We start from the raw sequence: 130,348 nt of genomic DNA on the forward strand, positions 1-130,348 counted from the left end.
TAGAAGCAGGTACACCAGATACTACAAAGGGGAACAGTCTTCACCTTGGATTTTGCCAGGTGGGTAAAACTACCTTTGATCACAAGCTGAATCATTGTCACTACATGTTTTTGCCACGAAGAAAGTAGGATTCCTAAGGAGATTTCCTGCCACAGGACAGAAGCAGGTTTTCCTCCTGTAGCTATTCCTATGGATCAGCATAGCTCTAGGAGAGAGCTGTTGAGCTACCTTCCCTCTCCTGCTCCACTACAGCCATAGAAAGCCAGACAATAATGCCTCTCAGGCCATTGTAGCCTGCAAGCTCCTAGGTACACATCATTTCAACATTTCTCCAATGAAAATAGGGATGTCCTAAGGAAAAGTGGGACATTCCAGGATCAAATCGGAAACCGGGATGGCTTCTGTAAATCTCGGACTCGGGTCCCTGGAAAATAGGGGCACTTGGAGAGTTTGAACTTGGAGGGTTATAACCACTTTCAAAGGAATAGGTCCCATTGAACACAGAGGTATTTACATCTACCGGTAAGTAAGTGTGCACAAGACACGAGTGTGACAGTGCTTCAATGTTAAGTTAGAAGTAACAGTGGGTTCATAATCCTGGCCTTGTCCGTCAATCCTATGCAAACTTGCTTGCAAGGAACTTACACTGAGGTCACTAGGGCTTTGTTGTTGTTTTGTCGTTTAGTCTTGTCCGACTCTTCGTGACCCCATGGACCAGAGCACGCCAGGCACTCCTGTCTTCCACTGCCTCCCGCAGTTTGGTCAAACTCATGCTGGTAGCTTCAAGAACACTGTCCAACCATCTCGTCCTCTGTCGTCCCCTTCTCCTTGTGCCCTCCATCTTTCCCAACATCAAGGTCTTTTCCAGGGAGTCTTCTCTTCTCATGATGTGGCCAAAGTATTGGAGCCTCAGCTTCAGTAAGCACTCAGGGCTGATTTCCTTAATAATGGATAGGTTTGATCTTGCAGTCCATGGGACTCTCAAGAGTCTCCTCCAGCACAATAATTCAAAAGCATCAATTCTTCAGTGATCAGCCTTCTTTATGGTCCAGCTCTCACTTCCATACATCACCACTTCCCCTTCTTTTTGCCAGGAGATGATGGGACCAGTGGCCATAATCTCAGTTTATTTGATGTTGAGCTTCAGACCATATTTTGCGCTCTCCTCTTTCACCCTCATTAAAAGCTTCTTTAATTCCTCCTCACATTCTGCCATCAAGGTTGTGTCATCTGCATATCTGAGGTTTACTAGGGCTTACTCCCTAGTAAAACTGAATAAAACTGCAGCCATAACCCCTGAATCCAAGCCAAAATATTTATTGCTCCACTAACTTTTTTTGACATTCAGAGTGGAATTCCGTTTGGTTTTTGCTTTATGCTTGAACTTTGCCCTCAAACTTCTCTACCTTTAAACTCTTACCTTTGTCTGCCATGCTGTTGTTCAACATTACCGTATTTTTCGCTCTATAACACGTACCCGACCATAACACGCACGTAGTTTTTAGAGGAGGAAAATCCGTAGGCATGCCACCCGTAGGCATTCCCTCCATAACACGCACAGACATTTCCCCTTACTTTCTAGGAGGAAAAAAGTGAGTGTTATGGTGCAAAAAATACGGTACTTGTAATTATGGTCTGAACATCTGATGCATGGAAGGAACCCAGGCTTGTAGTTCCACCTTGTGGCTGTTGTACAGCATTAAGCAAAAACATCAAGGATGCTTCTGTCTTCCTCTGGAGCTCTGATCAGAAGCTGTTTTTCAGAAGCACTTTTGACGCTGATTGTTATATTAAAACTACACACTGCAATGAAAGTCCTTCTAATGTTTTTCCGCAATTATATGAGAGGTTACTCCAGCACGTTCCCTGACTTCCAGATCAGTTTGTCAGGTACAATAGCCTGGAAGTGGATGGAAGGGAGAGAGGAAGTTCATGCTTCGGCCGGACACACAGAACTTCTGTGCAAAGCGCATCTCTTTGTCATAAAAAGATTCTACTGAAGCTTTTCCATAAAACAACACAACAAAAAAACTAATCCAAAGGAAAGGAAAAAAGAAAATGCAAAGTCCTCTCTCAAAGGTAGATCTTAAACCCTTCGTCTCACACAGAAAGGGATGGAGCCATCATCACCTTCATGTTTGTATAATCCCAACAGTGACCCAGCATAAAGGAGACACACACATAAGCAAAGCAAGAAGATAAAAATAATAAAAGAATTAAAGAAGAGATGAAAAAAAAGCGAGAGAAATAAAAGGGACTTCCGATTCTCCATCCATCAGTTACACTTAAAAAAAGATTTTTCAAAGTATTCACTTCAACTTTTCCGCCTCCTGCTAAGCAATATTTCCCCCAAACATCAGCCCCAAACATCTCCAAATTCATTCATTTTCCCTTCCACACAAAAAGTCCAAAAGGGGTTCTCCAATTATCATTATCAATAAATGTCTGCAATAATCTTCCTCCAGTCCAACATGACAACTTTACCTCCAATAACTTCAACAGCCATTCCTCCATGTTGAAGAATATTAAATCCTTTCATCTTTGCTCAAACAAGAGTCTCTCTACTGCAGTCATATATTATAAAACAATATTCTGTAGTTATTTGCTTATTATATATTCCTTCATTCGCAACCCAATTCTGTATCTACCGGTTCCATTTCCTGTTGGCTGTGATTTCCAATTTCTTTAGATTCTGCCTAGGGTTAAGGCATTGCAGAGGATAACAATTACCTACTATCATTAGGAATATAAAAGACGTAGGATCGTCACCAATACTTTTGCTTAGGGTGAAATTTTCAAAGGGTAAAGAACTTGCATAGAAAACCACTGGTTGCTTCTCCCAACCCACGAACAGTAAACTATTAGCACTTTCAAACCATGGACTACAACAGGGCTGGGGGGCCTTTTCTGGCATGGCAGTCCAGATCTAACATTGAAATGATGTTGTGTCCCACTCCCCTTTCAAAGTTGACCTGTGGGGGTACAGCAAGTGGGGATTGAACTCTCCAACCATCAGCTGATGAGCAGAGAATTCAATCCTGCTCTCTAGAGAGGCCTGAGCAGGATTTAAACCCCACGCTCATCAGCTGAAAAGTGGGAGTTAAACCACGTCGCTTTGGCAGCATGCACCAGTTCCCTGCAGAATCGAACCCCATGTCCATCAGCTGATGAAACCCAACAGAGTAACACCAGCTCATTGACAGGTAGTTGTGGTTTGGGGGAAATGGTCTCATAAGCCAAACTGAACCCCCTTAGACAACACAGGAAGAACAACTGGAGGTTTCTCATATATTACATGAACACTGTGCTATTAGTACTGTGCCCTGGGTCCGAATCTGATTGGCCATCTATTTGGGTTTTGGAAAGAATCTCGACTGAAGTCAGTAGCGCCTGGGGTTCCATAGCAGCCTTTTCTCACTTCCGTGAGACATTTGGAACTAATCTGCAGAGACTCTGGCTGAATACCAATGACCAATTTTATCACTGGGGAAGTGTTAGGAAGCATTACTATTTGATAAGACTCCTGTTTTTGCCACAGCATGTTAGAATCTGTGGCAGGGAGAAGGAAATAATGCCATGACTGCAATAATGAAGACCACCACGGAACCACAGGATAGAAAACCTTGACATGGGGCAGCTTTCCAATTATGACACTCATTCTGATCTAGACTGCACAGTTGTATGCATAGGTACATATGCGTATCTTTTTTAAAAACTGTTTTTATTAAAGATTTTCTTGGGTTAAAAATGTACACACAGTACACTGTCTCTGTTTTCAGATAATAAAGTTATTTCAACAGGTCAGTTACATTGAACGTGAGACATTAATGTTGTAGACAGACAGTATAAGGTTGGGGGAGGTGGGGAAAGAGATATCTGTGGGCATTGCAGTCCTTCCTTTGGGCAAAGAAAACCTCTGTGATACAGTTGATAGCAGGGTGTCTAGTGCTCATTGGGACTGGTAGGGCAGAAAGCAGGGAGACCAACAGTAAGTGGCGCCACAACCAATGACGGTCTAATTCTAGTTTTGCCGCTTCCATAGGAGCCAACTCCTAGGGGACAAGGGGTCTTCTCCCCCCGCCAATAAAATATTTGAGGGGGGCTCAAAATTGATGGGCATTGCCATTCAAATGGTGTGTGCACCACATCATGATTGATTACACAGGGCAGGGCTTACTTGGGCACCCCAGGCTAGGGTTGCCATATTTCAAAAATTGACTTGCGTAAGATCCAGGACAAAGTACCACCTCTCAGAAATTCCCTCCAGACGTCAATTCTGCCTTTGAAATCCCAGTAATGTCTGGAAAAATCTGGATGTATGGCAGCCCTACCCCAGGTCCCTTCCTTGATGAGTTCTACAAAGGCAACGCTGAGACTTAAGCTATGTACAGTTTTGTGGAAAGTTCTTCCCAGGGAGGCTTGGCTAGTGCAGGGGTGCCCAAACTATTTTCAAAGAGGGCCAGATTTGATGAAGTGAACATGCGTGAGGGCCAACTGCCACAGGGGCCGGATTAAACCGACCAGTGGGCTGAATTAGGCCCCCGAAATGGACTTTGTACATGCCTGGGCTAGTGCCTTCATTATGCACCTTTAGGCACCAGACAAAAACATTCTTCTTTAGCTAGGCCTTTTGGCTGATTAACAGCTAATGCCCTTTTAAAATGTGTTGGGGGATTATTGGATGGTTCTTGTTTTTATTTTTGTTATGTATCTTGTGATTTTATCTTGTGAACTGCCCTGAGACCTGCAGGTCTAGGGCAGTATACAATGTTAAACAGCAGCAACAACAACAACAACACAGTTAGCAGCATAGGGCTGCCATACATCCAGATCCCATTACTCGGATTTCAAAGGCAGAATTGAAATATAGCAACCCTAACTAACACATGAGGTTCCTCCTGCTGTGTTTCAAGTCACATTTTTACGTTTCCGGTGTACACAGTGGAATAAATGGGGATGTCTTTACTCAATGCACATTACCCGATTCTCTGCCCCCACCTATGCTGCTCCCTTGAACTACGATCCAACGAAGTTGTCATCTGCACATGCGCAATGGCTGTCTCATACGTACACACCTCAGCTTAGCAGCGGCTTACATTTTCAAATGAGATGGAAGCTGGTTTGAGAGAAAACGCCCCAAACAGCAGTATTTATCAAGAAACTGCAGGATGCAGATGAATTGTGGCAAGCCAGTGGTGGAAGCGCACTGAAACTGGAGTAAGAAGAAATGTGTACACCGCCTAAGGAGGAGAACTCTGACAGAACTGGGGAATGGTTCTAAATAAAAAGGGAACTGGTCAGAGGAGACTGAGGCGGGTGAGGCAGTGTCCCATTTGCCCTAATGGAGCAGTCTCCTTTGGATAATAGTGTTATGATTCAGCTAAAGATACGTGGACCAAATCCCCATTTAGCAATACAGTGGTACCTCGGTTTTCAAACAGCTTAGTTCCTGAACAGCTTGGAACTCTTCTCTGATGGGTGGTGGACATAATAAAGGTTTGTAAGATTATTAACAGTGGAGACAAATTAGTTTTTCTTTCTCTGATGATACAATAAACCCAGCTCACCCAGTTAAATCGACTGGCTCAAGGCAAATCAATTTAATCAAGGCATATAAAATACAGGTTTTACTAACGCACCTTTTCAAAATGGCCAAATTAGGTAGGGAAGTTAGTGTTTTTTTAAGTCAGGGTAGCCCAACAGACCCTCCTAATAAAGGATCGTAGTGGGGACTGCACCCAGTGGGCAAGATCTGTAATTTCTACTTTTTGGCTCCCAGACAGGAGGTAATTACCGTAATTGGCTGGCGACTGTTGTGGCACAATGATAGGCGAGACAGAACCATCAGGCATCTCCTTCGATTCTTATGACCCCTCTTGGCCACTTTAGGAAGAGCAGCTCTGATTTTGGGGCAGAAGAACAGCGGCCTACCTGGTTTGAGAGAGGCAGGTGGCTGATTGTAATTCCGGGCGACGAAATTCCTTATGTCTTGAGCTGCTTGAAGCTGAAGCTTCGTGTAATCCATGGAGCCAGGTAAGGAGCAGGCTTGTGCTGACCTTAGAAGGCAGGTGGACGAGGAGAAAACGCCTTCTCCAGATTGGGTTTGGTTTGTCACGACTTCTCCCGGGTTTCCCTAGGGTTTCCCTTCTATGGAGACCTTAGGGGTAAAGGGCGAGTAATGCATAACCACAGCATTTTTCTTTCTTTCTTTCACTTTCCAAAAAAGCAATGGTTCCTTAACTTCATTGCTTTCAAGTGTTTAGATAGAGCTCTACTTTATTTCTCACTCCTCCTTCAATGAGCTTTGAACGCCCCCCCATTGCAGCAAAAGCAACGCCTCTTTTTAAGACATTTACAATGTTTTGTCCTCCAATTAAGTAGGTCATTAAAATCATGTTTTCAGACGTCCTAATAAGCAGGCTAGCAATGTTAAGAGTAGGAAAAGTTGTTTCAGGATAAATACTTTTTAAGTTCCTTGCTCAAGCCCAAACTTGCTTTCATTCAGCGCCCCCACCCATTTCACTTTTTCCACCCACCCGCCCTCATTCCAGCGTTTAGCGCATTTATAAATGCGTGGTTTGTATATGTTGGATCACAAGCAACGGGTTTGCAGACTTTTTCCCTTTTCTTTTTAACGTCCTCGCTCTCAGCACGTTTATTTGGAAGCCGCTTCCATTGATTTTAGTGGAGCTTACTCCCGAGGAAGCGTGCTCAGCAGCTCCAAGGGCTCCCTCTCCTTATATAGCTCAAGAACCTTCGCATCGGGTCTATAAATACGATTCATTCCCCCAAAGCGGCAGGTTTCTGGAGTTCTGAACTACGGTTCCCAGCATGCCTCCCTCCATGACAGCTTCTTTCTGATTGGCTGCCCCGTGTTCTAGTTGGAACTCTGCATGTGGCTGCCGCTGTGCTGGGAGGAAGGCAGCCTTTTGCTGGCTATGTATGCATGTATAAATGAAAAAAGGTAAGTGAGCTCTGCTGTGTGCTCCGTTTGCAATGGGGTGGTGTTGTTGTTGTTTGGCCCACTCCTTTTAATTATTGCCTCCCCCTCTACCCCCAGTTCTTTGTTCCTGACCCAGTTAATGGTGAGCGCTTCCCTAAAAGCAGCTGCTTTTCAAAAAGGCATGTTTGATATTGGAATGTGTGTTTAGGAAGATTTAGCCAATCGAAAACTGGAAAAGCAAGACTTGGGGATGCACTGAGTATGATCCCGAAGGGATAAAGAAAATATGTTCAGGGAGGATTACTACACACTCGAGAGCTGTGAAAACACAAGTACTGTAGTGATTTCTACCCCCTCCCGTTTTATGGAAACACCAGCTATTTCTGTTCCTCCTTGAGAAGCTTTGATGTAGTCGAGCAGAAAAGTGGAGGAGCCCTGATGTGCGATATATATATATATATATATATATATATATATATATATATAATATTAATTACAATCTTTCATTACATGTTTCTTTTCAGGCAACTGATCCCCTCCAAAATCATTGCAGAGAGAAAGAAAGAAATGTTAGCGTTTGGTTTATTCCAAATCCCTTTTGAATTCTAGTTGCATTGCTGCATTATTTTTAAAGTTTGTTTTGCATGGTGTGTGGGAAGCTTCTTTTTCTTCCTCTCATCATAACATGGTGTTGGCACTTTGAAGGATGTTAAAAGCTTTGTAGCTTCTTGGTTAAAAGCTGTTTAGGGATTTAGGACTACACATTAGGTGAATGACTTCTTAGCAGGCTTACTTCTCTATCTGTGTGGGTTTTTTTTTTTTTTTAAGAATAAAATAAAAACATTGTTTTGCTTGATTTTACTTCCAATTCTCACAACATTTCTGAGGATAGACTAGAGACAGAAAGCTTTTTTGGCACTAAAAGTTATGACACACCTACAAAAGCACCATACCCAAACTTTACTCCCTTCCCACTCAGCTGTGTTTTTCAAAAGTATAAATTAAACAGCCTATGTTCAGGTGCACAATATAAAACAAGGAAATTGACACTAAATTCTCCCTGTGCCTACTACGTACATTCATATTGCTGCTTTTAAGCAGTTGTTGTTGTTGTTGCTTTAAAGGTAGAAGACCCAGGCAGTCAGGGAACTTACTGGAAGGAAATTCACGGAGGATAATTGAGCAGCTTCAGAATGGAAAGAATGAGGGGGTGTGAGTAAAAAAGATGAGTTCTCTTTATATCTAAAACAAACACATTAGATGCACCTAATATGGAAAACTTCTGAGATCCTGTTTTAAAACTCTGAACTCTTCTGTGTGGCAGTTGAGAATGAGGATTGTGTTAAGCTTGCTTGAGGTTATGACCACTTTGGAACGTGGGTCATGGTAGTTCAGTGTTCTTTCTATACTAAAAAAGTTTATTTTTTTAAAAAAATACTTTTTAGGAAGTGTCCTGTGAATTCCAGGAAAGTGTAGTTAGGTTAAGAGCTTGAAGCCAATAGTTGTGTTCACTGACCATTCTCTTCCTGTAGGTATCTTCCGTTGCTCTTAAGTAGATACGTGTTTCTTTAGATACCTGTTTAGAAGGTTTATAGCCCACTATTTGATTAAATGAACCTCAAGGTTGCTTACAACATATTGTAATAACATGCACACGAGCACACAGGCACACACACCCCAACCAACCAACCCTGGGACTCCAGAGCTGAAAACCTTTGACCAGGACACCAAGATTTCACTTCATGCCTCTCAGGAAGAATGCCATGGCAATGGGGAAACCATCCTATCCAGTGCTTTTCCCCTAGAAAAATAGGTGCCGGTACTCACCATGAAGTTGTTACTATAAGTGCCACACCTTTTAACAACAACAAAAGAGGTGCTGGTACTGTGTATCCTTGAATACCCCCTGGGGGGGGGGAAGCACTGATCCTATCCCCATCCACAAGCTAGAGAAGGAGCAGCTGCACACAGTTTGCTCCCCACTCAGTGATGTAGGGCGAAAAGTTTTCCAGTGCTAATTTATTATTTGTGTGGAAAATGTTATGTTTAAGTAATAATAATAATAATAATAATAATAATAATAATAATAATAATTTATTATTTGTACCCCGCCCATCTGGCTGGGTTTCCCCAGCCACTCTGGGCGGCTTCCAACAAAGATGAAAAATACACTAAAATGTCACATATTAAAAACTTCCCTGAACAGGGCTGCCTTCAGATGTCTTCTGAATGTCAGGTAGTTGTTTATCACTTTGACATCTGATGGGAGGGCATTCCACAGGGCGGGCGCCACTACCGAGAAGGCCCTCTGCCTGGTTCCCTGTAACTTGGCCTCTCGCAGTGAGGGAACTGCCAGAAGGCCCTCGGAGCTGGACCTCAGTGTCCGGGCAGAACGATTGGGGTGGAGACGTTCCTTCAGATATACTGGACAGAGGCCGTTTAGGGCTTTAAAGGTCAGCACCAACACTTTGAATTGTACTTGGAAACATATTGGGAGCCAATGTAGGTCTTTCAAGACTAGTGTTATATGGTCTCGGCGGCCGCTCCCAGTCACCAGTCTAGCTGCCGCTTTCTGGATTAGTTGTAGTTTCCGGGTCACCTTCAAAGGTAGCCCCACGTAGAGCGCATTGCAGTAGTCCAAGCGGGAGATAACCAGAGCATGCACCACTCTGGCGAGACAGTCTGCAGGCAGATAGGGTCTCAGCCTACGTACCAGATGGAGCTGGTAAACAGCTGCCCTGGATACAGATTTGACCTGTGCCTCCATGGACAGCTGTGAGTCCAAAATGACTCCCAGGCTGCGCACCTGGTCCTTCAGGGGCACAGTTACCCCATTCAGGACCAGGGAATCCTCCACACCTGCCCGCCTCCTGTCCCCCAAAAACAGTACTTCTGTCTTGTCAGGATTCAACCTCAATCTCAATTAGCCGCCATCCATCCTCCAACCGCCTCCAGACACTCACACAGGACCTTCACCGCCTTCACTGGTTCTGATTTCAAAGAGAGGTAGAGCTGGGTATCATCCGCATACTGATGATTAAGAAGAATGAATGGGTGCTAATTGCAGATACAGTATCAGGAAAACTTGGCAGTTTCAATATTTTTAAGATACCATAAGTGTGGCAAATCAGATTGTTTTCTGGTGCATCACAGTTCCCCCTCTCCCCGTCACTCTAGCCAGCAAGACTCTGGACTTCAGGGAAGTGCAAACTGGCCCCATCCATTGACCAGGGGACTTAAGGCTGCTGGGCTGTCTGGTTTTTAGGTGTATGCATAGGATCATACCCAAAGATGAGAGCCAGAATGGTGTAGTGGTTAGAATCTCAGACCAGCACTTGGGAGAACAAAGGTTCAAATCCCTACTCAGTCACAAACTCTAGGTGACCTTAGGCATGTCACCACCTGTCAATCCTCACATAAGTCAGGGTTGTTGTGAAGGTGAGATGGAGGTGTTTGTGTGGAGAACCACATGTGCCACCTTGGAACTCCTCAGAGGAAAGCTGTGATATCTTGCCAGTTCCCTTGAGGATATAAAACCTATTAGTATATAAAGCCCTAAGAAGTCGGGACCAGTTTACCTACGTGATCATAGAATTGGAAAGGGACCATAAGAGTCATCTAGTCCAGCCCTCTACAGTGCAGGAATCTTTTGCTTCACCACATTGCCCCACGTGTGTCCACTTGACTGCGTCAATGGACGGAATTAGCGCTGCTTACAGGTGCTGCATAATACCCATTCCACATTTGTGAGAACTTGAGCATTTTAATTTGGTAGCACTTACACTTTGGAACTCCCTGCCTGTTGAGATCGAGCAGGTGCGTTCACTGTACTCTTTTTGGCACCTGCTTAAACGCTCATATTTAGATAAGCCTGCCCAGATGCTGAGGAAGCCGAGGTAATTTTAATCTGTTTTAATATTTTCACTTTTGTAAAGTACTGTTGTAATTTTCATTTTCTTGTTTTATCATTTCGTAAACTGCCTTGAAGGTTGTTTCCCCCCTCATTCAAGTGGTGTATACATTTTATGAAATAAAAATAAATCTGTGCTTCAAGATGCTGGCAAAATGAATTTCTCAGACAGAAGTAGACTTGGGGTCTTCTCCCATTTCATCAGTATATGCATACCCATAGAATTCCGTGTTCCTTGTCTCCCATTTTCTAAATGCATAGTCCTTTCTATACCTCAGCCTTTTGAACCCTCTTTTCCATATTACTCTGTTAAAAAGAAACCCGAAAAACCCAGTGCTTACTTCTCTAAATTTAACATAGGACAGCCAGAATTGACCCTGGGATTGCTCTCAAGAACAATTCACAACTGTTGGTGCACGGGAGTAAGGGGGAATGTGGAGTGTGTTTGTGTGTGTGTGTGTGTGTGTGTGTGTGTGTGTGTGTGTCTTAGGAGTTGAGCAGTTTGGGCAAATCAGAGTTACTTACCTGCTTATTTATAAAGCTGAAGTTGAGATATTTCTCAGGATGGCTCCTGCTAATCAAAACAAATAAGAAGCAGACACTGAAAAATACAATCATACCTCAGGTTACGAACGCTGCGGGTTGCGCATTTTCGGGTTGCGGACCGCACCGAACTCGGAAGTCCCGGAATGGGTTACTTCCAGGTTTCTGCGCTCGCACATGTGTAGAAGCACAAAATGAAATCATGCGTGTGCGCAGACGCGGCTCTTCAGGCTGCAAACGCTGCAGGTTGCGAACGTGCCTCCCGCACGGATCACGTTAGCAACCCGAGGTACGACTGCATATTGATAACCAGCAGGAAAGCAGTTTGAAAAAGAAAAGACCCCCAGAAAACTCCAAGCAGCATCAAATTTACTAAGACAAAAAGGCTTGGGCAAATTACAAACCATTTTTAACCCTGCACCTTAAACCGGTGTTAAATTTGGTGCCCAGTGGGGAGCTCTGGGCAGAACATTCCAGAGTTTGGGTGTTACCACGACAAAGATCTGGTTACCTCTAATGGTGAGATTACCTGTAAGAAGGACCTCTGATGAGTGATCCTAACAAACCAACAGTCCCCTGCAAGAGCAGACAGCACTTTCAAAGCTTTGGAATCGCCACCAAGAAACCTCTGCTTTTCAATTCACACACCCGCCATAACAGGCTTAGCTTCAATAAAGTCACAAGTGGCATTTAAACAGGTGTCGGTCATGCTAAGCCATGTTTTGAACAAGCTAAAAATGTTACCTTTCCCTAGGCTACAGCTATATAAATCTGCAAAACTATACAGAGGGCTGGCCAGGATTCTTGCTAATTTGGGGCCCTATGTCCAGTAATGTGTTTGAGCCTACAGAGAGCTGGGTAGAATCTCATATAGAATCTCATGCATCCTGCAAATCCAAACATATCCTGACCAGCTGTGGTGAGTTGAGTGGGTGGCAAATAACATCTCATAAGTACCCAAAGCACTGTCTGACCTGGTTGTTTAGGCATGCTTATGTTACAGAGTGTGACCTTGGTCAGTCAGTAGTGACCTGCTTCCCCAGCCGGACACCTCACTACTTCTTAGCTCGGGGCTCATTCGTAACATGTAATTTTGGTGCAATAAATGAATAAGAGAAAAGAAACATTTGATGTCAAACCATATGAGGAATGTGTATACAGTCATGGCTAACGGCCCATAGGGATGCCTGGACCTGACTGGATTTCAAATCTTGTGGCAGGGAGGCAAATCTGTACCGAGGGACAATTACCCCGTACCTCTATATAAACTAACAATTCATAATTGCCTTTTTTATTATTTTGCATCTGGCCATGGCTGGCTGGCTGGGAGTACTAATAGAATTCTGCACTGCCTTCATGAGGGAAAAGTAATCATTTGGTTCTATTTCATGCCCACAACAGCAAACGTTTGGTTATATCCTTAAATGAGAGATCTATCCAAATAAGCTGGTTTGGGATTAGACGTCTCTCCTGAGTTGCATAAACATATGCAAATCTTAAATACCTGGGGCTTCGTGCCTGCTTTGAAAATACAGATGTAGAGAACCATGAAAAATGGTACCTTGAGTTTTCTCACTTCTATGAAAACCTTTTATTCTGTTCACAAGGGTGGTAGTAGTAGTAGTAGTAATATGGTCACAGCAAATATTTTTTAATGTTGTTTTCAAGATAAATCCGTCGCCACCTCTCTCTCCAAAGAGACTTAAAGGCAATCAAGAAACAACAAATAATCCTTAAGAAAAACCCAACATACACTCACACTAATAAGTTAACAATATCCCTAACTAATATTTCTGCCTTTGTCATAAAATCAGCGACTCAAAACAAACTCGCAGGTTTGAATTTCTCTCTCCTTTTTCAGTCAGATTAACGATGGATAGCATTACTTGACCTCCCCACTTGCCAGGAAAAAGTTTCCTTTTGCCTGTTTTTTGTTTGTTTGTTTTTACATCACAGGAGTGGAGTAGCTATTTCTTCTTTCCTCAGCTGCCTTCTCTTGCCTTTTTGCTGACCTTCCACCTAGAAAGGCTAGAAAACCCAGCTGCAAAACTTGCAAATCAGCCTTCCTTTGCTACAGCTCTGAGCAAGCTAGAAGGTCCCCCTTACCCTGACTTTTCCAGGCTTGCTAAAATGGCGGGAAAAGTGTCTTGTTTCTGCAGAGCCGCCAAGAAGCAGTCCATGTATACACTTCTCCCTCACCTTAGAGCTAATTGCCCCGATACCATCATGAGGACAAATCATCACGAAAGCTCAATGAAAAAAGACGTTTGAAGGAGCCCTGAGTGAATAAAGGATAGCAATTTCTGGCAAGGCAGCCAGTGTTGAAGGAATTGATTCCCTGATGAAATTGCCCCAGCTTCACTTCCCCCTCAGATGAGCCCCTCACTACTGCTGCCTTGAGGCAAAGAAGTCAGCTGTGAATCTCCATTTTTGTGTCTGTTTCAACTTAATGTCCTTCCCTACCAGCCGTCTCCTCCTCTGGCATGGCCACAAAGAGGAACTGGAAGTGATTGCTTATATTTTTCATTAACCACAGCTTACTGTTCTGTCTGAACCCAAGAAACTGTGGATAACCTTAAGTATTGTTAATGTAAACATACCAAATTCAAACCACATTTTTTTAAAAAAAGTAAAAGGCAGTTATACCAGAGGCCATAAATGAAGTCAGTTCTAAAGTCCACCCCCTGCTTTTTTAAAATTTAGCAAGGGTGGTGTTCAGTGACACGAAAGGTCTTCTAGCTTGCAATCATTGCTACCAAAATCATTTTGGCAGGAATGGGCAGAGAGAACATCTTTAAAAAGTTGGCTAAAGCCCTGAAGACAGTTGCTGCAGCTTTGTGTGTGTATTTCTTTTCCACAAATGTTGACATGGATAGAAATATACACATGGATAAATTAAAATTACCTCACTAACTGGGTCCCAAGAGAAATAACTTAATTGGTATTCTATTCATTACTGATTAAAAAAAATAATTGCCCTAGAACTCCGGGAGATCCCAAAGAGTGTTTATGGAAAAGGTATTGGTCCTGGTTCAGTTGTACGTAATAACATCACTGTGGAGGTGAGATGAATATTCCCATGCAAACCCAGCCAATTTCGTGGGGCCATAAGTACTGCCATACTGATAGGGATGTATATTGTCATATGTGTTGCTGATGCCAACTGTGAGAAACCTACCGTATTTTTCCATGTATAAGACTAGGTTTTCCCCCTAAAAAATAATGTCAAAAATTAGGGGGGCGTCTTATACACAAATATATCTCTCATCCCCCCCCCCCATTTTCTTAAATCTGAGTCCCCCAAAATAGGGGGCCTCTTATACATGGGGGTGTCTTAGAGAAGGGGAAATGTGGTACTTTTCTCACAAGAGTTACCCAGCTGGGTTGAAGCAGTTGAAATTGGACTCAGTGCACTATATTGATGCTTCACTTGTTGCATAAAGAATTCTATGATGTTTGGGAGTCGGGTTATTTGTGCTTCACCTGTGGAATGAGAAAAATACAGAGGATACTGTTTTTACACTTTTTTTTTAATGTGAGGGTGGCAAGTAACTTGACTGGTGTTGGGGAGAAGAAATAGTGTAGCTGAGTATCATTTTTACTTTAGCAATTTGGCAGATTGTATCACACATTTCATTCCTCTCTGCACAACAATGATATTGTTTGTATTTCCACATTATTTATTACTGCATTTATATCCCACCTCCCCACCCCACCCCCAGGAGCTCAAGGTGGTGTACATGATTCTTCCCCTCATTTAATCCCTACAACTCTATGAGGTACATTAGGCTGAGAGGCATCAACTGGCCCAAGATCACCCAATGAGCCAAATGGGAATTTGAACTCTGGTCTCCCAGGTCCTATTCCGATGCTCTAACCACTATACCGTACTGGGTCTTTGTAGATGGGGAACTGTGTCTGAGGGGAAACGTCTTACCCAAAGGCTGCCAAGTGCCCTTCTGAGCAAGCGGACCTAAAGTCTTCGTGCACAGTCCACGGCCAGAGGAACACACTTCATGCCGATTGACAATATGGCAATCTCATTTGTTGAAGCTTCAAACAGAATTTACCAAGTTTTCTTTTAGAGATAATGTAATTTGAAGACTCATGGGTGGGCGATGCTTCCCCACCACTTTTATCTGATTTTTTTCAAGGGGAAAATCAAAGTTTGATCTCCTCTGTTGAGGTACTCTTTAGCTATAGCTTCCAAGTCAGTGTAGCTTTCTTCTTTCTCATCTTTATTAATCTAGCTCCTGACATAAAAGACACTCCTGGCCTCCCCATGCTGTCCATTGACATGGAGAACAAGGAAAATGGATCTCTCGACACAGAAAAGTAAGTGGTTCCCTTGGGACAGTCATTTTGAGAACAGTCAGTGCCATTTCTTTCGAGAAAAGAGGTGCCGGAATTCACCACAAACACCTCCCTCATTCTCTTAGAGTGGCAATGGTGCCCACCTGAGAGGTGCCAGAACCCACCTGAAAGGTGCTCTAGTTAGAGAAAACATCCATCAATATAGCATCCCTGTTTTGTCGGGATTGAGGTCAGTGTATTGGCCCCTCATCTAGTCTGTCAGTAATCTCCAGGCATTTGATTCAGTATTTCTACCCACCACCAGCTGAACTGGATGAAAATGAGAAGTATAGTTTGGTGTAATCTGTTCAACTGACGGCACCTCACGCCAAATTACCTGGATGACCACATTAAGTGGCTTCATGTAGATGTTTAGATAGCATGGGGTAGGAAATATGACCCCTGCAGAAATGCATAGCCCCACAGCTGTGGGACTGCAGGAATCAACTCTCCTGGCAGGAGCAGAGCCACCTCAATCAGGTGTCTGAAAGGACACCATGTTTGTGATTATTGAAAGTCACAAAGGAGAATTAATAGGGTCACACACACACACATGGTTTCTGAGTTCATGAACCTGGTCCAAAATTGCGCCTAGCAACCAGTTGGCATTAAAATGGCAGTATTTGTCCTCTGTGGTTTGTGTGTTGTGTCGTTTATCCACTAGCAAAGCACATGCCATAGTGATTGTTTTTTCCTTTGATGTCTTAAATGCTTCAATGCAATAGTGTTGTTGTTATTTTAAGGCATTCTGCAGTACAAATCAACAGTAATTCATAGTGTTAACTGTGGAAGACACGGAATATATCAAGAGGATAGTAGGAATTCATTTATTCCTCTTCTCTTCGCTATCCTCCTTGGTTTCAGAAGCCATTGGAGGATGAAATTTCGAATAAGGAATTGGCTCCTTTGAGTGCATTTGGAACTGCCTGCCAGTAGGTGGCACTGTAGCAACAGTCTCAGGGTGGAAGTCCCATCTGCAGCTGCAGGAGCGGATTCCTGAAAGGGACATCGGATTGCATCTTGTAATCCTTGTTGGTAGTTTATCCGGATGCCACTTCTGTTGGTAAATGAGAAGTTTCATTTGCATCGTAGCCCTAGAACCAATAGGTCCATACTAGACAGAGACAAAATATTTTTGTCCTATAGTAAACACTTGAGAGTTCGTCAACAAGGATACAGTAGATGATATTTCTTTGCTGACTCCCACAGCCTTCTGATATTAAGACCACTGAGCTGTAGTTCAGTGGTGGAGTCCATACCTTGAAATAATCCAATTGGTTGCACTTGCTGCTAAAGGGTTGATATATAATATTTCATAAGTGTTCTAATGTTCTTTGAAAGTGGCAGCTGAAGCTTTTCACAATCTCTGGCATAGCCAGGAGGAGGAGTTTGCAAGCTACTTACTGGGTAGCCATGCTGCACACACACTCCCAACAGAATTTCACTGGCCACTAATTAGCTGCCAAACCAGGTTTTTTGGATCTGACCTATAAAACCCTGAAAAGCTTAGGAGCAGGTTACTTGAAAGAGCACCTCTCCTTTACTGCTCTGCTCACCCATTGCAGTTAGCTGAGGAGGCTGTCCTAGTGGTGTTGCATTTTGGGGCAACCAGAAAAAAGAGCCTTCTTTGTGGTGGCACCCTTTCAGTCAAAACATCTCCACCTTGAGCTCAGATAGGTGCCAACATTATTAGTATTTCAGCACCCGTTGAAGACATACTTACATACCGAGACTTTGGCCAGTGCTTAGTTCCAGAATTCGACGTCAGTGTTTTGCATTGTCTTGATCATTGCTGCCTTATGTCCTCTATTGTTGTAGAGGCTATTTTAACGTTTTTTTTCTTTTGTATTTTGCACTGCCTTTTGCTGCCATATGAAAGGTGGTGTGAAAATGCTTAATTCAATTAAACACTGTTTGAGGTTGCATCCAAAATTAATCTTAACTATGGTTTGTTGAAAGAAGCTGGCTCCCTAAACCGCAACTTGCAAAGTTGCTTTGTATCAAACCAACTGTAGTTACGATTAACAGTTAGAATCATAGAATCATAGAGTTGGAAGAGACCACAAGGGCCATCGAGTCCAACCCCCTTCTTTAATCTGCCCAGTTCTTTAATCTGTCAAGGTCGTTTTGAAGTGTGATCCTGTCCTCTGGGGTGTTAGCCACCCCTCCCAGTTTGGTGTCATCTGTGAGGTCCAGGTGCCTGGATAAGCTGTGGTTAATAAAAAACAGAAGGCAAACTTCCAAACTCTTTACAGCCACATCGGAGAAACAAGGGGGGGGGCATGCACACTTTGGGGGAGCTGGTCTTATTCTTATCTGAACACACCTCGCATTTGCACATCAACATGATTTCTATTTGCTGGACTAATTCTTTTAGATATTAGTTTATAATATGATAGCATAGGTGAAAATTACATGTTGCATAATTTGTGCATCCATCAACCTTGGAGAAGGGGAACCTGTGGCCATCCATATGTTCTTGGACTACAACTCCCATAATCCCTGACCACTGGCCATGCTCAGTGGGGCTGAAGGGAATTGTAGTTCAACAGCTCAGCTGGTTAGAGCATAGTGCTGAAATAATGCCAAGGTTGCAGGTTCAATCCCCGTATGGGACAGCTGCATTTCAGGGTCCCTTCCAACTCTACAATCCTATGATTCTAAAATTGGGACCCACCCCTTAAGGTTGATAAATGCATAACATAATGTATGGGCATAACCCTTGTTGGCTGTCATCCTGATGCTTAGGTTGCCAGTTTAGATGCACATATTTTTCTGTCTCAGCTCTCTAGGCATTATGTTGATGAAGCTATGTTGTAATACCTAAGTACGTAACTTATCTACATAGATGAAAAGGGTGGGGGGAAGTCACTTACTTCATGTAGTTACCAGAAGATGGTGAAAGAGCATGTTCTCATTCCACCATGTTGTTTCGTAGGCTCCAGTCTTGGCAAGCATCTTCCATTAATTTTTAACTCCTGCTTGGAGATAACAAATGCAATCTGCTAATATGTAACAAATATCCATGTATTACACTTCTAAACACCCTCTTATAAATCCCTTTCAATTAGTAGCCTTGTATCAGGTTCGCAGCAGAGGAAATCAAAACCAGACCAGCTTAGATTAAATCCTTTGCCCTTCGGCTCTTATGATTAGGAGTCGGATGCTAATGGAGTCATTTCTTTATTTTTATTTTTTTAAAGAAGCTATGGGGAAGCATAATTAGCTAGTGCAGAAACTGAGTTTTAGATGTCTACATGTGATGTATGTCTTCCTCTGTTAAGTATTTGTCACTTTGTGGCATGGATTACAAGTAGGATTTTAAAATGTTCTCAGTCCATGGTGGGGCGGATTGGGCTGTTGTTGTTTGAACGCTGCATTCACATAGCTGCTTTTTCCATTTCCCTTTCCCCTCAACTGTTAAGCTGCTCTGCATTATATTTGAGCTTTCACACGGCATAGAAGCCACTTCTGGAACTAGAGTGCCAAGTTCAGTGCTCATCTATGTGTTATTTGCTTCCGTGGGGTGTGTGTGTGTGTGTGCGCCTCAAGATAAGATCTCACGTACACAAACTTGTTTATTGTTTATTTAAACAATTATATAATTCATTATACAGCTTTAGGCGCCAGGCAAAAACGTTCATTTTAAACTAGGCCTTTGGTTGATTTGATTGACATCCTATCCCCATTTAAAAGGTGGGTTTTGGGGGGAGGGGGTTATTGGGTTGCTGTTTTTATTTTGGTTATGTATTTTGTGGTTTTATATTTTGATTTATTCTGTGAACCACCCTGAGATCTCCAGGTATAGGGCGGTATATAAATTCAATAAATAAGAAATAATAATAATAATTTATATACCACTTCACTACAATGAGTCTAAGTGGTTTAACAAAGATACTGTCTGTGTGTGTGTGTGTGTGTGTGTGTGTGAGAGAGAGAGAGAGAGAGAGAGAGAGAGAGAGAGAGAGAGATTTAAAACTGTAACATCAGGCATCAATTGAAATAGCTGCTGGATTTTATTTTTTTTAAAAAAAAGTCTTCATTAGGTGCTGGAAGTTCAATGGGATGAAAGCGTCTGTCTGACCTGAACTGGAATAGAGTTCCACAAATTCCACAAGCTTTTAACTGTTATTGTAAGCCGTTCTTGAAAGAAGACCAAGACACTGTGCTTGCATTCTGCAAAGTAGCTGCAGGGGCATCTGCGTAGCGAGAACGAATCTTCACAGGAAATTTGACCACATGTCTCACATACGACTTCTGAACGTAGTTTACATGTGCTGGGTGTGGCAGCTCTGTAGTGGGAAACCTGCGGCCCATGTGGTCCTGGGCCTAATTTCATGCAGCCCAAATTTCATGTGGCTTGCAAAGATGGGTTGGCATAGCAGGCATGGAGCTGTTTTGGGACTACAACCCCCATCATTCCTAGCTAACAGGACCAGTGGGAGTTGTAGTCCCAAAACATCTGGAGGGCCTAGTTTGCCTGTGCCTGGTCAACAGTATGTTTGCTTTTGTTTGTGGAGGGGCAGCAGTTGATTTTTTTGTGTGGATCTCCTTCGCAAAGAGAAATACTCTCTATCCCACTTGTAACGTAAGCCCAGCTGACTTTGGGTCTTTGGTGGGAAATCCCCTTACTTTGGGCCTTGGAAGCACAAGAAAGAAATCAGTTTGTTGGTTTAACCCAAGAAGAGCACAGGCTTAAAATCAGACCGGGTCTCTTGACTCAGCAAGGCATTTGTGAGGGTTAGAACGCAGGTGAGCTTGCCTTTCCTTCCTTAAGGTGAGTTTCCCTTCTCTCTTAGGGAGCATTAAGTTACTCAGCACCTGGTACATGTGTGCGATGCACAAATATTAACATTTGCTTGCATTTTTTAAAATTTCGTAGCTTGGTAGAGAATGGAAGACCACCTGATCCTGCTGACTGGGCGGTTACAGATGTGGTGAATTATTTCAGAACAGTGGGCTTTGAAGAACAGGCTCATGCTTTTCAAGAGCAGGTAAATCTGTTTGGACAATCCGTCTTGTAACTGTTTGCCTATGCGCCTGGGGACACTCCTAAGAAGCAGTGTAGGCAATTGTCACAGAAGGATTAATTAGTTGAATTCTTTGCTTCTGTTCTAGAAGACCAACATGGCATAGTTGGAGGGGAGGGGTGTGTTTCTATGATTACACCTGTAAGGCTATGCACACTGTTTCTAAGAGTAAGCCCCAGTAAACGTAACTGGACTTAACTTCTGAGCAGGCATGTCTAGGATTGCTTATTGGCAAAACTGCCTGGCTCTACCACATTTGTGAATTTGGGCATAACGCTTAAGGCTGCAATTCCACCCAATTTAACAGTCTCAAACTTGCTGGCAGATCAAAACACAGCTCCCGATCTGATTACTCATTTTGCAATGCAGTTTAGGTGCGCAAAAGTTTTGGGTGCAGAAAAATATGTGTTTTACCGTCTGGATGCTCATAAAATGCATGGGAAAGCATGGGGAAATGTGTATTTTGAGGGAAATGCATACAATATAAATGCAAATATTTTGGGCGTTCTTTTTTTAGAAGAAAAACATCACACCGCACAGGATGGAACGGAGTGCCAACAAAAATGAAATGGATGCATTTACAGTATAATCCAAACCCAAGATCCACCCAGATATTACTAAGCAAGTTAGTAATAGATGGGTGGTGAGCTGTCCCAGCTGAGCTGGTCTAGTTCCCTCCTCCTGGTTCAGCCAGGGATATGCTAGCATAAGTCCTTCATCCTGGCTGAGGTGAAGCTATGCTGGCTCAGCCAGGGCTCAGGTAGCAAATCTTTCACTGGTTTAACTCCCCAAGGATGACCGTGTTTCAGTTCGTGTACTGTTCTGTCAAGCAAGCACAAATTACATAGGCCTACCTTTAAACGTGAGCTGAATCACATTATTATTATTATTACTGTTTATTATTTTTATTTATTTTGTGCAGTCCTTGCATTTGCCAAATCCAACCCATGTGTGACTTCTGGTTTGTGGAAGAAACCCAGCAAGCTTCATTTGCTGCACTGCCGCTCTCTTAGCAGTTCAACCTCCGCACATCCTTTTCATCTTCACTCTCAGTTGTAGTATGGATTTGGAGTCATGCATGTGTTTGTTTCTGTGTGGAAGAAAACGATGGGCGGCTGGATTTCTCCAGTACCCAGGTGTGGGTAGGTGAGAGTGCTGAGCCTTTTATCCGAAATGGAGATTTAGAAAGGAATGAAGACCTTCTCGTAGGCAGGAGACTAGCCTTTCCCAGCCAAACTGACCCCCAGCCAAACTGGCAGGGCTGATGTGAATTGTGGTTGTTTGAAAACAAGTGGAGGATACCTGGTTAGGGGAAGCTGTGTCAAAACAACCACTCTCCTCCCTCCTGTTCGCTGGCCCAAGCTGTAGCTGGGGACATCAGAAAGCCTGGCTGCCCCTATCCCCTATCCTCAGTTTCTAAAAAAAGAGAGGGGATAGGGTGTTAATTTGAAATCACACCCTCCGACCCCTGATGCTGGATGGATGAGGATGTTGTTACCCGAAATGTGTTCTGCCCGCGCTCAGCAGTGCACTTGGAATCTCCTGGGGCTTAAGTCCTGGTACCCAAAAATAGTTTGGGGCCGACCTAAACCCTGCCGCCAGCATGATGGCTGGGGTTGATCCACAGACCTGCTTTCAGACTGTGATGCAGCTCACATTAAGTAATAACTTGGGGCGGCAGCTGCCGATAGGTTTTGCGTAACCATAGTACTACAGTTGTAAGTTGGTTAATTGTCCTGTTTGGATTAGCTGCCGTGGCCGGGTGATGAAAACCCTGCTTTTACCCAGCAGGGTTTACTTACTCATCTTATGTAAGGCATCCTCCAAGTTCTCCTGCCAAGGAAGCTTGGCTGGGAAGGCACAGCAGGACCATCAATTAGACTGGCATCAACTGCTAGCCTTGAAATCACAGAGACCCTGGAGAGAGCTAGTGCTTGATTGGCGGTGTGTGCAGTTCCTTGAGAGAGCACTGCCCTGGCATGGGAGGATGTTCTGGCAGCAGCAATGATGAAGGTGACCTGAGGATGCCACAGTGACGAGGCCAGAGAGAGCGTTGGGGCCCATCCCTGTCCTCGGCTCTGAAGCCCATTAGCTTCTTCTGGGCCAAATGTGCACAGCTACCTAGAGGGAGAGGGGGCAAGCAATGGGACAGGCAGTGCTTTCCCTCCTTGGTGCTTGCATGTTCCGAGAGGACAGTGGGAACGGGCAATTGGAGCACAGCAAGGAGCAGGAGCCCAAGAGGCTCAGGGGTCAAGAGGGGGAGGGCCCTAGCAGAATTTTGAGCTTTGGCAAGGTGCCCAGAAATTCCTCCCTCTGGTGCAGAGGCGGGGAAAATATGGCATCTTCAGGAATTGCTGGTTAGGAAGGCAGCTTTTAGCAATGCAGAACTCCCAGTTGAGGTTGCCAGCCTGTAACAGCAGCCTTACAAAGACAAAACATAACCCACACCATTCAGCCACACACCCTTTGCTGACTCTCTCATGGCATACTTGTACTCCTGCCTTTTCCTTCAGGGGCTCTTCATTCATTACTGCAAAGGTGTAGGAGTCGCTTTTCTACAACTTCATCTTACTTTGCTGCAGTAGTATTTTTACAAGACTGGCACAAACATGGCTGGGTTGATTGTGTTGGCTCATTCCGCCCAGTTGCTTCCCTCCCTTTCCGGCTGGGCACTAATTAGATGGGAAGGTCTGTTCTTTTATTACATTTATTTGCTGACCTTTTGTTTACCAATCGCTTTGCCTTATTGCCGTCACTGCAACCTAGCAACCCTGCTGAGTCAGTCAATGAACTTTCTGGATCCTCGTGACCCTGCTGGCAAGGAGGTCAAACATAGGGAAATCAGCTACAAGACTATACACGAGGTTGAGGCAGGAGAGCAATTTCTCATGATCCTTCGCTTTAGCCAAACTTACCCTTTCTTCACTCCTGAAAATGAAATGGAGGTGAAAACCTCGTAACCAGGGGTTTGAACCTGGGTCTCCCTACTCTTAGTCCTACAAAACTTAGTCCTACAAAACTTTGCAGCTGTTTAATTAGCCAGTCACTTTAATGGTTACTTGCATTTTCAGTTGTCTTCACCCCACCGCCCTGATATTTTTATGATACGGCTGTACAAAAATATTCTTAATAAGTAAACAAAACTGAAACAACACAGCACAGTTTAATAGTGAATTAATTTCAAAACGGCAAAATACCAACAAGGGTTTTTTTTGAAAGGCTAGAGGGGATATTTACAACACCAAGAGCAAAAGCAATGAGCCCGGCTATCAAGGAACACTTGGTGATAAATAATGATTTTTAACATCTGTCTGAAGGAGTAAACAGAAATCGGCTACTCCCACAATGCTTGTGGGGTGTGAAGTCTTCTCCCTATATATGGCTGGTTTGCGAGCAGTGTATAGTCACCACAGCCGTAGAAAAACCGTGGGTGGAAGATTGTACCTTCCACTAGTAGTTGGTGAACAGATTCGGTGGGAGTGGAATCCATGTTGCTAAAGGGAGGTCCTGTAGGGAGGAGAATAAAGAGGAACGCAATTCAGGTGCTTGTTTATTGTGGATTAGTATAAGCACTTCTAACCCTGAGTTCGCGAAAGCTCAAGATGCTGTTGGGATTCTGAATATGCAGGCAAGAAAAGTTCCCTGTTAATAGCCAAAGTGAAAATCAGCAAACCAGAAGATGTCAAAACTTTACTAAACAGCAGCAGAAGCCAGCCAGATACAAATTCAGGAGCCATTCATACTTGAAACATTCCTTTCAGATACCATCTGCTCTGCATGCTTCTAAAAACACCCCAACAACCTCAAAGGAAATTATACAATTTTAATTTTCATTATCTGAAGATAGTTCTTTCATTAAATTTATCCCAAAAAGTTGCTAACATGCTGTGTCTACAGCTTTGCTATTATGTCTGCCTATGAAAAACATATATCTTGGCAATGCAGCTGGCTCCGTGGGTATATGAATAAATGCAGATCTTTTCATATCTTGTACTTTAGCAGAAAGTATAATCCCCTGGCCACTTTCCAAAATCAAAGTGCCTTACATCTGTGCTCATCCTTATATTGCTGTTATTCTCTGATGTCATCAAATTCTGAAGGGCAGGCATCCCACCCTCATAGCCAATGAAATTGCAGTATGCAAATAAAAATGGCTGAAACCTAGCAGTTGGCTGATGTCATAGCGATGTCACAATTTCTCCCTGACAGTGGACTGTTTGAACCATTTTGAAATCAGTCGTTGGATGTTGAAGCAGCTTTCCCCCTGCCCCCAACCTGTTTGTCAGTGCCTCGGATATCGTTGTTAAAACCCTAAGCAACGCTGGTGCACACAAAGACATGTAGCGCTTCATGTTATTTCAGGCCTGCCTTCTTTTGGAATGTGTACTAATAACCTTTCAACTCTGAGACTGACAAGGTGCCAGGACATAATCGGGATATTGTTCAGATATTTGCCAGGAACAGACGAAGCGGATATTTATGCTTAAGACGGTTGGGAAAAGATGGTGAATTATTACGAGGTTCTGGGAGTGCAAAAAACCGCGTCTGCGGATAACATTAAGAAAGCCTACCGGCAGTTGGCCTTAAAGGTGCACCCAGATAAAAACCCAGGGAACAGGGAAGCAGCAGAAAAGAAATTCATAGAGCTCTCTAAAGCGTACGAGGTCTTGTCTGATACTAAAAAGAGGGATGCCTATGACCGATCCCGCAAAGGGGACGGACATGAGAGAGGGTGGCATGAAAGAGGCAGAGGTACATGCAGGCATGGTGGGTCTGGAGACAAGGAGAGAGACAAAGGGCATCTCGACGCCAAACCAAGTTTCCACAGATCCCCCCTGGATGTACGCAAGGGGGTGGACACCTTTTCCCTAAATATCTTTGACGACCTGCTTGACGACATTTCCGGCGACCAGCGAGGCCACCACGGAAGAAGAAGAACCAGAAGTGACAGCAGCTTTTCCGTCTCTATCAGTGGGGTGTCCCCCATTGCGGGAACCGGCTTCACTTCCTTTGGCTCCGAGATCACCGGTGGCTGTTCCTGCACTGCTCTCCACAGTGGCAGGAAAGGAAGGTTCAAGTCCATCATTACCACCAGCAAGGTTGTGGACGGCAAAAAGGTTGTAACCAAGAGAATTGTGGTGGACGGCAAGGAACGCGTTGAAGTTGAGGAGCAGCCCATCTGTTACTGAAGGGCTCCCGGCTGTAAATTGGTAAGGGGCAGCTGCTACGCTTGGGTACTGAGCCTATTAGGAGCTTGTGCTGTGTTTCGCATTGTGTGATGGGCTGGTGGAAATGCTTTGTGGTGCTTGGCAGTTCGGGCAAACCTTTGGGCGGGCAATAGCTTATTAGAAAAACTTCCCCCAGTCTCATCATGAACTTTATTTAGGCATGCGTGAGGAGACTTCAGCCCACAAGTCACACTTGGCCTGCAAAGCTCTTTTTCTCTAGCCATGCCCATTGGCCCCACTCATGACATCATATGAACCACAACAGTTGCAGAAGTGCCAAAAATAAAAGAAAATTCAGGGTTGGGGGATCCCTACTACGCAGTGAGAACTGAGCGTTCTCAGTGGCGATAGAATGCTGACTGACTGTTGGGCAGGGAACTGAAAACTGGAGAGGGAGGAGGAAGTGGAACGGAGTTGGCTGGAATCCTGAACGGTACTACATTTTGTTGTAGATCCCACTTGTATATATTTAAATGCAGTCTGGACACTGAGCCTCGCAACAATGCATGTTTACAGCCCCTTTTTGTTGAATGCAATCTGAGGCCTGAGAATCTCACCCAATGAAAGCTCAGGTTTCCAAGTGGAGAGGTGAAGGTGTCTATAGAGTGCAATGGTGCCCACCTGAGAGGTGCTGGAACTGCGCTCTGACACGCTCTGACAGAGAAAAAAACAAAGCACTGAGGATTAGTAACAGTGTCTCCTGGTGAATACACCACCCGGTTCCCTAAGTCTGCATCCTTTCGTTTTTGTGAGATCAAACACAGGCACCTGCATGAGATCAGGCATATGGTGTTGACTCAGCATCATAAAGTGGCAAATCACTTTATGTGTTGCTTCTGCCCAAACCAAAAGGGTATGTATGAGGATTAGCTTATGCTAAAAGTTGAAAGTTGTGTGCTGCTTGTGGACTATCCAGCAGGGTCAGAAAGGAGAGAAACATTGCGGGTGTCTGTCCACTAAGCGCTGGGAAGATGAAGTGCTGCTTCCCAGCTCAAAAGTGGTACCTCATACAGTGGCCGCTTGGGCTGCGAATGTGATCCGTACAGGAGGCACATTTGCAACCCACAGCGTCCGCAACCCCCAGCGCCGCGTCTGCGCAAATGCGGGTTGCGATTCAATGCTTCCTCACGAAGCACGATTTAGTGTTTCTGCGCATGTGCGAGCACTGAAACCCGGAAGTAACCCGTTCCGGTACTTCCAGGTTTTGGCACATCCGTATCCCGTAAACGCGCAACCTGAAGCGTCTGTAACCCAAGGTATGACTGTATTATGTTATCGGTTCAGTAAGCATTTTTCCCTGAATAAGTATTTGGGCAGCAGCTTCTGTGGCAGTAAGTTGTTAAAGGACCTTATTCAGCCTGCGTTCTCCGCAGAAACAAATTGTGAATACCTATTCTTCCTAGAATGTTTTTGCATCTCCAGTAAACAGGCATTGATTGAATGGACCAGAGATTTTTCATTCTCATTGGGTGGCAGCGTTTGTGACCTCTACAGCTAAATGCCATACATATTTATAATTGAAAAGGGTTCTACATATGGAATTTTTGTGGGTTGTTGTAATTACAAATGTGGACATGCTTGTGGCTTTACTAATACTGGTTACATCTTCATGTATTTTGTTTGTAATGGCCTGAAAGCTTGAACAATAAATTTTATTCAATCGCAAGAATCTGACCACAGCAGAACAGGCAGGGGCGGGATCCTAATTGGCATGTTAGACTCATAAAATACTGAATTCATAGATGCAAGTTTAGCTTGTCAACATCATTTTTGCCATGTGTGATTTATGCAAAGCATAGTCTATTAAAGTTAATTGAAAATATAGTCAGGTATGTTTCATTAGGTACATTTTGAATGCTAAACTCTTATCAAGATTAAGTTTTATTTTAATATTAGCTGATGCCACACTTCCAACAAATAACAGCACGGCCTTTTAATTAGCAGGCCAATATAAGATGTAAATCACAAGTATAAGGAATCTCAGATTGGTACAAATTGGCCAGTCAGTATACTGCCACTCCACACAGAATCCCGTGGTGTGCCTTCCTCAAACAAGCTATACACACAGCTTTTTGGTGCAACAGCTTTTGGTGTGACACTACTCACTGGTATCCAGTATACCCTCACTGGTTTTTGACTGCCCATGGCAGCCATTTTGTGCTTGCACAGAGACCACACTTTCACCAAGATATGAGTCTTGCAACCTCATTTGTTTAAAAAAGCACTTATATATGGTTCTTGCTCATAACACTGCCCCTATACTTATATACTATACTGGCTCACCAGGGGTAAGTGTTGTAAGTAAAGACACCGTGGCAGTTTGAGGTTTGAGGCAGGTAAGAAAACTATACCCAATCCAATAACTGCCCTTAACGGTCACGTGTTTGGCTGCTTTCTGACAGCTGCTGTACCATAAGAGTAAATTTGGGTCAATCGAGGTTTGCTGTATATGGCATCACCTGTTCCCAGTTCACTAGAGCTGCTTGTACACCAACTGGAGGTGCACAAGAGACAAGATTTTTTTATTATTAAAAAAGCTACCAGAAAGAAGCGTTCAGGAAATGGGCATATAAGAATGGAGGTGGTGAGGACTTTGGGGGAGTTGTGTGGAATGTGAGGGAGAATGGTGGTTGGAGACCAGTGGGAGGTTTTGTGTTTTCTTGGAGTTCCCATCCACTAAGGCAGACTATACCAAAAGAAAGAAGCTGGCAGGTGAAAGACCAGAAGCTACTGTTATACATGAGTTGCCCACTCACAGGAAGCTCTTCCTTTATGTGATTTCTCCCTTACTTTACACTTTCTGGTCCTCTCTGAGAACCACCAGACCCATGATGGTTCCTCAGTGTGACGTAAGCCCAGGAATGACCTGGAAGTATTTGGACAGGAAGTGGAACTGTTTCTCAGGGACCACACTCATTCTCACATAATTCCTCTGGCTGGCATGGAACCTTAGTCTTGGTTTAGACCTAGCCCAGGCTTCCTCAAACTCGGCCCTCCAGATGTTTATGGACTACTACAACTCCCATGATCCCTAGCTAGCAGGACCAGTGGTCATGGATGATGGGAATTGTAGTCTCAAAACATCTGGAGAGCTGAGTTTGAGGAAGCCTGACCTAGCCTGTTCAGAGGAAGGGGAAGTAGCATTTGCTGGATCTGAAGACCATGCTGGCCCCTTTGGCCACAGTGCAGACCTGGGCTTGGTGATGACTCTGCAAGCTGTTCCAGTTTCCAGGTGCATTACTTTCTTGAGGTTTTGACACCCTCTTGCTTTCATAAATTGTCTGACATATTTATTGATTTCCACCCTTAGGAAATTGATGGGAAATCTTTACTGTTGATGACGAGGAATGATGTGCTGACTGGACTTTCATTAAAACTGGGACCTGCACTGAAGATCTATGAATATCACGTAAAGCCTCTACAGACACAGCATCTCAAGAACACTTCCCTATAGTGGACTGTCAGATGGGGACCATGTTGTGTCTCTGGTATTCAGAATAAATAAGCAACTTTGGTTTCTTGTTGATGGAACTTTGTAAAAAGAAAAAAGACTGTATGTGTACATAAAGAGTTTAAACCAAAATGGCACTGATATAAATATATATAAATATATATTTATAGATATATCCTATTGGATAGCTTTAGCAATATGCTGTATGGTGATTATTGAACTGATGGGAGGGATGAGTTTCTCACTGTTCCATCAAGTATACGACCAGCTCAATAGTTTTTCTTCAGTGAGATAAAAGGTAAGTAAAAACGGAAAAGGTACTTCTTAATGTGAAAGCTAGATAAAAAACACTGATTCTTAGAATTACTGTTTGAAAGGTAAGGATGCTATTCACCATAATTTTCTCTTGCACGTGACTCATTGGGCATAGCTTAGAGGGATGGAGCAATCGTTGGTGAACCTCTATCTTGTACACTTCCTTCTTCTCCAGTGCACCCACAAGAAGAAGCTGGGAAGCTTCTACTTTTGCTTTAACCACAGCCTGTTCTGTTTTCCCAGCTGACAAACTCTGGTTAATGTTGGCTATGGTTTGTGCCAGCTTGATCCAACCATAGTTAAGATTAACCACAGTTTCTCAGTTAGGAGTATGCAATAGGCTGCTGTGAAAAAAATGGAAGAAGAAGCTTTCCAACTCCTTGTGGCTGCACCAGAACACGAGAGGGTTGGAGAAAGTTTGGTGCTTGGGCTCGTGTTAAGCTCTAGTTTGCTGTGGCATCAAAAAATAGCCACTGAACCTCAGTAGTGCTATTGCACAATTCCCTCTTGCTTCAGTGGTGCTTGCACAAAATTATTTCACGATGGATTGTGCTTGGATTTGAAAGTGGATCGGGAGGGTGTGGATCAGCGGAAGTTGACATTTCTTTTTAGAGTCACAGCTTCTTTGTAACACTAGCAAGAGGTTCCAAATTTGCCAAAACCACCCTTTTTTTGCAGAGGGGTCCTATTTTTGACCTTATTAAGGTTTGTTCATAGCATATTGTAATGTTTAACGCTGTGCATACCAGTAGCCTAGCACCTTTTGAGAGCAGAAGCAGCTGCGCAGAGGTGAAACTGGGTTGTAAAATTTCCTCTGTTGTTTCTCGTTTGTGCTAATGTTATTTGAATTTTAAAAGATGTTTTGTGAAAAGCAGGGTTTCCCCCCCCCAAAAGAAATAACAACAGTTTGTGTTGCTCTGTAAGACATATTTTGTTTTGTTCTTGTTCTAATTTATAACTTATTAACAGTTCTGCTGGGAAAGTGTTAAAAGCGACATCTCTTTCATATTTTTAAATATTGTATTCTGATGGTGCTGTAAAAAAAAAATTGGCAACATGACTGGATTTATGAGCTGAACACCTCTGTTTCCGAAAAGCAAAAGGATGCTATCTTATTATTGTGAATTTCTGTTGAAGGACAACACTGTAGTTCAGTCTGTTTTGATCAGTTCCTTATTTTAACTGCAGACTTGTTAAGTCAACAAAGATGTTGCTTGTGTTTTGATTCAGTTTGGTGTTGAGCTTTCTTTTATTTCAAAGTGTTTATCTCTCATTGTGAACCACCACAATCCCTGGCTCCATATTGAAAGAAACCTTAATACTGCAACTTTCAGAACTGCAACCAACCTCACTTCAGCAAATGAAGATTTTCTATCTGCTGTTCTTCCATGTTGGGAGAAACTTCCGCCTCTGTGAAATCCATATTGGGACTTCTTTTACTTAGCATAGGAACTCCCAACAACAAAAAAGTGAGAGTGCTGCATCTTGATCCATCATGAAGATTTCCCAAAAAGTTTGATCAGTGGATTATTGAGGACCTTCAGAGTATTATCTGAAGCCCCAACTGCTTACAGTTGCCAGCATTCAAATTGCGCTGAGCTATGAACTGCGGGTGGCACTGTGGGTTAAACCACAGAGCCTAGGGCTTGCTGATCAGAAGGTCGGCGGTTCGGATCCCCGTGATGGGGTGAGCTCCTATTGCTCGGTCCCTGCTCCTGCCAACCTAGCAGTTTGAAAACATGTCAAAGTGAAAGTAGCTAAATAGGTACTGCTCCGGCAGGAAGGAAAATGGCGTTTCCATGCGCTGCTCTCGTTCGTGAGAAGCGGCTTAGTCACGCTGGACACATGACCCGGAAGGTGTATGCTGGCTCCCTCAGCCAGTAAAGTGAGATGAGCGCTGCAACCCCAGAGTCATCCACGACTGGACCTAATGGTCAGGGGTCCTTGTACCTTTTTTTAATGAACTGAGAAGGGCAATGGATTTCTGGTTTTGTTTCTGTGTAGTGGGGGGCGTAATCTATCCATTGGTTCTAGTCTAGTACTGCTACGAGACAATGGCTCTCAAACAGCTCTGCTGCTTGAGATAACAAGGGATTCACCCAACCTGCCCCACCAGCAGAAGCCCTATAGATGAACTTCTTCTTGCCCAACAGAGCCTTCCTCCCTCCTTCCATGCCCGCACTGGAAATTGGCAGAGGTGCGTGTGTCAAGAAAACTCCCAGAACAGTGTGTAGGGTAGGGGAAGGGGGTATCATTCTGCCTAGCAAGCTGAAATGCGCAGATGCAACAATTGGAAGATCGGATTCCACTCAGCCTGAGACTTTGTACTCGGCTGAGCAAAATTGCATCATTCTGAAATGTATTCAAATTCATTCACAAAGGAGGTGAATAGATTTGTAATTGCAGCACCATATCAGTAATTTATCTATTCCTATTTCTTCAGGGGTGTCCATACAATATAAAAGAAGGAGGGCGGTTGAAATTTGGATGTCTACCGTACTTTTATGAATTGCAGAAACGTGCCTGGCTGAGATGGAGCAATTCAGATATGACATGTTCCTCATTGATTGATTAAGGGTGCTGCTGCATCTTTTATAAATTAATTAACCGGTTGCCACATACTACATAGCAGCACTGTGTCACATTTCCAGAATTTTAAAAGTTCCCTTTGGAACGAGCAAACCACATTTCAAGAATGGGATTGAATTGCCTTAATAGATACCGATTTAACTACGCTTGTTGTGATGTTTAAATGGGCAATTAACCGGCTTCTAAGTAATACAGTAGTTACCCGAAGGCAGCAGCCTTTATGGGCTGCAGATCCATTTCCGGCCCTGTCAATCTAGGATTGTCCACCAAGGCTGAGGGTGTCTGTGTGGAGGAGCCATGTTGCAGAGGAATGCTGCAAGACCATCTTCCTGAAAAGCTGGGTGTTTGGCAACCAAATGGTTTGGCATGTTATTTCTTAAAGGTTCCCAGTCTCTGCACAGAGCCTAAATTTTATTGATGTTCAGCTCCAGCCCTGTGCCCCATCTGGCTGCGCTCATTCCGTTGCAGGAGGGGGCTGTGGATTTCAAGGAGGAAGACAGAAAATGCAGAAGTTTTTTTCTGCCCCAAACTGCAGCAGGGTTTTATGAATAACCGCCACCCCTGGTGGAGGAGACCCACCGGCTTTCCCGTCGCAGGACCCTGACACCGCAGGACAATCGCTGCCAAGCACATCTGGATGGCAACTGCCAAACTCAGACAGCATTTTAGGCATCTGATTTCCATACATGTCCAGAATTTTCAGATTTGTGCTTGCATAACACCAGTACAGAGAGAGAAAGTACCGTGTGTCTGGCGTTTCCCCTTAGATAGCAGCAGGTTCTCGTGTTGATATATTCCACAGATACCTTCATTGTACAGTTTTTGATGTCTGCTTCAGGCAAACCTGCCCAGACATGTGATTTTATTATGTGCCTTCTTCTGTTTTTTCCTGTTGATTTTCATCCATATTTTGATAAATTTGCTTACTGTTTTAAAGGCGGTTTTCATTGCTATTTTTTAAAATGATTTTACCATTTTGTGTAAACCACTTAGAGATTTATTTATTTTTCATTAACCAGTATATAAGCTAAGGGTTAGGATACATAAGTGTGACTGCAACAAAATGCCGCAGCGTGGAGCATGGGCCTGTTCCAGGATGCTGGTAACCCTAACCTTGTTTTTCTCCCCACCCGCAATAATCAGGCAGTGTTTTGTACCCACTGAGCCTATTTGGTCCCCATTGAGATGTTTGGGGAGGAAGTTCCCTTTATGGCTTTTAATTTTGGGTCGTTCTGCAAACCTTGGGGTTTCCCCAAGCCTGCTGATGCCTTCCTCTTGTGTGCAAAGTCCACTTACCCCCTTTTAGGGGCGCGGCGGCTTTGCGGGACAGCCAGCACCTCCCCTCCTGCCGACAACGCAGGGCTGGGCTTCGGGGTCTGATCCTTGCCGGAGCGCGAGCTTCAGCTTGAAATCCTGCTCTGTGTCAGCCTGCCGAATTGGCCAATGGCAGGCTGGCGCGGAGAGCTGGGCTTGAGGGAACAATCAGGCTTCCCTGTCCTGTCAGCCCAGAAATAAATGCTTACCCAATGCCTATGCCAAACCACTGCATCTGTAGCCAATAAAGTTGTGGCCTGGTGCGATCCCATTCAACTGTGTTGGTCTCCTTTATTAGTAGCTCACCTGAGCCTGGCCCTGCAACAGTACTGCTTTGAGTACATAAGGACCCACGCTTGGATAACGACTTTGCTATTAGCATACAGAATAAGGTTGATGGGAGCACTAGGGCTGTGTCTTGGCTGCCACAGATTCAGTTCAACAGGAAGTGTTCTTAGGTGCACACAGGCTTCGAAAACCACATTTGTAGTTCTTGGGTCAGCATACGATGTTGGGGGCCTTGGACTGGTTCAAGCTCTTGGTAACCCCGGAGACTGAAGTGAGATGTAGGCTTTTGCCCCTCGTAGACTTGTAACCCAGACTGCAGCTCGGTTCACTCAAGGCCACACAATTTAATGGGTCTCACTGAGAACCAAGCCTGTGCCTACCTTGGATTCCATTTGCTGGCCACGTAAGAGTCCGATGACAAATTTGGAATCGGAATGCTATTATGACTCGTAAAATGCACAACACAATGATAGGAGCTGATGCAGCACAGGGCCTAAGATCAGAGAGCCCTGAACTGACATCTGTAAAATGGGGGATAATTATACTGACTTACAGGGTTGTTGCAAGGATTGCAATAGTACAGGGCATGTGAACTTCTTTGATCATTTAAAAACACTACACAGTGGTTAAGTAATGCCCTCATTATTATTAATAGTATCTGTGTGTGAGAGTACGTGCGTAGAGGGCTTTCATTTGAGGCTGGAGTTGGGGTGTGTGCCTCTCCAAAGGGCAGAGTTAAAAGGAATGAATGGCACCAGCTTAACTTGTATTAAGTTGAATCCCATCGCCTCACTTTGTCATCGGTAAATATAATGTCTGCCACCCTGCATTCCATTAAGTGCACTTCCTTCCGTTGAAGTAAATGGTCTTGAGCTCATATTATTGGATTGATGTTGTGACTTGTACTAATAACACCATCTTGCCCTTCAGAGTTAGTGGGACGCGGGTGGCGCTGTGGTCTAAACCACAGAGCCTAGGGCTTGCCGATCAGAAGGTCGGCGGTTCGAATCCCCATGACGGGGTGAGCTCCTGTTGCTCAGTCCCTGCTCCTGCCAACCCAGCAGTTCAAAAACATGTCAAAGTGCAAGTAGATAAGTAGGTACCGCTCCAGTGGGAAGGTAAACTGCATTTCTGTGCGCTGCTCTGGTTCTCCAGAAGCAGCTTAGCCATGCTGGCCACATGACCCGGAAGCTGTACGCCGGCTCCCTCAGCCAATAAAGCGAGATGAGCGCCGCAACCCCAGAGTCGGCCACGACTGGACCTAACGGTCAGGGGTCCCTTTACCCTTCAGAGTTATATTTACATACAGCACCAGCATAAGGAAAGGTGGTGGCAAGACCATGCCCAGATGCAGATGCAGTCAGGGGTGGGGAACCACTGGCGTTCCAGTTGTTATAGAAATATGGAATTGAAGAGTTGGAAGGGACCACAGGGGTCACCTAGTCCAACCCCCTGCAATGTAGGAATCTTTCACCCAAAGTGGGGCTCAAACTCATAACCCTGAAATTAAGAGTCTATCCACCTTTCCTGACATTGGCCGTGCTTGGCTTGGGCTGGTGGGAGTTGGACATCTACCAGCACTTGCAGGACCACAGGCTAGTCACCTCTGAAGTAAACTAGTAGAAGGGACTAGTCCAAAGATGCTGGGGCCAGGTTAGACTGTAGTACTTCTCTAGGGCTAGAGACATGGGTGGTGCTGTGGTTTAAACCACTGATCCTCTTGGTCTTGCCAATCAGAAGGTCAGTGGTTTGAATCCCTGCGATGGGGTGAGCTACTGTTACTCTGTCCCAGCTCCTGCCAACCTAGCAGTTCAAAAGCACACCAATGTGAGTAAATAGGTACTGCTGCGGCGGGAAGGTAAACAGCGTGCTCTGGTTTCCGTCATGGTGTTCTGTTGTGCCAGAAGCAGTTTAGTCATGCTGGCCGCATGACCCAGAAAGCTCGCTGTGGACAAATGCCAGCTCCCTCGGCCTTTCATTGGACTTAACCGTCCAGATGACCTTTACCTTTTACCTCTCTAGACCACGGCTGGGAACTTCAGTACAGGCCCAGATGTCCCACTGCATCCCTCCAAATGTGCACTACAACTCCTATAATCCCTAACAATTGACAGCGCTGGCTGTGGCTGAAGGGAGTTGCAGTCCACAACGTCTAGAAGTGTCCCAGCACGGCAGCTTTCCCTGGGTACTCCATGTCTCCTCTCATTTGTCCCTCCCTACTTTTTGACTTTTTGGGATGCGGATGGCGCTGTGGCTTAAACCACAGAGCCGAGGGCTTGCCAATCAGAAGGTTGGCGGTTTGAATCCCCATGATGGGGTGAGCTCCCGTTGCTCAGTCCCTGCTCCTGCCAACCTAGTAGTTCAGAAGCACGTCAAAGTGCAAGTAGATAAAGAGGTACTGCTCTGGCGGGAAGGTAAACGGCGTTTCCGTGCTCTGCTCTGGTTCACCAGAAGCAGCTTAGTCATGCTGGCCACATGACCCAGAAGCTGTCTGCGGACAAACTCCGGCTCCCTCGGCCAGTAAAGCGAGATGAGTGCTGCAATCCCAGAGTCGGTCACGACTGGACCTAGTGGTCAGGGGTCCCTTTACCTTTGCTACTTCTTGACTGAGGATCCCTCAAACCTTTGAGCTGACATTAAATGCTTGCAGCTCAGATGAATTGGGCACTACTGTGTGGTATCTTTTGCATTTTAAAAACCAATTCAGTGCATCAGCCCAACCCCTGTTTGTTGTTGTTTTCACCTTTACAACACACGTAATGAAATACACGGGTCCAAAGTGGGGTATAATAATATAAGTTTTTATATTTTGACACCAACAAGTTTTCATGTTTCGTTCAATAAACAGATTCAAACTGTTTTGTCGTTGCTCTTTATTCACCCATGATACAGATACATACTGAAACCTTACAACCCATGAAGGCATAATATTTAAAGAAAAAGGAAATCTACAACTCCCTCAAGTGTTAGCAAGCAGCTTTCTGCATGGAAGACAGGATGGGACAAAGAATAAAAAAAAATGCTGAAGTCCAAATTACTTAGTCAACTTTTGGCTAACATAAAGGTAAGTAACACCAGGTGATGTGAAGGAATCCATCTCTAGGTATAGCATTTCCAAGGCAGGGCAAGCGCAGAGTCCCACTATACTTTTTTACGGGCGAAAGCCAAGGCTGTTTTCAAACTTTTTCCACCAGTATGTCAAATTTCCCCGCACATTGGAAATGTCCAAGGCTGCAAAGCAACCATCAAGTTTTTCATAAAGCTTGACTTGTAGCAAAATCAGGAGAAACTTGCCTCCTTGAAGGACCACAACAATGGCTGCTGAGGTAGTAACATCAGGGCAGCAGTAGATTTAGGCTGGTGCATCCGATACCCCCCCACAGGGTGCCAAGCCAAGAGGGCACAAAATAATAATAATAATAATGTTTAAAACCAATTTTTATAAGGGTAAATACATGGGTAAACTGAAGCAGAAGGAATTATTGTGAAATAATAAATATGGGGGGGGGGAGCGGAGCAAATTTGGTCCTCTCTTAGGGTACCACATTGCCAAAGTCTGCTGCTGATCAGGGTAAGCGTTCTTCAACTCCCCTCCTTTCCTCATGCGTGCAAACTGCTTGCTCAGAAATCAAAGCACTATCAGGAGAAGAAACCCAAAGACTGAGGATGATTAAAGATCTACATAACTCTATAAAGGTAGCTCAAGCATGTCTTAGGATTATATAAATAGACATAGTTATTTTCCTACTCACACATGTCCCAGTCTTTGTGTATCAGAGGAGCAAAATACAGCAGTAGGGGACTCAACATGTTACATGACTGCATCAATTAGTCAATGCTGACATTGATACTTCTATGGCCAAACTAAGCGATATATGTCGGATGCAGTGTTTCTGCTTTATTTGCCGCATTTATGGGCTAAATTTATATAGCGAATGCAAACTTTGCTAAGTTGGGGAAAAGACGTCCAAATCTTCGGTTAGTGCAGCTTAGTGTCATGTGGCACCATTGGAAGTCAAGGGACCTGGCATGTAAGCTTGCACTTGTCTTGTTAATATAAAGGAAAAAAGAATATCTTAGTAGTTACTGCTTCGAAGTATCTACCGGCAGGCTTCCCACCTGTGAAATAAGCCCAGATTGTCTAATTCATATGGGAGGCCTGAAAATTCCTTGAACTCTAGGGGGCTGCTTTGAAAATTTTTGTTTTGATGTGATTTGATTTTCAAAAGAAGCAAAAAAGAAAATCATGGTGGTGTCAGCATTCAATTTCCTTTAGGCCACCTTGAAAATGTTGATCGCGTGTACACAGACAAAGCTATGGAAAGTGTGGAGTAAATTAAGCAAGCTGATAGGAGATCAATTTTGCCGGATGTGATGATCTAGGAAGCCGCCGGCTGCTTAGTTCATCCCAATGCAGGACTTAAATCCAACGGAGTAACGAGGTTTACATGCGGCGGGGCGTTGCTGGTATGTCCCTGGGCAGTCCTTCTTCCTGCGCAGCGTAGATGCACAAGCCCCAAAGGGTGTATCCTGAGGTGTCAAGATCTGTACATGGAAGACACTTGTGTTAATGGGTTTGCCTCCAGCAGGAGTACCTACTACTCGCTTGAGAGTCTATACACCACATGTTCAGCAAAGAAATTGCTTCTACTAATAACAACCATTAGTGGTTGGTGGGGTGGTGTCAGGGACTGGACTGAAGAGGAGCAGGAGTGGTGAAGATCACCTCCCCTTCTCCTGTAGCTTCCAGAGAAGGGGGACACAGTATTGAATTACAGCCGAACTTGGAAGGAGATAGCAGATCAGAGACAGGCGAAAAGATGAGTTATGAGGTGTTTGAAGAGGAACGAGGGGAGGCAGAGCAGCCAGCTGAAACATCTCTGGACAGCATCGATGAACCACCACCACCCCTAAAACTCGGCGTTCATTAAGAATGCAAGACACAGAGGCATTTGATCTCGTGGGTCACCATGGAGTCAGATGCTGTTGCTAAGAGAGGGGAGGGGGAGGAGCCCAGAGTGAGCAACTCCATCCTTGAGGGATGTCTGGATTCTTTGTCTCTCACCACGAGGACTAAATAAAAGCATAAGCAAAACCTTTCATGTTTCCTCCCTGCTCCTTGAAGCCATCAAAGGAGGGAGAGAATTCCTCAAGCCTGACAGGTGGAGGTGCTCACCTGACCAGCTACTGGTGTTGCTTTTGCTGACTAGGAGGAAGAGGGGGTGGGGATGGGGAGCTTGGTGTGGTGCAAACACAAGCAGGACCACGGCTGGAGGTACGTTTGTACACCACCTTGCCCCTTCCTCTCCCAGTCAGTCACAGCTATCATGCCATAGCTCAGGGGCAGAGCATCTGCCTTACGTACAGAGGGTCCCAGGTTCAATTCTCAGCATCTCCAGGTAGGATGGGGAATGTTCCCCTTCTGAAAACCAAACCCAGGAGAGCAGCAGCCAATCACTGAGGACAATACTGAGCTAGTTGGACCAATGATCTGACTTCTTATAAGGCAACTTTCTAAGTTTCTAAGAATCCTCTGTTGGAGAGCCCCAAGCCCAGCCTTTCCTCTCTTTGCGGAGAGGGAATGTCTTTGTAAATGGCTTCAATCTCCAGGGCAGATATGCTCGAAGACTCTGTTAAATTATCCTTCCTTGCCCTACCTCACTCCCATACAGCTCCACAGCAATTTATCCTGAAAAGAAGAAAAACACATTTCCTCACCTCCTTGTCGTTGCACAGTCCCAGTTTTTCTAGATCCGCCACAGAATAGTGGATGTTGGACATGATCACTTCCACTTCCTCAATCTGAAAGCATAAAAACATACGCATATTAGACCACAAGATGACCTTGTACACTACAACTGCATTCACTCAAGTCTCCTTCCCCTATTCTTGGCAGTGAGAGCAGAAGTCCGAGGTAACGGGAGCCAGGTATGTCATGGCCAGCCTGCCAATACTGTGAGAGGGCCTGAAGTCATTGGTAGACGGAGCCAGATCTTTCTTCCTGACACGCCCTTCTCTCTCCTCCTGTCTCACTCACCCTTTTCCTCCCTGCCCAGCAGGCTGCAAGAGGAACAAATTGCTTTTGTTGGAAATCTGAACGGATTGATTACACAAACGGGATTTGAATTGAGGTTGTGGGCCACAGGCATTCCTGGTCTTGTAAACAATGCATAACAGCTACATCTCCCTGTCTAAACTATGCATCTGCATGGGACGCGGGTGGCACTGTGGTTTAAACCACTGAGCCTCTTTGGCTTGCCGATCAGAAGTTCAGCAGTTCGAATCCCCGTGACAGGATGAGCTCCCATTGCTCTGTCCCAGCTCCTGCCAACCTAGCAGTTTGAAAGCATGCCAGTGCAAGTAGATAAATAGGTACCGCTGCGGTGGGAAAGTAAATGGCGTTTCCACCACGGTGTTCCATTGCACCAGAAGCGGTTTAGTCATGCTGGCCACATGACCCGGAAAGCTCTCTGTGGTCAAACGCCAGCTCCCTCGGCCTGAAAGTGAGATGAGAGCCGCAACCCCATAGTCACCTTTGACTGGATTTAATTGTCCAGGGTCTTTTACCTTTTACCTTTACTATGCGTCATGGCCCTTGGCTACAAGAGCAGAGCAAGGCACTGCATGGTCATGTCACATCACGTGTTGGGTTTACAAGTACCAAAAAAAGGTACTGTTTTCACACGGAGAACCATACATTTGTTTCATCATTCCCTAACAGTGGGAATATGGAGAGGGGTTATTGCTGAGCGGTAGAAAGCCCTGTGCATTCCATATAGAACACACACACACACGAGTTTACATTCAGGGCAGCTCCAGTCATACTGGATCTGAAGTAGCAGGGCTAGAAAACACATCTCCCTGAAGCCAGAATTCCCAGTTTCCATCCTTGGCAATTGCAGGTAAAGCTGAGAGAAAACGCTATCTAAAATCCTAGATGGCCACCCTGCCAGTCCTTGTAGACAACACTGGCTTGGTGTAAGGCTTCCTATGCTTTTAATTTCTTTATCTATCCACCTTATATTTATAATAGCCCGAGAGAAAGCAAAATATAAGCTTACACGATGATCCGTACATTGCCCCTCGAGTCACGGGCGTCCAAATTGGATTGGATTTGTGTTTTTGATGTAAAGCTCAGTTTCGTGAGACTATGGTTATTTGAAGCATATCGCATGTCGTGAGGACAAAGAGATACGACGAGACTGACCTGGGGGAGTCTATCCAGGATGTAGGTCTGGATGCAGTTGACCGTCTTCTGGTAAGATGGCGAGTAGTGGCCTGTTTCAGGCGGGCCGGCAAAGGCATCGAGGGTACACTCGTGGGCAGTTCTCCTTCAAAGCAACGTGTAGCCATTAGAATCAAATCTGCACTCTCTCTATAATTCAGCTCATGTGTGAACTTGCAAGGCCAATGTCCTGTGTTCAGCTTGCTTAGCTCTGTCTCTTGTTAGGGGTCGGGTCATGAATTTTAACAGCGCAGTCAGGAAAAGAAGAGAGAGAGAGAGAGTTCCAATGTGGGGCATGTGTCTAGGAATGAAGGGCTTTCCATGTGGTCGCATTAAGCCTGGCACAGATGATGCCCAGAGAACGGTCTGGGACTGTGTGATGCTGCGACACTGCTAAAGGGACACATGGGTGCATCTGATAAATTCCTTGGATCAGTGGAGTAAGAGTGAGACAGAAGCAAAATAAATATCCCCCCCCCCAATTAATAATAATAATACCCCATCCATCTGGCTGCACTTACCCAGCCACTGTAGGCGGCTTCAAGCATATACAGAAACATAATAAAACTTCGAACATTAAAAACTTCCCTATACAGTCAAAAGAGAAGATAGACAGGGACTGGAAGGTGTTTAAAGGATACTTGTAAAACCATATTAAAAAAATCAGAACTCCTATTAGAATAAACAAGTTCCATTTTAAATACTGAAATACTAAATAAGATGGATAACAATGTGTAATAGAAAAAGAAGCATGAAATTAGGTTAAGGTGTGTGAAAGAAAGTAATAGAAATGGAAAGAAATTGCAATTGAGTAGATTGGAAGTCTAACACAAAGGGTGAGGGGTGGTGGGTGGTGATGGGAAAAGGAATTATCTGTGGGATTGAGTGTAGGTATGTTTGAACATTTTTAAGGATTGTATAAAATGTATGTTTGTATGCTTGTATATTTGCAATATGTGTGTATTAATGCTGAATTATTTTAACAATAAAAACTAAAAAAAACCCCAAAAACTTCCCTATACAGGGCTGCCTTCAGGTGTCTTCTAAAGGTTATATAGTTCCTTATCTCCTTGACATCTGGTGGGAGGGCACCACTACTGAGAAGGCCCTCTACCTGGTTCCCTGTAACTTCACTTCTCACTGTGAGGAAACAGGAGCTTGTTTCCACTGTAAAATGACAATGCACACACCCTTCCCCAATTCGGATATTTCCGATTGAAATATTTCCTTTTTTTCATCCATCACAGGGCTGTAATCATACTCAATATCAGCCATCTCTTCTACTGTGGGCAAATTTCATGTGCCGTTGGACAAAAATGGGGTTGGGTTGGTTTGTTTTTTACAGTACCATATGCAGTCGTAGTCAAGACAGTCTGCGCCTTCTCCATAACACCACTTGATGAGTGTTTCTATTGACAGTACTCGATCTCTTCTTTCTGGAAGTGTGGTGTATTTATCCTTGAAGAAACCTTGAAATCCAGACTGGGTTGTTTTCATAAGCTTCAGATCCTTAATGCCAGAAAAAACAATTGGACTACCTGCAAGAGAGAGAGAGAGAGAAGGGAGAAAAAGTCAGTTCTTTTTACAATGAAATAATTTAAAATGATAAAATTGATATATGCGGAAAAATTAAAAAGCGCTTTTTAACAGGGCTCGGTATGAATACTGTATTTCTCTTGCCTTCCGGGGCAAGGTAAACAGAAACACGATAAATCCCACCTCTCTTTCTAACACCCACAAACGCTTCAATGGCCTTGACTGCTCCTACTTCTCTCCAACAGAGAATAATAAAAGGTGTTACGTTTCTGAGGATTTCTGTCAAAAGCATGAAATTTCGTGTCTTACCTTCCAGAGTCCGTTCCACTTCACAAAACCGAACCCCCTCTGAGCTATAGAGAAAAGCATGGACGTGGGGGACACCATCCTAGAGATTGAAGAATATGGAAAATGCGTAAATAAATGTAGGCGATTTTAAAACAAATGGGGAAGTAATAGAGCTGGTTTTGGGGGGGGGAGTCTTATAAATGTTAAGGTGATTCAGTGCCCTATGAACCCTGCCCACATTTGGTCGCCCCTCCCTCCCTCCTTCTGACAACACCACTTTTCACTTGTTCCCACCTGTGTGCAGGGAGCAACCTAGTCAGATGGGTGGGGTGTATAAGCTCAGTATACCTTTTCTAGGCGTTGCCATGGTACTTCTTGGATGAAGGCATTGCAGTATACCACGTGGCAAAACGATGTAAGGAAGTGTTCACAGATGTCAAGGCCAAACTCCTCTATTGTTCTGATCTGGTAAGACAAACAGGGTCGTCAGACACCATCAGTTTCTGACCTTAGATAAATATCGAGACACAACACTGTATTTTATTTTATTTTTTGCAATACGTTCATGTCATTGCAAACCTCTTGATTAAATGGGTGAAGCAGTCAAGCAGCCATTATGAAATGTATAGTTTATAAAATGAATGTCTTTATTGAGCCAATTGCCCGTAATACTCTGGAAAAAGGAAACCTGTGATTCTTCCAACTGCTAACAAAAGTTAAAGACAAAACAAATCCCTGGGTTAGCTCATGACATTCAGCAGAAGATTCCTGCATTGATGACCTTCATGTTCCATCTCTGCAATTCTGGGAGTTTATGATTCTATGAAATAGATCTCTTCTGGCTTGTGCAAGATGCTTCCACTCAGTGGAAGCTTAGTGGAATCTGTTGGACTACAGTTCCCATCATCCCTGACCATGGACCATGCTGGCTGGGGCTGATGGGATTTGGAGCCAACAAATCTGGAGGACCACAGCTTCGCTATCCCTGCTGTACATGAATAATAGCTGTGCCAATCTTCATCGACTGAAAGGCTTGTAAGACTGCACACTTACCACAATAATACTAGCAATCTTGTGTTTCCTCTTTGGAAAAAGCTTTTCTTAAGAATTTTGTTGTTCTTTTCCTTTGGAAAGGTGTTTACATTTACCTTTGCATCCAGATAAATCTGCCAGTCGTTGTTGGCTGACACTCCTAGCTCTCTGTAAGAGTTATAATACCAAAAAGGAAAGGAAAGAGAAAGAGATTTGGCCACAGATGGGTCGTATCACATGATACAATCCATCTGTGGCCAAATCTCTCTCTCTCTCTCTGTTCCTTGCTCTTTGAATTGTCACAGACTCTCATTATTATTTTTGCCCGAGGACTGATTTTGCAATAGGGATGCAATTCATAAAAATGCAATTCATTAAGACAATATCTAGCTACACAAAGATTAAATAAAAAACAGTTGGAAGAGTGCTTTGCAAAACATACCCCTCGGCATTTAGCCAAAGCTTGGATTGTATTCTTTATGGTGTCTGTGGGGATCACTTGACTGTTGTCAGAATTCAAGAATTCGTTGACGGTGTTCAGCCTTATATGCACAGAGACTTCCAGTTCTTTGATGCAGTGAGTTGTGCCCTCTCGTCTAATGTACAGCAGTCTCACTGCGTTCTTCCCATATTCAGAATTCACATATTCCACATCCTTATTCTGTAACGGGAGGAGAAAAGCAATTTTGCACAGCATAAGTCAGGGCTAGAAGTCTGAGGATGTGTTGGTTGGTACAAATGCCCTCGTGTGTATCCAAACCTGGTTAGAATTATCATATTGCTTTAACATGAATGTTTGCATGGGATGCGGGTGGCACTGTGGGTTAAACTACAGAGCCTAGGACTTGCCGATCAGAAGGTCGGCGGTTCGAATCCCCATGACAGGGTGAGCTCCCGTTGCTCGGTCCCTGCTCCTGCCAACCTAGCAGTTCGAAAGCACGTCAAATGTGTGAGTAGATAAATAGGTACCACTCTGGCGGGAAGGTTAATGGCGTTTCTGTGCGCTGCTCTGGTTTGCCAGAAGCGACTTAGCCATGCTGGCCACATGACCCGGAAGCTGTACGCCGGCTCCCTCGGCCAGTAAAGTGAGATGAGCGCCGCAACCCCAGAGTCGGTCATGACTGGACCTAATGGTCAGGGGTCCCTTTACCTTTACCTTGCATGCAAAATGCACCAGATCTATAGACATCTATAGCATAGTGTTCTCTATGTCACCACCTTGAGTGCACTTTACCTACACATTCAGAATTTACTCTCATCTGTCTCGCACCTTGAGTTAGGCATATGGCACTGCAGGAAAACTACTCAATGCATACAGGTTTCCTGAATATTCTTTAGTAGGTCAAGCTCCCTGGGAAACAGTGGCTCACAGTGTTTATAGCACCTCACTGAACTTGTTTCCTGGTGAGACAACCTACCCCCCAAAAAAACCACACGAAAGCTACATCCAGATGAAACTGATATAGTAACTTTTACTAAATCAAATGCCCAGGAAGGAGTGGAACATCTATCAGTGATAAGAATCAAATTTCCATAAGTCATTTTTCCACTGTCCGTCATCACTATTAATGCTTTTCTTTCAGTTGTTAATTGTTTTTCAGCTGCAATGCTCAAAGAGATAAGCATCAGGCACAACAACAACGCAGTTAATGCATTAATGATCTATGCACAAAAGTAGCTTGCCTCCTAATACATTTTTGCACAATTGAATGTTGCCTGGCCTCCAGGCAGAATCATAGTTTTAAAGAAAACAACCCGCAGCATCAAATGTTGAGGAGTGACATGAAGCATCAACCTCATGCCAAAACGGAGCCCTTTCTTCCTTTTCAACAACTCTTTAAAATGTCAGACCTTGTCTGACAGGAGCATTTTAAAGGGAGATTTTCATTACTCATCGTTTTTGCATCTATTGACAAAGAGAATGCTGGGAAAGTTCAATAGGGATTTTGGGGGATGTTTTTTTTTCCTTGATGAGAAATTCCTGAGGGAAATTTATTTTTCCACAAACCACCATAATATTCAAATTTCTTTTGAAGCCTTGAATGAATTTACCTTCACCCAGAGGAAATATTTGATTTAGTTTGTTTGTAGTCCAAGCAAACAACTAAAGTGTACCGATTAGAGATTACCCTGAGTCTCTAGGATAGGATTAAAAATCAAATGAATGGATCAAATTAAATAACCCAAGAAGTTTAGATGAAATATATTGTTATTATCTTCTGATTACCAAGAATAAACAATGGACCACTTGGAGATTCTTTACTGATGTGAATTTTGTTGTTGTTGTTTAGTCGTTTAGTCGTGTCCGACTCTTCGTGACCCCATGGACCAGAGCACGCCAGGCACTCCTGTCTTCCACTGCCTCCCGCAGTTTGGTCAGATGTGAATTTAGGCTCGTTTTAAAAACACCTGCTTTATTAGAACTATTTTATTTTATTTTTGTCACTTGAAAAGTTGCTTCATCCTCATGAGCACTGGAGTTATCTTACTTTAGTGAGTGACTTTAGAGGCAAATTAATGGACAACAAGGCCATCAATGACTACTTGCCACGATAGCTATATTCTACCTCCATTGTTAGAGGAATTTAGACAGGAGAGGATGGGTGGATGGCATCAGAACTACAACTGGAGACCCCTTGAATAGTTGGTAGCAAAGCTGCCAGGAAGGGAGATTTCTGGCTGGACCTCCCTTAAGTCTTCTGAAGGGCACAAATCTCCTCTCCGCCCCTCGGCACTCTATGGCTACCTGCAAAAGGAAATGAAAGACCAGGCAGGCCACCATTTTTGAGTGGGAAGCAGAAGAAGAGGTAGAGAGTTGTGTTTGGGGTCTGTAAACATTGTTGGGAGGGAACTGTAGTTTACACCCTCACAGAACTACAATTCCCAGGACCCTTAAAGTACAGTTCCCATGATTCTTGAGGGGAAGCCGTGTGCATGTTGTGACCTTTGCCTCCAGTGATCTCCTTCCAAAAGAAAGCTGGATCTTCCCTCTGCCGAGAGAAACAGGGTGTAATTTGTGCCTATTTATAACCTGAAATATAAAGCGATGCTATTACTAAGATAACCAACTAGGGAAAAATAAAATAAAAGTCTGCTTTATGTTTTAAAGATGCCTTCCTTTCCCGTTGTGTATACACGCCAATAAAATCAAAAACCCTGTGCATCAGTATTGAACAGTTCTGCCCAACTTAATTTAATTACCCATCTTAGTGAAATTTTACACAATACAGTGGACGCTCAGGTTGCGAACGTGATCCCTGTGGGAGGGACATTCACAACCCACAGTGTTCGCAACCCACAGCACTGTATCTATGCACTCGCGTGTTGTGATTCGGCACTTCTGTGCATGCACAAAGCGCAATTTTGTGCTTCCGTGCATGCGCAAGCGCCAGAACCTGGAAGTAACCCGTTCCGGTACTTCCGGGTTCAGCGTGGTGCACAACCTGAAAACGTTCAACCTGAAGCGTCTGTAACCCGAGGTATCACTATATGTGTAAATGTGTGTTTTGTTTACATGAGCAGCTGCCTTTGTCAGTGGCACACTCTGAAGAGGTTATACAAGAGCTCCTTTTAGCTTTGTCGTTAAGTCCTATATATGTCAGCTCAGTTTCTTATAAAATGCTGACGATGCGCATAAAGGTCTCCAGGCAAGAATCATCATCTCTTGTACTACAGGTTTCTCTTTGAAAATTACATTGTGCCTCACCTGCCGGTCTAGCAGCTTCCCAAAGGCGACTTACCTCCCGAGGAGGCTGGACGGGGCTGACACCTCACCTTCAAGTAAGCTGGATTTCTTGGGATGCAGCCTCTGAGGTGACATTAAATGTTACAACTCTCTCCTGTGACAGCAGCCAAATTCTCATGGAGGTTGTAATTCAGGGATGAGGAACCTTTTTCATCCCGGGGGCCACATTCCTGGGTAAATTTCCAGGACCACATGCCAGTGGCAGGCAAAGTAGGCACAGCGACTAAGGTGAATGTTACTTTTGTACGGTAATCTAGTTTCCACACACTTGTCCATCCCTCTCTATCCCCCATCTAAGTCAGCAAGAAACATGATTGGTATACAAAATATATGCCACACTTTCCAGTTCATCTGGGTTCAAGGACATGTTCCAGCAGAACAAAAACAGTCTAGGAGGGTGCAAAGCATGGCCGTTTGAGGGGTGTGATGGAAGGGGGTGTGGCCTGTGGAAGACTTCTGAGGGCCAGTTGCAGGAACCTGGAGGGTCATATTTAGGCTCTGAGTCTGAGGTTCCCCGTTCTTGTTGTAAATCTATGATTGGGCTGTACCACTTAAAACTGAAGGAGGTGTCCTTCATGGAAGTCATCTGGCGAAATTCTACTTGTAGCACCACACCCTACAGAATGTCAAAGGGCACTCAGCAAACAATGGTCTCTTGCCCGTTTACTATGGACAGCCCTTCCCTCTGCCTTTGCGAAGCTGCAACCATCAATTGCTTCAGACATCTTGTAAAGACATATCCCTGGCCCATGTTTTCTCCAGGCCCCGCTTTATGTGTTTGAATCCCCCTAATTCCTGTTTTAATCAATTTTTATATGTGCCTATACTTTACCGCCTTTATATTGTGTTTTCATTTTTTCCATTTGTTTTTAGTGAAAGATTTTCATGGATAACAAGGGCACCTACAACACCTCTGCTTTCAGTTCACAGAGTCTTTTCTACAGGTCAGCAACATTCGGTATGATGATATTGTCTTTTTATGTTGTGCACCATTTACAGATTGTGCAGTTTATAAATGATATAAGGAAGGAAGAGGAAGGAGGGAAGGCATATCCTGTATTTATAACAACCAACAAAAATGGTGGTTTGATTCCTTGCTAGCCTTCACTAAGCTCAAGCTCAAAATCATATTTGGATTAATTATCCTTTAGCATGACATGCCATATTTACCACCAGGGTGTATGTAAAGTGTGGGTGAAGAGCCTTTTCCACAGTTGGGTCTACCTATAGAACTCACTGGCAATAGAAATCCATTGGGCTGCTTCTCAGCCTTCTTCTCATGCACCTGAGATTCTTCATTCATTCATTCACTTATTTCTCAAAGCTTCTCAGAGCTATTTTCAGAACTAGCACACGATAGCCTTATGCAGAATAGGATCTTCCCATAATAGCAGGTGCAAAACCTGCCAACACATCACCTCCATAATAACTATTAAAATGCACATATAGCAACCATTAGAAATGCATGAAACTGAGACGTGGCCATCATACCATATAATCAAGCCTGCTAAATGCATTACAACAAAGACTTAAAAGCAGGTGTGAAGAAAAATTAGCCTGAAACAGAATGACCTCTCACTTCTCTCAAGATGAATCTCCTACCATTCATCTGTTGGTGCATAAGCAGGTCCTACAAGGGACTTAGTACAATACCATTACAATATGTGGTTGAGATCTCAAATATAAAACCATATAAAACTTTTACACTGCAAAAGTAGGGGATGAAACAGAACCGACATTCGCATACGGTGGTCAGCCAAAAATCCTGGCTGGGGCTCCATTGTAGCCACTTTGCTTCTCGATTTGTCTGAGCAGCTGAACAAGCCAGGATTCAGCACATAGCTTCTCATTACATGCAGATTGAGAAGTCTTCTTCTTCTTCTTCTTCTTCAGAGATCACTCATAGCCAAGTAAGATTGTCTTACATGAATATGGTCTTAACAGTGAGTCCGTAAATGACTGTGGAGGCCAATTCTGGATCCGCACATCCTTCCACAGTGGGGACATAGGTTTCTAGGCAGGAGTTGATCACGGGAGGGTTTGCCAAACATCCCTTTCTCTTAGCTCGTTTCTCCCTTTCGTCCTGAGTTTGTGCTTCTTCAAAGTCCATGACGCCTATTGTAGAGGCTATTCTCCAATTGGAGCGCTCACAGGCCAGCGATTCCCAGTTGCTGGTGATTATACTACATTTTTTAAGATTTGCCTTGAGAACATCTTTAAACCTCTTTTGTTGTCCACCAGCATTACGCTTTCCATTCTTAAGTTTGGAATAGAGTAGTTGCTTTGGAAGACAATAATCAGGCATCCAAACAACATGACCAGTCCAACGAAGTTGTTGTTGAAGAATCACTGCTTCGACACTGGTGATCTTTGCTTCTTTCTGTATGCTGGCATTAGTTCGCCTGTCTTCCCAAGTGATATGTACAATTTTTCAGAGACACAGTTGATAGAATCCTTCGAGAAGTTGGTGTTTATAAGTGGTCCATGTTTCACAAGCACACAGTAAAGTTGGTAGTACAATAGCTTTGTAAACAAGCATTTTGGTTTCCCTGCAATTGAAGTCCTTAAACACTCATCACTTCAATTGGGAGAAAGCTTCACTTGACTGGGAAGTATGGTCAATGTCTTCCAACCAAGCCAGGACATTAAGCAGCCTCTAAACCATATGGCTTTGTATCCTGGCTTTTTGGAAGACAAGAACCATAGTTTCTGGCTTTGCATGTAATGGGAAGCTAAGGTTACGGGCTTCATCCTGGTTCTCCCAAAAAGGGAAGAATGAAGTGTCTGCAAAAGGGTTGCATACCTTATTCATCTAAGATCTTTGGCTCAGTGTTGCTTGCAATCATGGCTGAAAACTCTAGGCTGATTCACGCACCCAAATCCATCACTCAACGCTAAGTGGTAGCAAGCACTTGTGATCCAACGCAGAAGTCACATATTACCTCACCCCCCAAAAAATACAGTGCCTTCTGGTAGAATGAGTTTGCACATTCAAATACGAGTCATCGAGCATTGACTATCGAAATAATGAGATATCAAAGGGTGGACTGGGTTCTCCAGGAACACCATGAGGTCCTGTCACCCATGCTATGTGCGCTATTGTCAGCAGTGATGCCTTGATATGCTAATGTTTGTTTTTCTTTCCAGGAGTCTCAGACTGAAGAGATTACCTACTTCCTAGCACAGTCAGTCACACTTTGTTCTGTATGCAAGCATAGAATTAACTCTACTGGAAGGTGAGCTCTAGGAATTTCAAAAGCAAACATGCTTTTTAAAAATAAAATAAAATAAGGTGGTCTAATAAAAAGTGTCACATTGCCTACTTTGTGAGCACAAAAAGGGTAAAAAGGTAAAGGACCCCTGGACAGTTAGGTCCAGTCGAATCTGACTATGGGGTGCGGTGCTCATCCCTGCTTTCAGGCCAAGGGAGCCAGCGTTTGTCTGCAGACAGCTTTCCAGGTCATGTGGCCAGCATGACTAAACAGCTTCTGGAGCAACGGGGCACCGTGACGAAAGCCAGAGTGCACAGAAATGCTGTTTACCTTCCCACCGCAGAGGTACCTATTTATCTACTCACGTTGGTATGCTTTCGAACTGCTATGTTAGCAGGAGCTGGGGCAAAGCAACGGGAGCTCACTCCATCACGGGGATTCAAACTTCTGACCTTATGATCAGCAAGCTCAGGAGGCTCAGTGGTTTAGACCACAGCACCACCCGCATCCCTCTGTCAGCTACAAAGCTTTTTGAGTGACCTTGGAGGCTGGTCACTATCTCTCAGCCAAGCCTTCCTCACAGGGCTTTTGCAAGGATGAACAGATGTGGCTAAGATTCCCAGCTCCTAGGGTGAAATTCAGGTTATTAATGTAAAAAAATAAAATAATTTTCAATGCATTTTTGCTTTTCGCTTTCTGCTTCTATGCTCTAAATCAGGGATAGGGAAACGGGTTTGCCCAGTTGATCTCAGAATGACTTGCAATGGATCAACAAGACCACCTGTCTTCCAACTCTTTAACGTTAGTTACAACTCAGATAATTGATTAATCAGCTATAAGTGGCACTGGCTTGTTTATTTAAAGTACTGTACTCAGTTTGACCTGCTTGGCCAGTGTTGAATGTTAAATTTGTCACGGGTCTCGCTATATTATTATTATTATTATTATTATTATTATTATTATTATTATTATTTACTGCACTCTTCTCCCAAAGAAGTCTGGGAACTGCAGTTTTGTGTTGCAGAACTATCATTCCCAGCAGCCTTAAGCAACAGTTGCTGGGATTACATGGGGGACATCATGTAATTGAAACATGTGTTGGATAGGCATTAAATGGATGGTTTGAGTGTGCCCTACATCACTTAATTTTTTTCAGACGAAAACTCGGGGATTGGAAAACGAAGATTAGAGTTTTGTGTGAAAAGGCTGAGAGCACTCATTTCTGGTAATGGGGGGGGGGGGAAATCCTGGACTAAGCATGACCCTTCTTTAATTCTAAGTGTATATCTCTATATACAAACACTTGGTCCCATTGGGTGGATCTTAGAGATCTAGTTAAAACACAAACGAAAAGGTCGTTCGTTCTCACAAGCCTGCAGTCTGCCCGCTCATACTGTATACTATACAGCGAGTGACAGCGTGCCAATTTTTGCTGTGGTAGTTTCACTGCTCTGGCGGCTGACTGTAAAACGAAACTGAATTGAATGGAAGGAGACCAGTGAGCTTCAGATAAGCTTAAATCGTCTTGCCAGCTTCCCCTTTTGCGATCTGCTGATGGAGCCAAGATGACTGTCAGAATTTTATGGAGCATATCTTTGCTGTTCTTTGGTACTGCCCTGCCCCTGTGGGCATCTCAAATTTCCTGCATAAATGATGACGGCAAGCCAGTGGACTGGTAAGTAAAACAGGTGGGTTTGAAGGAAGCCGAGGCAAGTCCATACATATATATATATATATATATGTATGTATGTATGGGACAACACGAAGCTCCAACACTCAACTCTAAGAGAAAATAATTAGCAAATTAATATCAGAGGCTGTTAAAGTTGCCTTTGAACTATACCTCCAGAAAATGAAATGTAAGCTACTGAAATCTGATTAGTTTTCTGCGCAATTTATGCACATCATCGCATTATGACTAATTGCAAAACAGCCATTGATTCACAGAGGCCTTGTTCCTTTTGATCAAGAGAGAAAATGATTATGCATTACAATTCCAAGCCTCAGGGAAACATGAGCAGTAAGAATAGCACGTATGCCAAACTTGCATCTCATCGTGGAAGTGTTCCTCTTCCTTCACCCTCCCTCTCTTACCCGGCAGTGCAGGGCTGACGAGGGAGGAGGCAGCAGGTAGCTATTTCATAATGTCTCCGTTTCAATCTTGTTCTTCAGAAATATCTCTCGCATAACTATCTTGGGGAGTGAGCTGTTTCCTCGTATGACAGCCTTAGCACGGTGACACAATCTGGATCCCTGAAGCACATCATCTGCTTTGTTAATCGAGGCTCATTTTGCAGCTAGGCATATCAGTATGTGAAAGCTGACAGATAGGAGAAACGAGTTGCTTGTTCTACACCTGTGGAGACGGGACTGTCAACTGTTGCAGAAAGTCTTTCAGCAATGATTGCATGTGCTATTGAAATTCAGTCTCCAACGTTCATTTAAATCTGCTGACTCTAGGTCCACATTTGCAGATCCTTTTTTTTAAAAGGCATGTTGTTACTCATACAAAGCCCAACTGGCAATGGGGGGATTTTCCTGACACAGTGGTACCTTGGTTCTCAAACTCCTTGGTACTCAAACAACTTGGAACCCAAACCCGGAAATAAGTGTTTGCAAACCTTTTTCGGAAGCCTAACATGCTCCATTTTGAGTGTTACGCTTCTGATTTGAGTGCCGCACTTCCGTTTTGAGTGTTACACTGAGGTCTGTTCTGTTTTTACTATATATTTTGCATTTTTGTTTTTGCTGCTCTTTTTGTTTTGTTTTTGTGAGTGTGTGGAACCCAGTTCAGCTACTTATTGATTGATTGTGTGACTGCAGTACATTGTTTATTGCTTTCATTTTATGGATCAATGGTCTCGTTAGATAGTAAAATTCATGTTAAATGGCTGTTTTAGGGGTTGTTTTTAAAAGTCTGGAACGGATTAATCCATTTTGCATTACTTTCTATGGGAAAGCGCGCCTTGGTTTTGGAATGCTTTGGTTTTGCAACTGACTTCTGGAACAGATTAATTTTGAGAACCAAGGTACCACTGCACTAATTGAAATATGCAGGGGGTGGGAGTACCAGGAGTGCTGCTGGAGAGGGAAGGCTTAACACTATGCTCCCTGCACACCGCAGTGCCCACACCCCCCCCCCGGCCTAGTATTTAATATTTTAGAGCTCACAGTCTCATTGCTAACAAGGCATTGTAGTTAGGTTCTCAGCTAAGCTCCACTGACTTTGTGTACATCTATGCAAAGTAGGAGGACGAAACGGCCAAATTTTCTTTCAGTGTGACTTTTAAGTTTTGTAAAAACAAGAACAACCCACCACCACCGTCTTGCAAAACAAAACACAATTAAAAATCCCAAGCCAGCTGTTTTAAACTGACAGTATTTGTGGCTTCCACATTTGTGTGGTTTGAAGTAACGAGGGGCAGAGCAGAAGTGAAACTCTTGCATGAAAAACTACTGCTCCTTGCAGAAAAGCAAAGGGTGCATTCATTTCTAATGACAACTCTTAGCAGAAAGGTGAAATAAGTTTCAGCAGGTGCATTTTATAACTGCACTAATTATTCATCTGCTTGCATCCTCATTTAAAGCAGGAACTATTGTGATGGGGCATTGTTGTGATCCGGTAGGGTAGATTTAAAAAGAATGTTTCTCTGAGACCCATGAAAATTACAAAGTGAATTGACATGAACTCATTTTTATATACTGTATAAGAAATGGGTTCTTTAAAAATCTCAGAAATATTTAATGCACAATGTGATCTTGGTGGTTTTTAGTTTGCGTTCACGAAACAGCCTTGCAAATAAGTATACTATATACTAGCCCACACAAAAGTCTAACTCTCCTAACATGCCTAAATGCCCGTGGTATATAATTTTTTTAAAAAACAGCTACTGTAAATAGTTCCTCTCTGGTCATTTGGAGATGACACTTACTTGCCACAGAACAAACAAGCCGCTATATATAGGCCACTTCTGGCCTAGAAAAGGTTTACTAGACTATTTGCTCATACGCATCTGCATTAGGTATTTCTGATGTAGCCTTTAAAAGAAGGTATCTCTGCTTTACAAAAGCAACCTGGTAGCTTGGATGAATTTCTCATTTTCCATAGGTGACCAGTCTAGTGAATATTATGAAGGAGCTGACATAGCTTACTTGTACTCATAGGAGCCAACTCCTAGGGGCTGAAGAGACCTCCCTAAAATATTTAAGGGGGCCAGGCTCCCGCAAAGTTGATGGGCATTGCCATTCAAATGGTGTGTGCCATGTCTTGTGATGGATTATGTGGGGTGGGGCTTACCTGCCCCACCCCAATATTTTATTAAAGTTGGCTTGTACTTCATATTATAGTGAAACAAAGACAACTTTTATTTAGGCAAGTATTAAGTTTGGAAAGATAGGGTGCTTGCTGTCAGCTCTCTCCACTGCTCCCCACTTCCCCCATACTTAGCTGGGGAGACAGCAGCACATGGTTGGGAGATGTTTAGCAAAGACCACACCTTTTCAGCACCCTGATTCTTCTAATAATGCCCAGGTATTTGGGTTCTATTCAGCCAATGCAATTTATTCATCATGGCTAAATTAGTCATGTTGGTTCATTTCAATGGGTCTACTTTGAGTAGAATTTGCATCGAATTCCACCCACAGGGTAATGTTATTCCCAGTGGATCCCAGGTCATTTAATTAAGCAGAGGGGCATTTGGAACTGCATTTCCCTTGCTCTCTGGTGGCAGCCGGCACTTCTGACCTTTCTTGGAGTAATTCAGGAGTGTCCGAGACTTCTGCTGCAGTTAAAGCATCCCACACAAGCCCTCTGTGGTCCCTTCAAGGTCATAATTGGAATCAACTATATATAATAGCATGTAATGAAGGCACAAAGTAGCTATAATGGCTAGAGCACAACGCAATTTTAATCTAACAGCATGCAAACCAGGATGTCAAAATATAGGTCCGAACCTCCAGGGAAAATATAATTAATCGAAAAATAGGAAATATTGTAAGAACTGGCTGTTCAACAGGCATTCAGACCATTAACTTGTCATCTGAATTTTAGCCATTCCTTTTCAAATGCAGTGATATACCTGAAGTTCAAGCAAGGTGTATCTGAAAAACTCATTTCAAGCTGGCGCGTTTACATAATTAGCTACTGACAATTTCCAGAGCTGACCATGTTTGCATCATTAGCTACAATTTGTTTTTAAGGTATAATTTTGATGCATAACAAACCTTTTCTTAAAGCACTCCCAATTTAACCCTACACATTTTTTCCCTAGGTATGTTCTTTACAAATTCCCTAAGCACATGAGTCACGATGTGGCTGGAACTGGGCTGGAATACATGTTTATGGATTCTTTGGCTCCGATTTGGAAACCGAGCAAATATTTCGTCAACATGACAGAAAGCGCTCTGGGGCAAACGCTGCAGCAGCTCTACCAAACGTACAAGTCCAAGGCAAGTGATAATTGCAAAAGCAAATGAAGCAGACAGAAATGCCCTTAAAAAAGTACTGAGGGAAATCTCAGTAAGAGTATTTAGGGCAGGGGTGTGGACCACAAGCAATATATTTACAATAACCATTCTACAAACAATCAGAACCGAGCAAATAAGTTACAAAACAGGAAACACACATAAAAAATACAGTGGTACCTCAGCTTACATATGCTTCAGGTTACATACGCTTCAGGTTGTAACCTGAAGCATATGTAACCTGAAGCATATGTAACCTGAGGTACCACTGTGATTCAGGTTAAGAAATAGTGCTTCAGGTTAAGAAATTTGCTTCAGGATGAGAACAGAAATCGGGCTCCGGCGGCACGGCAGCAGCAGGAGGCCCCATTAGCTAAAGTGGTGCATCAGGTTAAGAACAGTTTCAGGTTAAGAACGGACCTCCGGAACGAATTAAGTACTTACCCCGAGGTACCACTGTATCCATAATACATATTGCAACATTAAAATACACCAGTTAAAATTAACTTGAATCTTCATAATCCACATAGATTTTAGATAAACCAGCAACTTTATTAGCACTTCCTTTTATATGAACTATGTCAAAATCAAAATCCTGAAGAGTGAGACTCTACCTTAAAAGCTTTTGGTTAGAATTTTTTACTTTGTCTAACCAACATAACGGGGAGTGATCTGTTTCGATCGTGAACCATTGACCCCAGAAGTAAGAGCATAATTTATCAGGGGCCCATACTACAGCCAAACACTCCTTCTCAACCGCAGCGTAATTGCGTTCTCTGGGCAATAACATCTTACTGGTAAATACAAGAGGACGTAGTTCACCTTCAACATCTTGTTGAAGCAGGATGGTACCAAGACCAGCTTCTGAAGTGTCAGTCTGAACTACGAAAGGCTTCTTGTGATCAGGTGCCGTTAACAACTGAGACTGCAGCAAAGCTTGCTTTAAGGCACTAAAAGCATTTTGACAGATATCGTTCCATACAATTGTCAGGTTGATATTTTTAACACAAATCAGCAAGTGGTATTGCAAAGTCACGAGTGACTCACCTATAAAACCCAATTAAGCCTAGGAAAGACAGTATTTGACGTTTGGCCTTAGGTACTGGCCAATCCTGAATACTTTGGGCTTTAGACTCTAATGGCTTAATATGGCCTCTCCCCACAAGGTGTCCAAGATATTCCACCTCTCCTAGGGCAGATTGGCACTTCAGAACATTCGAAATTAGACCGGCATGTTGAATCTTGAACAAAACACTCTGTGCATGCTTCAAATGGTCACCCCAGAAGTCACTAAAGACTGCAATATCATCTAAATAGGCACAAGCAAAGTTAGACATGCCATTGAGCAGAGAATTAATCAAGTCCCAGGAGCATTCCATAATCCAAAAGGCATGTTAATGAACTCATACAAGCCCATATGTGTAGTAAATGCTGATTTGATAGGTATATCGTGGTCCATATTAATTTGCCAATATCCTTGCCATAGTCTGTGGCACTATCAACTGTCTTCTCGGCTCACACTCTGGGGCAGATTTCTTTGACAAGAACTGTCTATAAAGCAACTCTTTTCTCCCGCACTTCTACATACTTCCAAAGTTGGGTCCTTAAGCAGTTCTTTCTTAAAGTCATGAACATGAAGGAGTGAAGGAGAAGTTATGGTATTCTCGCCAGACTTTGCCAAAGAAATTTCTGTTGACTCACAACCTTCATCAAACTGATTTGCATTTCCAGTGACAGGCTCCTCAACACATTGGCTAGCCGGCCTTTCTCAAGCTGTGGGTCCTCAGATGTTGTTGAACTACAACTCCCATTGCCCCTAGCTAGCAAGGCCAGAGCTCAGGGATGATGGGAGTTGTAGTCCAACAACATCTGGGGACCCATAGGTTGAGAACCACTGGGCTAGATGATTCACTAGCCTGCCGAGCTAAATGCTGTCTAAAATGAGATCATTGTCTATAAGGCAAGGTGTAAACATACCATTTTCATGTACTAAAACTGGTAAGGACACTTTAAAATCTTTGTATTCACAATCCACCTGGGCTAGACTGGTTTTTACTGCTTGGCCCCCATAGGGAGTTACAATAAACTCTTTACCTCTTTACCTGAAGGAGCAAGTGCACAGCTTGGGAGTCATTTTGGACTCACAGCTCTCCATGGAGGCACAGATAAATTCTGTGTCCAGGGCAGCTGTCCACCAGCTCCACCTGGTACGCAGGCTGAGACCCTACCTGCCTGCAGACTGTCTCGCCAGAGTGGTGCATGCTCTAGTTATCTCCCGCTTGGACTACTGCAATGCGCTATACGTGGGGCTACCTTTAAAGGTGACCTGGAAACTACAACTAATCCAGAATGGCCTCAGCCCAATACCTGAAGGAAGCGACTCCACCCCCATCGTTCAACTGAGATCCAGCACTGAGGGCCTTCTGGGGGTTCCCTCACTGCGAGAAGCAAAGTTACAAGGAACCAGGCAGAGGGCCTTCTCAGTAGTGGCGCCCGCCCTGTGTAACATCCTCCCATCAAATGTCAAGGAAATAAACAGCTATCTGACTTTTAGAAGACATCTGAAGGCAGTCCTGTTTAGGGAAGTTTTTAATGACTGATGTTTTCATGTATTTTTAATCTTTTTTTGGAAGCCACCCAGAGTGGCTGGGGAATCCAGCCAGATGGGTGGGGTATAAATAAATTGTTGTTGTTGTTGTTGTTAACCTTCTAAAATTTGGCCAGGTTGTAATACCTTCTTGGATACTGAGGTAATATCAGCCCCTGTGTCCCATAACCCAACTAATAAGAGGTTATTAATTTTAATTTCCTCACTGAATTGCACCTTAGCCTATCTAGATTCACACAGGTCAATTAATGCCATTCTCACAGTCTGTTGAGCCCCATTTGACGCCTCTTCTGATGAACCATTTTCTGTTGAAGCACCTCTCCCCCAAAATGGAAATGTGACACACCCACACACGGTCAAAAGAGGACATATTTTTGCATAAGTTGTTCACATGCTAATTTACAGGTTATAGGTGCTAATTTAGAAGTGATTGTAAAATAGAAATAGAAACGCAATATCTCACCGTAGTAGAGAAGAGTGTCCTTAAGTGACCTGTGTGCCTCTACTCCATCCTTGAAGTTCATTGCTGGACAACCAGATGGTCATTCAGTAGATGATGACCAAACAGAGGGTTGTCCTCTGAAATTGGTGCATATGGCTACCCTAGGTATAAGGGTGACTTGAGTGGCCATAGAAAAAAAACACCACACAGGTGAATCCTCATTAGGGATTGCCAAATTTGTCCATTTTAGTTTCTCATCTTAAATCCTTCATTCATCATGTTTTTCTATCTTAAATTCAGTTCTCGGGATTTCTGCAGCATTTGGCGCACGCGGAGGGAGAGGAATTAAACCCTCGTGAAAATTTGTCAAATTTTTTTGGTACAGATTTCTCCTAATAAACTTATTTTTGTATGCCGTTTTGACAAATATGCACATTTTTTGCAAGCAGTTTCCCCAAATATTTTTTGTATGTATGCATCTAATGAACATTCTCCCATTATACGTATGCATTGTTTGGTTGGAGAACTGTACTGGAAAAATTGTAGAAGTGCAAATTTTGAAGAATAACTCTGTTTTGGTTTGTGCATTGACTCGAGAAGTGCAAATTAGTTAGTGTTACATTAAAACACAAGCAAAACTGAATCCCCCCCTTAGTCTTCATATTTTTTAGATTCTTTAGGAGACCTTTTGCTATGAAAGAGCACTGAGAAGGCTAGGTTTGTGGTTGTCCTCCCAGAAACCTATGTCTACAGGCATTTAGCTATACTATACCAGGTTTCTTTTTAATAATTAACAGGAAGGATTAGCAGCACAGCTAATTTCCACTTTGTTTCGTCCCAAATCTGTGAGTGCTACCAAACCCTGAAACACACAGATGCACACACAAGTATCCATGTGTCAAAAAGAAGCTTTTCCTCTGGTGTGTTGGGTGTGAGACAGAGAATTCACTCATCTTGGGAAGAATGCTGTCTGAAATGTTTAATGCAAATATGCTTGTTTCTCTAGCTTGGTAACTTTCTCAAAGAGCCAGGTGCAAGCTCTCTTTTGATTATCATAGGCAAGGATTCTGCAAAATGTAAAGTCAGACAGACTACTAACTTGGTCTTTTGATGTGCACCTTGTTGAATGAGTTAATTTTCTTATCTGTTCTGATTTCAAGAACCGAATCTATGATTTTTAAAAAAGTGACCAATAAGCTATTAAATTTGCATTCTCTTAGGAGCTGTTTTCTAAATAGTGTGTATATTTAAATACGTAGTTAATGATTGATTGTTAGTATTCATTACAAATAACATCTTTTATTAAGAGTTTTTAATTATATTCAAATAAGTAGGCATTAATATATATTTTAAAAAGCTGGCCAGACTGCCAAGATTGTATTAGCTTCTTGCCATCTTTCCAGCTACATTTAAATACAATTAAGGTTTTTTTAAACTAGAGCTATGCATCCACTTATAACACACAGGAAAAAATGCAATGCGAAAAGTTCATTCTGTACAAAGGGTAATTTTGTAGGAGGGTAATTTTAATAACATAGGCTATGGGCCAATGTGACTGCTCACTAGGGGTGTAAGAATTTCTGCTTCAATTTCTGTTTTCTTTTATATTTCCCAGCATTGAGAGCCAGTGTGGTGCAGTGGTTAAGAGCGGTAATCTCATTATCTGGGGAACCGGGTTCGCGTCTCCGCTCCTCCACATGCAGCTGCTGGGTGACCTTGGGCTAGTCACACTTCTCTGAAGTCTCTCAGCCCCACTCACCACACAGAGTGTTTGTTGTGGGGGAGGAAGGGAAAGGAGAATGTTAGCCACTTTGAGACTCCTTTGGGTAGTGATAAAGCGGGATATCAAAGCCAAACTCTTCTTCTTCTTCTTCTTCTTCATCCCTACTTTTTACAGCACTAGAGGTGATTTAAAGCTGTGTATCTAGATTATGCCTTTGGCTTCAGACCAGTGGCGAAGGACCCTCTTGTTTCAATGATAAGGAGAGTGTTGCTTTTTAGAATCATGTTTCCTTAAATAACATATTTAATAGACTGGTGTCTGTTTGTCTGTCTGTTTAGGAAAACAGCACTGCCTATGTGATATATAATGATGGACCACCTAACAAAATGAATTACAGCTGGACACATGGACATTCTAAAGGTATTATCAAGTGACTTTTGGGCCTGTTTCCACCTGCTACAGATGAATATTGGTCCAGAAAACCACACAATGCCCTGCACAACCTTCCTTGCTATGTGAGGGAGTTGAAGTGGGAAAGCAGTGTAATGGCCATTCTGAATGGGAAAGCACTTTCAAGGATGAAAACCTTCATCTCTGCCACCAAAAAAATTATAAAAGGAAAGAAATGTATTCAACCTCCTGAACAAAATAGAAGAATATAAGCAAATGATTTGGTCATACTAAATGGGTAGGTGATCGATATCGCCCGAATATGAAATATGAATTTCTGGGCAGAGAGCGACTTCTGCACCCTCGTATCTGGGTGACCCCAGAGCAGAACTTGCCATCCATATGCTATTCTGGCACTGAATTCTTTTGGGAAGCTGTTTGGCGGTAGCAGAAAGTTAAGTGTGCAGAATTTGGCAATCTGAACGTACACTGAGGAAATGGCTATTTCCCCACAGATTTAGTCTTGATGGCTCCACGTCTAATTGCTCTATATCTAGCAATCCACATTTCTCCACATTTAAAAGGTCACACAAATCCTCCCCTTAAGGCACATGCTGAAATATTTTCTGCAGTGAGGAAATAAGATTTTTTAAAAACTATTCTGGAGAGGGATAATCAACTTCTGCAAAGTCATACGCTGGGATCTTGGTACCTGAAGGCCAAACTAGTCACAAAATGTGGAGAAATCCATGATTACAATGGCCAGTAGGCTGTTGCAGGTAGATTTTGAACTAATTAGTAGCTTCAGCTATCAGGAAAGTGGCCCTTGGGAAGAAGGTGTTTAATGCATTCCTCTTTGAAGTTTTCTTGCTATTAGCTTTGCCCAGAAGTACAGGAAGAAAGGGTTAAGCACCCCTTTCCTGATTGGCCACTTCCCCAGTTAGAGAACTTTCACATCATGTCTAGTTGGACCCCAGAACTTTCAGGATCCGCTGAGAAAATGAGTGACTTGCTGGTCGTGTACCTTTTTTCTAGGCAGACACTGTCACCGTTGACTGTGTGGAAGACATGTGTGAGGCTGTGCTGGGTGAATAGAAGGATCCTGTGCTGGGAAAAGTGATTCCAAGCCACATTCCTGTGTATTACTCAGACCATTAAATTATTTAACTGGGATAATGCAAATGGAGAGAGGCTTTTGACTTTTATGTTCATGAAAATTCCCACGATGACACAGTTCCTTGCATTTTTCTTCCTTTATTAATGACAGGGTTTTTGCTCTTGGACCAGTCCCAAGGTTTCTGGGTTATACACAGTATTCCCGAATTCCCTCCATTTCCCGAGGACGGCTATGGATATCCACGCACGGGAAAGTACAATGGACAGATAGCAATCTGTATAACATTCCGATATGATCAGTTTGCGGAAATAGGTAATGATAGCTTACTGTCTAGAAAGTGAGCGCAAACATGTCTAGATGAGTTTCTGGCTGCCGGTGTTTGTTACCTTAGATGTGACTTATGTATGTATGGCTTGTTTTGAAACTTACAGGAAGGTCATCTTAAATAGTAATTGGTAGCACTTCAAGTTTTGAATCAAGAATGTGAAACTTGCTAAGTGCCAAGGCTCATGTGCTGACACACATTGACCGCAGGCCTCAACGAATTTGGCATACCGTTTTCATGCATGTGGCAAATTATAATTGTTAGCTGTGCATGCTGACTTGGAAGTCAAATGGGCCTTGTCCCCTAGGAAGAGCTTTTGAAACAGCAGTCTTAATCTCAGCTCCAATGAAAAGAGTTACAAAATGGTTGTTCTAGGGCTGGAAAAAGTTTACAAAGGCCTAACACTATGAGCAGTAAGCGCTATATGTCCAGAAACACAGATCTATTCAATGGTTGTGATTCATAGAATTGTACAGTTGGAAGGCAACCTGAGCATTATCTAGTCCAAGCCCCTGCAAAGCAGGAATATGCAGTTGTCCCATACAGGAATCGAACCTGCAACCTTGGCATTATCAGCACCACGTTCTAACCAACTGAGCTATCCAGGCATAAGAACAAAGGGACACCCGGATATAAGGATGTAAGTCGAAGCAAGCATATTAAGTGTCCCAGAAATGGACTGTTTTGCAACTGAATGTGTTTAGAGTTCAGAGATAAGCCATTACCTTGATTTTTGAAGGACTAAAGTGACTAATACACATCTGAACTGTAAGTGTGAGATTAAGGCTGTCATCCTAAAAGTTTAGGTATTGCCTTTTCTCTCAACTCAAAAACATATTCAGCTACAAAGAAACAGATTTCAGCATTGTAGCCACACTTAATATGTTTGCTTAGGATTACAACCTTTATCACAAACATTGAAATCATATGGGTTTCTGCTACATTGTTTTTTGCTTTAGGGACATAGACTTATTGCTCTTAGGGTTTTCAAACTAGCCTTGGCAACCATGAAAACTAGAACCTTTTTCAAGTCCCAGAGCAGCCATTGCAACACCGTTTTCTTATTTCCAGCATGCATGCATGCGTGCAGTTACTTTAAAAGGTGACTTTTTGAAAAAAGGAAAGTTTTTCAGTGTTTTATGTTTGCTGCTTCTCAATTCTGCATGGAATAAGCTGCATTTCTGCAAGTCTAAGGTGTCTGTCTCAAACTGTTAACAGTTTTCCACTCAGATTCCAAAGTATGGAGATGTTACATTATTATTGTTATCATACAGATACCTACTGAGAAGTGAATTAAATGAGACTTACTCCCAGGTCAGTGTGTATGGAATTGCAGCTCAAAAGTTTGGTCTACATCTTTTCCAAGTTTATTCTGAATGAACATGCCTATGATTGGGCAACATAATCACCTGATCCTGAGTGAAGCACAGACCAGAAGCAGGATCTATGGCTAAAGATGAACCATATCTGCTCAAAGACTCCCAGGAGCATAAACTTTCACACAAGCACTAAGCAGGGGATGAGGAGAAATTTCCTCAATGTACCTGGGACAATGTCAGGGGAGCAGTCCATGTTGACATTTCTGCTAGGAGAGGTATAAGACTATGCTAGCTGTATGGGTTGCATGATCACACAAATCCGCTGTGCACAGGAACAAGGAATCAGTGGGCTGAAACTAGTGTTCACCCATGGAATATGATAGGCATTGGCTGTTGTTTCTTTAAGTCTGCAAAGGATACATGATTGATTATACCCTTCTCTCAATTTGCACCATGTTTTCAGTGCATTGAAGTGCATGGAGTCGAATAAAGTAATGACAAGGGAACAACAAGACAAATAACGTAGTTGTTGGCAGAGGATGAACTGCAGCAGTGTGGAAACAGTGCTGCATGCAAAAGTGTAAAGCAGAAAACAATTCCTTCTAGAAACTCATGAATCAGATGGGTGTGCAATAGATCCTGCCTTCCTCCTCTCACAAAAATTGCTTGTACCAATGCTGCTTACATACGTTCTTCAAAACTAGGACAGCATTTAGCACTTTCCCTGATTTTTTCTTTTAAACATAGCTTTTGTTTTTCCATTTTCTTCAGATAAGCAATTGTTATTCTACAACCCAAATGTCTACAACTGTTCCATCCCAAAGCCCTTTCAAGCAGAGCTCTTCAACTTGCAAACAATGTGTGCAGGAGCACAGCTGCCTTCAGTTCCTTCAAATCAAAGCCTTATCAAGCTTCAGTCAGCCCAGGGAGAAATTCTGTTCAACTTTGCTAAAACACGGTATGATCACGAAGGTAAGAATATCTATCATGACGTTATTACTTTTGTGGAAACGGGGGAGGAGGGGGCTTTGAGGGGATTTGTGACAGGAAACCTGATGCATCAACTACTGGAGGTCTTAGAAACACTTAGCAGTATATCTATATATTTGCATATCCGTAATAACAAAGGGATGGATAATAATTCACCTCCCGTTGAGGGCAGAAAAATTGTGATAATGGCAATGAGGATGCAACCCAAACTCTGAACACTGAAACACCTCAATCAAAACTGAAAACCCGGCGCCTTAATCATTACAAACATCTAGGAGTCCTTCAAAAAATGTAATTCCCTCTAACCGGAAACTCCAGGGTCCCCTTGCGGACAAGACTGGAGCCACTGAGAATGAAACGACATGAAACAAAATGAAATTGAAACCAAAGTGGGGTGGGGGTGACCTTCCTTCAAACTAGCCTAATGAGCATGCCCAGTTCTCACAGTAAGCCATAAGACACTGAATGTCAGCTGAATAAGAAATAATAATAATAATAATAATAATAATAATAATAATAATAATAATAAATTTTGTTTATATCCCGCCCTCCCCAGCCGAAGCCGGGCTCAGGGCAGCTAACAACAATAAAACAGTACAACAGTACAACACAACACAACACTCTAAAATCATTCATTATAAAATTAATTCACTTATTTGCCACTTAAAAACTTCAAAGCCATGCTGGATCAGACCAGAGGCCTGCCTAGTCCAGCCTTCTCTTCCCTCAGTGGCAAACTGAAATGAAGTATACAAACATTAGCCCTAATGGAGTCAATTTAAGAAGCAAAGCCCATTATAATTTCTCATTTGCCCCCAACCCCTGATTTGCCAGATATCTACATAGCCTGGATGGCTCAGAAACTGCAAACAAACTTCCTGGTGGAATCCTGGCAGCGCAAGGGACACCGTCTGTTCTCCAATTGCTCCCTTCCTTACCACGTCTACAATGTAAACCTTGTTGGCACACCATGGAACTCCTCATTCTCATCCTATTACGACCATTCTAAGTGGTGTGTTTCTTCGCGGCCTGCAGACCGGTGGACGTGTGTTGGAGACCTAAATTATTCCCCTCAACAGGCTAAGAGAAGCGGTGGCTTCGTTTGCACCCAGAATCAGCATATTTACATGGCTTTCAGGGCGTTGGTTCTCCATTATTATGATTGCCGTGAGTTTCAGGAATTTACACATGCAGCACAGACCTCTGGCCTCTAGGTCCTTCCTGAAAAGTGCAATTTTTCCTTCTTTCTTAAAAAAGAAATGTTTATAGTCCTCATGGCTTTGGAGAAACAAAAAGAGGCTTGGGCATGATTTCAGGAAACAGGATGGTTCATCGTGCCTGACCTGGAAGATCACATCTATAGTGGTACCCCGCAAGACGAATGCCTCGCAAGACAAAAAACTCGCTAGACGAAAGGGTTTTCTGTTTTCTGAGTTGCTTCGCAAGACGAATTTCCCTATGGGCTTGCTTCGCAAGACGAAAACGTCTTGCGCCTTTTTAAAAAAAACCGCCAATGGATTCCTATGGGAAACCGTCAATACACATTGGTGCTTCACAAGACGAAAAAACTCGTAGAATGAAAAAACTCGCAGAACGAATTAATTTCGTCTTGCGGGGCACCACTGTACTTTCTTTTTTTACTCCTACATTCTCAGGTCTTTGCTAAGGACTTTGTATTCTGTAAAATCCCCTAATATCAGAATTAGATATTATGTAACTGCAAGCAGGCCTGCCTGATTTAGATAACTGGTTCTTAGCGCAAAATTGGAGGGATAATGTTAGTGAAGCATGTGGGCTTCCTTGGAATCTAATTTGGGTTTGTTTTTAAGCTTGAAGGATACCCTGCTTGAAGTGACTAAAAACACAGGTTGGGTTTATGAACCTAGCATGCCTACCAGTTAAGTAAAAAAAAAAGGAAGACAGTGTTGTTTTAAGTGCAGTTTCAGAACTGCTTCTCACAAATACTCCTGAAAGAGAAAACCTGCTGAATTGGAAAGGGGGATAAAATTTGATTCAGTTTGCATTTAAAGGCCAAACTACCACATCCACAAATCCTGAAACAATACGAAAACTGAAACACAGCCATCTTTTGCAATTAGTAAGGGCCTGGATTTTGCAACACAGTTTCCCAGCCATATACTAGTTGGGGTGGGACGTACATGAATGCTTTATATTTGGCAAAATTACTTTGCAAAAATGTATGTATTCGGAGAAATCTACAATGACGTGCTGATGAATTTTCAGGGTTTATATATATACGTATATCACAAACCGATGTGGAGATGTAGAAAACTGAATTTATATTGGAAAAATAAGAAAACGAGAGTGCTCAGAATTAACAGATTCTCCCATCCCTAAAGTGTATTTTAAAGGGGAATATGGCCTAGTCCCTATACTTAATAGTTCTTTTGTAACTGGGTCTTAGTACCCATCTTCTCAAGAGGACTGAGGGGACCAAACACAATGTCTTGAGGTAACATGCAAAATGTTTTATCAATCAGGATGTTTAGATTGTCATCAATCAGAAGCAGGGCTTTTTCAGTGGTTTCCCCCACAAATGATGGAATTATCTCCCCCTATAGGTCAAATTGGCACATTCTGGCCCTCTTCTGCTTTCTCTTGTTGTCTAATGTTAGTTGTAGCTTTCGAAGTAATTGTTGTTTTGACTGATATTACAACTGCTTTGTTATGATTGTTGCGAGACACTTTATGAGCCACTAGGTTTGAAAAGTGATTTTTAAAAATCCAAACCAATAACGAAGGCTGTGAGCCTGTCTATACCTACTTAGCTGGGAGTAAGACTCATTAGATGTCTGATCAGGCGTGTAAAGGATTGCACTGAAAGAATCAGCACTCAGAAGATCTAGGTTCAACCAAGTCAACAGTTTGGGCCTCTGCTTCTAATATTGCAAATCACAAAGTATTAAGATGCCTGTAAATTTAGGTTAGCATATCCCCTGCAGCTGTGTCATGGATAAACTTGGGTTCCAATAGTTGCGCTGTACAGTACAGTGGTGCCTCACAAGACGAAATTAATTCGTTCTGCGAGTTTTTTTCGTTCTGCGAGTATTTTCGTCTTGCGAAGCACTGCTGTGTATTGACGGTTTCCCATAGGAATGCATTGGCGGTTTTTAAAAAAAGGCGCAAGACGTTTCGTCTTGCGAAGCAAGCCCATAGGGAAATCCGTCTTGCGAAGCAACTCAGAAAATGAAAAACTCTTTCGTCTTGCGAATTTTTCGTCTTCCGGGGCATTCGTCTTGCGAGGTACCACTGTATGTGCATGAATTCATTTCCTCTTGACAATGTCTCTACTTGGTGGGGGCAGGGGTGATGTCAGGGTGGGAGAGAGGGAATTACAACCATGTTGCACTCAGCAACTGCAAGGATTGAGCAAAGGCTTCCTCTTTCACTTTCAGAAATATTAAAACAAGCGAAGAAAAGCATATATAGTGGTACCTCGGGTTAAGTACTTAATTCATTCCGGAGGTCCGTTCTTAACCTGAAACTGTTCTTAACCTGAAGCACCACTTTAGCTAATGGGGCCTCCCACTGCTGCCGCGCCACCGGAGCATGATTTCTGTTCTCATCCTGAAGCAAAGTTCTTAACCTGAAGCACTATTTCTGAGTTAGCGGAGTCTGTAACCTGAAGCGTACGTAACCTGAAGCATATGTAACCCGAGGTACCACTGTAAGGAAGTTTTTGAGCTGAAGGTCTTCTTTGCATTGAGAGGTGGGATATCAGGGCTTATAACCACATCCCTGTATAATGGGAAAGTATGGGTGGTTACCCTTGCTTCCCAATTAGTGATGATGAACATGATTCAATTCAGTTTGCATTGAAAGGCAATCCTGTCATTATCACACTTTCAGAAACATCCACTCTTTCTGAAATGCGAGAACTTAAACGCAGCCTGATCTTTGCACTGGAAGTTGGTTTTGGTAAACCTCTCAGAAGCTTTCTTATAATCAAGTGGCATATATGCGTTTTGTTAAATAAATTTTAAAAAAGATTGATCCTTTGGCATTTTGGTTGAATTGTGTCTTATTGGTTTCAAACTTGTGAACTGCTAAGAGGACAAGATTCAGTATGTGACGGTGATTGCTCTTTGCTTGGAGAAGCTGGTGGATGACTAGTAGCAACCATGATTAAGGTCCAGATCGTAGCTCCAAATTGGCTTCCGCAAAGAACAAAGCTTGGAGAGACAAGATGAAAGGGATGAAAGATCTGTTCCTAGAGTCAAGCAGCACATACAAACAGCTAACTTGAAGATTCGGTCAAAAACATGGATGGAAATAAGCACTTTAGATAGGTTAGGTTGACTCAAGCTAAGGTCACCAGGAGGCAACCCAGAGAATATTTGCCCTGTTGCAGGGAGGGCAGACAAGAACACAGGGGGGAGAACAGCAGCCCCACCTTCTGTTTGATCTGCATCTTTAAAGGTGGCTTCACATTTTCCAATTGCAACGTGGCAGCCCCCACCCCAACTGAATCAGAGCAATGAACAAAGTAGACCATTGCAATAAAAAGAAGGCTAGTAATTAGTAAAGATCTGAAGGCAGCGCTCTTGTTTGTTGCACAATGTGTTTCAGAATAAATGCATCCTTGCCATAACTGTAAGTGGCAGGGAAGGAGGAGTCTGGCAGAATTCCTGCTTCCTCATTCATGCCAGACTAATCTTGGCAAATTTTGAATAGGACGTGTAGCAAAAAGGCACAACTGAAGAGAACTTCTTGCCACTGCAAGCAGGCAGGTTATTTTGTCCACCCGTTTGGTTCCCTCTCGGGCAGTAGGCGTTTAAGCAGTGTCTTTCGGGAAAACAAAAAAGCAGCATCTGCACCCCTAATCCAACACGCCAGCAGATGTTGGGCTTTTTGCTGTCTGTGATATATCCTCCTCTACAAACCAAAGAACATCTGATTAAGAGTCTAGTGCTGCCACACTGGGTTAAGTGTAGAAAATGTATAATACAGTAGTACCTCTGGATGTAATGGGATCCATTCCAGAGCCCCGTTCACATCCTGAGCAGAACGCAACCCACGTCTGTGCGTGTGCGTGGGTCATGATTCGCTGCTTCTGCACATGCGCGTGACATCATTATGAGCGTCTGCGCATGTGCAAGTGGCGAAACCCAGAAGTAACCCATTCCGTTACTTCCGGGTCGCCGCGGAACGCAACCAGAAAACACTCAACCTGAAGCGTATTTAACCCGAGGTATGACTGTATTGCAAAGCAATGTCAACCATTCTCAGAATGACGACCACAAACAAGCCAGACTTCCAAGGAAGAACTAATACCATATGCACAGCATGCACAGTTTAAGAACTAAATTTCTGGTTAAGGTAGCAATTTTCAGGAAATGTTCCTGCCAGTAGATCCCCCTGGCATGAGGACTAGGCTGTTAGGAGCTATAAATGACAATTGTGTGGTGTAATAAACTATTAAATTTACTTCTGGGATAATCCCTTTCCTGCCTCTCTTGACAATCCCTGCTTCAGCCATAAACTCAGTGCATGATCTTGAACTATAGTCACTGACTGAGTTTGGACATCATGATAAACAATGGTTTATCATGATTCAAATGAATCTAGTTTCTCTAGGACTCAGACACCCTCCTCCTCTGATGATGCCATACAGAATTTGTTTCCATTTTTGATTAGCCACAGTTTGTCATATTGTTCAGCCTTGACAAACTGTGTTGTTGTTGCTTTCTTATCTTGAAACAAGACAGCTTCAAACCATCGTTTATGAAGCTGGGTTTAAATTAACCACATTATAGGGTTTGGAAGTGGCTGCACACAAAACAGCTGTACTTGGTCAATCTGTCTGTCTCTTAAAATAAAAGCTGTAATACATGTTTCTTACAACTGATAACTTACCACTTTTACTGAACTGCAGTTTATATCTACACTTTTAAAACCAACATGCAGGTGATAGTTCTGCCAACATTTTATGCTGTAAAATTTGGAAGACTTACTGGAATTTCAAACAACAGAAAGGGTGAGGAATTGGGCTTCAGCAAAGATTCCCCACATTTGGAAACTGTATTTACACAGAGGCCTTTCTCTCGCAGAGACCAATGACTGAATATGGTTCTACAAGTTTAGAAAATTACTATATATTTCACAGGCACGCCCTGCATTCCAAAATCCATTTCATTTGAGGGCAACTCTTTTCCGTGCTTCCTTACCATCTTCCATAACAACAAATCTTGAGTCATATGTTAAACACCAGTTCCATTTTACACAGCTAAAATGTGATAGCTTATAGTCTCGGAGCACATCTGACTTGGAGATTTGGAAATAAAACAGGGAGGGGAGGATCAACACACAGTGATACACAACGCCTTCAACAAAATCTTGAAAAGAAGAGGGAGATTCTTGGACAGAAGCAGACAAAGATGTCTAAGAGGCAATGCCACATGTTTTTTGCTGTGTATTCAATGGGAAAGCACACATTATTTAATCTCTTCCAATCTCTGGGAAATGTTCGTAACATTTGCCTTTACTTATGCTCACCACTTGAGATCAACAGGACAATTACTGCTGAGTAAATGTGCTGAGGACGGCGGCCTTAAGAGAGTGAAGAAATAACTCGGATAGCATATGGTGATTGGAATTTTTTCCTGGTAGACTTGCATAACAGGAGTTGTACCGGATCAGATAATCTTACTACAGAAAGTTCCCCCAGTTGCTGCCCAGATTCTCCCAAGAAAACCTTGCAAGCTTTCCCATTGTATGCACCCATCCTCTGATTTTCAGAATTACACTGCCTCTGCTTTTGTACATAATAGTCATGGACAGACTTGTCCTCTGTGAAATAATTTAACCTGTTTTAAAATCAATCTAGTGTGGTGGCCATCACCAAAAGTTAATTATACAGTGGTACCTCGGGTTAAGTACTTAATTTGTTCTGGAGGTCCATTCTTAACCTGAAACTGTTCTTAATCTGAAGCACCACTTTAGCTAATGGGGCCTCCTGCTGCTGCCGTGCTGCCGGAGCACGATTTCTGTTCTCATCCTGAAGCAAATTTCTTAACCTGAAGCACTATTTCTGGGTTAGCGGAGTCTGTAACCTGAAGCGTATGTAACCTGAAGCATATGTAACCCGAGGTACCACTGTACACTGAATGATACAGTACCCCATTTGTCCTTTCTGAATCTACTCCCAATCCACTTCATTGGGTGACCCTGAGTTCTAGTACTAAGAGAAAGGGAGAAAAATATATCTGTCCCCTCAATCCGTTGAATGCATAATTCTATTAACCATGTTGTCTTTTCCTCCCGAACATCATACACTGACCAAAATTTCACCATAGCTCAAACACTTAAATCTGTTCCAGAGAGCATTAGAGATAAAACGCCTTGAAACTCACCCACCACAGTCCCTATTGCTATTCTGACATTTATTATGTCTACAAAACATATCCTCCTTGCTGCGGATCACAATATAAAGTGAAAATTTCCCTCTGTCATGCATATCAGAGTGATGAGGTAGTTGCCTAGTTCTCCGAACACAATTTTACTCCAAAAACGGAAATCAAAATATGCTCCCTGTCTGACTCCAAGCTTTCTCTTCTGACTGCATTTGACAATAAAAAGAAGGATTTCTTATATCAAGTGTGTACTACCGGTAATTCATAGCCGCTTGCAATGAACTAGACCACCAGTGGAAATTACCAGAATCAGTGCAGTCTTGGCACCTAACAATTAATGTTGTTAGAAAAGAGAACACGGCAAATGTACCTATCCCATAGATTTGGTCAGACCAGATTCCTCTCTGTCACATTTCACAGGTCAGTAAAGAGTCTTTCCATACACGTACTATCTAGCTAGTATGTTCAATATGCTTCAAACAAGTCTTAAAAACTGCTGCTGTGATCCTAACTCACTATGTTTCATCGAGATTTTTCAGTTGGTTACAGTTTTGTTTACATCGTCTTTGTAATCATGCTAAAAACGTTCAATAGAAACATTTTTAAGAAATATGTCCGAAACTCCAGTGCGTAGAAGCCAAACATTATGAACACAGAACATGAAACTGAAACTGATTTCATTAATTATCATGGTGTAAAAATACACTAGGTAAGAGATTGACAAGCTAGATAATCCATTAAAACCTCTGTAGTGTGAATTTAATTTCACAGGCATCTGCGGAACTTGAATGGAGAGTGTTCCAGTATAAGCAGTTTGGCATGATTAAGAAAGTACTGCTCCAAACACTCTGCCTATGAAAGGCTCGGTCACTTGAAGACTAGGAAATAGAATTTTAGACATCAAGGAAATAGGATGGTGTGTGTTTGGTGCCATATCCTTTTTTCAAGCTGATGGCTACATTCACACATCTTTCATTTAGAACTTTCCTCAGTGCCATAAACAGAATTTCCCCTTTATTTAGAACTCCCCATTATTCCCAGTGCTTTCCCCAAAGATGTTTACACACACACACACACACAACACCACACACACCCCGTGGTATTCACTGACTGTAAAATCTGCCTACAATTGCATTTCCATCTATGTTCATCTGAGATGCCCATCCTTAGCAATGTGCTAAGGCACAAAGCTTTATTTTTAAGAGCGAGATCCGACTTACAGTAAGGTGGCACGAAGCAGGTCTCTGACACACTGTAGGTCTCTGCATTTTCGACTCTTGGAGATGGCTCAGGAAAGTAATAGCAACTCAAATTATCTTCTGGCTGCGGCAGCTGCTGCCGGTGCTTTATAAAAAGTGTCATCTTCATAATATGTAAGGTGGAGCGATGATTGAGGGGTTGGCTTGACAGATGTAAATATTGCAGCACTTATTCACTAGCGCTGCATTTCTTTTTTTTTCTGCCTCGGGCAGAAATTTTAATGAAGGAATCTATCTGTGACAACAAAGGGAGCAGAGAGGCAAAGGGTTGAATCCTGCCGCTCGTAGTTAAAACAATGGGAGTTTACCTTCAAACTTAATGGTAACAGGACTTCAAAGACTGAGCAATTCCGGATTGAAATAAATAAATAAATCCGAGGGCAAAATGCTAATTTAAAATCAATTGGCACTATACAACATAGCTAAAAGAAGGCCAATTTCCATATTATCGAGTCCAGGGGTGCCATGCTTTCTCAGCAGTGGTTATGGGGCTGGGAGTGTCTTTTGCTACAGAAATAACCTTTACAAAAAAGTTGGTGCCAAGTAGCAGTGCGGGGTATATGAGTATGGAGCATAAGCCGCCTAACCATCATTATCCATCAGTGTGTATGCAGACCCTTCAAGTGTCCCTATTTTCCAGGGACAGCCCCAGATCTACAGAAGCTGTCCTGGTTTCTGATTTGATCACAGAATGTCCCTATTTTAATCAGATAAATGTTGGAGGGTATGGAGTTATGTGTGACACACACACACAACCGAGCCAAGGAGATAAGTAACTACACAACCTTTAGAAGACACCTGAAGGCAACCCTGTATAGGGAAGTTTTTAAATGTTTAATGTTTTATTATATTTTTATATATGTTGAAAACTGCCTGGAGTGACTGGGGCAACCCAGTCAGATGGATGGGGTATAAAAAAACGTTGTTATTATTATTATGGAACAGAACGTCCCTATTTTCACCAGAGAAATGTTGGCGGGTATGGCATGACACTTTACAAAATACCAAAGGAGAAGCCTGTGGCCTGAGACGCAGTATGACAGGATTAAGGCAGGATAAAAACCATCATGTATACTAATTCTTTCTTTCGGTAATGTGGCTTTAATTCATTTTCATCTTTAAACTGTTTAGCATAGTTGCATTGAGATATATCTTTGTTTACATTATAGCATATGGCATGCAAAAATTACATTAAAATAAAACAACAATAAACACTCAGATAAATGTCTCTGAATATATTCACAAAGTTGTGTCAAATTATATATACCCAAATGATTACAGTCATTACAGATATGAAATGATGTAAGTTGCATGTGTATTGCTCAGACTGGTGACCATAAGTAAAATGTATTTTGTGTTAATAACAATTAGAGCATATAGGAATTTATAGGATGTGGGGAAGGAGGGGGAGGGGGAAAAATTAACACCTGTACTTCATGCACACCAGATTGTGCTGTAAACTATGAGTTCTGTTCTACTATATGACTCAATATTTGTGTAATCACTAAAGTCACAGCAGTCTGCACAAAAAGTGTCGTGTTTCTTTTGACCTCTTGCAACTTTTAATTTATGTGTCAGTTTTTACAATTACACTGTTTGCCATTACATCATTATGCCATTGCTCCATAGTTAATAAATGCAGTGATTTCCATGCCCTGCAATAGTTGCACTTGTAGCTGTTAATAGATGCGTTATGAGTTCTTTGTTTCTAATTTGCATCATATCACGACTATACAAGTTAAGTAGAGACAGTCCTGGGGGTCATGGGCACTGTCTGCCTTGTAATCAAATATATATTTTTTGTAAATACATTTCCCCAGAACTTTTCTATTTTTGGACGCTCCCACCACAAATGCTGATATTTCCCTATATACCAATTCTGAGTGTGGTTCCTTGTACAGTCAAAACAGCAGCCCAAACACAAGAGGGAAGGGGACTAAGGGAATTTGGGGGTGGGGAGCCCAATGCAGAAATGAGATTCCGACTAAACATTAGGAAGAACTTATTGACAGTAAGAGCTGTTATCAGAGCTTTTTAAACAGAGGGTGGATGGACATCTGTCAGGGATTCTTTAGATTCCTGTATTGCAGGGGATTGAATTAGATGATCTTTGATGTCTCTTCCAGCTGTACAATTCTATGATTCTACAATCATGCACCTCAGTGTAGGAGGGAATGTGGGATAAGCGAGTGATTAACGGGAAGTTATGTAAACACCCCGCAATATCAGGATGAATGCTCATCACCTTGTAAGCAAATCAGAATGAATGTTCAGTAAAGACCAGACATAGCCCAACCATGGCGTAAGCTTTGTGTATGCAGATCAGGATGAATGCTGAATAAACAGCTCACCTGGAGGAACCCATATACTAATATCGCCCACACACAAGAGGAGCGTATCAGCAGACTCAGGGAAATCTTGAGGGTGGGTTTTTTTAGATAGTTCTTAGGTTTGCAGAAGTACAGTGGTACCTCAGGTTAAGTACTTAATTCGTTCCGGAGGTCTGTTCTTAACCTGAAACTGTTCTTAACCTGAAGCACCACTTTAGCTAATGGGGCCTCCCGCTGCCGCTGCACCGCCGCTACCCGATTTCTGTTCTCATCCTGAAGCAAAGTTCTTAACCTGAGGTAATATTTCTGGGTTAGCGAAGTCTGTAGCCTGAAGCGTATGTAACCTGAAGCATATGTAACCCGAGGTACCACTGTACTCAAAAAATGCAACTTTCCCACAGGGCATTTGGAGAATGAGAGATCCAATTGCTGCTGCTATTAGTAACTGTTATTTAGTGATTTGCTGTTCTGTGTTTTAATGCAGTGTTTCCCAGCCTTGTGTCTTCAGCTGTTTTTGCACTACAACTCCCACCATCCCTAGCTAGCAAGACCAGTGGTCAGGAATGATGGGAGTTGTAGTTCCAAAAACAGCTGGAGACCCAAGGTTGGGAAACACTATTTTAATGGATTGTGCTTTTAATGGATTTAATGGATTCTTATTTGCATGTTTTAATCATACAGCGCCCAATGGCTTGTGTAAAGGGCAGTACAGAAATCATCAAGATAATAGATAAATAACTGAAGATGTGAAAACAGCTAAAAGTAGCCAAGTGAGGCCTAGCATCCTCAGTGTGGACATGGAATGCTCCCAGACTGTTCAGGAATATAAAATGGAAAAATGAGTGAAAAGGGGAATTAGAAGAGTCACTCCAGGACAAAGGCATGGCTCTGATTCGGTATAAAGCAGCATCCTCTGCATTTTGTTTCAAGTTCCACTTGTGGATTAGTTATGTTTGTGAAGCTGTTCTCTAGATTTCCTTTGTCCATAGTAAACAATGATAAAATGGCAGCACACTCTACTTTTTCAAGAGAGCAGTGACCGCAACCTGCAACAGATTTAGGCACATATTTAAAGCCATTGGTCTTTTAATGAACTTAAATATGCCCGGTTCTGTGCCAGAAGATGTTTTTACAAGTTATTCCTATCAAGCAAATTTTGTGTTATTAGATTACAAAGCTGTGTATCTCCAGAATGCTGGAATTGCTAGGCAGTGGAGCCAGCCCTACCATTAGGCAGAATGAAGTGGCCACCTCAGGTATCAGATGCAGCTGGCAGAGGGGGCCAGCAAGCAATTGGTAGGCTGAACTGTGTGTACCTCACAGCCAGTGTTGTGCCCCCAAGTTAGCCATCTGTCTTCAGATAAGGATGTTGCTCTGAAGTAAGATTCAGCTGGTCAGCATCAATACGTGGAATGTGGGGAGGCACCTTCTTGTCATTCACTTCAGGGGTAAAATACCTTGAGCCGGTTCTGCTCAGAAGAGCCTCATTCTGAATTCCATCTTCTGGAAAAATTAAAACTGCTCCTGGTGGCAGAACAAGATTATGTAACTCACATTTACATGTGCAGGCTTTGGCAGCGAAGAGAACAGTCAAGTTGGCCATGTAGTTTTTCTATTTTCTCATTTTTTAATGGTTTTGTGGACTTTTTGGCGCATACTGCTTCTTATCATGTTTTATGTATACAGTGTGTGTGTGTGTGTGTGTGTGTGTGTGTGGATGTCTATGTGTGTGCGTGTGTACGTGCACACACACATACACACACGGTTTTCAAAGTGGACAGACATAGAGAAATAAATCCTAAGAAAGAATGGATCCATACTATAAGGCAAGCTTGGCACTGGGCCCATGGGTGCCCAGGGGCGTGCATGCTGCGGGAAAGCGGGTGTCTGATGTCAACACGTCTACGGTGCACGCTGATGTCACATGGCCAGGCACATTTTGGGTGCCCCCCCCGGCTCTCTCATTGGGAGTGGCTGATTTGGGTCAGGTCTGACCTGGGGGCGGAGTGGGGGAGAGGCAGTGGCGGCAATGTTGCCACCCCTCTCCTGCACTGGGCTAGCTCATGATGGAGCAGCCAGCTCCCTCACGCCCAGCCCCAGCTCTGTTTGGGTGGAGAGTTGCCGCAGCGCCCCCCCCCCCCCCGCACTGCACAGAGAAGAGGAGGAGAGGCGACATCCTTCCTCCTCTTTCTGTGGTTCCTTAAATTTCTTTTTATCATTTCCTGCGTATTCTAAATTAACATAACTTATTATTTTATTCATCTACTTTAATTATATGCTCTTATGGAACTGCAGATTATTACAATAATCCAATGTCCTTATCTGTTTACAATTCTAAATATTCTACAAACCATTTCTATTCTTTTATAAAAAGTTTGTTATCTTGATTTCTTATTTTTCCAGTAAGTTTCACCACTTCTGCATAGTCCATAAGTTTTAGTATCCATTCTTCTTTCTCCAGAACTTCTTCTTCTTTCCATTTTTGGGCAAATAACATTCTTGCCACTGTAGTCGTGTACATGAATAAATTTCTATACTGTTTAGGTAGTTCTACCCCTAAAATTCCCAAATGGAAAGCTTCTGCTTTTTATGTTTACAAATGTTATTTTAAACATCTTTTTCAATTCATTATATATCATTTCCCAGTAAGCTTTAACTTTACCTCAAGACCACCACCTTCTTTCTCTTTGCATTTCCAACACTTATTCCATTTTGATTTATACATTTTTGCCAATTTACTTGGTGTTAAATACCATCCATATAACATTTTCATGTAGTTTTCTCTTAAACCATAGCATGCTGTAAATTTTATATCCGTATTATATCCCTCCTTGGTGTGCATGAACTGGGCACAAAAAATTGTGGGGGCCTGGCCCCTTCATGGGAAATGTTGTGTGGGCTGGACCACCCAGGGCCCCCTGCACCCAGCACTTATGCTAGAAGTTTCCTTCAAAATTGTTTAGTTGTTTAGTCGTGTCCGACTCTTTGTGGCCCATAGACCAGAGCACACCAGGCACTCTTGTCTTCCACTGCCTCCCATGAGCACTCAGGGCTGATTTCCTTAAGAATGTATAGGTTTGATCTTCTTGCAGTCCATGGGACTCTCAACAACAATAATTGTCCCTATTTTCATCAGAGAAATGTTGGAGGATATGGCTCTGCCTTTTCTGCAGAACCAGCAGGGGTGGGGTTCAGATTGCACTCTAAATCAGACTTTTGTTTTCCTCCCCCCCCCCCAAAAAAAAGATGGCATTGCTACCGTGTCAACCAACTTTAGATCAGGCTGTGACACAGTAGTGTATTCCGGCCTAACATTTGAAAGCCAATGCAATAAATGATAAAGCACAAGAAACGATAAGGCAACAGGTAAAACTGGGTCACCTTGAAGGGGTTGGGTGGCAGAAGATATTACTTAATCCATTAGTCTTTCAATTTTGAGGGCTTATTCACACTTAACTTTTGCCCTGCTCTTGCCAAACACAAGGCCACGCTTAAAAGTTCCATGTTCAAGCGGTTTGTTTGTTTGTTTGTTTGTTTTTGCCCTGGAGCTTTCCCTGCTCAAATTGCCATTTGCTCTGATTGAGCTTTAAAGAGCAGGTTTTCACGGGGAAAGCTCTGGAGCAAGCAAAGGGGGAGCACTCAGACACAGAACTTTAAAGCAACAGACCATGCCTGGAAAGAGTGGGAGAAAGGTAAGTGTGGATAAGCCCTGAAATTGAAAGATCCCTTATTCGACTCATCCCAAGGCAGGACGCTATACATACAGACAGACATACATACCTGCATAATAGAGATCAGCCTTTACCAGCATTCCTGAGAGGCCCATCTTTACTATCCTGACATCACCTGCCTCATTATGCCAGCTAATGCTACGCTGCAAAAACTGTTTGCTAACACACCATCTGATAAGACATCAGTTTCAGCAATAAATATTCAGCACAAAATTCTGCAGCACTATAGGTATCAACCTACACACAATGCAAATCAGTTTCCAGAGATATGCTTACATCCTGTCCTTTACTTCCTCCCAGAAGATCTTTTCTGCACATAATAACCACAAGCATAGGAGCCCATTCCTAGGGGCCAAGGGGACTTTGGGGTCCCCCATGAAATATTTGAGGATGGGGGCAGGCCCCTCCAAAGTTGATGGGCATTACCAGTCAAATGGTGGGCATACACCATGTCATGTGATTGATTATATGGGCATGGCTTACCTCCCCCACCCCCGATATTTTATTCAAGTTACCACCCCTGACCACATGTCAGTCACACAGCTGATCCACCTGCCACTCTACCTGCCCCGCACTTGATGTCATCCATGCAGCACCAAATATGGCCCTCCTTTCTGCTACACAGGATTGCGCTGTTAGTAAACATGCCGTATCTGTTCTCCCCATAACCATGCATCACCTCATGTGAACTTCTAATGTGAGGAGAAACCTGTACATGCCTCTGCCGTTAAAAAAAAAAGGACCATATCTGTAATTCCCTTCCTCCAGCTTATGAAATCTGGACTTGCACTCCCTTGGAAAAAAATGGGCTTAACTGTCAAAGCAATGCAGGAATCTCTGGTTTAGTCAGATATTCTTTGTGTTTTGTTTCCCACTTCATGTATACACTATCATTTAAAGAATGATTACTTAAGCTTTCGCAAGAGCCCGAAGGTAGAAATCAGGGTCATGGAGTACATTAAGAATCATGAATGGGCCAAAGATGAGGACACATTACCAGGCTGACATTTTGATTAACTGCATTTTCTGGCAATGTCTTGTGCTGTCATCATGAAGGTGAGACTTTGTGAGGGTGAAAGAGGAGAGCGCAAAATATGGTCTGAAGCTCAACATCAAAAAAACTAAGATCATGGCCACTGGTCCCATCACCTCCTGGCAAACAGAAGGAGAAGAAATGGAGGCATTGAGAGATTTTACTTTTGTGGGCTCCATGATCACTGCAGATGGTGGCAGCAGCCACGAAATTAAAAGACACCTGCTTCTTGGGAGAAAAGCAATGACAAGCCTAGATAGCATCTTAAAAAGCAGACATCACCTTGCCGACAAAGGTCCATATAGTTAAAGCTATGGTTTTCCCAGTAGTGATGTATGAAAGTGAGAGCTGGACCATAAAGAAGGTTGATCGCTGAAGAATTGATGCTTTTGGACTGCAAGAAGATCAAACCTATCCATTCTGAAGGAAATCAGCCCTGATGCTCACTGAAAGGACAGATCCTGAAGCTGAGGCTCCAATACTTTGGCCACCTCATGAGAAGAGAAGACTCCCTGGAAAAGACCCTGATGTTGGGAAAGATTGAGGGCACGAGGAGAAGGGGACAACAGAGGATGAGATGGTTGGACAGTGTTCTCGAAGCTACCAGCATGAGTTTGACCAAACTGCGGGAGGCAGTGGAAGACAGAAGTGCTTGGCGTGCTCTGGTCCATGGGGTCACAAAGAGTCAGACACGACTAAAAGACTAAACAACAACAATTGTTGTTGCTGCTGCTGTTATTGTTGTTATTATTATTGTTGTTGTTATTATATATACACCTCCCATCTGACTGGGTTGCCCCAACCACTCTGGGTGGCTTCCAATATATATAAAAACAAAGAAAACGTTAAACTTTTAGAACAACAACAACTTCCCTATAGAGGGATGCCTTGAGATGTCTTCTCAAGGTTGTATACTTACTTATCTCCTTGGCTCGGGGGTCGCATCACTCCATACCCTCCAATGTTTCTTCAGTGAAAATAGGGGTGTCCTAAGGATCAAATGAGCTTCACTGAATGCCCATGACATTTTGTGTTATGAGGCAGCAAAAAAAAAAGTTTATCTGTCCACTTTCTCTATAATGTGCATAATTTTTTACACTCTGGCAACCCTAGTTGCAGAGGATGCAGCTTCCAAGTAGAAAAGGCTCAGCACATTTTATAAAATGATTGTGGTCTGTGCCTCCCAGTCCACAGCAACAGTTGGAGAAAGATAGCCAGGTTTTTTGTGGGGGGGTGGAAGATGAGGAGAAAATATAGTTCTGCCCCCGCCTGTCCCCTGCTGCCTTTGAGCATTTGCAGGAGCAGCAGCCTGAAACGTCCCAAACTCCCTAAAACAGTAATGTGGGGGTGGTAGGGAGATGACAGCTACCTGCTCTCAGGTAATGCTTCCATCTCAGATTCCCACAGCCAAGCTCCCAGACATCCCAGGGAGTGGACATGGTTTAGGGGGTGGGGGTGAGAGAGTTTATGCTTCTCACCTGTACAGGATAATTACCCACAAGCTTCTTCTGTCCTGATGTGATCCACCTGTATTTTAGATGAATGATGAAAGAGGAATGAATCTGGAGATGCGATTTGAACAATCACACCGGAGGAGAACTTCTTTCCTTCCTTCTTTCCAGCTCCAAACCCTCCCCCAAACTGCTGCTTTCCATAACATTTAAGATAATTATTTCTAGTCGTTTTCAGCTTTGCGTTCCAAGATCCCAGCTGACTAGTTTTTGCCCCGTGTGCCTGGTTGACCCTCTTGGGTGGACTCTGGGTGGATTCCTCGTTGCTTGAAAAGAGAAGAAAATGAGTGGATTTCCCACTCCCGTGAATTTATTATTTAAGAATTAAATAATTTAAGAATTAATCTTTGTTTTCCACAAGAAGGGAGTGTGTTGTGTGTGCTGCCGCTACCACCCAGAGAGACTCGCCACCCCACTTCCCTGGCTGGGCTGCTGAGGAAAATGGCCGCCACACCAGGTTACATCCATTTCCCTGACTAGTGCAGCAAAGAGGAGCCCGGTTGGCAGCCCAGCTTCCTTAGCACGTTCGATGAAACAACCTATTCTATTTCCCGCCCATATACATTTCACACATTGTCAGTCATAAGTCAAAGCCTGCATCAATCTGGATTTTTTTTTAATACACGAAAATTCACATTTCCCCTCACAAAATACATAACTGCGTACATATTTCATCCTAAAATATGCATTTTTAATACATTTTAACCGTATATACATTTTTACATGCACTTTTTTTTCCAGCTGAGGACTATATCACAGCATTTGGAGGTGTGTGAAAACCAAAAAAAACCTGCATTCCGAACCGTGCATTAGTCTGGGAAGTATGAATCAGGAAGTAGTGCCAACTTCTCTGCTACTTTGATCCTCTTCCTCTCTTTCCCTGTAAGCAGCAGAGACTTAACTGCCAGGAGATAAATTGAGCACTGCCTTCCTATCATGCCATCCGCTACTGGAATCAGGCCAGTTTGCTTTAAAAATGTGGTCTGAATGAACTCTCTGAGAGTCAGAGATTTCCTGGATGGCAGCAATGTTCCCATAGCAATGATGGTCTATGACAAGTAGTGAGCAATTCTGCTGCTGCTGCTGTCATGGTGGCAGAGAAAAGAATGGGTAGACAGAGATAAGGAGCTATGCCAACTACCTGGGCCACTGCATTTGCCTGCAGTTGTGAAACCCAGGATGGTGGCAAGGTGAAGCTGCCACTCTGTTGGCCCATTCCAGCTGCCCACCAATGCCAGGACAGCCCAATGTCTACCTGCCAGCTCAGTAGGCTTGCCCATCTTGGAACAGCACCCTCCAGGAATCAGGAAAGTGAGTGGTTTGCAGAGGTGGGTTTACCACAGACAGCAGCAAGACCATAGAATCATAGATTCATAGAATTGTAGAGTTGGAAGGGACCCTGAGAGTCATCCAGACCAACCCCTTGCAATGCAGGAATCTAAACTAAAGCATCCATGACAGATGACCATTCAACTGCTGCTTAAAAGCCTCCAAGGAAGGAGAGTCCACAACCTTCTGAGGGAGACTGTTCCACTGTCAAACAGCTCTTGCTGCCAGAAAGTTCTTCCTGATGTTGGACCAACTAGTAGAAGCCGCTAGGTTAAGGTCCGTTTTCTGTGTTTGTACAATGCTGGTCCAATATATTTTGCTGCCTGAGGTAAAGGTCAAGATTCCCCCCTGCCCCAACAGAAGTTGACTGGATTTGGCTGTTGAAACTAACTTCTTCACTGGTAGTGAGACATCCTTTCCCACTGTACCGGAGGACAGCAGATTCCCTCAGAGGGCAAAAGCAAAAGCTGTTTTATACACATAGCTCTATCTTTCAGCACCTCACTGGCACGCCTTGTCACTTCCACAGCAGCTGCCACCTGAGGCAGCTACTTCACTTTGCCCAGTGGCAGGGCTGCTCCTACCACTGGAAAAGGAGAGGCATAATTGTGAATATGCAATGTCACCAAGATGTTTTGCCACAGCATTGGCTAAATTAAGGGCAACTGGTTGTTGTTGGCTTCCATCAGTCTCAGGAGAGAATGGAAGTGTGCATCTTTGGGAGTGAAGTCAAAGCGACGGAGAGTTACGGTGCCTGCTGTGGCTGTAGAGACCGACATGGGAGAGACATGATATGTTGCAGCTGGACAGAGATGGTTTTAAGGCAGTGCGACTGGTTCCCCCACACTGGGCACCGAGCAGAGATGCGTCCCAAAAAGCACTTGCACAGCAATGGGAAGGAGGCATGGGGGCTCTGACATAGTCCCAGAGTCCTCCCACCTTCTTCCCAAAGTCTAGTTAGCACTTGCCCAGCTTTGGGAAGGAGGTGAGAGGATTTTAGGACCCGTGAGGGCTAAGAGTGGGGGCACCACATTTTGGCCTAGCTCAGGATACCATTGTAGCAAAGTCTGCCCCTGAGTTAGGGCATCCAGTTGTGTTGGTGCAAGCACACCATGGTGTTTCTTCTTCCTGCACACCTCCCAGTGCTCATGCCTCCTCAGGTCACATTTGCAGACATCTTCGTAACACAGAGTTGGTCTGCCAACGGGCCTGGTGCCGGAAGCCAGAACATCCCTGGGGATCCTGCCATCTTCCATTCTGTGGGCATGGCCAAGCCAGCGTAGACGTCGCTGAGAGAGAAGTGTGAACGTGCTGGGAATGTGGGCTTGGGAGAGCACATCTTTTTTCGAAACTCTGTCCTGCCACATGATGCCCAAAATCTTCTTGGCACAGCGCATGTGGAGCGCATTGAGGCATCGTTCCTGGTGGCTGAAGGTTGCCCGTGACTCGCAACCATAAGGCAGTGTGCTGAACATGCAAACCTGGTAGACCTTCATCTTGGATGTTAGCATCACATTCTCTCTCTCCCTTCTGGAGAGAATAAAGTACAACTGATCAGAAATAAACACGACAGCCTTTTACATCCGGACTGGGTTATTAGTGAGGCGAGTGAAGGTGGAATGTGGCCAAGGGCTGAAAAAAAATAGAGGGAGGAAGAAATCATGCAAAAATGTGCTCTGCCAAATGAATGCATATTTGTACCATCCTGTCATGAGAAGAACATTGTTTCCTTTTTACGTGGTAGGCGTAGCGAGAAACGCCTATTGGATAGATTAACAAAAAAACAAAACAAAACAAAAAAACCTTACTGATGCTGTTCTGTGGTTCTCTTTAAATGAATAATTAGGAGTCTGGCGTCGATTTCGGATGATAACTACTGCTTTCTTAGTACAGCTTTCCGAAACCTGTGAGACCAGTTTGCTGAGAGAAAGAGAGAGGGAGACTCTCCAGCGAAGTTATTGTGCTACAAGCGCTACATCACCAGAAGGAACTGTTCATGGCTAATCAGGGATCTTGAGGGCATCCCGCAGCTTCCTGGTACACATACACACAGATTGAGCTTGACAAATTAATGCAGCGCATTTCAAGGGTTGTTTCTCATATTAAGAAGAGGGGCAGAGACAGACAATTTTTGTTTGTTTGTTTTTGCTGCTGTTGTTGCTGAGGTTCCGTAGAGCAGAAGAACCATCGCCACATCCACATCCTAGCCACTTACAGCAGCAGAAGCAGGGGGAGCAGCAGGTGGATTGGGCCCGGTGGCACTGGCCGTGAGAGCAATTTAGGATCTAGTAGACCTTGGGCCAGCTGAGTTCACCTTCAGGATGTTCCATTTCGGGGTTTTCTACCAAGCTGTGCTGGCAGGGAAACTGCCAGCGAGCCTTTCAGCTGCCCACAGACTCATTCTGTCAGCAGCAATTGGCAGGAAGCTGGCTGAGCCAGCAGAAGTAAGCAGAGAGACACCTGCTCTATCTGACACTCCCCTCCCCACAGCCCCACATAAGGGGGTTTGGGCAGCAGCCCTAATCTGGAAATAAGTTATCTAATATGAATGTTGTTTTTTTCCAAATGAATGTGCTTAGGATGGGAGCCTTAAAGCCTCTGCCCTCTTTATTGTTATGAGATTGTGGGTGACAGACACCCATAACTCCTGGATTTAGTAAGTGTTAGAATTCAATCCATGCTTGGAGAGTTAAACTGGAAGCCAGACTCTTAATAGCGGGATTCGGCTTCTAGGGTTCAGGAGAGTGCCATTAACAATGACTTCAGTGGTGCAGGACCATAAAGAAGGCTGAGCGCCGAAGAATTGATGCTTTTGAATTATGGTGCTGGAGGAGACTTTTGAGAGTCCCATGGACTGCAAGAAGATCAAACCTATCCATTCTGAAGGAAATCAGCCCTGAGTGGTCACTGGAAGCACAAATCCTGAAGCTGAGGCTCCAATACTTTGGCCACCTCATGAGAAGAGAAGACTCCCTGGAAAAGACCCTGATGTTGGGAAAGATGGAGGGCACAAGGAGAAGGGGACGACAGAGGACGAGATGGTTGGACAGTGTTCTCGAAGCTACCAGCATGAGTTTGACCAAACTGTGGGAGGCAGTGGAAGACAGGAGTGCCTGGCGTGCTCTGGTCCATGGGGTCACGAAGAGTCGGACACGACTAAACGACCAAGCAACAACAACAAAGAATTTAACCCATGCTTGGAGAGTTAAACTGGAAGTCAGACTCTTAATAGTGGGACTCGGCTTCTAGGGTTCAGGAGATTGCCTGAGAGATGGGCCATTAACAATGGCTTCACTGGCTGAATCTAACTTAATGTACCACCTCTGTTCTAGAGCTATATGTAAACATAGCAGAACAAAAGGCAAGCGGGGGGACACCAGGACAAGTGAACTCCACCCAGATGAAATAATCACAGAGCAGCAGCAGCTATGATAGGAATGTTAGTGTCATATTCAGAACGTCAGTTATTTGAATACTGCAAATTCTTCATTTTAAGGTGTATGGAATCTTCCTAGGCTTAATTCCTTCACAGAAAAATGTCTGTCATGAGCATGGGTAGGGTTTATACATCTGCCCATTAATGCTTTATTCATCCCACCCTTTTCAGTGTGTTCCCCTGCCACTTTCCAAACTGCAAAATGTCCATTTTTAAAAATAAAAGAGTGGATTTGTTGTGGTACGCCGGCAAGAGAAATTCAATACAGGCTGGTGAGTCGGAGAACGAGAGAGGGGGTTTGCATGGATCTGGTCTGGTGGAGTTATGGGAGAGCGTTTGAAGTCATTTCTGCACCAGGTAAAGTAATTTTAGCCCCCGCTTCCCCCAATTCCCCTCCGACCTGTCCCGTATTTTCCCTGACCTGTCCTTTATTTTGCCCGACCGAAGGCGTCAACCCTAGAGTTGACCTATGTTTCCTCAGAGACAATGAAATTTGCAAAGAGCAAGTAGAACTCCGAGTTGAGATCTTCTCTTTGAGATGTTGAAGTTTGTGGGCTTGGGTGTCAACACTTACAAAATCCGTGAGGATCTGCTATTAATCCGCACCCTCTCTCTTTGTTCAAGAAACAAGTGAAGCCATTCTGAAATAGGGTAATTGTGGATGTTCTTTCATGTCAAAAGTAATCCTGGCTCTTGAGCATAATCTGATAACACATGAACAAAAGGCTCTTCATAATGGTAGAAGACACAGATAAACTAGGCCTGAGTACAGAACAGTAATCCCGGTTGGGTAACCTATTTAATAGGGAATTAAATGAAATTAGATTTAAATGAAAGCTGCATAAAGGACTGGTAATAATCCTACAGAGGAGTGCTCAATCTTTGAAGTTGGGGATCAGAGTGGAAAATTTGAACAAAAAAGAAAAAACCCAGCACTATAGTCAAACTTTAAGATTGTTCTTGGCTTCAGCTGCACATTTACGTGAACATTTAGTTTGGCTCAAAATCCGAACCTGTCCAGGTAGTACGGATGGGGAAGGCATTTCATTCAGCAAGGGCAAATATACCTCATTCACACTTTCTGAAACAATACATGAACTGAAACATAGCCCTGCTTTGAAATCCACATTCCTCCTGCATTTGATGTTGCAGTGCTCCATCCAGAGTAAATCATGCACAAATATGGGTGGCTATCTGCCGTGGATGCTTTATCTGAGATTCCTGCATTGCAGGGGGTTGGGTCCTTTCCAACTCTATAATTCTAAGATTAGTGAAAATACATTATATTGGGGAGCAATGCTTTGCAAGGATGTGCATATTAGGCGAAATTGCATCTGTATACGTAACAGAAAGTTACATTGAAATACTGATGGATTTTAAAAATAAGATAAAATAAAACTGCATGCTGATGTGGAAGTGTGGAGAACTTGAATTTAAGATTGGAAAAACAAAAAGCAACGAAACCCAAACTGACAAATTCACTCATCCCTACTAGGTGTAAGAAGGAAATGTTCTCTGTCATCAGGAGCCCAGAAAACACTGATAACCCTTGAATAACCACTGATAACCTGGTTTCCTTTGCATGGCATCTAAGTACAGTGGTACCTCGGATTACATACGCCTCAGGTTATATACACTTCAGGTTGCAGACTCCGCTAACCCAGAAATAGTGCTTCAGGTTAAGAACTTTGCTTCAGGATGAGAACAGAAATCATGCTCCGGCAGCGCGGTGGCAGTAAGAGGCCCCATTAGCTAAAGTGGTGCTTCAGGTTAAGAACAGTTTCAGGTTAAGAACGGACCTCCGGAACAAATTAAGTACTTAACCCGAGGTACCACTGTAATGTCAACCATATACTAAATAGAACAGAACAGAACAGAAATGTTATTCTTTATGGTGCCATATTGTTTTTGCAATCATATAGAAAGCCAGTTCTTCATTTTGTCTGTCCCTAATCTTGTTCTATACACATGTCAGCAAAAAGATTATGGAGTCCATTGACTGTTTGGGTTCCTGACATAAATTCCAGTATTAATGTTTATCCTGCACCATTTATCCTGGTTCCCAGTTAGGAGGTCTGGGGACTTATCTTGTTAATTGCACAGTGAAAGCCACAAGGGCTATCAAGCTGAGATGACTCCTGCACTGCTTGTAGGTAGGGTTTTCAGTGAATCTTCCCTTATGAGGTTGGTATTCATGTCTCATCTTGGAAGTCCAACAGGGGAAATAGCTAAGCAAATTGCCACTATGGTTAACACCACTCACCTTCTAATGATTTAGTTTAGTGCTAGGGCTGGGCGATACTTAATTTTTTAACATCACAATGTATCAGCAGCCAAATACTGATATATCATGATGACTGGAATTTATCTTGGCTGCTTCTTTCGAGATACGTGGGCCTACATGATGCCTCTCAGATTCAAGTCCAAGCTGAGGAGCATCAGGGCTTCGCTGAACTGCTCAGCTGAGGGGTTGAAAAGGCCTCCCGCCCTCCAGCTGAACAGCTCCGATGCCTCAGAAGGCATTCTAACCCCCAGCTGAGAGAACCCCGATGTGTCTCCAGCTTGCATGCAAACAGGAGAAGCACCAGGACTCCCTATAGCTGAGGTGTGAGGATTGTAAAGGAGCCCCCACCCAGCAAGCCAGCAGCGCACTGGGGGCTCTGTTAACTTCAATACATAGCAGGAGCAGGTTGCTTTGCCTCTGCCTGGGAATGAGGACTGGACTGGAATGAGGGGCAGAGTGTGATGGCTGCTTCACTGGGCAGTATATCGCGAGTGAAACAGCTGCTTCACTTGACTCTCTCAAGCTGGCGCTGGTAATAGAAGGACTCAGGAGATGTCTGCTCTGCCTTCATTACCAGCACAGGGGGAGAAACAAGCTGCATTGGCAAGGTGCTAATACAATTTGCTCCTGTGGGTTAAATCACAGAGCCTAGGGCTTGCCGATCAGAAGGTTGGCAGTTCGAATCCCCCAACGGGGTGAGCTCCCGTTGCTTAGTCCCTGCTCCTGCCAACCTAGCAGTTCGAAAGCACAAGTGCGAGTAGATAAATAGGTACCGCTCTGGCAGGAAGGTAAACGGCGTTTCCATGTGCAGCTCTGGTTCGCCAGAAGCGGCTTAGTCATGCTGGCCACATGACCCGGAAGCTGTATGCTGGCTTCCTCGGCCAGTAAAGCGAAATGAGCGCCACAACCCCAGAGTCGCCCACGGCTGGACCTAACAGTCAGGGGTCCCTTTACCTTTACCTGCTTCTTTAAACTTTTCAGCTGAGGAGCACATGGTTGCCGTTGCCTCAGTCAACCAGTTTTATGGAGTCCCTGCCCTGCCAACATCTTGCACGAGCCAGCGGTGGGATGGGGGCTCCATGAAACTGCTCCGCTTGAGGGGTGAGCGGTTGCTGCTCCCCTCCGTTGAGCAGTTCTCACCCTGGCCGCCAGGCGTATCGTGTATATAGTTTTCACTCAGGTCCACATCAGTTAATTTAGGCGGGAAACCCTGGGTTGTTGTTGTTACAATGTTGACAGCCGGCTGCCTATAAAAGCAGGCTGGCTGAGCTGTTTGCTGTTCGGTTCAGTTCCAGCTTACTTATAAAGAACTACTTGGAGAAATCTCTGTGTCATCTGCTATGTCCACCCACTATTTAATACCTCCGGTATCCGGAGTGGCGCTCGTCCCAGGGGGGCGTGGTGCGCTGCCCTCAGGGATGAGCGCCGCTCTGGGCACCGGAGCAGGTTGCTTTGCCTCTGGCATCCCGGGGGGTGCCGCTGATTGGAGGTCGGCATTTTGTCACACACCCCCCCCTTTGGAATGGCACCTGGGGCGGACCACCCCCCCATCCCCACCTCAGAATGCCCCCGTGCCCAGGCCTATGTAGTGCAAAAGGCAGACTGTGTGGTTTTGCTTCTCTCCCTCCTGTGCATGAAAAGAGCATAACCAACCCAGAGTTAAGCGCACTTGCTCAGAGTATTTTCCTTTTGCTTATCAAGGTTGGCAAAATAATAATAATGATAATTGCAGTTTGCTGAGAGTTGTGAAACTGCATACACTCAGGGGGTTGTGTGTGTGTGTGTGTGTGTGTGTGTGTTTGGTAATCCATCAATGTTTATGCCCTTATAAATGTGTTTAAAAGAAGACGAAGAGGACCCCAGCGCCATTAAGATAGGGCCATCCCAGCTGTGAGATGCCGCAATGACCTGGTGAGCTGTGCTAAACTCACCTTTATCTGTTCTTGACAGTGTGTGCACTGTTCCATACGAGCAACTGCTTCAAGGTGAGGAGAACGGGCAGAGAGATCAACAGGACTGGGGAGTTTTGAGGTATAAAAGCAGCCTTTCCACCCAAGCTGGAGAGGCTGTTCCTGAAAGCGTGAGAGAAAGCGGCAGAGCCTGCCCGAGACATTTTGCTGCCTGAGGTGGAACAGCAAAATAGTGACTCTCTGAAGTCAAGATACCAATGCCACCCAGGTTGCTTTTTTTCCTGTATGTACCTCACCTGTTCCCTTGCCAACAGCAGAAACACAGCGGTAAGAAAATTAAATAACTAACCATTTGCAGCCTGAGCCTCCCTCTCTGCCTAATAGTAAGCCAGCTCTGCGGGGGGCGGGGGGGGGGGAGGCATATATTCTTCACAGAATGGAAATGTCAGCCATCACTTCCAAATTACTTGTTTATTAAACATCCATCTCTATTTGTTTGTGGAGTGGTTATATGATGTTGTGCAAATAATAATAATAATAATAATAATAATAATCACTTTCCTTACCACAAAAGACTGATTTTGAGGGGAAGCAGGTTTGGTTCCCTAGAGCGGCAAAAGCTTTTAATTGCCCAACCTAAATTTTCCAGTACTCAACTGAATCCCACCTCACAGTCTAGATGTACCCAATGTATTTTATTCTGTTTTTGTTTTTTTAAAAAAATAGGATGATCTTCCACAGGATTATCAGGAGAGCTTGAAAGGGAGCAAACACAAATGGACTCACAGTTACCTTTGTTTGCCTTGGAACCTAGAAAGGATCATAGGCTCTTTTAAAAAAGGTTATCAGTCCTATCAGCATAATCAGGGATCTGTTCTGTATTTCTTGGTACATGCAGAAGAAAAGGATATCATTAGCATTTGCAGTTTTGTAATAAGCAATTTTTGTACAGGCTCCAGGGTGCTTTAGGAAAACCTTCAACCTCTTCCTCATCCCTTTGTCACCCTGCTTCTCTCTATGACCTGAGATCAATAATGTAATTCCTGCAAGTTGTATAATCTAATAATGACATATTCCGGAGGCTATTAGGTGGAGGTGGTTGGTGGATTGTATAGGTATGTGTGTCAATCCTACCACCTACACACGGGTGAAAGAAAATAATTAGGTTTCTGTGATGGTACAAACTGTCAATGCAACAAGATGATTTTGTTTTAAGCAATTTTAGTTAGCAACATAGCCCCTTATTTAAACAGAGTCAGCTACTGAAGGAGGACTGGCTCTGCTTGTTGATTGCAGGTTAAGGATGAACTCTTCGAAGATCGTCATTCAGTTTCGAAAAAGTTTCTATACCAGACAACAATTCAGCACAGCAACAATTCAGCACAGAGTTTAAATATGCTTAAGCTCCTTGAAAGCACGAGGCTTAAGTGCAATTAACATTCTTAAATCCACCAGCCTAACACCTTTTAGTGTTATTCACTAAATACAGAAAGCGGAAACGATCCATTCGAAAATCAGTTGCATATTGTAATCTATGCCTTTGTAAAATGTATAATTATAGGAAATTACAAGGTGTGTTTCTAGGGTTCCTTATAAAACCACACTCTTCCTCAAGGAACATTTCCTTTTCCCAACCAGGGAAAACTAAACACAGTTTATTGGTAATGAGTTGTTTTGGTGCGGCCAGCTGAATGCGATTTTCTAAAGGACAATTCATACTTTATGCTGCTGCAGGTATATCATTTGCATGTACGCAGGCCTCTATCATAGCAAGCAGGACTGAACTCGGATATTTTTTTGCCTGAGGTTAAGGACAAGATGGCACCCTTCCCCCCATCCCCACAAGGCTTCGTCCAAAGAAATCCTGGGGAACTGTTATTTATTATGGGTGCTGGGAACTGTAGTCCGGTGAGGAGTAAATTACAGCTCCCAATATTCTTTGAGGGAAAATCATGTGCTTTAAATGTGCTTTGAATGTATGGTGACGATAATCAGATGAGACTTGTGGTCAAATCTTATTTCAGCACAGGCAAAGGGACAATATTTTCTGTTGTGGCTGTGGGGAACAGAATAGCTTAGGAGGAGCAGAGCAGATGAGCTTGTGGGACTCTAAGTGGAGAGTTCTTGTTTCCTCACATCTGCCACCCGAGGTAGCTGCCTTACTCGGCCTAACAGTAGGGCCAGTCCACCATAAATTACAAAGGGGGAATGCAGCCATAAGTTTGCAATTGACAGTTACACGCCAGTGAGGTAGTTATGAACTTAGTAATGTCTTTTGAGAACAACAGGCTACATACAGGTGGTGTTAATGCTCTTTTTTCACAGAAGACCTGCTTGGGAAAATGTGGCTCGGTCAAATTTTGACTGTAGGTTACATTATGCCATAGTTAAAGGTAAAGGGACCCCTGACCATTAGGTTCAGTCGTGGCCGACTCTGGGGTTGCGGCACTCATCTTGCTTTATTGGCCAAGGGAGCCGGCGTACAGCTTCCAGGTCATGTGGCCAGCATGACTAAGCCGCTTCTGGCAAACCAGAGCAGCGCACGGAAATGCCATTTACCTTCCCACTGGAGCAGTACCTATTTATCTACTTGCACTTTGACATGCTTTCGAACCGCTAGGTTGTCAGAAGCAGGGACTGAGCAACGGGAGCTCACCCTGTCGCGGGGATTCGAACCGTCGACCCTCTGATCGGCAAGTCCTAGGCTCTGTGGTTTAACCCACAGCACCACCCGCGTCCCTTCTACATTATGCCATATTCCGGCATTAATTATGTGTAGGGGCAACAAAGGAAATGTGGGGCCTCTAAATAGGTGGCATTATGTAGGGCATTATGTAGGGTGGAGGCTTTTAGAGCAGTGCCATTACTGGAAGGCTGCGGAACGAGCTGTAAATTACATACTTAAATGGTTTGCTTTAGAAGATCAAATGCTTCAGAGAAAGTGTCTCTCTGAACAGACGGGACAACCTGCCCTCAAGACTCCTGGTTTACAGTAAAGAATAGCTTCCTGCAACAGTTCAGCCTGTCTGCATGGTGCTGGTCATGTTGTTTGGTGTGGCATAGGTAATTTTAAAAAGAGCTAAATAGCTGGCGTGGGATTGGTGCTGTTCCATGGGGCAGAAAGGAAGAGGTAGTTTGCCCATGCCATCAGAATTGGGCTCCCCACATACTGCAGACTCTCCAAGTGCCCCCAAGTTCCAGGGAGAGTCCTGGATTTACAGAAGCCATCCCAGCTTCTGACTGGATCCCAGAATGTCCTGCTTTTCCTTAGGACGACCCTATTTTTTCACTGGATAAATGCTGAGTGGGGGTATGGAGTTCTGCGACTCCCGAGCCAAGGAGATAAGTGACTATAACAACCTTTAGAAGACATCTGAAGTCAGCCCTGTATGGGGAAGTTTTTTTAAAAATGTTTAATGTTTTATTATGTTCATATATATGTTGGAAAGTGCTCAGAGTGGCTGCGGCAAGCCAGTCAGATGGGTGGGGTGTGAATAATAAAATTATCATTATTAATAATATTATTATGGAATAGGACATGCTTATTTTCATCGGAGAAATGTTGGAGGGTATGATATTGTGGCTGCCATGGGCGTAGCCAAGAAGGGACAGGGAGGGGCAGCTGCCCACCCTAAATCAATAGAAATCAATAAAAATACATAGCAAACTGAGGTTCTGCCCTCCACCCTAACAAAAGGCCTGCCCCTCTGTCAGGGAACTGCCATCAGTGCCGGAGGGAGAGAGCAAAAGCCAGAGGGATTCCAGAGAGCGTCCAGGGATCGGGAGAAGTAGCCCATCTTCTGGGGAAGAGAATCAGCGTAGCACCAGTGGAGAAGGGGGGCAGATGGGGGAAGCGGCGAGGCGGTCCCATGACTCCTTGCCTGGGACCAGCGGAGACAGTAGGGGTCCTCCGCTGCCTACGCCCTCCTTGCGCAGAAGGCTTTCGCGCAGAGAGAGTAGGAGGAGACTAGGCGTCAAAGAGCTTCTTTGCTGGAAGAAGTTTAAGAAACGCCCTCTGACGGATTCTGCCAGCGATTGGGTCAGCCACAGGTGAGTGGCTGTCCGGACAGAAAAGGTTCGCTTTGGCAACCCAGCCAGGTGTTTGCACCCAGCCGGGGAGATAGGCACCTGCTTACGCACGAGCAACCCCTAGAACCATTACACCCTCCTAACAAAAATCCTGGCTAGGCCCATGGACTGGCTGCTATTCACAATGAGAGGAGAGCAGTGGGGAGAGGGATTTTGAGCAGGGAAATGGTCTAAAGGAGAGAGGGAAGCCTTCTTTCCCCACTGCTGTTGGAATACCATTGACCGCGGCTCCAGTGCACCACACCCCCCACTGGTCTTCAAAACCAACTACACATGTAGTTGGCCACAACCCATAGACTTCTTGAGAAATCCTCCTTTTTGATGGGTTTTCTCTCAAATCAGCTTCCACCCCATTTGAAAACAGAAGGCCACAGTTAAACTGAGGTGTGTACAGTTCAGGCGGCCATTGTACACGCACAAATGGTGGGCACACATTGGAGTTTGGGACTGGAGATTCAAGTCCAGGGAAACAAATCAGGTAATCGGCCCCCGATGCCAGTACGCACCACTGTCTGGTGTGTACATTAAGTGCAAACGTGACTTGAAACACAGCAGTGAGCGCGGGGAAACCCTGCTGCATTTTAAACTAATCCTTACACAACCATAAAGAGAACTGTGAAGGTTTTGGGAGCGGAGAGTTACAGTTGCCCGAAAACACTATAAAACAGAAGCAAAGCTTCCCGGAAGAATACGAGAGCAATTCCTCAGGGAGTTCGCTGGAAGGCAGGTGCGGTTTTGTATGTTGGAGGTAAATGCCAACCTTTCTGTTAGTGGCAATTAGATATGGCTTAAACATCATTAATAAAATATACATTCATGCACAGAAGAAAATTGCTTATCAGGTGCTGGCAGTACTACAAATAGCAAGCTTTATTCTTTACAGGGAACCGATTAGGTTCACTTTTGTCCTTTGCAATCTGTGCTTCTTCCAGCCTGTCTACTTTTGCTAATGCTGTTACTCGCATATGTTGAGTAACAGTGGCTGGATTCCAACAAGCTGCTCAGAGAAGAATCCCCATAGAGGCTTTTTCTTCTTCTTTTTTGCGGGGAGGAGAATCTGGGACATTTTGAGATGCTGTGAGATTTTACTTTAGGAGTGGCAGCATAAAATGTTGAATGAACATCCTCCTCAGCCTCAAAAGAAATCTTACTACCCTTATCAAAGTCTCTCACTCTTCCCCTCCCCCAATCGAAATTCTTCGGATATTTCCTGCAAATGTCGCTTTTGCTTAATTGCAGAGGGACATCTTGGGCACCTCCAGATCCTTGCTGTTCAAGCACATAGTCAAATTTTAGTGACTTGCCCACATTAATCTGCATTTTTGTGATTTGGCTTAAACCAGAAGAGTCCACACCCGCACATAGTTGAATTTGTATATGAGGAGCATCTTTCTCATTCATACCAGTAGGCTTTACTTTTGGTCTTATTCCCTTCCTTCTAATCTTCTAATTTTATTGTACCTATCAAGTACTGACAGGGCATAGCTGTGCACATACCTTTAAAATAAAAAATCCCTACACAGGAAGCTGGCAAAAGTACACAGTCAGGCAATACTAATTACAGTGGTACCTTGGTTTATTAACTTAATCCGTTGCAGAAGTCTGTTCTTAAACCAAAGCATTCTTAAACCAAGGCGTGCTTTCCCATAGCAGCAGGGAAAACTCAATTTACAAATGGAACACACTCAACAGGAAGCGGAACAGGTTCTGCTTCCAAGGCAAAGTTCACAAACCAAAACACCTACTTCCGGGTTTGCATCATTCTTAATCCAAGTGGTTCATAAACTAAGCTGTTCTTAAACCAAGGTAACACTGTACTCAGCACAGGATTTTTTAATGTGGTTTGCTTGTGCAGTTTTCAGATTTTGTGCAAATCTGAGGGATCAGAAGAAACATACAGTGGCACCTCAGTTTTTGAACATAATCTGTTCTGGAAGACCGTTTGACTCCTGAAACATTCGAAAACTGAGACACAAACGGCGGTCTGCAAATTTAATAGAGAAAATTGAGAAAAATACAGTGGTACCTCAGTGGAAGCCATTCAACTTCTGAGGCGCGTTCAAAAATGGAAACATTTACTTCCAGGTTTACGGCGTTCGAGTTCCAAAACATTCGTCAACAGAGACGTTCGAAAACTGAGGTACCACTTTATATGGAAATGGATGCTAGATTTCCGTTTCTCAGTCCCGGATATGCTTCCAGAAGTGTACAGATGGTAGAATGCTCTGATGAAGAGCTGCCACATAAAAATCATGGTCCACAATCCCAGATGGGAGGCTAGTTCTCAAGCAGTGAGTGTCTGAATTTGGGCCTCTGCATTTCTACACTTCAAATTGCTATTGGGATTATGTCAATGTAAACTTCATGGCTCTTACTCCAAAGAATCCTGGAAACTGTAGTTTAGTAAGAATGCTGGCAATTCTCTGTTAGAAATCCTCATCCTTCCCCTCAATACCTACAGGAATATACTATTTTTTTAATAATAATTTTTATTAGTTTTCAATTACAGTCCAATAATAGCCTCATTATAACAATGCCAATTTATAATACAATTATTAATACCAATCGTTCAAATACCGAATTATATAATTTAGATAAAGTGCCCCCACCCCGCATGCTAGATTTGGTGATTTGATTATTTTCTTTATTTCTGCGTTCCAAATTCTTATTAATTTCCATTACATTCAGATCATAAAAACAATCCCTTATACAACAATTGCAATATGAATAACTTCTATTCATGTTGACACATTAAATGATTTATAAAACTACAAGTGAGGAACTCAAACTATATCCTTGTACTTCCTGTATGTGGGAATTATTCTGTCCGTGGTGGAAATTACTATTAAACCAGTGTAAGTTTTTGGTCCTCTATCAACCAACTTGGAGTAAGTCTTGTTGAACTTAATGGGGAAATATTTCTGAGCAGACATGTTAGGGCTGTACTATAATTGCTTGGTAGATATTTTTTTTAAAAAAAGTCAAGTTATCTCTCTATCTATATCATGAAATAAATAAACCTGTTGCACAGATAAATTGTAGAGTACCCTTCCAAACTTACGTTTACTGTCTGAACGCATACTGAACCATCAAAAGGCTTGAATACATATGGAACACTGCTTTGAGATCCCTGAGAAACAGCACATTTTTGAAGGTTGTTTGGAAACCCAGCAACTTAGATGCTCAGAATTTAGTTGTAGTTTCTAAATGCAAGTGCAGGAAGGACACTCTGCATCTGCCTTTGAGTGTTCTCTGCTTTATTACTACTGATGTTTCTGGTCTGAGAACTTGCATTAAGGTTGACAGCCCTTGTTCAGATTGAGACCTAACTGTATGCTTCAGAAGTTCTCTGCTTTCCATGGCGCTGTGGGTTAAACCACAAAGCCTAGGACTTGCCAATCAGAAGGTTGGCAGTTTGAATCCCCGCAACAGGGTGAGCTCCCGTTGCTCGGTCCCTGCTCCTGCCAACCTAGCAGTTCGAAAGCACGTCAAAGTGCAAGTAGATAAATAGGTACCGCTCCGGCGGGAATGTAAACGGCGTTTCCGTGCGCTGCTCTGGTTCGCCAGAAGCGGCTTAGTCATGCTGGCCACATGACCTGGAAGCCGTACGCCGGCTCCCTCGGCCAATAAAGCGAGATGAGCGCCGCAACCCCAGAGTCGGCACGACTGGACCTAATGGTCAGGGGTCCCTTTTCCTTTACCTTTACCTAACCAACAGACGGATAGCTGGAAGTCCCTTTTTATCTACAGGTATTTCCTTCTTTTCTATCTCTCCTTCTTTTGGTAGTCTATTATTATTACTTTTACCATTCTCTCTTATTATATTTGGGTAAGAACTGCATGCAGGTAAAGGTGAATGATACTTTGAACGGCCCTTTGTGAGAGGAAGGGAAGAGGGGATTTCACAGGCTATGAGAAGAGAGGGATGCTTACAGGTGAGAGCCGGGAAGGCTCACCTTTTTCTGTATGGGATAAAAGTTAAGATATAGCGGGGAGAGAGGATTTTGTAGTTTTCAATTTCTTTTTATCACTTCTAGTTTCTCTCTTGTTAGTATTCTTTGTAGATTAGCTCTTTCTTCTTGTTGTATCATTAAAAAAATCAATAAAACTTTTCAGGGGGAAAGAAGTTCTCCATTTTGCAAAGCAATGTACAATTAACAGCATGATATTGTTGCCCGTGTATTGCCTCAGATCTGACAAGGTCATCTTTTCCTCCCAGGAGATGTGAGAGCCTGCTTGTCTCACATGCCAATCTGTGCAGACAATCAGCTGTCTGATAGGATGCCAGGATTGAATTGATTCCTGGGATAACGTAGGAAAACGCTGATTCCGGCAGACGAGGAACAAGAAGATCCTTATTTGTGGTAGCCCTTTCCCATAGTTTGACTACAGCAATTAAATTAAAACATTTTACTGCTCTCAAACCAGCCTCCTATCTGGGGCAGTTGGTTTTGATGTGGGTATGATTTTTCACAAGGTAGCACATTCCAGCTAGCGCCTTCCTATCTGCAGAGTGACGTGCTACAGCCCCATGAGAGGACTCTACCACCTAAAACAGTGGCCACCTCCCAACAGCTCATAATCAGGAAATTATGCCCTCTGTACACTTGTGAAAAGTGCATTATTTTTATTGATTTGTAAGCCACCCTCAGGGCTTTTCCAGCTGATTAGCAGAGTATAAACACTTTGAACAAATGACTGTTCACGCTGCTAAAGGTTCAGTTTCACCTTAGCATTATGCCAGCTCCTTGAGATTCACAGTGCTTCTTTTGCAAAGTCGGATATATAACAACCAGGAACCAGGTGCAAAGTAAGACTGAAGATGACAGTATCTCTGTGTCTGTTAAGAGTGCTCTTCTCTCACCACAGGCCCACACATTTGGGTTTAAAGCGAAGGGCTTTCAGGACTCATGATTTGTCAAAGTGACCTCCCCAACATAGTAATCTCAGGAACAAAGTTCTGAATCCGTGTTTAAAATAACTACCTAGACTTATGCATGGGGGTATGCGCTAATCCAGTGGAATCTTCATGGGGGGGGGGGGGAATGTGGAAAATGGCATGATCAAGTTTTTCAGAAGATAAGAGCCCAAGCAGTCAAAAAACTTAAGATTTAGAAGCAAAGGGCTTGCTCCTGAATGGTGGGAGATTGTGGGGACTTTCTGCATTGGTGCAATAACAGTGTATTAGTGGTGCATTTACACAGGACTGCCCACACAAGAATCCACTTCATTAGATGTTCTGCAGTGCCTCCCCTGTTGCGCTATTTCCACTTAGGGAAGTTTTTAATGTTTGATGTTTTATTGTGTTTTTAATATTCTATTGGGAGCCGCCCAGAGTGGCTGGGGAAACCCGGCCAGATGGGCGGGGAATGTATAAATAAATAAATTATTATTATTATTATTATTAGAAAGGGTCTTTTGCACTACAGTGTAACAAAAAGTAGGCCAAAGAAACAAACTGGAGCATTTGTGGTATTAAAAAGAATAGGATTTGAGCAGGAAATTATGGGCAATGTCTTCTGAAATAAGAGAGGCCCCATCAGTGTTGGCATTCCGCCGGCTCCTAAAGACACACCTGTTTCTCTGACCAGTTTCATCTGATTTTATTGTCTCAGCTCTTTTTAAACTGATTTAATTGTCGTGCTTTTGAAATTGCTCATTAAATTGTATTTTTTAATTAAGGATGTTTTAACGTCACAATGGAACGGTTATTGTGTATTTTATTTACAGTATGCATTGACTGTAAACTGCTTCAAAGCAATTTTGGCATAAAAGCGGTATATAAGCAAATAAATAAACCATTCTCTCCAGGCTCCCAGGAAGAGGCCTTTTCCTATAATCTGTTACCTGGTCCTTTCAGTGGGAGATTCCAGGAACTGAACTTGGGATGTTTTGTGTGTGAAACACATTTTCTGTCGTTCAGCTGTGGACTCTCCCCAAATTTATCTACTTTGCTGGCACAATGCATTTCTGAAATGGTGAACAATAAGATCTAGGCAATGAGCTAATTTAATACAGTAACCCCTGTTTCCTGGAAAACAGGTATGCCTCTCCATGATGTGTTGGTGGTAAACACCAATGGTTTTATTTTGCTAGTTGGAATTACGCTATTGAAACCTACCGATCTTTTTTGAACAATGGAAAGAGCCTATCTAACACAGAGAACATTATTGTTTCTTTCGCGTTCGTAAGTAGAGGAACCACTGTACACAGAATGCATTGCTTTCTATCTTTCTATTTCTTTATGCTGCACTCCCATCATGCATGGAGAGCTAATGACTCCCCCTTCCTCCCCCGCCCCCCGAATCCTGGGAAGTGTAGTTTGTTAAGGGGGCTTGGAATTGTACCTCTGTGTAGGGCATGGGTAGGCAAACTAAGGCCCGGGGGCTGGATCCGGCCCAATTGTCTTCTAAATCCGGCTTGCGGACGGTCCGGGAATCAGCGTGTTTTTACATGAGTAGAATGTGTCCTTTTATTTAAAATGCATCTCTGGGTTATTTGTGGGGCATAGGAATTCATTCCCCCCCCCCAAAAAAAAATATAGTCCAGCCCCCCACAAGGTCTGAGGGACAGTGGACCGGCTCCTTGCTGAAAACGTAGGGCTTCTCTGCTTTTGCTGCATGACAAACAGAAATTGAAAGTTACAGGTAGGTAGCCGGGTTCGTCTGCCGTAGTCGAGACAAAATTTAAAAATTCCTTCCAGTAGCACCTTAGAGACCAACTAAGTTTGTTATTGGAATGAGCTTTCGTGTGTATGCACACTTCTTAAGATTGAAGGGTTATGTGGTGGGGGAAGCTGGGCCCTGAGGATGAGTTGCTGTGTGAGGCAACTGTTAAAGGCACAGGAACCTTCCAGAATAAAGGAGGCACCCACACCCTTTGTTGAATGTGTAATAGGGCAAATGTGCTCGTGCAAAGTAGGCACCTATAGTCCACTGAGATCTTAGCCAACTTTGCAAGAAATGGTTGGGTCTCTTTTGAGGAAGCCAACATTTTCTCTGTCTCACTTCCTCTAAGCATGGAAACACCCATGCCCATGTTACGTGAGGACAAATAAAAAGCTGGCGGTGATACACTTCGCATATTAAAAGACATTATGGAACTGGTTATTGCTATTTAACATCCATATTGTGCCAACTGTGGGTACAGGCACAGGGAAGTGAGGAAGCCCTTGCTCAATGGGTTGTAACCTACATTAGTGCCAAGAGGCAAATTCCTCAATGAATGCCCAAGGTTATTCACCAGAAGCAGTCAAAAAAGAAGAAGCAGAGTTTGAATTTGATATCCTGCTGTATCACCACCCTGAGGAGTCTCAAAGTGGCTAACAATCTCCTTTCCCCTTCCTCCCCCACAACAAACATTCTATGAGGTGAGTGAGACTGAGAGACTTCAAAGAAGTGTGACTAGCCCAAGGTCACCCAGCAGCTGCATGTGGAGGAGCAGGGAATCGAACCCGGTTCACCAGATTACAAGTCCACCGCTCTTAACCACTACACCACGCTGGCTGCCTTTTACTGAGTCAGATCATGGGATGCATCCAGCTCAGTATTCCATACTCTGATGGGCAGTGACTCTCAAGGATCTCAGACAGGAGTTTCTCCCAGGTCTACCAAGTGACACGAGGGATTGGACCTGGGATTTTCTGCATGAAAAGGATGCAGTCAACAACAGAGATGAGGTGTATCCTAAAGACTGCTTGTGGATGCTGTGCTGAAATTTTACGTATGGGGGCTTTGACGACTTCCTGAGGGTGCCAGGAGGTGCTTCCTCAACTGGCCTCTGAATAAGAGCCAGTTCACACCGGTTCACACTGGAACAATTCTGAACTAGGAGGGACATTAATTACATATCAGTACACTAAGGTAAGGGACGCGGGTGGCACTGTGGTCTAAACCACAGAGTCTAGGGCTTGCCGATCAGAAGGTTGGTGGTTCGAATCCCTGTGACGGGGTGAGCTCCCGTTGCTCGCTCCCTGCTCCTCCCAACCTAGCAGTTCGAAAGCACGTCAAAGTGCAAGTAGATAAATAAGTACCACTGCAGCGGGAAGGTAAATGGTGTTTCCGTGCGCTGCTCTGGTTCGCCAGAAGCGGCTTAGTCATGCTGGCCACATGACCCGGAAGCTGTATGCCAGCTTCCTCAGCCAATAAAGTAAAATGAGCGCCGCAACCCTAGAGTTGTTTGCGACTGGACCTAACGGTCAGGGGTCCCTTTACCTTTACACTAAGGTGAGGTAAAAGGTAAAGGACCCTGGGTGGTTAAGTCCAGTCAAAGGCAACTATGGGGTTGCAGCACTCATCTCGCTTTCAGGATGAGGGAGCCGGCGCTTGTCCACAGACAGCTTTCCGGGTCATGTGGCCAGCATGACTAAACCGCTTCTGGGGCAACAGAACACCATGACGGAATCCAGAGCGCAAGGAATTGCTGTTTACCTTCCCGTCGCAGCAGTACCTATTTATCTACTTGCACTGGTGTGCTTTTGAACTGCTGCATTGGCAGGAGCTGGGATGGAGCAACGGGAGCTCACCCTGTTGCGGGGGTACGAACAGCCTACTTTCTGATGGGCAAGCCCAAGAGGCTCAGTGACTTAGATCACAGTGCCACCTGCATCCCTATATCAGTACACTAGCCACATTTGGATAGCTGTTATGCCTAGTAACCACCAGTAGACCTTTCTGTCCAGTTAATGCTGGGAATTTGTTCTTGGAATGCTTCTTCATTCTCTGTAGGAAACCACCTCTGCAGTGTTCCTTCATTAAATATCTGCGCATTCTCAGTCTGAGGGATTCCTCATTGCTTGATTTGGAGATCAGAAACACTCAAACACTCTCAGCAATAAGACTTACCCAATGTTCCTTGTGTACTGCATATACCTTGGGTAGTCTGTGACCTTAGTTTACTTATAAGTAAGGGATGTCCCTTAGTTTAGACACTGCACTTGCCATGACTTTTGATGCCAACGCCTTCCTGTTGAAACAACTCGCCTTGGTTAATTCGCCTGCAAACCACAATGCCATAGGTTTTGTTGCTTCCCAGTTGATGGGAAGTTACCACACAGGGGAAAATGAGGCTTATGCATAGGGCTACCACCCAGCCTTAATTTTACCAGCCTGTGCAGAATTGGATCGTCTTGGCCAGGTGCCCAAATTGGAAGATGCAATGCAAGCCGGGGGAAAAAATATCAGCTGAATCATTTTTGCAATTTCCCCCCAGGAAAACCAGCTCTTTGCCGCTGAATCGGAGCAAACATCAATCAGTTTTTCAGCAGATGTTGGCTCTGATTCAGTGCTAGCAAGTAGGTTTACTAGGGGACAGCGGCATGGCGAACAGAAAACCACACAGACATCTGCCTAAAATGCACAGGACAAGTGGAAATCTGCTCGGATCTGTGCTTTCAAGGCTTGGGGCAAGCAGAAGAGTTAATGCCCATAGTCTAACCACCCTGTAAGATTTGTGCAAGCAAATCAGGATGAGGGCCAAAAAAACCGGTCTTCTGGGGAAGCCTGGAAACTGGAAGCAAAGAAGCCAAGGACTAGAGGAGGAGCTCCAATGGGCTGGATCTTTCTGAGCTTAGGAGAACTCTAAAGCAAAACCAAGAATCATGCAAGTTTCTTCCAATAACACTTGCAAAGACTGAACCTTTTGCAGGGGGTTCCAGTCATGGCCGCTCATCAATAACCTATAGAAAGGCGAGGAGGTATTACCTTCGCAACGAAAAGTCATTTTATGTATTTTTGCTTAGGATTTTTTTTTTTAAAAGCAATAAGTGGCTTAAATATCAGATGCGGCTGTCACCTAACTCTTCAACATTTTCATTGGAAGTAACTCCTATTCATTTTGTGGCGGGGAGGTTAATGTGCTTAGGGTTGGTTTGTATGTCAGTGGTTCCACTAAAAATATCCATTAGGGGACATGTGACTTAACTCTGAACATCCCTTTGATTTAATTATTGTCCCCCAGCAGTACCCATAGACATTGTTTCCAACACCCATTACAGTTTATCTGTAAAGCACTTTCCAGACACAGTGCTCTGTTTGCTAATTACCGAGCTAGTCTAGATGTCATCTGAGGGGGTCTCTTACAGCACTGCGATTCTTAGTTGCAAGACAGAGATTTGGAGAAGGTTAATGGAACCAAGACTGCCTTGGTTTTCTTAAGGCATGTCATTTGATTGATGGACTATATGGGAAGAAGAGAACCATTTGGGAATCAGGGTCTAATTCCCACCCTCCCCTGGGTGGAGTTGGCATCACAGGCTACGTACACACTATCCCAGACCTTCCAAGTGTGCCAATTTTCCAGGGACAGTCCCAGATTTACAAAAGCCATCCTGGTTTCTGATTTGATCCCATAATGTCCCACTTTTCCTTGTTGTTGTTTAGTCATTTAGTCGTGTCCGACTCTTCATGACCCCCTGGACCAGAGCCATTGTTAATGGCCCATCTCTCAGGCAATCTCCTGAACCCTAGAAGCCGAGTCCCACTATTAAGAGTCTGACTTCCAGTTTAACTCTCCAAGCATGGGTTAAATTCTTTGTTGTTGTTGCTTAGTCGTTTAGTCGTGTCCGACTCTTCGTGACCCCATGGATCAGAGCACGCCAGGCACTCCTGTCTTCCACTGCCTCCGCAGTTTGGTCAAACTCATGCTGGTAGCTTTGAGAACACTGTCCAAACATCTCGTCCTCTGTCGTCCCCTTCTCCTTGTGCCCTCCATCTTTCCCAACATCAGGGTCTTTTCCAGGGTGTCTTTTCTTCTCATGATGTGGCCAAAGTATTGGAGTCTCAGCTTCAGGATCTGTTCTTCCAGTGAGCACTCAGGGCTGATTTCCTTAAGAATGGATAGGTTTGACACTTTTCCTTAGGGCATCCTTATTTTCATTGGGAATCTGCTGAAGGGTATGGTTTCCCTTTAAAGCACACCCTTCCCCCAAGAATCCTAGGAACTGCAGATTGTTAAGAGTGCTGAGAATTATTGCTTGTGAGTTGTAAACTACAATTCCCAGGAATCTTTGGGGGTTTTAAATATATCATTTGTACACAGACATGTCTCTGTGTGAAACCGATCACATATCCACGCCATACATTTAAAGTGCATTTAACACACTTAAATCCTGGGAACTGTACTCTGTTAAGGATGCTGAGAATCGTATCTCTGTGAGGGGTCAACTACAGCTCCCAGCATCCTTTGGGGGAAGTCTTGTGCTTTAAATGTATGGTGTAGATGCTCTATCTGAAAAAGACCCAGAAGCCTGACTTGCTCACTGTTAAGAAAGCTCCCCTAAAAATGTGACATGGAGCAATATCTGCTGAAGTTGATTCTGAGAACCCCCATCTTAAGTTCAGCTGGTATATATGCATAAATAAAACTGTACATCACACAAATGCTGCAAGTCTCAGGTGACCCTATTCAAAGGAAACCAAGCCTGGGATACGTGCAAGAACCCCTGCAAATTCACTTACAGATTTGGGTGTGTGTAACATTATTATGCTAAATTATAATTGAATGTGCTCTTTGGAGATCAAAACGTGTGTGTGTGTTTTCATCCAACGGGTGTTTAGCTTTATATTAACAGCAACAATCACCTTAGCCAGCACATTTAGCCTGGCATGAACTATCTGCCATAAAAAAATTGTTTCAAGTACAGTACTGCAAGACACTTCGTTGTTTTTGCTGCAACATGGCTCTTTCTCAGGGAATTTGTTTATATTGGCAAACTCGCGGGTTTTGGCAGTACTAATTCCCACAGCTTCATAGAGGGAAACCCCAGTCACCACCATGGAGCTCTCCCATGTCTGTACAGTATAGGACAAGCCTCGTGCCTAAGACCTGCTTCTCGGTATCCTGTAATAGACAAACAATGAGTTTCATTATTATGAAAACAAGTGTTGTCTAATAGGGGTAATTAGAGACTTCAAGCCAGGACTCCAAAAGCTGCTAGTTCTCTGTGTGGCCATAGGCAATGCGCTTACGTCCCAGTGCCTCAGTATGCTCACCTGTAAAATGGGGATATTAACACTGTGCACGTTGTAAATAACATGAGATCATCACGATCAAAGGCTTTTAACGAGCACAAAGTATCGTTATTAATACTGAAGCTGCCCTGCCTACTTGGATTCACAGACATGCTCTGCATATTAATTTACCTTTACAATATTTAGAGTGTGCTGCCTGAAAGAGTCCACAGGACCTATTCAAATGCCGCTTAGATTAGAAGGAAGTTCTTTGAATATGCAAAGCGGCCACTCCAGAAACATTCCCCAGTACGTGCTCAACATTTTTTTATTTTTTTATTGTTAGCTTCTTACAAAACATCTTGCCCTGCCTGCAGGTTTTTAAAGAGATTTGTTTTAATGTATCAGAGTCATGTAACCTCTCCTGCGTGATTGAAATAATTTACATCTTGTCTCGCAAGGCTTCTTCCTGCATGAATAAACATATGAGAAATTTACAATTTTAAAAAAAAGTTCACATGTTATATTGTAACTTTGGTTGCTTCTGGAACCTGGCTCTATCCAATCATTGATCTTTCATGGCAATATTATTGCAGCAGACCTTCACTGTGAATTTTATGGCTGTGTAAACACTATAGCTTTAAACCACATCTGAAGCATATTTCCCCCCTCAAAGAGTTCTGGGCACTGTACTGTAGTTTGTGAAGGGCCGCTGGGAATTGTAACTCTGTGAGGGGTAAACTACAGTGCCCAGGATTCTCTGAGGAAAACGAATGTGCTTTGAATGTGCTTTCAAGGTGTGGTTTGCTTTCAAAGTGTCCTGTTCGCTGGGAGGCTGCTGTAGAAGCAAGAGGGAGGTCTGGCCTCCAAGAAGTGTGCGCTGCAGCCATTGCTGCCACCATAGCAGTAGCAGCAGCAGGCGATGCATCTATTGGAGGCCGTATCTGCTGCCCTTGTGGATCCTGCCCCCCGAGGCAATTGCCTCAGCTTGCCTCATGGGTGGACCGACCTTTAATGAAATCAAATCTCACTGAAGCCTTTTGGGAGTGATGGGCATGCAGCTACTACAGCTACCAAGAGCACAATCTACCATGTGCCACAGATGTGCAAGAGTCTCAGTAGGACTCACTTGCCAACTGCTAAACCCTAAACCTAACTGCATTATGTGAAGTGGGAGGTTGGGGCAAGGGTTTGAGACAATAAACCTACTGTGTACCTTTCTGATTCCATTGCCTTTCCCATCGCTTTTTTCTCTCTTAGAGATGCTAAGGGTTGAATCTCAAAACTTCTACATACATGCATTGAGCTGTGATACGTGCCTTCTTCACATGTAGGCCTTTGCTTGTGACCAGATTTGTATGCATAACTAAAGTGTTATGTATGACGGAAGACAGAACATGGAAGATGGAGCAAGCTTGTTTTCTCTTGCTCTGGAAGGTAGGACTCAAACCAATGGCTTCAAGTTACAATAAAGGACATTCCGATTGAACATCAGGAAGAAATTTCTGTTAGTAAGAGCTGTTTGACAGAGGAATGGACTCCCTCTGGAGGTTGTGGACTCTTCTTCCTTGGAGGTTTTTAAGCAGAGCTTGGATGGCCATCTGCCAGGGATGCATTAGCCGAGATTCCTGCATTGCAGAGGGTTGGACTAGGTGACTCTTGGGGTCCCTTCCAACTCTACAACTCAGGTTTGGGACAGGTGGGCATGGTTTGGGGAAAATGGCTTCACAGGACGAAATGAAATCCATTTGGCTTGAGGACCAAATGCAGAGCTCCGCCCCCCCCCCGCCCCCAATATAGAAGAACACATCTTTGGCATAGAAGAGCTTCTTCAACCATAGTTGTACTTGGCCAGAAGTGGCTAAAAACATTTTGGCACCTGATGGAGAAAATTTCAGCCTCTGGCGAAAGAAAAGACCACCTGACCTTCCAAAACAATAGTAATGCCTACAAATCCATGTATCATAACGCAATACAGTGGTACCTCGGGTTAAGTATTTAATTCATTCTGGAGGTCCGTTCTTAACCTGAAACTGTTTTTAACCTGAAGGCCCACTTTAGTTAATGGGGCCTCCTGCTGCCGCCGCGCCGCCGAAGCACGATTTCTGTTCTCATCCTGAAGCAAAGTTCTCAACCCGAGGTACTATTTCTGGGTTAGCGGAGTCTGTAACCTGAAGCGTATGTTACCTGAAGCGTATGTAACCCGAGGTGCCACTGTATTCATACGGTATGTCACACACACAATATTATTTTTCACACAATCAACCCATTCCTTTTTCCGAGACAGGCATCTGTAAGAACATTGACACCTGTCAGGTTTCTCACTCCTAACTCTGCATAGAATAGGGCTGGTACATTAAAAAGAAAAAGAAAACCTTCATAAATTAATAAAAAATAATTTGCTTCCCCAAATCTACCTTCAGGGAACTGCTCACATAATAGGGCCAGCCCTGCACGTAGCATTTTTATTTGCAAAGCATGTCAGCACTAATTGTTTTAAATTTTTTCTAGTAGTGGGTGTGTGTGATCCAAATGTAACAAGCAGATCCTGGGAAGATTAAGAACCAGGCCCAGGGGAGGAAATCCAGCCCAAATCCACCCATCTTTTCCGGCATGAAGTTCATGCATATAGGAAAGGCACAAAGTACTCGGCTCAAAGAAGCAGACAATGAACAGTGAGATTGTCACCTTAGGAACTATCACCATAAGGATCTGAGAGAGATGATTTAGTGTTGTAGTTGCAAATGACAACATCCTTATATAAAGAGGTGGTATGAAATCACTGAATCTTGCCTATTTAAGTAATTTTTCTTTTCTTTTGCAAAGGCCATAAAAGGGAACCCTCAACACTAGCTGAGAAAGGGTTCTGCACAGAATAACCCTTTGTGTATTTTCAGTTATTTTCTCCCAGTAAATAGTAAAAGTATTTGCACTTGCCCTAAATGACTAGAAACTTTGAATTATCTCAGCTAATTTGCCTCCATAAACTGGGCCAGTTAGAAATCATATCTGAGCCCCAGATGCTGCAACCATTCCTCACAGGGTGTTGCCCCATCCCATTGATCATTTTCATTGCCTTTTTCTGAACTTTTCCCAACTCTACACTAGCCTTTTTGAGGTGAGGCTGCCAGAACTTTACACGGTATTCCAAGTGCAGTTGAACCATGGATTTGTGTAACAGTATTATGACCCTATAGAGTGAGATGAGCGCACAATCCTAGAGTCTGGCAAGACTGGCCTGAATGGGCAGGGGTACCTTTACCTTTATTATGGCCCTAGCCCTTTTATTTCATACCCTTCAACATTTCTTCGATGAGAATAGGGGTGTCCTATATAACAACAACAACAACAACAATAACAATACCCTGTTCATCTGACTGGGTTGCACTAGCCACTCTGGGTGGCTTCCAACGTATATAAAAAACATAAGAAAACATTAAACATTAAAAAGCTTCCCTGTACAGGGCTGCCTTCAGATGCCTTCTAAAGGTTGTGTAGTTACTTATTTCCTTAGCTCAAGGTCTCATAACTCCATACCCTCCAACATTTATCCAATGAAAAGTGGGACATCCCAGAATCAAGTCAGAAGCTTCTGTAAATCTAGGACTGTCCCTGGAACACAGGGATGCTTGGAAGGTCTGCATTTTCAATCCCTCTCCTGATGATTCCTTCCATAGAATTCACCTTTTTCACAGCTGCCACAAATGAGGTGGACATCTTCATTTACCTATCCACTATGACCCCAAGGTCTCATTTCTGGCCAGTCACCAGGGATACTTGGAGGGTGTGCAAGAATGATATTTTTGTGAGTATATTACACTTTAACATTTTTTCCCCATTGTATTATTTTCTCTCAAAAGAAGTGCTTGTGCTCTAAAGTCACGTCTAAATGTGCTAGAAGCTTCATGTTGCCAGATCCTTTCTGCATTTACTCAGGAATCCCACTGAAATCTCGGTCAAATAGTATCGCAGTCAAAATCTACTCACGGCACTTTTTGAAAGTAACTTTTGCTTAGTAAACAACCAGATGCAGATTTGGGGCATTGCATCTGTAAAGCCTTTTTAGTATAAGTAGCTATTTGCTATGTGCATGCTTGGTGCATATAGATATATACATAATCAGTACAACATCCTGAAGGAGACATCCTGTCTCTATTAAGAAATACTCTATGCTTCCCACAGTTTGAGATATGATTTAATTCAGTAGTTATGCCTTTTTATTAAAGTGTTATTTAAATCACAACTTCATTCATGATTGTATCACATTCTTTTCAGGTCAATGAGTCTAATTTTCCTGTGTTTACAGTGCATTTCACTTGTCACTCCTAGGCTCCAGGAAGTTGTGTGTGTGTGTGTGTGTGTGTGTGTACGTGTGTTTGTATTCCCTAGATTTTCTTGGAAATAAGCCTAGGGAAAACAGTAGCATTTCACCTGGGGGATAAAGACAATCAATCTGTCATAGTGGCAATGTGAATTTCAACAGTATAAGTATTATAAGGCAATATTTCAGGTAATGCAGGTTCAAAGAATAGGAACAAGGAGAACAATGATGTGATTACATGTGTGTGAATGTGATGTAGCAAGAGCAGACCCTCCAAGTTTCCCTATTTTCCAGGGACAGTCCTGGATTTACAGAAGCCATCCTGGTTTCCGATTCCATACCAGAATGTCCTTCTTTTCCTTAGGATGTCCCTATTTTCACCAGAGAAATGTTAGAGGATGTGCAAGTGATCTCTCACTGCTAGCTCCAGATTTGAGCAAGCCCTGGGCAAAATGGCCAGTGCTGCCACAGGAGGAGGATAAGGGGCAGGCAAGACGAATACTGCTGGACTGATGCAAATTTAGTCAGTGGATTTTGCTGTTGTTTAGTCATTGGGGCCACGTTTTCCTGGCTGCAGCAAAAAATAATGTGCCGCTTCTCCTCATTCCATGTAGTACAGATTGGTGATGGGCTGTTTTGCTACACCTGATGTAGAAAGCCAGGTTGTGAGGCCCAGGTGAGGCTGTGTGCCCATTACAAAAGGTGTGTGTGTGTTGAGGACCTCAGGAGGGAAAGGTACCTCCTGTGGTAGTTGCTTCATTCTTTGGCATTTGTTTTTATTTATTCAGACAATTTATGTATATACCACGTACATTTTTATCAATTTTGAATTTTGAAATCTGTTGCTTTAAATCACACGAGTTCTATGTGTAATTCTTATAAATATTAGTATGTGTGAGAGAGCTGTTTTACATACACAGAAGGAAATGTAGACACCTCAAGGAATTGACCGTTTAATATTTTTAATTAAATACTTAGCACGAATTTAGAGCCTATCATGTCTGGGGGATGATAAGCTTCATAAACTACATAATACGTAGACACCTGCCCTAGTGCTAAGTAGCACCAGTAGCACTTTTAAGATTCAGGCAGTGTGACGGTGCTGTATGGCAAATAAAAAACAGGTCTTGCGCTCCTACTTGCCCGAATCTATGCTCAGGTTTTTCAAGTTCATCAACTTTTGTAATCCACCAAAATGCAAAACTACTGTGAGGAAAGAACTTTACAATTACATAAGTATAAAAGGAAAATAGCTGAAAATGAAAATTTATACATTTCCTCTTTTATGAAGATACTTCCAGTAAAACAAGCAGTAAATTCAACTGCAGCAGCAGATTACAGGAAAGGACACTGATCATTTGTTGCCTGAAATTACTGACTCTTCTGTCTATTCTCTGTAAGTACACTTTTCCAGACAGCCCAGTAACTTTTAATTAAAGGTAAGGTAACTCAAGTGTCCTTGTAGTCTGCTGGGACCCTAGACAGACCAATTGTTCCCCTGCTTTTATAGATTTGGGTGGGGGGGATGTGTCTCCATGCTTTGCGTATCCACTGAACTAAACATGTCTATAATTACTGGTAAATGCAGGTTGAGTTCTGGCAGTGTAGATTTAGCTCTACACACTCCTTTACTTCCAGTCTCAAGAGCCCATGCAAAAGTGTAGTAAGGAACACTTTTAGTCCTACAGTCCAGTGTTCTGTCTAAACACTGCCAAAAAAGAGGAAATGATCCCCCCCCCCCCAGGACATGTTAGCATGTGCTAATTTATATGTGTAGATGCAAATTCAGAAACCCATTACTGTCATTTAACCAGAAACACAACACAGCTCACTTTATTGGGGAAGTATGCAACCACATAACAGGTTCAATCTACTATTCTGATTCTGTTTATGGAAAACATCAAACCCCCTGCTCTTCCTTCTTATGGTTCCTTGTCATTAAATTGGCCTTGGGCTGGACAGCTCTTCAAATCGATAGCACTTTCAAATAAAGGGCTGTCTTCTGTAAAGTTCAGAGCACATATTCTGGTGTTGATCTCTGTTCAGCCTGTGTCTCATCACTAACCCAAAATTGCTTGAAGTTTGTTGAGGGGTACTTGTATCAGGTAACAATAATGTGTATTGTATGGCACCCTAGGAGTGTATTTTTTATTTATTTCTTAAGTGCACATTGTTGCAAGTTTCATGAGGTGGGGTGGGCCAGATAGCAACTTGACGGGTCCCTGGTGCACTGGAGGATGAATGGGTAGAAAACTGTGGTCTTCATTGATTTTAATAAGACTTGTATGTGTGGAACTGTGCACACACACATTAGGGTTGCTGCCTACTTCTAAATATATTATCATCAATTGTTGGGTAAAATGTCCACATGCTAGGATTTTGTCCCAACAGGAATAATGGAATTTCACAGTAATTGCCACTTTAATCTAACAACATATTTTAAATGTTGTGAGGGTTTTTTGGAGGGGGGGGTAGGTTGTTTGCCTGAGTCCCTTCTCATTCCCAGATCCAGCAAGGATTTCAATTATTGCAGGCTTCCTCAACTTCAGCCCTCCAGATGTTTTGAGACTACAATTCCCATCATCCCTGACCATTGGTCCAGCTAGCTAGGGATCATGGGAGTTGTAGGCCAAGAACATCTGGAGGGCTGAGGTTGTGGAAGCCTGAATTATTGGAAAAACCAGGCCAGCTTCTTGGTAACAGCATAAGCTTGGGTGCTTAAGGGAACAAAAGGTAGTGGCTCCGTGCCAAAGGGCTCCCTCAACTGGTTGGTAGCTAGAAGGACAAAAAACAGTGAGTTGTGTATGTGAGAAGGGGGCTGAAGCCTCTGATGGACATAGAATCAGAATTGTTGAGTTGGAAGGGACACCAAGGGTCATCTAGTCGAATGCAGAATGCAGAAATTTCAACTTAAAACATCCATGATTTCTGCTAGAATCTAAGGCTGTGCCTATGAAAGAAGCAAGACCTTCTTGGGATGTTCATGGTGTGAGGCCCTCCCATTGTAAGCTCAGGTTGTATAAATGTGAAAATAAACCATACATCCTCAAGCTACATTCTACATCTTTTCTATCTCTAAGGATTCACCTCGGCGTCATTTCGCGCATGCGCAAAGTGTCTTCCACGCATAACTCGTCGGCTGACGGGCGAGGCTTGACGGCTCTGAGCATGCGCCTAGTGACCTCGACCCTATCCTTTTACTTCCCCACAGCCCTGAAAGTTTTAAATGTAACGATATCCGTACGTTGCGGTAAAAGCACACACAGTCCTCCTGATAATCTTCCATTTTCGTCACGCTCCCCCACGAAAAACAACTTTGCCTCAGCCTTCGCGTAATGCGCAGGCGCAAAATTCGCCCCCGTCTCGTCCGCCTGCTATAGCAGAGATGAGGGGAGTCGCGCGCGCAGAACGCTGTGCCTCAGGTACGTTAAAAATTCGAAAACATACGGAGGTTGCACGCTTGCGCACGCGCACTCACGCGAGCCTGTCGCGGGGTGAGCCCGGAAGAGGAAGTGGAAGAGCGGGGTGAAAGGTCAGTGGCTGAGGGAGACAGCATGGCCGGCATCCCGGGGAAAGGGAAGAAGCGGCAGAAGGAGCAGCACGATGCTGAGAGAACGAGCGAAGGGCTTGTCCCTGAGGGGGGACAAGGCAGCGCCCCCGAGCAGGGCCAGGTCCTGTTCCCGCCGTCTTTCAGCGTCTCGGAAATCAAGAACAAGCAGCGGCGCCATTTCATGTTTCTGCGCTGGAAGCAGCAGCAAAGGAAGGTGCGAGTTGTGAGGAGGGAGGGAGGGAGGTTGGGAAGAGTGGCCGCTGGCAGACGATACGTCGCAGCTGTCCGGAACTTGGGGAGCCTGAAATGAGGAGGAGGGAGAGGGATGGTTGGAAGCTGTTGGGGCGTTTAAAGGCGCACACGTGGTTGGGGGGGGGGCGGCGGCGATGAAGTATTAACAAAATACCGAGACTGGGGCAGGGAGATGCTTCGTCGTGAGAGGGATCGGGAGGTACTGTACGTCTTTTCGTTTGATTTCGGCTGATCAGGCCCGATTTCAAGTGCCCACTCAGAGGCAAAAACTCAAATCGATGGGCTGGGCAAGTCAGTTCTCTCAGATTGAGCCACAGGGTGACTGCGGGCGGGGGAGAAAATGGGATAACACTACTGTGCACATCCTGGAAGAGAGGTAGGGAAGAAATGTGGCAAGTTCTTCTGCCTTTAAAACTTATTGTTGAGAGCATTATATTGAGTTTTTAACTCATCTATATGATCAGTACCTGAATTTCTGTATATACTAGCTTTGCTATCGTTCGTGAGAAGGATGTGCCTGTTCGTTCATTCTTAGTGGCCAAGTTTATCAAAACGTTTTGTTTTCTTTCTTTCCTCCCTGTATGGTCCAGGAGAAATTAGCCATTAAGAAAAAGAGAAAAAAGGAGCGAGAAGCACTTGGAGACAAGGTAAAGGGGAAGAAGTCAGAATTTAATGTGTCTTAATATGTAAAGGGCCATTCACGGATGACTCTGGGGTTGTGGCGCTCATCTCGCTTCATTGGCCGAGGGAGCCGGCGGACAGCTTCCGGGTCATGTGGCCAGCACGACTAAGCCGCTTCTGGCGAACCAGAGCAGAGCACGGAAACACCGTTTACCTTCCCGCCAGAACGGTACCTATTTATCTACTTGCACTTTTGGCGTGCTTTCGAACTGCTAGGTGGGCAGCAGCTGGGACCGAGCAACGGGAGCTAACCCCGTCACGGGGATTCGAACTGCTGACCTTCTGATCGGCAAGCCCTAGGCTCTGTGGTTTAGACCACAGCGCCACCTGTGTCCTGTCTTAATATGTACTTTTTTTATTAATAAAAGTAAACGTTCATTGACTTGCAACTGACTTTGTAGAGTTTATTTTCTCTTGTACAGTGAATTCCTGATATGTGTACATTTGTTGTAGCAAGTGGTCTTAGAAAACATTCTCGCCATTGGGTGCAATACCATTGGATAGATAGGTTATGTGACTGTGGGGACTCAATAAAATACTAGACCTGCAGGGGCCTTCATAGCCTATGTAGTCCAACCTCCTACTCAGTGCAGGAAATTAGAACTAGAGCATCCCCAACAGATGGCTGCCCTGTCTCAGCTTGAAAGTGGAGAACCCAGTACTGCTCTAGATAACTGATTTCATCATCAAACTGCCCTCTACCCAGTTAACCAAACTTTACCCCCCTGTAACACACACACACACACACACACACACACAATGTTTTCACATTATGGAATCACACCATCCGTAACAGAGAGGTGATAATACAATTCTGCCTTACATGGATATTATTGCAAACAAGAACATCTTCCAGGCTTGAGGGAACCTCCAATGAAAAATTGCTGAATGGGAGCTCCTTGGTATGTTTATGAATGGTGAAGGGTAGCAGCAGTTCCATTATTTGCAATATGTGACTGTAAGCACCCACAATTTGACCACAAAGCCCTGGCATAGTATTGCTCCTGGGTGTTGTGGGGAATTGAAAATGGTTGACAGCAGTTGTCTCCTGCTAGATAAAAACTGAATGGGAAAATGTGGGTATGGGTCGAAGACCCAAAGCATGAGAGCCTTCAACCCTGGTAAGACCCTTGGCAACTGAAAGTGAAAGGCACTGACAGTGGGTTTGAGTACTGATCTGCAGCTGCAGCACTTTGAAAAGATGCAATGTGATAACCAAATACTAAGGTGGTGTTGCCATTTTGGTAGCCTTTTCATGCATTACAGAAGTATTAGTGAATTTTATTCTGTTGTAAGAAAAACAGTTTTGGAGCACAACCACTGCTTGCTTGTATGCAAATGTAGTACATTTTAGTAACTGCAGAATTTTGATAATTTCTATAGTTATAATTCTGTTTCGAACCTTTAAACATTCAGAAATTATTAAAATTGATTACACTTGATGCGAGCACATTGTTTTGAGTAGCTAATAGAAACTTAGCTACTTTGCGGTACTGTTTTAGAAAACAGTTACTTTTTGGTGTGAGTACATTTTGGCTAAAGGAAGTCCTACTGCCAGACTTAATCAACACACTTAACACAGTCTGTGGAATGCTCTTCCCAGGGAGCTTCATTATACATCTTTAGGCGAAAGAAGTTCCTTTTTAACCAGGCATTTGGTTGATTTGATTGACATCCTATGTCCTTTTAAAATATGGGGGGGGGGGGTTGGGTTTTTATTTGTTTGGGGGGGTTATTGGGTTTTTATTTTGATTATATATTTTTTGGTTTTATATTTTGATTTTGTTCTGTGAACCGCCCTGAGACCTCCGGGTATAGGGCAGTATATAAATTAAATAAATAATAATATTTTTACTTTTAAAAACTACTAAAGCAGTTGTTGGAAAAAGAGATGACATGAATATTTATTATTTTATATTATTTTTATTTCTTACAGGCACCACCGAAGCCGGTACCAAAGACAATTGAAAACCAGCGTGTATATGATGAAACCACAGTTGATCCAAACGATGAAGAGGTAGCACTATTTGAGAAAACTATAGTTTCCCTTAAAATGTGCCAATGTCAAATAACATTTCCCTTTTGTATATTCTGAATAGTTTTTGCATGATTACATTTGATAAATAATCAAAGTAGATGGATGTGGATAAAAGTATTTAATTCCTTTTTTCTGTTTTGTAATAGGTCATTAATAGCCTTAGGTTACTGATCAAATGTTAAATTTTCAAGCTGGTAGAGCCTATTTCTCAATAAAATATTAAACACTGGATTTTTATTTTGCAAGATAATGCAAGTTTCCCTAAGATTTTTCTCAGAAGGTCCCAGGTTCAATCCCTGAAATCTTAAGTGATCAGATAGCAGAAGGTGTGAAAGATTGGAGCACTGCTGCAAGTTAGATAAGATAATAATGATTTAGATGGGCACACACAGTCTGGCCTGTCTTAAGGCAGCCTTTTATGGTCCTGTCTTGAAAATATACCTGAAGCATCTGCCTGACGGTAGATAGAAAGGAGTGCCTCTGAGCCTTATGTACAGTCTTATTTTAAAAGGCCTCATATGTGTGGCTTAATATTTAAAGATTGTTATCCAAATGTCTACAAGTATATGTATGGTTCTGGTATGAAGTGATTACTGGCTGCTAAAGGTTTCGATTTTTAGCATCATCATCAACAACAAAAATACTCTTGTGTGATTTCATGCAATATTTATCATTTTATATTTCCAGGTTACTTTGGATGAAGCTACTGATGAATTTGCACCCTATTTCAACAGGCAGACGGTTCCAAAGATTCTTATCACGACATCTGACAGACCCCGTGGGGTAAAAAAATACTTTTAAATAAAATACAGTGGTACCTCGGGTTACATATGCTTCAGGTTACAGACTCCGCTAACCCAGAAATATTACCTCAGGTTAAGAACTTTGCTTCAGGATGAGAACAGAAATCATGCAGCAGCAGCGGGAGGCCCCATTAGCTAAAGTGGTGCTTCAGGTTAAGAACAGACCTCCATAACGAATTAAGTTCTTAACCCGAGGTACCACTGTAAAAAGAAAGATGGTAAAAGCTTGTTATACCTAGCTTACACGTAAGGCCAGGAGGCATAACATTGCGGGATTGTTTATTTGCTCCAGATTTCTTATCCGTTTGTAAATTATAATGTGTATGATCTACTGCCAGTTTCTTCTTTTTAAAAAAGAATGATGCACAATAATCTTCATATAACCTTAAAAATTGAAGTGCAGTGACCCATTCACAAAAATCACATGTTTGAAGAAAAACTCGCTTACAATATTTGGTGACTATAATGGAAGAATAACTTGATACATATATATTTTTTAGCCAAGATATCAGAATTAATTGGTTATCTGCTATATTTTCCCCAGAATTATCTCACCCAACCAAGTTTTTTGCATAACCTTTTTTTTTTTGCAGAGAACTGTGAGATTCTGTGAACAGTTATCAACTTGTATTCCGAATTCACATGTTTACTATCGAAGAGGACTGGCTCTAAAAAGAATTATTCCACAGTGTATCTCAAGGGACTTCACAGATCTGATTGTTATTAATGAAGATCGTAAAGTACCAAGTATCCTTCACATATGAGACTCTCTTTTATACAGTAGTTATTAATGTTACTGTTGGTAATTGCTGTCCTTGGCTCTTTGGGGGGTGGGAGGGCAAGATAGATAAATAAAGATAGCACAATTAGATTATAAGCAAAAACAGCATTTTAGTGGTACTTAAGGATGTGCATGTATGATATGTAATGTGGAAACTGCAGTTTTGCATAAAGTATAGAATGGTAAGTGCAATAATTATTACTCTTGCGCTGGATGGTCTGTCACTATTTTAAGTTTCTACAGAAGCTGCCTTTTATGTGAAAATTATTTAATTATGTTTGTCTTAACTCTGTTGGAATAGATGGGCTTGTGTTAAGTCACTTGCCTGAAGGTCCAACTGCTCATTTTAGGATGAGTAGTGTTCGTCTGCGTAAAGAAATAAAGGTGAGTTTATTTTCACAAGCAGAGTCTTCCAACTTGCGTGACTGTGTGCTCAGTGTAATACTCTGCTATTTGTTCTAGCGAAAAGGAAAAGCTCCCTCAGAACATCAGCCTGAAATAATCCTGAACAACTTTACAACACGATTGGGCCATTCCATTGGGCGGATGTTTGCTTCTTTATTCCCTCACGATCCCCAGTTCGTTGGTAGACAAGTAGCTACATTTCACAATCAGCGTGACTATATATTTTTCAGATTCCATAGGTGAGTGGAAACTTGTGTTGCAAGGTATGAGAACACGCTGCGCTTGACATTTTTGCTAATGTTTCCTATCATCTTTTAAAGATACATCTTCAAAAATGAGAAAAGGGTGGCAATTCAAGAACTGGGCCCACGCTTTACCCTGAAATTAAGATCTCTTCAAAAGGGAACGTTTGATTCTAAATTTGGCGAATATGAATGGATTCACAAGGTATTATATTTCAACAATCTCTTAGCAATGAAGGATTCTGTATATGTAAGAAATGTCAAGAGGCTAGACAACATTTACAGGGTGCAAATAGTAGTGCACTTAATTGAGTATGCAACATCTTTCTTCTACAAAGTATTTAAAAATTGCCTTGAAATTGCCATTCCCATATTGGTTTTCCTGAATATGGAGTGACAGAGTTTTATATATTTAGCTTGGACAGCAGCCAGAACGCAAAGAGCCATACATCTAGTTCATGTGTACTCTTTGTTCCATGGCAAAACCATATTTTTGGGTAGTTTCAAGGTTGCTTTTTTAAGGCATTGGATCAGCTGTTGAGAGAATTCCATCTTCCTTTGTGCAGTTCCTAAAGTCAAGCATCTACAGATTTGGGCTGGCTTTCATTACCAAGCCAGAAGTTTGCTTGTGAGGGACTTATCCCTATCGTTCACTGTACTTGTCAGCACCTTGTCCATTTGAGGCAATCCTGTTTCCAATTATGCTTGTTCCTAGGTACATCTACCTATTTTAATGTATTAATGGGCTTGTCTATAACAAAGCAACCAGGGCAATTTGCCGAGCAAAAATAATTTAACTGGGAGTAAGGTCCATTGAACACAGCAAGCATGCACAGGTTCATGCTGTTGGTCACTAGTCCTGTGCCTTTTCTATTACTGTGGTTGGGGACAACCCCAGCTTGCTTTCTTCAGTTCCATGTTTAGAGCTGAAGGGGCAAGCAGGCAGTTCCTGCAGTTGCACTTCACATTAGGTGGTCACAGAAGCCCAGTGCAATTGTAGGGATTGTCCCTTCCACTTTCCAGCGCCAAACCAGGAGCAGGGACTCATTTGGGAATGTGCCAAAACAAGTCCTTTTTTTTGCCTACCGGTGTCAAAGTAAGATTTAGCTGCCAGCCCAAGTGGCATCATCTTGCCATCTGCCTCGGGCAGCGAAAGTCTTGGGCTAGCCCAGCCAGGAAGCACAAACCAAATTATTTGATGACCTAAAGTGAGGCTGACTTAACTTTTGGTGTGCTTGTGTGGCTACCTAATCCCCTACCTAAACTCCTTGTGAAACTCTGCCTGGTATTTAGCATTCCTAACATGCAAAAAAAACCCTATTGAAATTGTTTAATATTTAATAATCTGTCTCTTACGACCGCTTTATCTTTTAGCGCCGTGAAATGGACACAAGTCGAAGAAAATTCCACCTGTAACAGACTAAGAATGCAAAACTGCTGTTTCATTTTCTGCTGAGTTTTCAGGAACACGGGTTGCTAAGGAGTTGCCTCAAGTCTATTCTTGGTCTACACGGAAAACCCCCAAATGACTATTTTCACCAGACTTTACATAAGCATCAGTCGAACTACCCATCTTTTTCAGTGCCTTGAGTACATTCCTCACATCACTGCTACTTTGAAGTGGAAGATTTCATGTTACAATAGCAAGAAAATGAATAATCTGCCAATCACTTGTATTTAAGATATGAACTCTTAATCCTGTTCTTTGCAGAGGGCGTTTTGTTTCTAAAGTAGGCTCTGTTTTAGGAGTAGAATCCTGATACTTGGAGAACAGCACACATGTTCATTCAGTTGTTTATCAAGATCAGTTGTCAAAAGTAAAGTAAAGATTGTCAAACACAATTTTCAATAATTTGCAAGGGTTGTCTTGTATGGTCACATATTCAGTGTTGATTAAGGTATGGAAATACAAGTCAAGTATTGCATAAATCTGTAATGGGGGGAGGGAATCCAATTCTCTATTTAACTCTGAAGAGACAGGAGACAGTGACTGCATTCTGCTTCATGGAAAGCAGTGCACCCCAAATTTCTCCCTTCTTCACACAGAAAAACTTCAGTAAGCGTTAAAGGCATATAAAACAGGTTTCATTAAAAACCACTCTTCATATATTGATTTAAATAAAAATACAGTGGTGCCCCGCAAGACGAATGCCTCGGAAGACGAAAGAGTTTTCCGTTTTCTGAGTTGCTTCGCAAGACGGATTTCCCTATGGGCTTGCTTCGCAAGACGAAACGTCTTGCGCCTTTTTTTTTTTTTTTAAACGCCAATGCATTCCTATGGCAAACCGTCAATACACATTGGTGCTTCGCAAGACGAAAAAACTCATAGAACGAATTAATTTCGTCTTGCGGTGCACCACTGTACAATAAAAAAACCTCTTGCTAATGTTGAATCCGAGTATTACCTTGCAGTTATTGTTTATATGCAAACCAGCTCATTTAAGTCCTGGTTTAATGGTTGTTAAATGTATGGCCTACCATCCATGCACAGCCACAAGGAGACAGGAATTTGTTATTTTAAACTATCTGGCTTGTTAAGTCTTAACTACCAGAAACTGGTGAGTTTAAACTGTTTGGTCAACATAAACTTTAAAACAGAGGTAATAACCCTAAGCAGCTTCCATCTTAGAATAATGCCAAACTGGTTGCTGTCCTCAGTTCTAGAATCCTTTAACCCCAAGGTACTTGATGCAGTCCCCTCTAAATATTGAGTGTAACTCACATCAACCTGACAATTAACTGTACCCAGCAGGGGCTGTGATGGGAAGTTGGGAGCCCAACATCTGCAGGGCAACAGGTTGACTACCCCTGCTCTGGCCATTGTAATAAGAACAAGAAGTGGCAGGCTGCTGCTGCTGCAAGCAGTTTGATGGTGTCTTGCTTGTGCCATTTTAGAAAGCTACATTTTGACAATGCCCTGTTTTTTATCTAATGTGTAAAGCATTATACCAGCAAAGTTATTAAATCAACTCTTTATTGCTTGAATATAAAATTGATTCCATCATGATAACAGAAGTTATTGCAACTAGCATACAAGTTTAGAGAGGTAGATTGTAAGAAGTTTGACAACAGTAGCAGTATTACTAGTTCTAAGTTGGCACATTTAACACAAAGTTTCTGTACAGGTTCCAGGTCACTCTCTTTCACTTCCATATTCACCAAACCCACAACAGATTAGATCTGAAAAACACAAAAGAAAAACTCATTGCAGGAAAACTATTTGCTGATATGTGTATTCTGAAAACTACTAACTCCTTCAGCTGAGCTCTTCTGTCTGCAATTCCAAATAAATAGAACAAAATTGCTAAGATGCAAAAAAAAACCCCACCCAAAAAACAAAACCGCTTTCCTCCCATGTGGCCACTAAATGTTTTTTAAGTTACAAAGGAAGTTTGCTAGTCAGGCTTATTTTACTTAGGAGTTGCGGGGAGATGGGTGCTGTAGGAAGGCTGAAGGCTAGCTAGCCCTCATCTGTGTATCTGTGGCTGAGAGAACATACAGCAGGTTTCCCCCCAAAGATCATATGGCACATGGGATATCTGCTCATTCATATATCCTACATAGACCAGTTTCACCAACCTGGTGCCTTCCAGCTGTTTTGGCCTACATTTCCCATCACGTTGGCTGAGGTCAATAGGCGTTGGACTGCAGCACACGGTTAGGTAAGGATGACTGCCCCAGCCCACAGGCAGCCAAGAGATTTAACATTAGTTCTATCAAAAGTCAGTAAGAATTTTTTAACATGAAACAGTAAATAGAGCCCTGTATCTCCACAAAATTTAATTATTTAAAAATTACAGTATGTTAGTAGATATGCACAATCAGTTCTCATTTATGATTCACAATTAACAAGTTCTTAGCCTAGAAGCTGGTGAAACTTAAGCTGCACTACTATACACTTGCCTAGGAGAAAGTCCTATAGAACACAGTGGGACTTACCGTATTTTTTGCTCTATAAGACTCACTTTTCCCCTCCTAAAAAGTAAGGGGAACTGTGTGTGCGTCTTATGGAGTGAATGCAGGCTTCGCAGCTATCACAGAAGCCAGAACAGCAAGAGGGATTGCTGCTTTCACTGCACAGAGATCCCTCTTGCTGTTCTGCCTTCTGAGATTCAGAATATTTTTTTTTCTTGTTTTCCTCCTCCAAAACCTAGGTGCGTCTTGTGGTCTGGTGCGTCTTATAGAGCGAAAAATACGGTACTTTCTAGAAAGCATATCTAGCATTCAACTCAAGTGGGTAAGTGCTAGCTGGAGATGATGGGAGCTGACATCCAACAGCTTCTAGAGGGCTGCAGACTCGCCTTCCCTAAGACACCAAAGCCATATAATTCACTTAAAAACTTACCACTAAAAGAGTCCACGTAGGTCACACAAGTTAGAGAAATGAACACACTTTCTGCGGCCTAAATGGATTTGTACTTGAAGACACTCCTGTTAGTAGGGGGTCATGATGTGCATTCTGCAGGCAAAACTGCTTCAAGTCAGCTGCAGCTTGTGAAACCTAGAACAAATCCACAGGATTCAGTAATATACTTTATTAAGGATGTTAATATGCATATACTAATCAGAAATCAAAATGGATTCCTCACCCCCCCCCCAAGGTACCAGTTGGACTGATCTGGCCCAAGGCTAATTGTTTTCCTTCACTGGCAGCAGATCTCCATGAAGTGGCACAGCTTGGTAGTTTTTGATCTTAGACTTCATGGACTAACATTCTGACAGCTGCGCGTATTATTTGAGTCATCAAGTACACAGTATTTCTTCACCCACTCTACATGCTTTAGAACAAAAGGTAACAAAGAACATCAAATCAGAGCCCCCATCATGCAATCTTGGGAGTAAGCATAATTTGGTATACAAATACTGTACATTTAGGGATGCGGGTGGCGCCGTGGGTTAAACCACAGAGCCTAGGACTTGCCGATCAGAAGGTCGGCGGTTCGAATCCCCGCGACAGGGTGAGCTCCCATTGCTCGGTCCCTGCTCCTGCCAACCTAACAGTTCAAAAGCACGTCAAAGTGCAAGTAGATAAATAGGTACCGCTCCGGCGGGAAGGTAAACGGCGTTTCCATGCACTGCTCTGGTTCGCCAGAAGTGGCTTCGTCATGCTGGCCACATGACCCGGAAGCTGTACGTCGGCTCCCTCGGCCAGTAAAGCGGTATTAGCGCCGCAACCCGAGTCGGTCACGACTGGACCTAATGGTCAGGGGTCCCTTTACCTTACTATACATTTGGTAAAGCAAAATAAAGTGAGCACCTGTATTTGTGTACACACTCAGTTGACTATACTACTTTTTAAAACCAGGAAGGATGTGGTGATCTGCATCAGCCCCCCATGAGGCCACACATCAGTCCTACTTAGCACCACTGCCTTTAAGACCAGCTATCTGAACTCTTATTAATGGGAGATGTTACAGAATGAATCTGGCACGTCTGGCACTAAACCTCTAACTTAGGGGGGGAAATCTGTGGCTCCCCACATGCTGCGCTCCACCTCTCATCAGTCCCAGCCAGTACAACCAATTGGCAACCGCGGTGGGTGCTGAAAGTCCAACAAGATTTGGAAGGCCACAGGTTGCCCCTGCTCCACTGCAGAACTGTAAGGTATTCTCACAAGAACAACACAAATAGAAGCTGTCTAGATGTGGATATCCTGGGGGCTGAGTCTCTTGCTCTGAAAGAGCCACGTTTCCCTAAGGAGACATGGTGGCACCGGAGGAATAATATTTGTGGGATCCTTGCTTGCACAACAGATTGCCCTTGCTGGAACTGAAGGCGAAAACGCAACAAGTGTATGAACAGTTAACGAATCAGTCAGCAAACGAAGCGACGCTGAACATAAGGTTGCCAGATCCTCACTTCAAGAAGCAAGCATTCTCAAAAGATCTTACTCGTGGGTCCTGTATGCAAAGGTTAACTCAGATTCTCGATGCGAAGTGCTTTGACCGCTTGAGGGGGAAAAGCGACCAAAGTTCGCCATTCTTAAATCGGCCTGGATTGCTTGGAACGCCCGAGGCCAAAGGCTCAAAAGTGCTTGTTTTTAAAGCCGGGGATTCCCCCGCCCCGCCGCGATCTTTCTTCCTCCGCCTGCCCGGGGCCTCGCACACTTCCCCATTTTGCGGCTTGGGCGGACTCAGGCTCAGCTCGCCAGATCGCTCGTTGCGCCTCCCCTTCCTTCCCTCCCTCCGAGGAACAAAAAGGCTTCCTTCCAAGGGAGAGAAAGCCGAGATGACAAAGCACCCGTTTCACGATTTCTGAAGCGCTCCCAAGCCAACCCCTCCTCCGCCTCCAACTTTCTAAGAGAAAGACAACAGATCCCAGAAAAAAAAGGGAATAACAAGATCCAAGTATGGGTGGGGACTGGGCGGCGGAAACCAGCCGCTTTTCCGGGAACAAGCGCCTAACGGGCCAAGCTAGAGAGAGATCAAGCCAGTTTTAACCTGGGAAGGTCGGGTTGGGGTGTCTCCTGCGCCCCGCTTTTGGCGAGTGCGTTGGATTTTACGCACAAGGTTTTTACGCGCGCTCTGCCATTGCTAAGGCGCTGCGTACCAACTTTTCCTGTGCCTAGCGAAGGGAAGTGCAAACGAAATATATGAAGCAATTGTGTGAGCGGCAGTAATAGCTCCCGGGGCTCAGATTAATGCCCCGGGAAGCAGCCATGAGTAGGCGCTCCCCCGAGGCGCAATAATGGCGGCAGTGGTAATGGCACCCTCTCCACCCGCGGCTTCCCCCCGGCTCTCACCTTCACGCGGCTCACGCTGGCCTCGAGGCGCAGCTGCTGCACGACCTTCTTCATGGCCGCCACGTTGGAGGAGCCGGACATGGTCCCCTCGCTCGAGGATCCCGCTCGTTTGATGGGGCAAGCCGAGCCGAAGAGGCGCCTTCGCAACTTTCCCAACTAAGTTTCCGGCGCTCGGCAAACTCTCCCGCCCGCAGACTCGCGGCGGCTTGCAGACTCACGCGGAGCGCTCGCTGCCGGGCTCCTTTTTGGAAGAGGAAAAAAAGACTGCCTCCCGGATCTCACCCCACCCCACCGCCCCAAGGGGCGGAAGAGGGAGCTGCCCAGAGGGAAATGAAGGGAAGGGTTTTAAAAGGGAAGAAACGAGATTTTAAGGTTCTTCCCAACCTCGTGTGGTGGCGGGGCGAGGTTTAGAAACACTTAAGAAGCGCGGTGCATTGCATTGCAAGGGGTTTTGGCTACACGATCCCTTCCAACTCTACTGTTCTACGCAGGTGACACCCACACTTTGCATCGTAAACGTTAGGAAGATTCTTGACAGTAAGACCTCTTCCACTCCCATGAGAGAGTCCTTCCTTGGAGTTTTTAAAGCAAAGATTTGATGGCCGTTTGTCACTCTTACCTGGAAATAGTTCTGAGTTCACGTAGGATAGCCGTGTCAAAACTGCTGAAATCAACCTACACTAGCCGCAGTTTTAGCCGTGGAAGGTTCGTAATCGGCCTCCACGCACCATCCACTTGCAATATGCAGTGGGAATAAATAAGGATGGTTTGGTTATCTAGATCTGCAAGGTAATTTTTTAAGGATTAGGGGCAATGCTTGGATTTGCTTCTGGGCACTTGATTACAGTTACATGCAGTTCCTATTATTATTATTATTATTATTATTATTATTATTATTATTATTATCCATGTATTAATACTCTGCCTTTCTCCCTGACAGGGACTCAAGGCAGCTTACAGATAAAAACAAAGCTGGGTGGGGAGGCAATAATTTAACAAACACATTTAAACATCAGCATAATTAAAAATATATAAACTTCTACAATATGTTATGTTATCATAGAATTGTTGAGTTGGAAGGGACAGCAAGGGTCACTCAGCCCAACCTGGAATGAAGGAATATTTTGCCCAACGTGGGGCTTGAACCCATGATTCTCCCTGGAAGGGGATCCAGAAAAAGCCTTAGCCACCACCGAAAGGGAGAATGGCCATTGGGCAGAACTCCAACCCTGACAAGCCCTTGGCGATTGTGGATGCCACCCTGACCAATTCCATTGATGGGAGGAAAATGCCTCACCCGTTGCTGTGTCAGCAGACACACTTGCTTCCTGTGTGACTTCCACAGCTAGTGGAGCAGAACTGACATCTGTCCCCCAAGGCATCCAAACGTGCTAAAGTTAAATCAACAGCACCCTGGTTAGATTTTTTCTGTTTGTTGCTGCTGCCAGCTGCCAGGCACTTCCCACTGCAGTTGCTGAATTGGAAGCCGCAGCTGAGGCAGGGGCTGATTTCTGCCCCTCCAAGGCCTCAAGGCATGTCAATATAGTGCCCTCCCCCCCAGGTGAGGGGGAGGGAGTTGGCTGCCCACGCTTCCTCTGGGGTGCAGGTGGCGCCGTTCCTTTACCCATAGGGCCTCCCCTGCCTCCCCTTGCCTTCACCTGGAGCCAACCACTAAATGAGACTCAGCATGACCTTGCAGTTGAAGGGGGATTTTTAAACCTGACCTCTCTCAACTCCTTGGGCTTAGTGCGCTAACCACTATACCACACTACCTACCGAGAAAATAACAAGACCACAGCAAATGAGTTACCAATATCCAGAAGAAACTCCCTTCACCCTTCCCTATACGACTGCTCAAGCCCAGGCCTCACAACAGCAAGGGCAATATTCTAACCCCAGCCGCTGCTAACTGCCTAAATCCCTCTGGGGGGATTTTTCCACAAAGCAGACTCCCCCCCCCCCCCAAAAAAAGGGCTGGCTGTAATGCTGTCCCCCTGCTCTCACCCCCCCCCAGGTTTATTTTATTATTATTATTTTTAAAAAAATTGCTTTTCCAAATTTATAACAAACAAATTAAACAAGAACATCGAAAACAAACAAAAACATTTATCTTAACTATAATAATTCCATTTTTGTTAACATTGTTAAGTGACTTCCTCGAATCCCCCTGGCTGAGTTTCCATATAAATCATTGTAGCAGTTTTCCAAAAGTAATTTCACATAAAATTTACATAGTCCTATTAACATCTTTCTTTCTTTTCATATTGACTTTTATCCATAATGTCCAAAACATCACATATTTAGATCCTAGGCCTATTATGGTACTCACAAATAATTCTATTTAAGTTATCTTAGCATATTTAACTAAATATTCTTTAAATTTCATCCATTCTTCTTGGTGCTCCTCCACCTTCTGATCGCTGACTCTTCTGGTCAGGTCAGCTAGCTCCCCCCCCAGGTTTCGTAGGTTTCCCAATGCCTCGGAGGGCCCTCCTGCAACCAGCACTGCAGTCCGTGTTTTGCTCAGCCGGCAAGGCCTTCAGCAACTGCCAAGTCCTCTGCAGCCAGCAGGCTCCAGCCTACAGGTTGCTCAGGATCCTCCTGCAGAAGCCACTGGTCCTGCCTCAACAACTGGCCTTCCTGTGAGTAAGGGAACGGGTAAGGAGAACCAACTCTCCTCTCTAGGCTCACGCCTACCCTTCCCCGCTCCACTGTGTTCAGGCCGAGGTGCCAGCCTGAGCCCAGATTGAGGCTGGAAGGGAAGTCAGCTCGTTTCCCTTAGATTGGCATCAAGCCCTGCACCACCCCCTCCTATCGGTGCCAAGGATTTCCTCCACTCTGCCTCTCTTTGCCAATGCGCCCAGCCTTCAGGGCACCATCTAGGCCAGGGGTCAGCAAACCTTTCCAGCAGGGGGCCGGTC

The 130,348-nt window shown here is 43.6% G+C and overlaps 5 protein-coding genes and 2 long non-coding RNA genes across 17 annotated transcripts; 5 read left to right on the top strand and 2 right to left on the bottom strand.

Annotated features, from left to right (window-relative positions):
• The first annotated feature begins 5,875 nt into the window (after positions 1 to 5,875).
• SAMD13 (sterile alpha motif domain containing 13) lies at positions 5,876 to 29,521 on the top strand. Of its 11 annotated transcripts, XM_083445091.1 has the most exons (5): positions 5,876 to 6,033; positions 8,068 to 8,155; positions 15,647 to 15,731; positions 20,632 to 20,743; positions 29,318 to 29,521. In XM_083445091.1, exons 2-5 carry the CDS (start codon positions 8,137 to 8,139, stop codon positions 29,459 to 29,461), a joined length of 360 nt encoding a protein of 119 aa, XP_083301217.1. In that variant the 5' UTR covers positions 5,876 to 6,033; positions 8,068 to 8,136; the 3' UTR covers positions 29,462 to 29,521. The 11 variants fall into 11 exon arrangements, with proteins under 11 accessions (XP_083301217.1, XP_083301218.1, XP_083301219.1 ...); XM_083445092.1 differs by lacking the exon at positions 8,068 to 8,155 and having other exon boundaries at positions 5,877 to 6,033; XM_083445093.1 differs by lacking the exons at positions 5,876 to 6,033; positions 8,068 to 8,155 and adding an exon at positions 6,849 to 6,964.
• Positions 29,522 to 34,483: 4,962 nt separating this feature from the next.
• On the top strand, positions 34,484 to 36,997 carry LOC310679602. The gene is made up of 2 exons (XR_014512382.1): positions 34,484 to 34,589; positions 36,857 to 36,997. It is a non-coding gene; the product is annotated as an uncharacterized lncRNA (long non-coding RNA).
• LOC310679569 (uricase-like) lies at positions 36,821 to 74,681 on the bottom strand. Its single transcript, XM_083445056.1, has 8 exons — positions 73,973 to 74,681; positions 44,488 to 44,706; positions 43,362 to 43,478; positions 43,035 to 43,113; positions 42,538 to 42,727; positions 41,172 to 41,295; positions 39,683 to 39,766; positions 36,821 to 38,509 (listed from the first exon to the last, which is right to left on the bottom strand). Exons 1-8 carry the CDS (start codon positions 74,018 to 74,020, stop codon positions 38,363 to 38,365), a joined length of 1,008 nt encoding a protein of 335 aa, XP_083301182.1. The 5' UTR covers positions 74,021 to 74,681; the 3' UTR covers positions 36,821 to 38,362.
• Positions 52,535 to 66,733, top strand: DNASE2B (deoxyribonuclease 2 beta). Its single transcript, XM_083445136.1, has 6 exons — positions 52,535 to 52,677; positions 56,273 to 56,450; positions 61,577 to 61,658; positions 62,896 to 63,057; positions 65,161 to 65,361; positions 66,214 to 66,733. The coding sequence occupies exons 1-6, from the start codon at positions 52,568 to 52,570 to the stop codon at positions 66,591 to 66,593; spliced, it is 1,113 nt and encodes a 370-aa protein (XP_083301262.1). The 5' UTR covers positions 52,535 to 52,567; the 3' UTR covers positions 66,594 to 66,733.
• Positions 68,696 to 69,403, top strand: LOC310680785. Its single transcript, XR_014512943.1, has 2 exons — positions 68,696 to 68,828; positions 69,073 to 69,403. It is a non-coding gene; the product is annotated as an uncharacterized lncRNA (long non-coding RNA).
• A 40,406-nt stretch (positions 74,682 to 115,087) lies between the features above and the next one.
• Positions 115,088 to 122,814, top strand: RPF1 (ribosome production factor 1 homolog). The gene is made up of 9 exons (XM_083445052.1): positions 115,088 to 115,697; positions 116,326 to 116,382; positions 118,353 to 118,433; positions 119,142 to 119,237; positions 119,851 to 120,004; positions 120,340 to 120,422; positions 120,501 to 120,682; positions 120,764 to 120,890; positions 122,060 to 122,814. Exons 1-9 carry the CDS (start codon positions 115,488 to 115,490, stop codon positions 122,099 to 122,101), a joined length of 1,032 nt encoding a protein of 343 aa, XP_083301178.1. The 5' UTR covers positions 115,088 to 115,487; the 3' UTR covers positions 122,102 to 122,814.
• Positions 122,815 to 123,642: 828 nt separating this feature from the next.
• Positions 123,643 to 128,084, bottom strand: GNG5 (G protein subunit gamma 5). Its single transcript, XM_083445134.1, has 3 exons — positions 127,428 to 128,084; positions 125,031 to 125,186; positions 123,643 to 123,865 (listed from the first exon to the last, which is right to left on the bottom strand). Exons 1-2 carry the CDS (start codon positions 127,506 to 127,508, stop codon positions 125,061 to 125,063), a joined length of 207 nt encoding a protein of 68 aa, XP_083301260.1. The 5' UTR covers positions 127,509 to 128,084; the 3' UTR covers positions 123,643 to 123,865; positions 125,031 to 125,060.
• Positions 128,085 to 130,348: the final 2,264 nt, after the last annotated feature.

Source organism: Podarcis tiliguerta, assembly GCF_965153285.1.
Source record: "Podarcis tiliguerta genome assembly, chromosome: 6".
In the NCBI taxonomy this organism is placed as follows: domain Eukaryota; kingdom Metazoa; phylum Chordata; class Lepidosauria; order Squamata; family Lacertidae; genus Podarcis; species Podarcis tiliguerta.

Coding starts and splice junctions, on each gene's coding strand:
- SAMD13 (XM_083445088.1), top strand. CDS start 25,282: ATGGTGAATTATTACGAGGTTCTGGGAGTGCAAAAAACCGCGTCTGCG.
- DNASE2B (XM_083445136.1), top strand. CDS start 52,568: ATGACTGTCAGAATTTTATGGAGCATATCTTTGCTGTTCTTTGGTACT. Junction 52,678..56,272: donor GACGGCAAGCCAGTGGACTG/GTAAGTAAAACA, acceptor TTTTTTCCCTAG/GTATGTTCTTTACAAATTCC. Junction 65,362..66,213: donor AACACGGTATGATCACGAAG/GTAAGAATATCT, acceptor CTGATTTGCCAG/ATATCTACATAGCCTGGATG.
- LOC310679569 (XM_083445056.1), bottom strand. CDS start 74,020: ATGCAGAGACCTACAGTGTGTCAGAGACCTGCTTCGTGCCACCTTACT. Junction 42,728..43,034: donor AGTGGAACGGACTCTGGAAG/GTAAGACACGAA, acceptor TCTCTCTTGCAG/GTAGTCCAATTGTTTTTTCT. Junction 39,767..41,171: donor TCCTGGATAGACTCCCCCAG/GTCAGTCTCGTC, acceptor TTATGCTTTCAG/ATTGAGGAAGTGGAAGTGAT.
- RPF1 (XM_083445052.1), top strand. CDS start 115,488: ATGGCCGGCATCCCGGGGAAAGGGAAGAAGCGGCAGAAGGAGCAGCAC. Junction 118,434..119,141: donor TTGATCCAAACGATGAAGAG/GTAGCACTATTT, acceptor TTATATTTCCAG/GTTACTTTGGATGAAGCTAC. Junction 120,683..120,763: donor ATATTTTTCAGATTCCATAG/GTGAGTGGAAAC, acceptor CATCTTTTAAAG/ATACATCTTCAAAAATGAGA.
- GNG5 (XM_083445134.1), bottom strand. CDS start 127,508: ATGTCCGGCTCCTCCAACGTGGCGGCCATGAAGAAGGTCGTGCAGCAG. Junction 125,187..127,427: donor CCAGCGTGAGCCGCGTGAAG/GTGAGAGCCGGG, acceptor GATTTGTTCTAG/GTTTCACAAGCTGCAGCTGA.